Source organism: Rhinolophus sinicus, chromosome 4, assembly GCF_057876585.1.
Source record: "Rhinolophus sinicus isolate RSI-liver-muscle chromosome 4, RSI-T2T, whole genome shotgun sequence".
In the NCBI taxonomy this organism is placed as follows: Eukaryota; Metazoa; Chordata; class Mammalia; order Chiroptera; family Rhinolophidae; genus Rhinolophus; species Rhinolophus sinicus.
In genome coordinates, this window is record NC_142504.1 from 83,194,477 (window position 1) to 83,338,655 (window position 144,179).

Sequence of the window (144,179 nt, forward strand, 5' to 3'; positions counted from 1 at the left end):
CCCACTCAAAATACTCCCCCTGGCTTATCCCATTGTTCTTTCTACTTTCTGAAGCGGTTCTGGACATCTTCTTTCGTGGGTATCTTTAGTTGTGTTGGGTTTGATTGCCTCGATGTCCTGAACCACTTTGACTTTGGGGAAGAGCCAGAAGTCACACGGTCCCAGATCTGAGGAATAAGGTGGATGAGGGCACTCTGTAATGTTATTTGACAGAAAATGCCATATACCAGAAGCGATGTGTAACACGGAGCATTGTCATAATGGAGGATGATTTATGGCATACTTTGAAACACACCTTCTCTCAACTGTAGCTCACACCCAATTGACTGCACCAAACAAGTTGAAACTTGTCATACATTGTTATGAAGGTTCGACACTTCACTTACTGTATTGAAAACATCTGCCTTTCCATTGGATAGCACTCGGCAGCAGCAATCACCGTATTTGTTGATCACAACAGAAAGTCTCCATGTCACACATCACTTCTGGTATATGGCAATTTCTGTCAAATAAAACCTTATGATGTGCCCTCATCCACCTTATTCGCTGGATCTGGCACCTTGTGACTTCTGGCTCTTCCCCAAAGTCAAAATGACCATGAAAAGTAAATATTTTGAATTGATTCAGGACATTGAGGCAGCCACGGCAGTGCAACTAAAGACACTCATGAAAGAGGACGTCCAGAACTGCTTCAGAAAGTGGCAAGATGATGGGATAAGTGTGTTCAAAGCAAGGGGGAGTGTTTTTAGGGGGATTACTGTCAATGTGTCTTTTACAGTAATATTTTTTATTTATTTATACATTCGCTTATTGTTTGATCACTCACACTATATATACAGAGGGTGACAAAAAAATGTATACACATTTTAAGAAAGGCAAAACTATAAAATTGTAATTCTCTCTCTCTCTCTCTCTCTCTCTATATATATATATATATATATATATATATATATATATATATGTGTGTGTGTGTGTGTGTATATGTGTGTGCATATATATATATATATAACATTTGTCCACAGACAATCTTGAGCACAATTATATATAGCATAATAGCCAAGAACTAGAAACAACCTAAATGCTCATCAACTGATGAATGGATACATAAAATGCAATATACCAATACAACAGACTATTATTAAGCAATGAAAATAACAAAGTGGCTTCCAATGAAGATGGTGGAGTAGGTAAATGCTGTGCTCACCTCCTCCCATGCGCATTTCAAAATTACAACTAAATTACAGAACAACCATCAAGAATTGCCTGAAATCAAGCTGAACAGAAGTCTCAGAAGTAAGGATATACAGAAAAAGCCACATGGAGACTGATAGGAGGGGCAGAGAGACAACCGGGCTGGTCCCACACCCACATGTGGTCGTTCAAAATGGAGAGGGATAGCTTGGCAATGGAGGTCCATCCTGAGTAGTAAGGGTTATCTGCCTCACACGAAGCTCCCCACCCTGGGGTTCCAGTGCCGGGAAGAGAAGTCCCTACCAGTTTTGGTAGTGAAAATCAGCAGAGATTGTGGCTGAGTGAGACATGGAAGGTGGCTGGAGATCCAGGCACTCCTCTTAAAAGGCCCCCATACAAATTTACTTGCTGATGGACACAATTGCTCTGAGCTCCAGTGCTGGGGCATCAGCACAACCTGGTGAAGAAAATAGACATAGAAACCCAGAAAGCACAGACAGTACCAAACAAGAAGAACACAAAGACACATCATCATTAAAATTTCAAAGGTTAAAGACAAAGAGAGAATCTTAAAAGCAGCAAAAGAAAAGCAGTTAATTACCTATAAGGGAGTTCCAATAAGACTGCCAGTTGACTTCTCAACAGAAACTTTGCAGGCCAGAGGGATTAGCAGGAAATATTCAAAGTGATGACAAGTAAGAGCCTAAACCCAAGATTCCTCTACCCAGCAAGGCTGTCATTTAGAATCAAAAAAGAGATAAAGAGCTTCCCAGACAAGTCAAAGCTAAAGGAATTCATCACCACAAAACTAATATTACAAAAAATGTTAAAGGGACCTCTTTAAGAAGTGAATATATATATATATATATATATATATATATATATATATATATATATATATATAAAATAAAATGGCAATAACTACATATCTATCAACAATTACTTTCAATGTAAATGAATTAAATGCTGCAATCAATCAAAAGACATACAGTGGATGAATGGACAAGAAAACCACATATATATATATATATATATATATATATATATATATATATATACACACACACACATATCCTATAAGAGACTCACTTCAAATCAAAACACGCTCACAGACTGAAAGTAAAAGGGTGCAAAAGATAGTTCATGTAGAAAGAAAGAGAGAGAGAGAGAGAGAGAGAGAGAGAGAGAAAGAAAATCTGAGGTAGCGATACTTATACCAGACAAAATAAACTTTAAAATAAAGGCTGTAACAAGAGACAAAGAAGGACCCAGCTATCCCACTTCCAGGTATTTATCCAAAGAAACCCAAAATGGCACTTTGAAAGGACATGTGTACGCATATATTCATTACAGCATTTTTTTACAATAGCTAAGATATGGAGGTAACCTGGATGTCCATCAGTGAATGAATGAATAAAGAAAGAAGAGGCTATATATATATGATGGAATATATAAATGATGGACTATTATTTAGCCATAAAAAGGAATGAAGTCTTGCTATCTGCATGGATGGACCAAGAGATTACTGAGCTGAGTGAAGTAAGTCAGACAGAGAAAGACAAATCCCATATGATTTCATTTATATGTGGGATGTAAAGAACAAAATAAACAAAACAGAAACAAACTCATAGAAACAGAGAACATTTTGATGGTTGCTAAATGGGAGGGACGTTGGCAGGATGGGTGAAAAGGGTAAGGGATTAAGAAATACAAATTTGTAGTTACAAAATAGTCATGGGGATATAAAGTATAGTATAGGGAACATAGTCAATGATATTGTTATAACTATGTATGGTATCAGATGGGTACTAGATTTATGGATATTGTTATTTCATAAGATATAAATGTCTAATCACTGTGTTGTACAACTGCAACTAATATAATATGGTATGCCTACTGTAACTGAAAAATAAAAATATTACTTTCAACAAAAGTAATGAAGTGCTTATATTTGGATGAACCTTGAAATGATCAAGCAAAGTGAAAGAAGTCGATTGCAAATTAAATATTTCATAATTCTATTCATATGAAATGTCCAGAATAGGAAAATCTATGGAGACAGATTCATGATTTTCTAGGACCCAGTTGGAGAGTAGGGAAATTGGGAGGAAATGGAGAATGAAGGTGACTGCTAGGTTTTGTTTGTTTGTTTGTTTGTTTGTTTTATTTTATGAATTGTTGGAATTGGAATTATTCTAAAATTGATTGTAGTGATGGTTGTACACTGTGAATAATCTAAAATACCCATTGACTTGTACACTTTAAGTAGGTGAATTGTATAGTATAGGAATTATATCTCAATAAACCTGGCAAAAATTATGTAATAGTCTACATATTAATGTTTTTGGATACTAATTTTGAACATTCTAGATAATTCTCCATTTTTCTTTAGAAAGCATTACTTATGCTGAAGTATTCTTTGTACTGAAATGATCCTCATAAAATATTTTTCTCTGAAACCCATGGATATTGATGAGCTAAAAAACTGGAGGTTATGACTGAAAAATCCTAATTTTAAGAAGAAACAAAAGAAAACATATTTTCAATACCCAACCCTTTTCCCTAGATTTCTTGTGTTCAAAGATACAAAAATAACATTGCCTCTAAGAACAGAAACTGGCTCTGGAGCCCTTTCAAAGAGAAAAGTAAATATATTATGAAACATCTGACTAACAGAGAACAAAGGCAGGTGAAGTTTGCTTAGCTGGACCTCAGTGATAACAACAACAGTGATAATTAATTACCTGAGCAGTGTTCAGTGTTTTCCTTCCTGGCAAGACAGCAGCAATACCTTGCAGAGAGAAATGAAAGCCAAGTGTGGTCACCCTGGAACTATCTCTCTAATGTGTCATGCTTAACCTGTGCTCTCTGTAATGAGCACAACCAGAACAGGGCAGGCCTTCAGCAGGTACAAACATAGCACATAAACAAACTACAGAATACGTTCAAATGCATTTTCAAAAATATGCACAGTCTCACATTTCTGACAATTATCTCTCTTCTAGTGAGGCTGTGTTGTCTTATTTGGATGTGTACTTTCACCTTGAATTGTATGAGATTTTCTAAACTAGATATGGCACTGTTGTACGTTCCCAGGCCATTGAAAGATTTATTTGTTTAATCGATGAAATAAAAGTGAAATAATGTTATGCCTGGAATCAAATTCCTTTGATTAGTACCACTATGAATAGCAAAAATGATGATAATATTACTAAAACTATATAAAGAAATATAATTTGCAAATTGCAGCTTTAAAGATTCTAATAGTTGTTATTATTATTAGCAAAGGCTTTCTTCTTTCTGTTACTGACATAATGTAGTTCTGAATATTAGTGCAATAGATTAAAGGCAGTAATTTTTGTTTTGTATTCTTGTTCTGCTATTTGTTACCTTTTTAACCTAGCATATAGTATTTCTGAATTTCAATTGTTAACTTACATATCATGTAGTACCATGTAAAGGATAAAGAAGGATATTACTACTTTTAAATACTGTGATTGTCCATAAAATAGATGGTATTATTTTGATATGTGTGCATAAGCATGTTTGGGAGCAAAGTTGGGAACTGAGGTATTAATGACAAATTGGCTAAATTAAATATAAATGTTCTTTAAAAGATTATATTAATAAGAACATTACTGTTGCCCTGTTAGATGCTGATTATGACATCCACTCTGATATTTGGCAAGGGCCAGTGTGCTAATAAGCACATTTCAAGTTGTTTATTTTTGGCACCCTTACTTATTATTTTCTATTTCTGAGACTATGCAACTGAAGGAAATCATTCAAGGATGTCAGCTGTACTCTTACCGCTCACTTAAGCCAGATGTTATTCTGGTCCATCTGTTCACATGTTCTCTGCCACGATATGAAAAACAACTGGGGACTATGAGGTGACACAGTAATTAACCTTGTAAATGACATTAGTATTATAAATGAAACCAACACTTGGTTTCATGACTTTCATCAATTAGCAGCAATTAATCTTTGTTGCTTTGCATAATCTCTCTTTAATATTTTATAATTTGTTTAATGGTGGATGCTATAAAATCACTGTGCTTTGTCCCACTTTTCTTGATGTTTAGGTTTCTCTGTTACAGTGAATTTGCAAATATCACTCTTTAAGTTTGGAACACTTCTTTTTACTCCCTTATGAATTTTTCATTTGCTTAAAAAGCCATGATTGCTTAGTATCCATTGAATATTAATTATAAATACTTAACTTTTTTGCTAGCATTATATTAATTTGAGTCACTTACAAAAATCTAATGAAAAAAACTCTTTGGGAAGATATTGGAACAACATTTGAAGGAAAAGATTTTAAGTTATATAAATGAAACATTTTATAATTGAATGAAGACCCAAATTGATAGATTTAAGAGCAGCTTAAACAAAACAATTAATAAGAATTAGTAAATTTGAATATAAATTAGTGAAGATTTATACGTTTGAAAATTCATACAATAAAAATCTAAATAAAAGATCAATAGAAGCATTTCAACTAAACTATAATAACAAGAAGAACAAAGAATAATGGAAAAATAAAGACATTAAAAAAAGATACTGGGGAACTTTTGACCAGCACATTCATATTAAGAGAAATGTTAAAAAGTGTACTGAATGAGATATATCTCAGGTATAAAAAGGGAAGATTTTTTTTTTTAATTTAAGGAAATAAATGTAAAAACTGGAAATTTTAGTGAAAACTGTTTACTTATAGATACAAAGTCAAGCAGCTTAAATTCAAAGAACATGACAATATGGCAGAGTCAAAATGTTTAAAATATAGAGAGAAAAATCTTAAAAAGAATAAGAGAAAAAATATTGCATACATTGAAACACATCTATGAATGACAGCTAGCATTTCACTAGAAATGAGGACAAAATACAACAGAATGTCAATTTTAAGAGCTAAAAGAAAAATTGAAAAAAATACAATACATTTAATATTGGCACTAACATTTATATTAAATATAGAGAATGAAAACATGTGATGATATTTATTATTTTTTCTTTTTTTAAATTATTTTGTTTCCATTATAGATGACATTCAATTTCTTTTAGATTAGTTTCAAGTGTATGGCATAGTGGTTAGACATTTATATAATTGATTAGTCTAGTACCCACCTAGTACTGCACATAGTTGCTGCAACATTATTGACTATATTCTCTATGCTGTACTTTACATCCCCATGACTATTTTGTAACTGCCAATTTGTATTGCTTAATCTCTTCACCTTTTTCACCCAGCTCCCTACCACCGCTCCCTTCTGGCAACCATCAATTTGTTTTCTATGAGTCTGTTCTTGTTTTGTTTGTTCTTTTATTTCGTTCTTTAGATTCCACATATAATTGAGATCATATGGTATTTGTCTTTCTCAGTCTGACTTATTTCACTTAGCATAATACCCTCTGGGTCCATCCATGTGTCGCAAATGGTAAGATTTCATTATTTTTTCTGGCCAAATAATATTCCGTTGAATATATGTACCGATCGTCTTTAACCACTCGTCTATTGAAGGGCACTTGAGGGTTTCCATATCTTGGCTATTGTAAATAGTGATTCAATGAACATAGGGGTGCTATATCTTTTCAAACTAGTGTTTTGATTTCTTGAGATAAATACCTAGAAGTGGAATTGCTGGGTCATAAGATAGTTCTATATTCAATTTTTTGAGGAATCTCCAAACATTTTCCACAGTGGCTGCACCAATTTTCAATCCCACCAACAGTGCACAAGGGTTCCCTTTTCTCCACATCCTCACCAACGCTTCTTGTCTGTTGATTTATTGATGATAGCCATTCTGATAGGTATGAGGTGATATTGCATTGTTGTTTAATTTGCATTTTTCCAATGATTAGTGATGTTGAGCAAGTTTGCAGATCTATTGTGCATGTGGATGTTCTCTTTGGAGAAATATATATTCATGTCCTCTGCACATTTTTCAATTGGATTGTTTTTCTTTTCTTTTTTTGGTGTTGAGATGTATAATTTTTAAATAAATATTGGATATTAACCCCTTATCAAATGTATTATTAGCAAATGTCTTCTCTTTTTCAGTAGGTGTCTTTCATTTTCTTGGTGGTTTCCTTTGCTATGAAAAACTTTTTAGTTTGATGTAGTGCCATTTGTTTATTTATTTTTTTCTTTTGTTTTCTTTCCCCAAGAGGATAAGTTAGAAAAAAATATTACTAAGAGCAGTCAGCGAGTTTACTGCCTATGTTTTCCCCAAAGAGTTTTATGGTTTTGGGTCTTATATTTAAGTGTTTGATTTATTTTGAGTTTATTCTTATATATGGTGTAAGAAGGTGGTCCAGTTTCCTTTCCTTCCTTTTCTTTCTTTCTTTCGTTCGTTCGTTCGTTCGTTCGTTCTTTCTTTCTTTCTTTTTCTTTTTTCTTCTTTCTGTCCAGTTTTCCCAACACCATTTATTGAATAGATTGCCTTTATCCCAGTGTATATTCTTGACTCCTTTGTCATTGATTAAATGACAATATAGACATGGGTTTATTTCTGGTCTCTCTATTCTATTCTCTATTTAAAGATCTATGTATCTGTTTTTATGCCAGTACCATGTTTTTTTATTACTATAAGCCTTGTAGTATAATTTGATATCAGACAGCATAATACCTCCAATTTTGTTCTTCTTTCTCAAGATTGCTATAGGTATTTGGGGTCTTTTGTGGCTCCATATAAATTTTAAGGTTATTTGTTCTAGTTCTGTGAAAAACACCATTGGTATTTTACTAAGGATTGCATCAAATTTATAGATTGCTTTGGGTACTGTGAACATTTTAACAATATTAATTCTTATACATGAGCGCATTATATGCTTTCATTTATTTGTATCTTCTTCAATTCCTTTCTTCAGTGTCTTATAGTTTGCCAAGTACCAATCTTTTCTTCCTTGGTTAAATTTATTCCTAGGTTATTTTTTTTTTTTATTCAATTGCAAATAGGATTATTTTCTTAATTTCTCTTTATGTACGGTTCATTATTGGTATATAAAAATGCAACCAAGTTGTGAACATTAATTTTGCATCCTGCTACTTTACTGAATTCATTTGTTAGTTCTAATAGTTTTCTCATGGAATCTTTAGGGTTCTTTCTCTATATAGTATCATGTCATCTACAGATGACAATTTTACTTCTTCCTTTACAATTTGGATGCCTTTTATTTCTTTTTCTTGTCTGATTACTATGGTTAAGACTTCCAATACTATGTTGAATAAAAGTGGGGAAAGTGGGCACGCTGTCTTTTTCTTGATCTTTACGAGAACACTTTCACCTTTCCCCCATAGAATATGATGTTACCTGTGGGTTTGTCATATGTGGCCTTTATTATGTTGAGATATGTTCCATCCTGTTCCTACTTTGCTGTGAGCTTTTATCATAAATGGAGCTGGATTTTGTGAAACACTTTTTCTGCATCTATTGATATCATTTGGTTTTTATCTTTCATTTTGTTTATGTTGTGTATCACTTAATTGATGTGCAGATACTGAACCAATCTTGCATCCCAGGAATGATTCCCACTTGATCATGGTATATAATCATTTTAATTTATTGGTGAATTCAGTTTGCCAATATTTTGTTGAGGATTTTTGCATCTATGTTCACCAGGGTTATTGACCTATAAATTAATTTTTTACAATGTATTTTTCTTGTTTTTGAATCAGGGTAATGAGTACCTCATAGAATGAGCTTGGGAGCTTTCCCTCCTCTTCAATTTTTTGGAGTAATTTGAGTAGGATTGATGTTAATTCTCTGAATATTTGGTAAAATGCACCTTTGAAGTCATGTGGTCCAGGGTTTTTGTTTGTTGGGCTTTTGTTGATTATTGATTCAATTTCATCAGTAGTAATTAATCAGTTCAGATTTTCTGTTGCTTTTTGATTCAGTCTTGAAAGATTGTATATTTTTAAGAATGTATCCATTTCTTCCAGATTGTCCAGTTTGTAGGCTGATAATTGTTCATAATATTTTCTCATAATCTTTTGTATTCTGCAGTGTCAGATGTCACTCCTTCTCTTTCATTTCTTATTTTTATTTATTTGGGTGTTTTCTCTCACTTTTTTTTTTCTTTTCCCTGAATCTGGTTAAAGGTTTATCAATATTGTTTCTCTTTTAAAGTACCAGCTTTTGGTTTCATTGATCTTTGCTTTTATTTTGTTTGTTTTTGTTTTGTTTTGTTTTGCTTTGTTTTGTTTTTAGCTTCTATTTAATTTATTTCCACTCTGATCTTTATTATTTCCTTCCTTCTACTAACTTTGGGCTTTGTTTGCTATTGCTTTTCTAGTTCCTTTAAGTGTAAGGTTAGAATGTTTATTTGATTTTTTTTCTGCTTGTTTCTTGAGATAGGCCTGTATGACTACGAATTTCCCTCCTTAAGACTGCTTTCACTGTGTCCCATTAATTTCAGATCACTGCATTTTCATTTTCATGGTCTCTTTTGATTTCTTCCTTGATCTCTTTGTTAATTCATTCATTGCTTAGTAGCATGTTATTTAGCCTCCATGTGTTTGTATGTTTTTCAGTTTCTTTTCTTATAATTGATTTCTAGATTCATATCATTGTGGTCAGAGAAGAAGAGTGATTTAATTATAATCATCTTAAATTTATTGAGACTTTTTTGTTGTCAACATGTAGTCTATCTTTGAAAATGTCCCATGTGTATTTGGAAAAAAAAAATGTATATTCTATGGATTTGAGTTGAAATGCTCTAAAAATATCAAGTAAGTCCTCCTGGTCTAGTGTGTCATTTAAGGCTGTTGTTCCTTGTTGACTTTCTGTATGGATGATTTGTCAATGGGTGTCAATGTGGTGTTAAATCCCTCTACTGTGATTATATTACAGTTGATCTCTCCCTTTATGTTGGGTAATATTGACTTCATACTCATATATTTGGGTGCCTCTATGTCGGTGCATAAATGTTTACAAGGATTACATCCTCTTGTTAGATTGAAACCTTTATCATTATGTAATGTCCTTCTTTGTCTCTTATTATAGCCTTTGTTTTAAAGTCAGTTTTCTCTTATGTAAGTACTGCTACCCCAGCTCTTTTTCATTTCTATTTGCATGAAATATATTTTTCCATCTCTTTAATTCCAGTCTGAGTGTGTCTTTTGATCTAAAGCGAGTCTCTTGTAGGCAGCATATATACAGTTCTTGTGTCTTGTCCATTCAGCCACTCTATCATTTGATTGGAGCAGTTATTCCATTTATATTTAAATCAATTGTTGATCAGTATGTAGTATTGCCATTTTATTATTCATATTTTTCATCTTTTGTTTTCCCTTCCTTTTCTTCTTAAAGAAGTTCCTGTAAGATTCTTTGTCATACTGGTCAGTGGTGATAAAGTCCTTTACCTTTTTCTTGTCTGGGAAGCTCTTTCTCTCTCCTTTAATTATAAATGATAGTCTTGCTGGGTGGTTTTGGTCATCAGAACTTGCTCTCCATTACCTTGAATATTTCTTGCCACTCTCTTTTGGCCTGCAAAGTTTCTGTTGAGACATCAGGTGATAGTCTTATGAGAGCTCACTTGTAAGTAACTAGTTGTGTTTCTCTTGCTGCTTTTAGGATTTTCTCTTTCTTTAACATTTGCCATTTTAATTATAATGTGTCTTGCTGTGGGCCTGTTTAGAATCACCTTGTTGGGGACTCGCTACACTTCTTGGACTTGTATGTCTATTTCCTTCACCAGCTTAGGAAGGTTTTTATTCATTATTTCTTCAAATGTGTTCTCAATCCCTTGCTTTCTCTCTTCTCCTTCTGGTAACACTATGATGCAAATGTTGTTACGCTTGACCTTGTCCCAGAAGTCTCTTAAACTATCCTCTTATTACGAGTGTTATATTTGTTTATTATTTATTTATTTATTTATTTTTGCTGTTCCGATTACATGTTTTCTGCTACCTCATCTTCCAAATCGCTGATTGAATCCTCTGCTTCATGTAGTCTGCTGGCAATTTCTTCTAGTGCATTCTTCATTTCAGTTATTGTATTCTTCACTTCTGACTTGTTCTTTTTTATGGTATGTGTCCTTTTTTATGCTTACTACTGTGTTTCCCCCAAAATAAGACCTAGAGGACAATCAGCTCTAAAGCATCTTTTGGAGCAAAAAATAACATAAGACCTGATCTTATTTTAGTATAAGACCCAGTCTTATATTGTATTACGTAATACACTATATTACATACATAATGCACTATAATACACACATAATAATGTAATACAATATAAGACCGGGTCTTACATTAATTTTTGCTCCAAAAGATGCATTAAAGCTGATTGTCCAGCTAGGTCTTTTTTTCAGGGAAGCAGGGTATCTCTTTGTTGAAGGTCTCACTGAATTCCTCTACTCTTCCCCTAAACTCATTGAGCATCCTTATAACCACTGTTTTGAACTCTGTGTGTGTCGGGTAGGTTGCTTGCCTCTATTTGTTTAGTTCTTTTTCTGAAGTTTTCTCCTACTCTTTTATTTGAGACGTATTTCTTTCTTTCCTCATTTTGGCTGCCTCTCTGTGCTTGTTTCTATGTTTTAGGTAGTGCTGCTATGTTTCCCAGTCTTTGCCACGTGGCCTTACGTAGTAGGTGCCCTGTGGGGCTCAGTGGCATAGTCTCCTTTGTTACCTATGCCTTGAGAGGGTTGTGTGTTCCCTCCTGTTATAGCTGATCTTTCATTGCTATTGGCATTTCACTGGGTGGGACTGACCATTAGACTGACTTGCTTGACCACGTCTACAGCTTACGTGCTGCTCAGCAAGGAGCTTACCTCACAGACCAGGATTCACCTTTGATGCCTGCTGACACTTCCCTTTGGGTGTGCACCTGTGGGGTTAATTGGTTGGTGTCTGCTGTGGTTTGTACCCAACCTCTAGGTATGTTGATTCTGGAGCCTCTTGGGAGGGCCTCCAGTGAAGGCCCAGAATATCCATTGTGTGTGACCAGCTGGAAACTACGTAGTAGGCACTCTAAAGTGTAGGCAGTTGGTCGACCCCTGGGCTGACCTGGAGGCATGTAGGAGAGACCATACTGCAAAACAATGATGGCTACCACAAGTACAGAGTCTGGAGTATCTCTGCAAATACAAGGTCTGACAATTGTATTTGCAAACTCATCCTAGAAAAAGTGCTACATACCTTATTGCTAAATATCATTATGGTTACTTTGAAGTACTCCCCTTGGGAAGCTATGCATTGATGTCAGCACCTAGTTCACCCTTCAAAGCAATTCTGGAACTCTCTTTCTGGAATGGCCATCAGAGCTTCCACTGTATTACCCTTGATGTCCTGAATGTCATCAAAATGTCTTCCTTTCAATATTTCTTTTATTGTTGGGCAAAGAAAGAATTAATTGGGGGCCAGGTCAGATGAGTAGGGAGGGTGTTCCAATACAGTTATTTGTTTACTGGCTAAAAACTCCCTCACAGACAGTGCCGTGTGAGCTGGTGCATTGTTGTGATGCAAGAGCCATGAATTGTTGGCGAAAAGTTCAGGTTATTTTCATCTAATTTTTTCATGCAGCCTTTTTAGCATTTCCAAATAGTAAATTTGGTTAACTGTTTGTCCAGTTGATACAGATTCATAATGAATAATCCCTATGATATCAAAAATGGTTAGCAATATTGTCTTGACTCTTAATTTGGACTGATGGAAATTTTCTGATCATGGAGAATTGGCTGACTTCCATTGTGCACTTTGACACTTTATTTCAGGGTTGTATTGGTACACCCATGTTTCGTCACCAGTGATAACATGGTTCAAAACATTGTCTTGCCTCTTCAGAAGGGGCCTCAGGATGTCACTAATGTGGGATGAGTGGTATTCCCCAGGTTAATATAGACTCTAGTTTAGTGCCAGTGCTAAGCTTGGACATACTCATCAAAAGTGTCAGAGCACACTGAGTCCAGCCACTACCTGCCTGGCGCCTATGAATCCCAAGAATTTTTCAAGATAGTGTGCAATGAGGGAGGGGCTGGCTGCTGGCCAAGAATGAGCCTCCTGTATTGTGTGAGTTGGGTTGGGCAGAGTCCCAGGGAGTCATCAGAGTGTAGCAAGCAGAGCCTTTCAGTCCAATCCATTTTCAGCTTTTCATGTGAGGTCGGGGATGATGGGGCCCCAACACTTGAATGATGGGACCTCCCTGCCACCTCCATGGGAGGAGGATTCTGCACAGGGAAAATGGTGACTGTCTCTGAAGCCACACAACTCGTCTCTCACTGTATGTCTCTGAAACCTCCCAAGTCACAGTCCCTCCACTGGAGCTCAGGATGAGTGCGTGTGATCAAGTGAATCTGTACAGGGGCCATTTAAGAGATTGTCTGGGTTTCCCACAGCCTTCAGTCCCACCTGGATGGTTGGAATCCCACTGTTTTTCACAGCCAGATGTTGGGAGAAGCTCTTCTTCCTGACTCAAGTACTCCAAGTTGGGGAGTCCGGTGTGGGACTGGGTTCCCTAGCACCTATGGGGGGAGAGGAGACCTCTAGGGCCTGCATATCCCTTGAGATTCTCACCTGCTACAGCAGATGTGGGGTCCGCCCATTGTGCATCTCTGCCCTTCCTATCAGTCTCCTGTTACCCTCTTCTTTATATTCTTAGTTATAGGACTTCTACTAATATAAATTTCAGATGATTCTCCAGGTTGATTGTTTCATAATTTAGTTGCAATTTTAGCATGGTCACAGGAGCAGGCAAGCACAGTGTTTGTCTACTCCAGCATCCTGGATCCTCTCCCCCTATGATGATATTTATTAAGTAAAGTATTTTTCAAACATCAAATCAAAATAAAGGCATTCACAGCAAAATGGTGAGAAAATTCATTCCTAGCAGACCTGCACTCCAATAATTACTAAAGGAAATTACTGATGTTGAAAAGAATTTCTTTAAAAGGATATTCATGGTTTCAAACAAAAAGTTTAGCAAAATTATAGGGCATTATAGTGTTTATAAAATAAACATAGGACAATATGGATGATTTTGAAGAATAAAAACATTAATTGTTGAAAGTAAAAATAAATGTAACATAATAGGGGTTTATAATACACAGAAAAGTAAAATGTAAAATAAAGGAAAAGATCAAATATATGGTGATGGAAGGAGAACTGACTCTGGGTGGTGAACACACAATGGGATTTATAGATGATGTAATACAGAATTGTACACCTGAAATCTATGTAATTTTACTAACAATTGTCACCCCAATAAATTTAAAAAATAAATCAGAAAAAAAAAAAAAGATAAGGGAAAAGGATATGAAAGGTGAAAATGTAATAGCCTATTGTGAGATACTTATACTCTTCATGACAGTATATTAATTGAAGGCAGACTGAGATAATCTAAAGCTGAACATATTCAAATCTTAGAGCAACCACTAAAAACCACATACACACACAAAACGATAGATTTTAAAAAATGCCAGAGATAAAATGAATTACTAACACTATCAAATTCACACAAAATGAAACTAAGAAAAGAGGTACAGAGGAACAACATAGTTAATACCAAATGTCGGCTTAAACCCAAACATTTCAATAAATATAATACAAATAATTTGAAAGAAAACTCCATTTAAATGCTAGATTATCACAGTTACATAGAAAAGTAAGTCCATTTATCGATGTTTATAAGAAACAAACTTTATATAACTTAGTGTGAAAATAAATTTGTAGCAAAGGATATAACTTTACACATTGAACATAAAATATCCAGAGTGGCTACATTAATATCAGAAAAAAAGTAGATTTGAACAGTTTTGAAAAGATAAAGGGAAACATTTTATAACTGTAAATATTTTAAAAACATAACAATACTACATGTAAACAGCATTTAAATATATGAAGAAAAAATTGACTGAACTAAAAGGAAGAATAAGCAAACTCACAATAAAAATAAGAGATTTTAATATTTTTCTTTCAGCAATTGAGCAAATAAATAAAAGTGTCAGTAAAAATGTTCAGTTTTTTACCATAATTATCAAACTTTCTATTGACAATCGGAATTTTTAGAATATTTTATCTAATAATTATAGACACCAATTATTTTCAAGTGCATATGGAACTTTTCCCAAGATAGATCAGTTACTGGACCACAAAATGAGTAGCAGAAACATCAAATTATTAAATTCTTACAAAGCCCATGCTCTGAACACAATAGTATTAAATTTAAAAAAATTAAAAAAATAGCAGTGAGAATCAAGAAAACGATAGTTTAAAATTAAACGACAAAAATTTAAATAAACCACAGCTGAAATAAGGCATTTTAATGGGAATTATAAATTATTATAGGTTGAATGATAATTTTTAAAAAGTACTAAAATGTGTGATGCAGCCAAAGTTGTCCCTAGATGGAAATTTATAGTTTTATAACTGCATACTGAAAAAGAAGAACGATTTGAAATAATATGTGCTGAAATCAATAATATATGCTTAGGAATCTAAAAAATAAGAAGCAAACTAAGCCCAAGTAAGTAGAAGGAAGGATATAAAAATGATTAGAAAATCTTCAGCAGGAACTATTAACTTTTCTTTAAAAAACATTTTTTGTATAGTGAAAGACTCTCTCTCTCTCTCTCTCTCTATATATATATATATATAGATATAGATATAGATATAGATATATAGATATAGATATATATCAATATATATCTATATATCTATATATCTATATATATCTATATATATCTATATATATCTATATCTATATCTATATCTATATCTATATCTATATCTATATCTATATCTATATATATATATATATATATATATATCAATGAATTAGAAAACATAAAAAAAACAATAAATAAAATCAAGTAAGCCAAAGGTTGATTCTTTGAAAAAGTCAATAAAATTTATAATCATTTGTCTAGATCAACTTCGAAAAAAAAAAAAATAAAGAAAAAAAGAAAAGAAAAGCCAAATCAACAACTGTAGAACCAATCAATGTACAAAAACATGGGTAATACTAACAAAAATGTTCATCGAAAGAAATCAGACACATAATAATATATATTATTGTCCCAACTACACATTTGTAAAAAATGAAACAATTATTTCAAGGACACATGTTAATGGGACACAATTATAAAGAAATACAAGTAAGTATAGTGATTATCTTTGTTGGGAGGAATAAGTAGTGATTAAGAGGGGAAATGAGGGTGGCATCTGGGGAGTCAATATGTTCTGGTATTGTTTCAGATTTTGGTCATATGGATAGTCACTTTGTAATAAATCATTGAGTTATATATTGTTTTACATTTTTATGTATATATATTGTCTTTCACTATACAAAAAAGTTTTTTAAAGAAAAGTTAATAGTTCCTGCTGAACAAATACAAGTGGTTTTTAAAGTAAATATAATAGTTCTAAATAGACTCTACCGTTGGAAAACCAGTAACAACTGTGTAAACATGGGTTCCAATAATCTCATTGTACATAGGCACATTTAAAGTGAAACCTTCAGTTCTAATGGTAACAAACATAAGGCATTTGGTCAAAGTTAAAAGAAGTGTGTGTATCCATGTATTGAGAACACGTTCTTAGTTCAATGTTCATTTCTAAATTAATGGCTAAGTAATGACAATAATCATTTGACCATTTGCAGAACATTTTCATGAGTGGATTTGAACCAATAAATGTAATAATGTATAAGTATTAAATGTAGAGAGGGCTTTGTGTGTGTATGAATATATTATCTGTCAAAACACAACAAATTCAAGAGAGCCAAAAGCTGCTTCTTACTAAAAGTTCAGGAGGATAATTTAAAACAAATGAATCAAAAAGTAATAGTTTACATTAAGAATAAATATGATCAATATATAAATTGATATGATCATATAAATATGACCGATAATGTCTGAACATTAGCTGAGTGCATAGATTTCAGATATTTATAGAAAGCAAACCAGACTGAATAAACAAACCTAGTGAATCCTATACATCATAATGTCTAACAGCTTTCATAAATTGAGTGTCAAATACTATTCTTGATGTTTTATATTCACTATTTCCCAGACTTAATATTTTTCATGAAAGAATTTGTAGTCTTCCTTTAGATCTATGGCAATAAAGATTCATATGGGAAAATCACCAAATCTGGGATTCTCACACACAAAGTGGCAGGACTGTAATTTGAATCTAAGTCTACTTCCATAGGCTTTCTCTGTTTATCTCATCTTTATTATCACTTTCCATAGTAATTCTTTTCATCTATCTATCTATCTGTCTATCTGTCTATCTGTCTATCTATCTATCTATCTATCTATCTATCTATCTATCTATCTATCTATCTATCTATCTATCTCAGGAACTTTCACCCTTTTAATTGATGAATAATTTGCAATATAAAATAGAAATTCACAACAATTTCAAAGGTCCAAAGTGTAAGCTAAAATTCTTCTCCTTCTACAAATATCTAGAATAAGGAAGAATTTAATTTTGTTTCCCCTCTTGATATCCAAGAGAGCATTTATACGTATAACAGATACATGAGAACAGTCCTTTTTTCTTTCTTTTCCTAGTGGTGACTTGATAATACTTCACTTGTATACTCAAAACCAACAGAGATTTGTGAGGCTCGATATCCATTCTAACACCTTCTACTTTAATGATTGAATTTCCACTTGGGTAAATCACTTTTAGTCCTCAACAAGACAAAAGAAACAAGTATTTGTTCAAAAAGCTCACAGCCTCCCTTGTGATTCAGAAAGATGTTCTGCAGAATTTAATACCAATAAAGGAGAAAAATGCAATTTAATTTACAATGAGTCTCTTCCTTATGAAAGAAGAACATCAACAGGAATTACCTGTTTGTTTTCTTCTTTTTTAACCCTTTTTGATGAAACCTAGGAAATACACATACAGTTAGACAGCATGTAGTTTACCACAAGTCATATGTTCCAGCCATCTGAAAAATCCAATGACTATGATGATAGAAAATTCTCTAATTCTTTTACTCAGTTCTTTACTTCAGTAAAAACTCAGTCTTTCTCCGGAGTGTTGCAAGGGTAGTTTACGTATTTAAGCTGAGTTATACTTTTACAGGTCATTTTTAAGAATGGAATGAAACTTCACTCGTCAATTATAGTAGGGATAGTTTTATGCTCTTTTTTTTTTTCCCTTTTTTTTTTGCTGCCTAACCACCTTTCTCTCCTAAAGGTAGCTCTTAACTATCTTTCATAGCTGGTGGCTGAGAGGCAGACCTGGGAAGGTTTTATACATTGTTCCCTGATGTGGTTATGGTATTTTTGCATCAAAAGAAAGGAAATTTGACCTATCCAGATACTCCATTTAGCAGTCAACGAAGAGGGTTATGTGAGAGCTTTGACTCACAATTTTGATTCCTTATCTTGGTGAGTCTAAAAAAGAGATAAACCACATGCCATCAGGAAGAGAAACAGAAAAACCCTCAAAAATAAGTCAAATTGGAATTCGCAGTTGAACCACATTAATGATCAAACAGTACAGCTAAAAGTAAGAGATAAAAAACACCCCTGAAGATTCTTCTACTACTATGGAATTTTGGTTAAATCATCAATTACTATTAGGAAACCAGAGAATTTGGCATGTCCAAATAATTTACTAGACTTCAAGTCTCTTCCCATAAACAAATATAATAGCAAGTTCAATGAGATGAAGGAAATGGCAAGGGTAAAGTGATGGAGAGTTAACAATCAGAGTTGGGGATTGGATTACATTTGATGTGATGGCCAGGAAAGCCTCTAAGAACAAGTGATACTTGAGATTGGATGGATGGATGAGAAGCACTGAAATATACGATGGGAGGTACAAGTATAAAAGCCTTTGGATTGGAAAGGGCTTGGGATCCACGAGGAACAATAAAAAAGAGTGACATTTTTGAAGAGAGGTGACCAAAGGGCAGACTAGTATCAAACAATTTTTAAGAGGTAGCAGAAGTTAGGTAACACTGAACCCAGCAGGTCATGCTAATGGGTTTTCATTTTATTTTAAGAACAGTGGGAAGCCACGGAATAATTTGAAGGAGGAGAATGTAGTAAAAACATGTCTATCTGCTATTTATATGCTTTAAGAATGTTCCATGTTTATATAGCTACATTTCTATACCTAAAATGATATTTATAAATAACGCATGTGTAAAATAACAGTGTGGCTCTGGAATTATTCTCTAATTTATTAAAATATTAATAAAAATCTTAGTTATAAAAGGCTAAGATAATATCTCTGTTATGGTTCTGGGAAGGCTCTCCACTGTACTCCAAATACTTCTTAACTTCCATTAATCTATGCCGAACCATAATATTGCACTGGTCATTTTCTTTCTAGGATTCTACTTGCGACAAATTCTTAATATGTGTGTACATTCAGCTTCTAGTTTTCAAGTTTTATTCATTTTATTTTCAATGCTCTAAGTCTTTATACTTCCATTTACCTTCTTGTAAAAAGGTGAAATCATGAAAATCTGAACATGCAATTAGGTCTAAATCAAATATTTTTGCTACTATCCTCTGGAAAATTTTAATGTTAGAAGTTTTACAAATAAAATAAGTTCAGAAATATACAATGGACTCCAATCAAAACCTCAAGAGATTTTTGTAATGATATAGAAAAAGCATTTTTAAAGATTTACTAGATGAACAAGTAAGGAAACCTTACCAAATTAAGCAAGAAGGAGATGATATTACCATAATGGTAATATATGCCTACAAAAATAAAAAATATAGTTGAATATTTGTTAGATTCATAGATGGAGAGAAATATACTTTTGACACATAAAGCAAAATAAGTGAGAGAATACAAGGGCTGAAACAAAAAAGAAATCAAAATCACCTGACAAATATTTATTGTTCAACAATTATGTGTTACTGTGAATGACTGGGATACATCAGCGAATAAACTAGACAAAGATCATTGCCCTTAAGGAACTTGCATTTTGGTACAAACGGACAATCAATAACAAATTATTTATGTATTGATTGATTGATTGATTGATATACAAAATATGATTACTTATATGTGATATTAATAAAAATCTTATATATGTATGTTAGAAGAGTCTTAGAAATCTATATACATAATTTACATAATTGTACGAGGTCTGACAATTAAGTTCGTGAACTCATCCTAGAAAAAGTGCTACATACCTCATTGCTGAATATCACTACAGTCATCTTTGAAGTAGTCTCCTTGGGAAGCTATGCACTGATGACGGCACCTAGTCCACCTTTCAAAGCAATTTTAGAACTCTTTTCTCGAAGGACCATCAGAGCTGTCACTGTATTACCCTTAATGTCCTGAATGTCATCAGTATGTCTTCCTTTCAATATTTCCTTTATCTTCGGGTAAAGAAAGAAGTCACTGGGGTCCAGATCAGGTGAGTAGGGAGGGTATTCCAAAACAGCTATTTGTTTACTGGCTCAAAACTCCCTCACAGACAGTGCCTTGTGAGCTGGTGCATTGTCGTGATGCAAGAGCCATGAATGGTTGGTGAAAAGTTCAGGTCGTCTAACTTTTTCACACAGTCTTTTCAGCACTCCCAAATAGTAAACTTAGTTAACTGTTTGTTCAGTTGATACAAATTCATAATGAATAATTCCTCTATATCAAAAAAAGGTTAGCAACAGCATTGCAACAAGTTCGCGAACTTAATTGTCAGTGTTCGTACAGTATTTTAGATGATGATAAGTACCATAGAGGAAAAAGAAGAAAGTGGCAAGAGGGTCAGATGTATCACAATACAAAGCAGTAAAGGCAGAGACTTCATCGAAAAAATAAGATTTGAGTTAGGAATTGACAAAATATATATTAAAGATAATACACATAAAATCAAGACATATGAGCCTCTAGAAAAAACAGTCACAAATAAAACAGATATTTGGTTAACATCATAAAATTATATAATTTAAGTATATGAGAGCTCTCAATAATATTTTTATAAATGTATATTAAAATAAGGACTCTTAACCTATACACTTGAAAATTTTTTAAAGATTGATGAAATAGACATTAACTATTGTGATGTATTTTCTTACTCAGTTGAAGGAAATGCACACTACACACCTTGTCTAAAAAATAAGTAGCCTATGCCACCATTTATTTAAAATATCAGTATTATTTTACCAGTAATTTCACTTACAGGAGTTTATCCTAAGAAAGTAATCAGAGAGGTTGTGAAAGATTTACATATATAGAGAGTTCCTGTAGTGTTAAGGTAAGGATAGGGCGAATGTGAGAAAAATTCCAAATACCTAAAAGTAAAGAAATAATAAAATACTTTTTGGTATATTCTTTTATTTTAATCCTCTCTGTAATTAATCACTACTATAGGAATTCACTACCCCCTATTTTTCATTGCCATCATTTGAGGATAAGCCATAATCTCCTAGATTTTCTCTTTGTATGTATTGTGTGACAAACTCTCTGGTCAGTGCACTGTCAACAAGGAATCAGAGAGATTTTTAAAAAATTAAATCCAACATACTCGCATATTTGCCTAAAATATTGTAAGGGCTTTCTGTTGCTACTAGAATGAAGAACAAATATTAATATATCCTATACCATCCTTAACTTATCCTACAATTCCCTGGAGGGTGGGGTCCTAACTTACCATTCAACCTTCATTCACACCAGGTTACCTCCTCCTGTTCTGAGTTCTGTTAATTTATGCCTTATTTCACTTTCATTAATATACTGTGCATAACCTTGTAACGTGGCCTTTGCATATGCTGCTCACTCTGACATACAGCAGGCACTCGAATACTTTGTGGCTGAAGAACGCACAAACTAATGAAGGAGTGATTAAAAGAATGAATGGAAAATTTAATGCCTGATTAGAGTGGAATAAAATAGAGAATATAATCACATATTTAAACTACAGTGTCTGAGATAATATGAATTGCTTGAAAGAGCATTTTAGGGAATCAAACTAAATATTGTGTGAAGTTATAGACATGTTAACATTGGTGATACAATATGATATTCAATAGGCACCATTTATCATGTCATTGGAAAAACATAATGATCGTTCAGGTATGAGACCAGGGCTTCATATGTAGACGTTGAAGTTCTCTGCTCCAATGAAATTATTTAAGCTGTCTGCTGTTTAGCTCAAGAAGTATTTTTGATGTACTGATTATGCTGAAAACATTTTATTTGGTGATTGGGAAATAAAGCTGAAGAAGGCAATTTCCTAATATATTTTAGTCTAATGAGGAGGTTGTACCATAAAAACAGAATATTAAAATAAAGAAACGAATGCAGTATATGAATATAGAAATGAGGTTTCTGAAAATAGAAATTGTTATAAAAACAGGACCAGAAATATATATTTGCTTTCCTGATTTAGATACACTCAATTTACAGAAATCACGCTGAATATGCGTAATTTCTACCACATTTTAAAAATAAAATATAAGGGCTGTGAATAAATACCTAGTTGAAAAGTCAAAATAAAGTGATATGAATTGATCATAGAATTTTATTTTTCTTCATGTTATTGGAGGATTTTATTAAGTGTAGATGACAAGGGCAAAATGAAAGCTGAGAAGTATCAAAGAAATTCTCTGTGGTTGATGTCAGAAAACTTACTGATACTCTCCCACAAATGAATTTGTTGCCACATTTCAGCTAAAGTGCTATAAGTCCAGGACTATAAATGAGGAAGAATGTGAAAGTACCTTTAAGGCAAGATCAATCTATCACTTAGTTGACACCATTTTGTATCTACGTGTCATTATCTGAAGCAATGATCTTATGAAAAATACATGGATCACTAACCTAGACAGTGAATATGGACAGATTTGCAGAGACTGAGTAATCTTGCACAAACCACTTAGCCTCTCTGTGCCTCAGTTAGCCATACGTGACAAGATATTGCTATAAATGATTCTGCAATTCATTCCAGCTCTACAAAGCAATCTGGAATAGCACATTGTACAAACACGTGAAAAATAAAATATGCAACATATAAAATGAAAGTATTATCCTAAACATTGAGAAAAACAAGTAGATATTCTGCATAAGAAAATAGTTCCTCAAACAGTTAAGAGAAGGGTAAGAATTACCATGTTAAGATAATAAAGAAAACTGAATAAATGTAAATTCACTCACAAATAAAACCTATAATTGTTCCTATTTAATGCCATTTGTAAATCACCATTGGAAAAAAGAAATAAAACTGGTGAAAAGAATGAGGACCTTAATGAACAGTTTCTTTAGAGAAAATCATTGTAATTATTTTTATTTATATTTAGATTTAAAAAGCTATTTCTTTACAATTTATAAAATATGTTCACTTATATTGCTACTCCTCCACATATCTCAGTTTTACAGAAGAAGAAACTGAGACTCAAAAAAGTAAAATGACTGGTCTACTATCATTAGCTAATAATTGGAACAAAATAGAAATTAAGTTCATATTTTTAAACTACGAATCTAAGTTTTCTCTTGATAAATGACTTGCAAGGCTGACATTTGTATTCCACAGAGGAAGCAGGGAAGTTTTGTATGTCATCAATATTGCTAAGGATGTCTGTTTCAAAACAAATACATCTTAGCTGATGTGGGTAAGTAAAATAAAGAACCATTAGCAACAGCGGAAAGCTGTCACAGATTAATCTTAGTGCCCATGATGCAGGACTCTTAAGTACAGGCACTGACCTCAGCATTGCTTTACCACACATGGTCAGACTAGTGTCCTGTGCACCTTTGCTTTGTATCCCTCAAAGGAGAACCAGGACGACTACATGATATTTGACCAGATTATAACATAATGCAATGTGAAACACTGTGCAATTTTACTAGCTTTATCTGGAAGTAAGATTCAATGGGCATGGCAGTTAGGCTTACATCGGTGAACAAAGAGTGACACATCATGAGCAATGCTGTGTGGCTTTCACAAATATCAGCAGCCCAGCCTCATCTTGACAAAGTCATAAAAATGGCTGCCTAGACCCAAAACACAAGTGAAATATTTGTCCCTGTATTTCAATCTAGTGAACATAAGAAAACACAAAATGTCTTTAAGAAGGGATTCAAATACTTGCATTTGTCACTGGTCTCTGAATGGGATATACAGTTTTGAGAACAGTAACAATTAGTAAACCTGGTTATTAGTTAAATATATCAAGGGGTACTGTGCTAATACCTTGCTGAACAATCATATGCAGTCACTACACTCTGCACTTTATGTTCTTGCTCATACTGTGTGATCAAATGGGGACATGGTAGCTGAGCAGACCTATCAAATATGACACGTTCTTAGGACAAAACTGTAATATGCTAAATACAAGATCCTCTTGAAAATTATTACTATGTATACATTAACATGAATTACTATTATTTCTTCCTCCTCAGAACACTAAAAGCACTATTATGAATGCAAATGATACAGCCACACTGGAAAACAGATGGGCAATTTCCTACAAAACTAAACCTACTCGTACCACACGATCCAGCAATCATGATTCTTGGTATATATCCAAAGAAGTTGAAAAATTATGTCCACTCCAAAATCTTCACGTGGATATTTATAGCAGCTTTATTCATAATTACTAAAACTTGGAAGCAATCCAGAAGCTCTTGAGTAGGTGAATAGATAAATAAACTGTGATTGATCTAGACAGTGGAATATTATTCAGCACCAAATAGAAATGAGCTACCAAACCATGAAAAGACATGGAGAAAACTTAGATACATATTGCTAAGTGAAAGAAGTCAATCAGAAAAGGATACATATTGTATGATTCCAAATATATGACATTTTGGAAAAGGCAAAACTGTGGAAACAACAAAATTGCCAGTGGTTGCTGGAGTAAGGGATAGGGGTGGGGGAGGGACAGGCAGAGCACAGAAGACTTTTAGGGCAATGAAAATACCCTGTATGATACTGTAATTATAAAAATATGTCATTATATATTTGTCTAAACCCATGGAGTGCAAAACTTTAACCCTAATGTAAACCATAGACTTTGGTTAATTATGGTGTGTCAATTTAAATTCACTCTACGTTAAAAAAAAGAAAAGATATATATATATATGATGTATTATAGAATTATACACTTGAAATCTATGTAATTTTACTAGCCATTTCACCCCAATAAATTTAATTAAGGAAAAAGCATCATTTTGATGAGTGATATTGATAATAAGCGAGGTTAGGCATGTGTAGGGCAGAAGGTATGTGGGACATTACTATACTTTCCCCTTTGTTTTGTTGGAAACCTAAAATTGCTCTAAAAAATAAAGTCATCAAGAAAACACATTATATAAATGACAACACTGTATGCAAATTGGGCACATTATAAAAGTTCAAGTGTCTTTTAAATGGTAGTAGGTGCACAAACAATTCCAAGCGCTATAAGGCACTGAAGTTAATATTAATAATCACTATATTAAGGACTTAATTACATGGGAGTATTTGTGATAAACACGTTACATCTGTTATTTCACTTGATCCTCCTGGTGATTCTATGAAGAAGGCGCTACTCTTACCTGAGTTCCTTAAGGGAGACAACTGGATCTTAGAAAGAGTAAGCAACTTGCTCAGTCACAGAGTTAGAAAGCGCTCAAGTGCTCTAGTGAGGATTCAGTGTGCCTGATTTCATATGCTCAACAACCAATAATAATAATTTTTACAGGTGTTAACAATATTATTTCTGAAAAAAAATATTATCAATGTCAACAGTGTAATTAGGAAAACATTCTCTTCCGTTCTGTTTATTTGCCAGTCACTGCTGTTGAAGGTTGCTTTCTGCAAAGTGGGCAGTTTCCTGTTGTTTGATACACATGTCGGCAGGAGACAGAGGTTAAGAATCTAAGAGATACAGATTTCTGCTGATGTAAATGTCAAAAGTCATTTTCATGTCCTGGTCATTCTTTTCTTGATTTAACCTTAAATTTTTTCCTCTCTTCTTTTTTTCCAAATATACCACTTGCTATTTAGAAATAAGATTTTTCTCCTCTCCTAATTCACTGCAGAATAGCCGTAAACACAGATTTTTCAATGTGACAAGTTTCCTCTAAGACTTTTGGAAATTTTCTTTGGGCTTAATAACAATCAGGAAAAAGTGAAACGTGTTTTAAAGGTAAAAAAATTCTCCCACAGGAGATTATCAATAATGTCTGCTTCTGGAACTTATTGGCATGTAAATGGAGTAAAGCTACTCCTCTCCACGTGCTCATGTTTAATTTTGAGTGTTTCTCAAGTGTATGAATTCCAAAATATCAACAATTTAGAACTTTAATACCTGAGTGAAATAAACTATAAAATATCCTTCAATGAGAAATGTTGGTCTGATATATAAGAAAACATTAGTTCACAAGAATCTTTGTACTGCTCACTCTCTGAACTCTTACGAACTGGGTATTATCTCAAGATTCCTTTAACAGTTGTAAATGTAAAGGATTCCTCAAATATGATGGAAGTGTCCTCACATACTGCTTTAATACATTTATTACTATTCTTCGACTTAGATATAATTTGGAAGGGGTCTTCCCATTTTTATGATAGGAAAATAAGTATTTTTTTCGCTGTAGAGATTGTTAAGAGTGTTCTTAAGCATGTAGGAACTTCTAATAATTTTCCACATTTTCTAGAAAAACAATACATATTTAGACTTAAACCACATATTTATTTATCTTGTGACCTTAAATTAAGTGAGGTTCATAATTGAAAAATTTAGTAACATTTCTTATTCCCCAAGCTATTCAAATTTTCAGTACTTGAATAATTAAACATAAACTAATATTTATTGACTTCTTTAATCTAGAAAATATATAGTTATCAATGAGGTTAAAATAATCTGATATTAGATATTTCTATTTGTTTATGCATCAGGAATATTACAGGACTACAGCTTCCAAATAACAAAGATTATATCCACCTTCCTCTCACTACTGCTGGCTCCTAACAAATTTATCTCCAGTTTCTAACTTCATATCACTTCTCAAAATCTTAACAACACCCATAATTTCTATGTGTATTCTTTTCTATTACTTCAACCAGATCCTTATTCTGTTCCCAAATATTTATAGGTAGAGAATGAATTTGTTAGCAATCTTCCTAGGACGCTTTTTATTTAATTTACCCAGAAATTATCTTCTTCAAATATGCTATTTGTCTTTAACACCTATAAAAACTTTAAAAAGTACTTAAAAATTAGGTACTTCTCAAAGTAAATTAAAACACCTGACCATAAAAGCATTTAAAGGTAATCCATCCACTTTCTCAAGTCTCATCCTTCTTCTCTTACTTAAGTGTTATTTTTGCTTATATATATGCGTAAGCTATCTATTGTGTCAACTGAAAACAAATGTAATTTTAATTGCATATACAAAATAGAAATTCAAAAGATTAGGAAATAACTAAATTCCAGTTGTGGCCTATCATATAGCTATTTATGAAAAATAATGAAAACTATATTTCTTCTTTGTAAAACAGTAGCAATTCAATCTTCTCTGCCTACATTATAACACTCATTATTAGGTCTAAATAAAATAATGCATACAATCACCCTTTATGAATATAGGGAATTACAATTATTGACAGTCCCAATTTTGAAATTAATTTCTAATAAATTTACCCACAATTGATAATTTTTTTCACATCTTTCAAGTGAATTTGATTATCTTCTGCTTTAGAATCAGATTAACCTCTGTAAAGACATTATAATAAATCCAGTAACTCATAAAGTCAGTAATCAATAATAATACGTATACCCCCTCTTCCATGAGATGCATATAAAAATAATATTTATGAGGAGGGATAATGGCAGCTCTCTCTCTCTTTTTCTCTCTCTCTCCCTTTCCCTGAAGCCACACAACTCAGTCTTTCCCTGTATGTCTCTGGTGCCTCTCTAGGAACCGCCCCTTCACCGGAGCCCCGGGTTACAGAACAACTGATCATAAGCACGGAACAACTGATCACAAGCCCAGAACAACTGACTACAGACATGGAAAAACTAGCCACAAGTGTAGAACCAACCACAATCAGGAACGACTGACCACAAGCACAAAACAACCATCCCCTAGCAAAGAGTAACCTACACAAGCATTCAAGAAAGGAAGGACAGGGTGACCCTCTGTCAGTACAAGTGCAGAGAGGAAGGCAGTCAAACACGCTGAGATGGCCGTGCAAGCATGTGCAGCCTGAAGATCCTCTAAGGCATGTATAATCTGTTCGAGAAAGTGCAAGAGAGAAACAAGACCGACAGTGTTTGTCTGTTACTAGCAGATGATAAGAACAGTGAATCCTTTGGTTATACTGTTTATTTCCTTATGTAGATGCAAATTTCTGAGCTGTATCATTTCCTTCTGCCAGAAGGCCTTCAGACTGCTGGCGAAGAATTCTCAGTTTTTGTCTGTCTGAGAACATCTCTATTTTTCCTTCACTTTTAAAGTATAATTTTGCTGGATACAAAATTCCAGGATAATGGCCTTGTTCTTTCAATGCTTTAAATATTTCACTCCAATCACTTCTTGCTCGCAAGATTTGTGCAGAGAAGTTCAATGTAATTCTGATTCTTGTTTCTCTATAGGTATGGTTGCTCCCCTTCTCCACTCATCTAATTCAAAATTTTCTTTGTCACTTATTTTCTGCAGTTAATTATGATATGCCCAGGTGCAGACATTTTGGTATTTATCCTGCTTTAATGCTGTTTGAACTTTCTGTGCCTGTGGTTAGGTATCTGTCATAAATTTTGGAAAATTCTCTGTAAATATGACTTGTCACATTTTTTTCCCCTATTTTATTTTCTCCTTCTGTTATTCTAGTTATGTGTCTTACACCTTTTGAAACTGTCCCTTAGTTGTTGGGTATTCTGGGCTTTCACCCCCCCCCCCTTTTTTTTTTTCATCTTATTGCATTTCAGTTTGGAGAGTTTTCATGGGCATACTTTCAAGCTCACTGATTCTTTTCTCAGCTGTGTCCTTTCTGATGAGCCTATCAAAGGTATCCATTATTTTTGTTACAGTTTTTTTTTTTTCCAGTATTTCCTCTCGATTTTTTTCTTAGCGTTTCGATCTCTCTGTTTATATTACCCATCTGTTCTTACATGTTGTCTGATTTTCTTCATTAAAGTCTTCAACCTTCAGAAATATTTCTCCTGTGGTATAGTTCCCCGCCCCCTCTTCTGCCTCTTTCTTCCCTAACTGTATCATTCCCAACATATGTCCTTGAATTCCTGACCCTTTTCATTACATTTTTTCTCCCTAGACATAAAAACTGGATGGGCATGGAGTAAAGGGGAATTACCTTTCACTAAATGGAATAGGACTCTGTCAAAATTATTTTACGGAATGTTGGCCTCTGTTATGTGAGTACCCGGTGGAGTGCCTAGAGGTAAATCTCATGAAAGTTATGGGGTTTCCTTAAAACTGTACCCCCAGGATGTTTACACTTTCATGCTAGTCCACAGTCAGCATCCACCAATATGTCAAATTCCAATTAAGTATTCTTACCAGCTTATGTCTCTAGCAGCTTTTGCTCCATGTAAGCACATCTTACTTTTATCTCTCTAAATGCCCGTCTCTTCCAATTTTGTGTGATGGTTTTCCATGTGTCTTTAATTCCCTGATAGGTCTAAAAAAAATTGTAGATTATTCAGTTTGTCAAGCGTTCTTTATTAGAAAGGATATGGGTGACCACTACATATCTGTTTATCAGTTGGGGCTAGAACAAGAAGTCCTTGCTAATATTTTTAGTGACTTTTACCTCTGTAAAATATGCACATTTAATTCCTTCTTGCTAATAAATAACCTCCTATAGCACCATAGTCCTGTAATAGGCAACACGTTTTCCCTGGGTAATTCATGTCATAAATGATTGCCTCATGGGTGAGACTCAATCTCATGTCTGTTATTCCTGGTAATATCTAAAGTACTGGTCCAGCACTTTTGTCATTTTGCAAATATATCAACACTTTTGATATAAGCATGCATACATACATACATACATACATACATACATACATATATGTGTGTGTATATACACACACATGTATATATGGTATTTATGTATTTATATAATAGATATACACACAATATACTACAGAATACATGTTTATTCTTTTTCTTGTGTAGTAATGCAAGATCTTGAGGTGTATTCACTTGTGATCTGCCTCCTGAACTTTTGGAACACTTTTTTGCAAAGCTTCATTGTTTGAACATTCACAAGTAGGACAATTAAGTTTGCGAACTCATCCTAGAAAAAGTGCTACATACCTCATTGCTGAATATCATTACAGTCACCTTCGAAGTACTTCCTTTGGGAAGCTATGTACTGATGCCTGTGTGTAGTCTACTCTTCAAAGCAATTTTGGAACTCTTTTCCTGGAATGGCCATCAGAGCTGTCGTCGTATTACCCTTGATGCCCTGAATGTCATCAGTATGTCTTCCTTTCAATATTTTCTTTATCTTCGGGTAAAGAAAGAAGTCATTGGGGTCCAGATCAGGTGAGTAGGGAGGGTGTTCCAATACAGTTATTTGTTTACTGGCTAAAAACTCCCTCACAGACAGTGCCTTGTGAGCTGGTGCACTGTCGTGATGCAAGAGCCATGAATTGTTAGTGAAAAGTTCAAGTCGTCTAACTTTTTCAATCAGCCTTTTCAGCACTTCCAAATAGTAAATCTGTCCAGTCAGCACAAATTCATAATGAATAACCCCTCTGATATAAAAATGTTTAGCAACATCGTTGCAAAAAGTTCACGAAATTAATTGTCCAAACTTGTATGTTGAGGTCCTCTTTAATTCAGTTATCTTGTCTTCAAACCCTATAGGGAATAACTCAAGCTATATTTTTTCTACAAAGGGGTATGAATTTTTCCCGTCTCACTTTTCATGAAGCAACTAGTTGACTATAATCACTGTCCATTTAGTCTACTCTCCAGCATAAAAACATGAGATACTGTGACCTTACAAATGTCATCCGAGTAGTGGAAATTAACCCCTCAACTCATTAAATCCAGCTTGTCTCAATTTTCATTCTTTCACTTTCTTCTCATCTCTCTTGTTCAGAGAGTTGCTTCTTTTCATTATTTCCAAATTCAGTTATCTGGTTCTCATATGCCTCTGTCTCCCAGTATTTCCTTATAGAATGATGTCATCAAACTTACATTTTTCATTAATATTCTATAATAACAGCGAATATAGAAAAGAAGGGAGGCATTATGGAATGATATGGTGATTACAAATAGAAAAGTTGGTAAAGACAACATTATAACTTGTACAAAAACCTAACATGTAAATGATATTTTATTTAATTTTCTGAAGTATTAATAATATGTACACAAATATACATATGCAACTATTGTTAAATGCTATATTTTCTCATGCTTTACTCTTTGGTCTTATCTTCTTCTCACTTAGTACTTTCTCCTGATGTACTGTTATCATTACTCACAAGTTTAAATGCCATTTAGGAGTCATTATCCCAAGATTATAAACTAAAAACATATGTAGTTCATGATAATAATCTGAGTACCAGATAATTCTAACTAGCTGCCTATTTGACATATTTATGTGGATACTTCATACTCATTTTTAACTCAAAAATGTTAAAACCTAAATTCATTACCATTCCCTAACCAAGGAAAACATGTATAAAACCAAGTAAAAACAATACCAAAAAAGCAAACAAAAATTCTAATTTTCTGTGTCTCAATGGATTATGACATCAATCACCCAACTACACAAGGCTCAAATCTGTTTTTCTTGAGTCCTCTCTCCCAAATCTCTGTATCTGACCATCCACAGTTTTATAGACTTGACTTCTTAAATAAATCTTGACTTCATTCCATCTCCACTTTATCTGTCCTGCACCAATATTCCATCATATCTTGTCTAAAGAATCTTCAATATTGTTCACTATTCATCTAAATCCAAACCTCATAACTTAAAGAGACTGCAGGATGTAGATACTGTCAACTTTATGACATTCATGTATCATTTTCTCCTTTACGTTCTTCTTTCTGATCAATTTACCCTTGTTCCTTTAATGACTATGCTACTTTTTGTTCCGAATCCTTCCTAGAAGCCAATCCCTCTTTTGAAATATTCTTCCTCTTTTATAGTTAACTCAGCTTGAAATAGTCAAAATTTACCTAAAATAACTTTCTTAAAAAGACTTTTCACTGACATTTCTGTCTTGATGTCAGCATAGCATTCTATTAGTCTTCAGCACAATTATGGTTCTAAATATTTAATTGTGTATATAGTTATTTAATATCTTCATTCCCTATTAAAACTCTTTCCCAAGAAAGCAGGAAATATATTTCTCTTTTTCATTGGCTTAATAATAGTCTTGTAATAGTAGATACTCTATAGTATTTGTTATAAAAAAGACAATTATTTAAAAAAAACAGATATTTTATAATTTATTTTTTTCATTTCTCACACACACTGAAATGTCATATGTGCTAGCCAGGATACTAGTAATTAGATACAAGAAATGAAACTTGAGGCAATTCAGGATGGTTATGTACAGTTTGCAATATACTTGTGATAATAAAATAAGCTGTATTTACATACCAATGTAATTTTAACCAACATTAAAAGGTATATATTAAGATTTACTTATGTTATACAGGATAACTCATGCTAAGGAAAACAATCTTATTATAAATATACAATATTGTCATACAGTGCATCATATTTATATAATATTCATATGTCCACAAAATATAAAAACATGAATATATATGTCATATTAATATTATATAATTGATATAATTTTATATCAATTATATTACAAAATGTTATATTTTAATAGTTACTACTAATATACTTTATAATATATAGTATGTATGTGATATGTATAATTTTGTTATATAAAATAATATATATAGTCACATAGAACATATATGGTGTATTCATTATATTATACACATTTAAAATATTTTCCCATTTGTATTAGATATGATTTATTCTCATTTCTTTGGAAATTGCCTTGGGATTCCTAACAAGTTAATATTTTTCTCTAGTTAGTTTTCTTATTTCCATTTTGAAGTTTAAAAAAAAAAAGACTTGATTTTTTTAAAGATAATTATTTATAGTCATTTTATGACATCTTATACTAAATTGCAATTTGATAAGAAAGAGCAAACTTATTTAAACCACTAAACATCCTTAAATCTAATGTTTTCCAACTGTATTTGTCCATTTAATTCTGTTTCTGTTAAAGTAACAAATCTACACATAAGACATACCTGATTTTCAGCTGACTCCACTTTCAGAAATATTGCTTCAAAGCTTTTAAACCTACAAGAATAAAAGTAACTTTCTGAAGAGTTACCACTAGAGAATGTCGAGAATTTTTATCTTTTGAGTTTTTGAATTAAGCTCTCATTGAATTTTCATAAATGCTTGATTTCAGGCCTTGTTTTCTGAACTCATTTTTTTCCTGTATAATGAAATGCCATTCGAATAAAAATCAGATCTTTTATCTCCTTCTTCCTGAAAGCAGAAGAGGTTATGTAATATCACATTTCCTCATATTTTCCTTTGGATATCATTTATTCGACTTCTGTCATCTCCGAGACCTTAAATTATTGTTGCTTTTATCTAGTTCACTTACTTTGAATACATATTCTAAATAAATAACTTGATTTTTTAAAGATTTTTCTTGCGATCTTGTTCTAAATTTCAATAAAATGAGAAAGAACAGACCTACATGAACAAAATGTGATATTCACTGACTTTAAATAATTGAGGAAAATCTAATCTCAATTAGTTACACACAAGCCTATATCATGGCTTTTCTTTTAAACTATGTAGTTTCATTTGCATTAACTGCAATTAATAACAAATGATTTCTTAACAAATTGACAAATAAAGATAGCATTTAGCTCACTTTAATAAATGGGTAATTTAAAAAAATATTAACCTTAATGCAAATAAATTAAGACTGAAAAAGACTTTTAAAATTATTTGAAATTAGTTTTTCTTGGGCAGCCTAATCACTCTTCACACAACTATATACATTTTTAAATAAACATAGTAGATCAAAGATGCTATAAATTCTTTGCTTATCTTTCAATTGAGGGATTCTCAATGGAATGCTTGCTCTTCAGGAAGTAAGCCTACATGTGAGATATCCACCTATATTGAAATGATAAGGTCACCGCTGTAATAAGTACCTAAAAATATAGAAGTAGCTTTGGAATGGGGTAGTGGACATAGGCTGCGAGAATTTGGAGAAGCATAAAAGTACAAGCCTAGATTGCCCTGAACCGACTGTAGAGGAAACGTACGTGCTAAAGTGTTTCTAGTGAAGGCTCTGAAGGAAGTGAGAGAAATGCTACTGGAAATGCGTTTCTTGTTATATAGTTTTTTAACCACACAGAGAATTTCATTTCTTCACGGAGAACGTCATTTCTTTAGCGTACACTTTGTTTTAATCTCAGCTCGCTTTGTTTAGCCTGATAGAACTATGCCTCACTTGCACTCTTTTCCCCAGGCCCTCCTACCTGTACGTATATTGTATTGTTCACTCTTTTTAATCGTTAAGCCCTTAAGACATTAGGTTGTGGTGAGCATCAATCTCACTTAAGAACAAAGCTTCAGGTCGACCAACCATGGCCAAGATACAATAACCAAAACTCAAACAAGAATATGGTTTTAGTCAAACAAAGATAACACCTTGGCCTCAGTGATGTTTCAGCTCATGAGAGCGGACCCGTCCCACGCACACATTTCCTGGAAACCAGACCGAACAAGGCCGTGACTACACCAGAACCTGAAGCCATGATCAGCTGCTCCCTGCCTTAGCCCCGGCCAATCAGCAGAGCCACGGCCCCAACTCCCATAGTAACCATGATTAATGATTTTTCCCTGCTATAACCAAGCCACTAGAAGCCAACACGGAGTCAGGGTTTGGAGATCTGGATCACCTGTGTCTCCGTGTTTGGCAACCATTCCTTAAATAAACTACCTTTACTTTCTTTGCTGCAATCTCCTCTGTTTGTCTTTTTTTGGCTTGGATGCAACACAGGCAAGCAGACCTTTGGAGTTTGCTGTAACAATTTCAGAATGCTTAGCAACACTGTGTCCCGGAGTTATATGGAAAGTAGAACTTATAAGCAATGCATATGTATATTTAACTCAGAAGATTTTCAAAATGTTGAAGAGGCTGCTTATTAGTAAAATGGGAGATGGGGAAATAAATTAACTGAATAAACTGTTAACCACAAATGAACCAGAACTTAATGATTTGGGAAATCCTCAACTTCGCCAGATGACAAAAGACACTAAAATTGAGATTGCTTCAGAAACTGTGACATAGAGAAAAAGCTGACGATGTGGCTGTACAATGTTTTGTTAACACATCAGATCAATAGATCGGAATACTCAGTCACACAAAAGGCTCTTTGAAGACATTAAAGGTATGAATCACACATCCCCTCTATTTAATCAGAGGTTCTTTAGGTATTTTAAGAATATTACCCTCACCATTTCAGCAGAAGTCAAAAGTAGAGAAGGGGTTATTTCAGAAATATTTTTGGAGGAGACTTTTTCTCATGGAGTGGTACCCCTGTTAAATCCATGCAAACCCACAAGTTTCTTGAGAAGTTTATATTAGCAGAAACTCTGACAGCTTACACTGACAGGAATGGGACAAGAAGAATATGAGAAGAAAGAAGGCTGCTCCCTGACCCCCCACAACCTTCTCCTGACAGAAAGCAGTGTGATAAAACTGTCTTGCTCGAAACATAAGCCAACTTGCACGAAGAGGAAAACATGCCTAAGAGGTTGAAACCAAGAGCCCAGAAGGTTGATTTTAAAAGCAAGAGGATGGCATGAGAGACATAGGAGGGGTTTTTGCAGATCTGGAAACTTAATGGAGTTTGCCTGAATTTTAAAGTGGCTTTGGACTGGTGACTCCTTTTTCCTAGCATTTCTCCCATTTTGAACTGGAACGTCTCTAATTCTTATCTCAGGCTTGTCTCACCACTGGATATTAGGAGTATTGTGACCTGGGAACTTGTTTCATTAGCTCTGGAGGCCTACAGGTGGTGAGGAAATGTGACAGGGTACCTTACCTGTACCTGATTTATATTACCTAGACAATAAGCTTTGGGGTTTGTGAGCTGATGAGATTTCAATGATACTTGGGAGTTCTGAATAGACTGGTTTAGGATGAAATTTTGGACTTTGAATGAATGGTATAATGTGACTTTTTGCTTCCTTGGGAAGGAATGAATGTATTTTGCATTTCTGAGAGAGATATGGATGGTGGGGCCCTAGGGGACAGAGTGTGGTAGGTAGAATTTTGCTCTATTACCTTCAACTTCATGTTACTACGTGACAAAAGGGACTTTGTAGATGTGATAAGATTGCTGTATTCATTTCCTAGGGCTGCTGTACCAAATTATAATAAACTTGGTGACTTAAAACAATAAAAATGCATTCCCTCACAGTTCTGGAGGCTGTAAGTTTGAAGTTAGGGTTTTGGCATGAGCATGCTTCCTCTGAAAGCTCTAGGGAAGAATCTGTTTTCGCCTTTTCCTAGGTTCTGGTATTTGTGCAGGGGAACCTGCTCGCTGCGCCATTTGTTGTGCGGGGCGGCCTGCAGTCTCTGGTCCCGCTCCCCACATAAGAACACAGAATATAGTGAGGCCAAAAAGGAACACCCACGGAGCCATAGGTAGGGGAGTCATACCACTATAGTCTCACTGGAGGCTGGATTCACATGATATGCGACCTGCTGTCTGCTTTTCTGCCAACCAACCAACCCCTCGCTAACTGCACTCTGCCATGCTAACTGCAATCTGCGCTTGCCAGCCACCATCTTCTTGCTAGCCCCCATTTTTCTGCTAGCGTAGCCACAGCAGTTATATTAGTGGCCAATGGCTCACTGGTTACAGCTGATGGCCAACTAGCCACAGCTGATGGCCATCCAATCACAGTTGATGGCCATTTTCTACCTGAGTGAGCACCTTTCCACATGAGGCTGAGAGCCTGGAAACTGCACTCCTGCTCCTGTCCCCACATGGTAGTTGCTAGAAATCCATGGTTCTACTGCCATGGTTGTCACATAGCTTTCTTCTTTCTGTTGCCTGCATTTATATGGCCTCTACTCCTCTTATAAGGACAACAGTCATACTGGAATGAGAGCCCACCTTAATTCAGTATGACCTTATCTTAGCTTTTTTATGTCTGTAAAAGCCCTGTTTCCAAATAAAGTCACTTTCTGAAGTTCTGGCTGGACATTAATTTTGAAGGGATACCACTCGACCCACTACAGTTACTAATCAGTGGTCCTTAAGTCAGGGATATTATCCTGGACTATCTGGGTGGGCTCGATTAGGGATGCATGGAAGGTCTGAGAAGGAAATGTATTCTTCCAAAAAGTTGAATAAGCTTGAAAATAGATTCCCCCCTTGGAGCCTCCAGATAAGAGCCCAGACCAATTGATATCATGATTTTAGCCTCATAAGATCCCAAGCATACATAGTACTCATCAAGCCTGCATAGAAGTTTGACTTACAAAAGTGTGAGATAACAAATGCATATGTTTTACACTGCAAAATTGTGATAATTTGTTATGGTAGCAACATAAAACGAATACATTCTACTTTACAGAATTATTACTATTATTATTTTAATTAAAAATTCTGTAGATTAAAGATGGCCACACATCTGTGCTGTTCTGTCCATTGAGAAATTCTCAATGGAATGCTCATTCTGAGGGAAATCCTCCATCTTAGAAGTCCACAATGAGATAACCACACTGTAAAATATTAAAACCACTTGGATAGACCTTGGAGAGTGAGACAGCACGTGAAAAAACAGAGGCCAAGGAGACTTGAGGAGTCAAAGCTGTGAAAGAAGGAGCCATCTTGGAAGTGGAGACTCGACCCTTAGTTACTCCAGCTGACACCAGCTAGATCTGTTCCTGAATTCCTAACTTGGAAAATCCCAGGAAAAATGATAGGTTCTTTAAGCCACCAAGCTTTGGGCTAATTTGTCATACAGTAATAGATAACAGGGAAAAACAAAACAAACAAACAAAAAAACCTTTATTTTCTCAGGCAACTACAGTTATCTGAGGCTATGCTCATGGTCTGTACTACACTTTTATAAAACATAATCCACCCATGCCTGCCTATTACACTTTCTGAGAAGCCTACATTATTTGAGGTTCATAAAGTTTGCTTTCCCTTATATAATTACTGTTATCTAATACCTGTTAAGAGATAATTCTGTATAATTCTGGCATTTCTGAGCAAAGGCTACTAAAAAACATGATTGCCTAACAGGCAGCTTTAGAAATTGGAAAGAGTATCTTCCTACAGATAGAGACATCTGGGAATATTTTGAGCCATAATTACCTTATTCTTCTCTCGCTTGGAACATTTGCTTATATTTCAGGGTAATAAGTGTAGAGACACCTTCCTCTTTCCCTGGAGGAGATTTGCTTAACATGTAATTTCTGGGGAAATGGAAGAGGATGGGCAGAAGTGCTAGCTGCCCTATATAAACTCTGAGTCTCCTAAGTTCTGGGTTCCTCTCCTGTGGTGCAACCTAGCACACCTGCAGGGTAGTATCTGGCTGTCATCATGTTGTCCCATGGGGCTTGGAACTTGGGGAGTTGACACAAAGGCATTACTCTGTCTACTATATTTTGCCATAAGTGTAAACCACCTGTCTGTCTGATCCAGGAAGCCTCATGTCTTCTGTCAGAAAATATATATGAAACTGTGCAAGCTAACTTGTTAGATTGCAAGAAGAGTAACGTCTTTTAACTTTCCCAGTTTTTGACTTAATGGCAACATAATTCAGACTACTGTCATTGACCAAGTCAATATATTTCTAACTGAACTAACCTGATACATTTTGACCCCCATTAAATCTATTTTTTTCATAACAGATAGAATAAACTTCTACAAAAGAAAGAAATAGACTAAAATTTTTAATATTCTGCTCAGAATTTTTCACTAATGAAAACCGCAATGCTAACGTATATCTTGCTGTCCCTACCTCTCTCTGCCTGATGAAGATCACAGTATAATTCTCCTGTCCTTCATGTGGATCATCACATGGAAATTTTTAGGGACTCCTACCTCTTACCCAAGAACTAAGTCCTTTCATAAGCTGATGCAACCTTGAAATACTCCCTCCTCCCATTGCTTCTTAACTTATTTAAATTTGTTCATCAAAGTTTTCTTACACTCTTCCCACCATTATGGACTCCTTCATAACTTCTTCAGAGAAGTATTCCTGATTCTGAAGAAGTGTACAGATTAGATTCTCATTATTATTTGCTCTCGCCACATATATTCTTTCCAGAAATTACCATGGCTGTCATTTTATATTTAATTTTGTGATTTGGTCTCTGTGACTCTGCAGTAGGCCATATTAGAGCCAGAGCACTGTCTCTTATTTCCACCACAAACTTGACACATATTTGTTGCTCTATATAAGTCTGTTAGGTGAAAGACTGAATAAATTACTGAGTGACAACTCTCCATTAATAATATCGATTGGGACCACTATTTATGTTTGTAACCAAGTAGGTGAAAAGAACAACAACAACAATAACAAAAAGACAGTTGCAACTTATTAATATAAAGGAAAGGTATGACAAAGTATTTACCATATTACCCTACTCTTTAATGTATTAGGTAAAGTGATCAGAAAACAGCAAACACAAATATCAATGAAATATCCCTTAATATCCCACACTTCCACTCTATTAGGACTTCCAGAATAGGCCTCCTCTACCAGTCAATTCCAATACACAAACAACAACAAAACATAACATAAAGATTATGGGGCAAGGTATCAGAAGACCTTTTTCAAATTATTTCCTACTAGTTGTGTGACCTTTAAGCCTCTTCCTCCTAATGCCTCTGTTTTCTTATTTATAAAGTAATAGTCCCTTTACAAAAAAGGATCAAGTTATATAGGCCATACTAATGTTGCAAATACAGTGTCTCATGTACTCTAGTTACTCAATAAAAGTTCAAATATGTAAAGTGGGAGTTATATCATGTACAGAGCAATTAGTTCTACTAGAGTCAGGTAAAGAAGTTCTCTCCTAATAGCAGTTGGTAGGATTGATAAAGGACATAAACATTTCCCTCTATTACACAGGCCATCTCTCCCGAGTACTGAAAGCCAGGGTTCTATTTCTCTAACCAATATGTTACCTGCCCTGATTTCTTGATCTCTAAGGTGGACATCAATAACTGACACTAATACATTCTTTCAAGTTCAACTCTATGGAGTTTAACTTGAATATCTCTTCTAGCTCATGAAAAATTCACTCTGCAACAGAGACATGGTATATGGTATTACTTTTTAAAAGATAACATTTAAATAAATAGTACATGATACTTTCAAGGTATTATTATATTCTTGTAAAAGACTCAGGCATTGTGGCTACCTTTCTGAAACTCTCCAACTTTTAGATTAAACTTGGGCTTTTGAGCTGTTTAGAACTGTGCACAATCAGAGTTGACAGAATATCAGATAGATTAAATGAAGACACATTCTAATCCGTAGTTTCTTATGATTCAAATCTATAAAATATATGTAACATTTGCCTGAATGAAGGAGCTCACTATAATATTTTTGTTCGTTCGTTTACTTCCTTCATTTTCTGCTATTACTGTATGTCTTGCCAATGTGCAATTATTATCTCTGAAGACATTTTAGAAAAATGCATGTGCATGATACCCCTCCCCCCCACACACACAACTTAGAAACAAAATATGAACTTAATTTTAAAAAAGAGAAAAGGGAGGGTGGTAGAAGAGGGTAAAGGTGCCAAATATATGGTGATGGAAGAACTGACTCTGACTGGTGAACACACAATGGAAATATAGATGATGTATTACAGAAGTATATACTTGAAACTGATATAATTTTACTAACAAATGTCACCCCAGTAAATTTAATAAAATTTTTTTAAAAAGAGGTGTGTAAACCCTGAAAACCTTTTCTAAAGGTAGTAAGAAATATCAGTAGAAAACGAATTTACATCATATTTTTTATGGATAATAAAAATTTCCAATATTATTTGATATCATATAAGTATTAATAACCTTCATAGCCTAAGTCATTGAATCTAGATTTTTCAAAGTGCTAAATAATAGACAAAGAAAAATCTTCAACTAGTTGCAGCGTGTAGCCTTCTCAATTTATGCTTTCTATTTAATTCTATAATTAGAGGTCTGTTAATAGAAAATGACTTAACATACTCTTAGATAATAATTTGAATATCTTTGCATAGTTTTAAAGTAAAAAGTTTCATACCTCCCTTCTTCATATTTATATTCATAGTCTGAAGTCTTCTAAAGGAAATAGTTTTCAAAACCAATATAATAAAAAATTGAAACCTCAGGACAGAATGAAAAGATTTAGAGTACTTAATTAGCTAGCAACAATATTCACACTCCCTTTTACAATCCACCTACACCCCTTTTTTGCGTGGCAATACATGAAAAAATAAAAAATAGCTATGACATGTGTGGGTATTGTAATGGATGCCAATTTGACATTAAGATTGAGAAAATAAGTATGACTAAAGAAAATAATTCTGGTTCATATTTTTAGAAACCAATATCCTAGCGTTCTACTTCTGTCCATTCCTCTTTGTGTACCCCTGAAATAGTGGGTGCCCGTAGAATTTTGACCCTCGTATTTATCTATTTAAGCTTTCACCATTCTGTTGGTGGTCACATGCATTCAGTGACCGCCCCACATGTTGCTGATGTGTAAATCTTCCTTTCCTAATCAGTCATCCACTCAGCTAGAGCAGTTTCTTTCTAAAAGTCTATTGGAATTCAGTCTAGAAAATATCTCATAGATACCTTAGTATCAACATACCAAACAGTGTTCTCATTAGCTCTCTCCCTCCTCAGTAGTTACCTATCTTTTTATGTGCCCTCTTTTTTATTGATAGCATCAATAAAACACATTTTTATTTTATTGATAGCATCAATAAAAAATCATTCAACCATTCAATTGATCTAAAAAGCATACTCTTATTGCATTGTTATTATTAATATTATGATCATTACCTCCACTTTATTATCTCCATAACCAATTCCTCTTTAATGTTTGCCAAAGTATCAATTATGTATTTATTATTCAATTCATTAATTCATTTAATAAGTATGTACCAATCACATACTAAGTTAAAGGCACTGTTCTAGCTTGTAGAGTTATGGTATCAGGAGCTTAATTTTTAGTGGGGACAGAACTACAATAAGCCAACAAATAATCCATATAATTAAAATATATAATATTTTAGAAGATTCTTTTTCATAGTACATTTTTAAGTGCTTTGTAAAGTCCAGCTTAAAGAGTTCAACTCTATATTTTTGCAAAGGACATGGTGCTGTGAGAGCAAATAACAGGGAGATTGATATATTTTTGAGGGGATGAGGAAATCAGAAGGATGCAGGGTATTTAAAGAGATTTTAGATAAGTATAAGTTAAATTGTTTAAAGTGGAGGAATAAACAAGTTACACATTTATTACTCAATTTCCTTATCTTTAAAATGGGCATATAACAATAATGGTAGAGTTATGAGGATGAAACAAATCAATGCATATTAGGTATGTGACAAATTTATGATATGTGTAAGCATTAGCTACTATTAATTTATTATCAATATTATTATTAAACATATAGTATGTAAAAGCCACTATGCAGGGTATCAAGAAAAATAACGTGTGTGTGTGCGTGCATGTGTGCACATGCACACATATGTGTGTGTAATTTTAGTACTTGTTCTCCAAAGTCAATAGATTTACACATTTTTTAATGCTTCTTTTAGTCAACCAAAAAGGAGTTTTAATTGGGCAACTGGAAAACCCTAGTCTTCATAGTTAGAACTACGGTAGCCTAAAAAGTATGGCTAGAGCAGACACTTTTGGAGAAATGAATATTTTAAAATTCTGAACTGGTATTTCTAAGGTTTAAATTAAATTTTTTTTTTCTCTCTCTCTCTCTGTGTCTCTCTGTGTCTCTCTCTGTCTCTCTCTCTCTCACACACACACACACGCTCACACACAGACATGTTTCATCTGGTATTACCTACAATTCCACTATTGAAATAAGAATTTGGCCTAAGGCTTTCTTTTTAAGTAATAGTTACATATTTTTCCTGTCCATCCATTGGTCTGTCTATTGTGTAAAAGGCCTGGATGAATTTATTTATAGCCATAATCTTTTCTTTGGATAATAGCTAAAGCTAATGGTTTATCATCTGTACAACCCCGACAGTCTATCTTTCCTGATTCCTTAGGGTAGCTATCCCCTGCACCTCATCACTCTGTTGGATCTCTGAACAGACATCATCCTTAAAATCCCATTTGTACCATTTGGATCAGGTCAGGAAGAGTAATAGCTCTAATCTTCTTGGAGTGATATTATTAATCTTGAACAGGTGAGCTCCAAGGTACTTTCTCTAACCTACACATTTAGAAAGCAGGAGCTTTAGGGCCGTAATGAATAAAGCTAAAATGGAAGCCTGCAGCATAAGGGGAAATGATTGTAAGATTAAGCTGTCCATTAGGTTTGTACTTAAACCTTGTTTACTCTCTTAAATCAAGAGCAAAAACTAAAGGGAAGAATGAAATGGCTCCCCATGTGAAGTTAGTCAGAATATTTTTTATTATTAATGTTAATCTTTTTTTAAATGGAGACTATACAATAATCATAGCTAAATAAATATAAGTAGTTTAATATTCTAAGATAATTGCAATGACTTTCTAAAGCGTTTGCTTTTCTTCATAAACTTGTTTTTTATAACTGACCAATAAACAAACATATTTACAAGCCAACAAAAAATAAAAGTGAATTTGTTTACTTCCTCTCTCCTCTATGTCATTCAAAAACCTCATGCTTGCTGATCTAAATCAATTTATCCTACATACAACAGAAAGGGGTGTGTCAATATATATATTTGACTCTCACATAGGAATCAATTTTCACTTGTTAATACCTCAGATACTCTCCTTTTTGTCTTGTGCAGATTGTGTATATTAAATAATTTTTTTTAATTTTCAAATTACATTTTCTATTTTTCAAATCTTATATCCACTCCCCACTAAGAAATCTTTATTTTCAGTCACCTTTCCGCAAGTCATCAGAGGATACAGTCCTGGAACAGATCCAGGTAAGTAGGGTGTTGTTAAAATGTTTAAAAGTTTCAAGGTACTTCTTCTGAGTAGATTTGGAAATGTTTAAAAGTAATTGAAAGTGAATTGTTTCACCTTCCTGATATTTTTTCTATTTATTGAAAAGGCGCAAAACTATTTTGCACACTGACAAAATATATATATATGTATAGTGTTCCCATGGTTCGTTAATCCTGCTACTAGGTTTTCATATTTTATTGGCCATGAATGGTTGCCTGTATTTTGTAAACTGTAAATGAGATGTATACAATTTAGGCTCCTCCCTTTGTAAGGCATGAGTATATGTGGGTTGTCTTAGGGTATAATAGAAGAAGAAAAAACATTCCACATAATAGTTGTAATGACTATGAGCATTTTATTTAGTCTTTGTGTACCTTCATTTTTTCATCTGTAAAATGGAGATGTTAACATATATCTTTTAAAAAACAGTGTAACACGTGATATTGCAAGCATTATTCTTAGTGTTTATGTTACTCCTCCTATCAACTCATCTTTATCAGGACCATTTTACATATGAGGAAACTAAGACATAGTTAAGTAATTTCCCAAAGTTATACAGATATTAAGTTGTAGAGCCAATATTCAAACCCAGAAAGTCTGGGTCAAGTCTCAAGTGCTTATGTATGACATTATTCTGTTTTGCTCTAACACATAAGGATTTACAGAGACAAAATAAATTAATTCACAAAACAGTGCTTCAAACATTGAAAGGGTCTTAATTGTATGAGCTACTACAATATTGGAAATAATTATCATGATATTATTATTTAACCAGTAGTTCTCCCATATCAGCTCTGTGGCAGGCATTTTGGTAGTCTTTTTTTACTAATATTATTGTTAGTATTAGTATTACTAGCTCCATTTTGATGAGAAGAATATGAAGGTTCTAACAATTTAAATTGATTGCTCGAATACAAAGAGCAGGCAGCAGATCTAGAAAATAAATGTTTATTAAAAGAATGCAGGTTTAATGATCAACACTGAATGTATCTAATAATTTTATCAATGACCTTGAAATGAAGCAAGCTAGTTTTAATTATTTCAGAGCACTTGAATATAATTTCTAAATCTCCAAAGCAGAAACGTTAGACTAAAGCAAAGGAACTCCAGGAAGATGAGAAGAACAACAACAATATTGTTTTCCACTAATATTGAAACATAGATTATAAAAACAACTTGTCAAAATTACCATCAAAAACATTTAAAAAAGTACAATTCATGCAAATGCTAAATGTGCTATGGCAAAGAAAACCAAAAATAATCCAAAGGAAGGAGGAAACATGTAGGATAAAATAAGCCAATCATTTTCACCTCAAACTATGAATATGATGAATAACATAAATGGATTCTAATATTAATTTGCCTTCTTGGGATAACCGAAATTGTTCATGATGTTCCAATTTTGTTTTATAAGTTACAAAATTAATTAATTTCAAAACATATGCAGCAGAACTAAAGACCAAGAACAGTCAAGGTAACAAAGGGATAATAACAATATGGAAAGATTTTCTCCAATAAAAATAAAGTTATTACAATTCTCTATTAATCAAGACAGTATAATTTTGCATAGAAATACTAAATCAACCAATGAACTGGAGAATAGAAAAAGAGGCATGTTTATGGACAAAAATGACATCTGAATTCTGTTAGAAAAGCATGGCTTGTTTAATTAATATTACTTGGAAAGTGTTTATATGGGAAATGAAGTTTAATTTTACACTCCAAAATAAATGTCTAACAGAGCATAGAAAAGAGAAAAACAGATTTTTTTTAAATTTAGAAAAGATTAAATAAGAATGCTGTTTTAGAGTAGATAAAAGTTTCTTTAACTAAACACATTATGAAAACAAATTTTAAAACATGTTGATAAATTGAATTAGATTTAAAATAAGACAAATGACACTTATCAAAAAATACCATAGGAGTTAAAAACATGTCACAGATAAAGAAAAGATTTTTGCAGAAGCATTTGTTGTATTTCCTAAGCTGACTATTTGGTACATGGATATTTGCTTTTTTCTTCTTACATATTCTATAACACAATCAAAATAGGAGGTCTGACAATTACATTCACAAACTCATCCTAGAAAAAGTGCTGCATACCTCATTGCTGAATATAACTATGGTCACCTTCAAAGTACTTCCCTTGGGAAGTTATGCATCAATGCCAGCCCCTAGTCCACCCTTCAAAGTAATTTTGGAACTCTTTTTCTGGAATGGCCATTAGAGCTGTTGTCGTATTAAACTTGATGTCCTGAATATTATCAAAATGTCTTCCTTTCAATAAAAATATCTTCCTTTCAATATTTCCTTTATCTTTGGGTAAAGAAAGAAGTCATTGGGGGCCAGATCAGATGAGCAGGGAGGGTGCTCCAATACAGCTATTTGTTTGCTGGCTAAAAACTCCCTCACAGACAGTGTCGTGTGAGTTGGTGTGTTGTCGCGACGCAAGAGCCAGGAATTGTTGGTGAAAAATCCAGGCGGTCTAACTTTTTCACATGGCCTTTCAGCACTTCCAAATAGTAAACCTGGTTAACTGTTTTCCAGTGGGCACAAATTTATAATGAATAATCCCTCTGATAGCAAAAACGGTTGGCAACATCGTTTTTACTCTTGATTTGGCGGAATTTTGTGGTCGAGGAGTATTGGCTGACTTGCATTGTGCACTCTGATGCTTTGTTTCAGGGTCATGTTGGTACATCCATGTTTCATCACCAATGATAGCATGGCCCAACACATCATCTTGCCTCTCCAAAAGGTCTTGGCAAACTTCAACTGTACTTTGCTTTAGTTTACTGGTGAGTTCCTTCAGGACCATTTTTGCACACACCTTTCTCATGCCAAGATTTTCAGTTAAGGTTTTCCTAACTGTTTCTCTATTGATGTTCACTTGGTTTTCTCTGCTTCTCAAAAATTTCATGATTTTGATGCACAATTAGATGAATTTTTGCAATATTTTCATTAATTTTGCTCGTTACTGACTGCCCTGGCCTCACTTCATCAGTGAAGCATTGTCTCCCCTCAGAAAAACATTTAAACAATTTGTACGCTGCCATTTTGTTCATGGCATTATCCCCATAAACTTGGACTAACATGTCCCTGATGTCACTCACTCTTGCCAAGTTTAACAAGAAATTTAATGTTTGTTCATTGCTCTAATTCAAGCTCAGACATTCTCGCGACAGCACACAAAAACACAACAATAATGAATGCTACTCAGCAAGACACACATCGCCACACATCGACACAAACACAGCTGTGAAACACTGTTATACCAAGGTTATTAAACCGTACGGAGCTGTTTGTACAGTGCTGCCAATGTAAGTGCAGTGGCAAGTAAGTTCACGAACTTAATTGTCAGACCTCGTATTTAAGACATGCCAAAATTGTTTTATTTTCATATTTTAGACATCTCTGATGTTAACTAACATGATTCATTAACATAAATATCATTATCTTTCTATTTTTTCAGTGAGATATATTTTTATCTTTCCATTCTGAGTAGTTTCCCAAAACATCAAAGATTCTTACTAATCTCTATGAAAATGAATGCTCTTCTGTTTTGACTAGTTAGCAATGATCACATGTATTTTTTTTTTCAAATATGTTTTCTTATTTTTAATTTTTTCTTCAACATAGATAGATAGACACAGATACATAGCCTTAAAAAGATGGACACATGTATTTTTTTAATAAATAATAATCTTAAAAGAACATGACTTTAAAGAACATGACTTTAACCCCAATTATAAATTATATTTAGGATATTTAGCTCAAAATCTATTTTTCATCCATTCCTTCCTGGACCATATATATATATATATATATATATATATATATATATATATATATGATAAATATGTCAAGAAATATATATATATATGATAACTATGTCAACAAAGACAATTTTCATATGTTATCTAAATGTAAGAAATGTATTCTTTCTTCATGTGAATTTTCATTATCTATTGCTTTTTAATTTTTTCAATAGTATAAAATTTCTTCTAGCCTTTATATGTTTCTTCATATTAATCTGAAGCATTTTTGTCTTTTGCATTTTAAGACTAAATCAGGTCAGGCCATGTCTGTTACCACATATTATTATGTCAGTGCATAGAAATTTTTATTAGTAAGAAATACATGTTTCGAAATTATTCTTTGTTAAAATAAAACTTATTTTAGAAAAATTGGTTCTAGATCTAGAGTCAAATATTTTCTCTCTCACTTATTTTTTGTGTTATAAGACGTCTTTTATCTTTAAAGTTCTCATGTGTTAAATGGGATTATATATCTCCCCTACTGAATTCTTCAAAAGAATCTAGTGAAGTACACCATGGAAAAGTACAAACTGATCATCAGTGTATAAACCATTTCAAGAGGCAATAATATGGACAAATGTCTTTCTTCTTCTTATGAATTAAATTTGCATGTGGTAGCAAATTTCTTATGCTTAAATCACAGTTCATTCTTTTATTTAAACAAATGTTTTAAAGGAAGATGGCATAACTAGTTAGAAAATTTTAGTGACAAGTGTTTGTCAAAGAAACAGACTTTTTTGGATTTCCTGGGCATAGCAAGCTCAGAATACTACTGCACTCAAATTTGCTAAACCTTTGATGGTGGGAGATACTGATATTATTGCATAGATACTTTTTTGAGTGTAGACATAAAGTATGCAATTCTATTTTCTTAAGTAGAGTCCTTACATCTTTTGAGCATGTGTATTTGGCCAGAACTACAGCTAAGTGAATCAGCAAAGAAGCCATCCCAAGACTGCCTGCAGAATGTCATCCATTTAGTGATTGTTCTTCATCATAAATATTGTTTGGTGGGAATATCAAGGCTATGCACTTAGAGCCACCAGATATACCATCAAGATATTCAAACTGTTCTCAATAGTGGAATCATTAGATTTATAAAAGGAAATGACATAAAAGAGAACATGGAGGTAATAACTCATTTCAGATGCTTTGTCACAAGGCAATACATCAAGATGAGGAGTGGCATCTACCAGCATAAGAGAATATGTATCTTAAAAGATGTACTTTCCATGTTTAGATAACTTTTATTCATCCATTATTGAGAAAATATTTGTATGCCATTTATGGGACAAACAAAATAAGTCATTAATAAAAGGGACATAAATGTAGACTTAAGGATACTTTTTTAAGGCAGTTTCATCATATTGATTCTAATGTGCTTACAAAGTATTATAAAACAACAATATATAATACTGGTGAGTGTTATGAAATGAGTATTTTCATTCACTTCTGACAGAAATGTGAAAGTGTGTGTAAAACTTTAGAAGTATTCATTATCTAAATTGTACCTATTTCAAATTAATTTGAAATCCAAAAATACAATTAACTCCCAAAGATAGTGACATAATATTAATAAAGAAAAAATTGAAAATAACCTAAATATCTACATGTCAGGAAAAGGTTATACAATTTTTTTGCATATATGTTGGAATATTACGTGTCAATCAAAGTGTCTTCATACTATATAGGAAAAAGATAGGAGCAATATTGAGCTTACTGTATAGTCTTACCGTATAATACATTCATAAAATATCTGGAAATAAAAACAGTAAAAATAAAGCTGCCGCTATACATAGAACATGAGCAATATTCAATTTCTTCTTACACTTATTTATGTTCTAAGCTTACTACAATGAAGAGTTTTATAATCAGAAAAAAAAATTTAACACAACAAAAATAATTTTTGAAACTATACATGAGTTTTACTTATATTAAACTATAGAGCTCAGGCCCCAAGCCAGGAATCATTCTTTATTCTTCTCTCTCTTTGAAACCCCAAACCTAACACAATAATAAATTCTACAGTCTCCATCTTAAAACTGTACCTCTATCAAGACTACTCTCTTCACCTACATTACCATTTTTTTAGGGCAATCCAACTTTCTCTTAAAGCAGAATCCTTCCTGGCCTCCCTGTTTTGAGTTTATTTACATTCTAATCTTCTCCCTACACTGAAGCCAGAACTATCCAATAATGTTGATAGCATAATGATAGTCTCTTGATTAAAACTCTACAATCACTTCTTTAAAAATCAAAACTTTGTATCATGGTCTGGAAGATCCTGTAGGACCTGAATCCAGCCTACCTTTACGACCTCATCATATCATATTAAAATTTTCCATTTGCTCATTACTATTTGGTCCTGTCGGCTTTCTTCTTTCTTAATATGCCATCCCTTTTTCCACTTCAATGCCATGTACTGTCTCTATCCAGAACATTCTATCTCCTTGATAGCTTATTGGGGCAGGCATGAAAATTGACCTCTCAGATGTGTATATGACCACAGGAAATGTAACTGATACAGGTTTCAGCCACTCTTCTCTGAAATTCATCTCTGGGTTTGCAGCAAGGCCCATGCTTCCCACAGGCTGCTCCAGCCAAGGGATAGACATGGCAAGAATACTACAGCTGGCTGCTCCCTAGGGGGCACAGTAGTCCTCTAATGGCTGCCTTTGGTTCCAGGACACCGCGTGGCCTTTGCAAACATTCCTTAGGGTACAAGGAGATCAGAACCTTAAATCTTCCCTTCCTCTCTCCTTGATTTAGTATCATACTTGTAAGTCAGGCTAATGGCTCTTCCAGACTGGCTTGGACTCATCCCAATTTCTCCCAGAGGTATTTTTCTCTAAGAAAATCTTGAAAATTTAATACCTTGGTGGCATTTGCTGTCTGAGAATCTGGACACATTCATTCTCTCCTTCATGTCTTAACTTCTCCTCAGACAAAAGGTAATTACCATGTAATTTCACTGATTATTCTACTCCAGCACTTTTTTTTTTAATAACACTTTACAAAATACAAAATTGTCTGGTTTACATATTTATGTATTCCAAAATATATATTAATTTTATCAAAATGAGACACAGAATTATAAGCAAAACATAAATAGAAAGGTAAGTATGTTAGATACAGAAGTAGTTTTATTTCCGTTTCATAATCTTTTTTATTCCTTATTCAAAATCTTATGGGAGCTAAAAAACATAACCCTTCCCTTACAAGACAAAACATTTTTGTTTTATGCAAATAGAGTAGATCGTTAAAATTATCTTTTATTTATTTTTATTCATTTTTCATTGAAATTATTATGGTGATGTTGATTAGTAAAATTATATAGATTTCAAGTGTACATTTCTATAATACATCATCTATAAATTGCATTCTGTGTTCACCATCCAGAGTCAATTTTCCTTCCATCACCATGTATCTGAACTCCTTTCCTCTTCTACTGTCCCCGTTCCCCCTTACCCTCTGGTAAAACATAAAATTGTTGTCTGTGAGTTTTGGTTTCTTTGTCTTTTTCATTTGTTGCTTTCAGTTTTATATCCCACATGAGTGAAGTCATACAGTTCTTCTGACTTATGTCTGACTTATGTCACTTAGCTTGATAATCTCCTGATCCATCCATGTTGTCACAAATGGCAGTATTTCATCTTTTCTTATGGCAGAATAGTATTACATTGTGTATATATACCACAACTTCTTTATACATTCATCTATCGAAGGACATTTTCGTTGTTTCCATGTCTTGGCCACAATGAATAATGCTGCAATGAACATAGGGATACATATATCTGTACAGATAAGTGTTTTCAGATTTTTGAGGGGTAGATACCCAGAAAACGAACTGCTGGGTCGTATGGTAATTCTGTTCTAAATTTTTTGAGGAAACTCCATACTGCTTTCCATAGCATCTGCACCAATCTGCATTCCCACCAGTAGTATATGAGGGTTCCTTTCTCTCCACAGCCTCTCCAACATTTTTATTTTTACTTGTCTTGTTGATGACAGTCATTCTAACGGGTGTAAGGTGATATCTCATTGTGGTTTTGATTTTCATTTCCCTGATAGCTAGTAAAGTTGAGCAGTTTTTTATACATCTGTTGGCTCTTTTTCTTCTTGGGAGAAGTGTCTCTTCAGGTCTTTACCCATTTTTTAATTGGGTTATTTGTTGTTGTTGTTGTTGTTGTTGAGTTGTACAAGTTTAGTTTTGTATTAATTTTTCCAGTACTACTACAACTTCATCTTGAGAGCAAGAATCTTTTTGTCTCATTTAACAACATATCCTTTTAAATATCTGAGACATAGTAGGCACTCAATAAGTGTTTGTTAAACAAATTTACATCTAGCCTGTATCTTATCTGTGTCTAAGTCTATAAAATGGACTAAATGTAGTTAAAGATTATGTAGAAGTTGACTAGATCAACAAAATATCCCTATGAATTCTGGGTGCTGTATTCTCAACTTGCTTATATAAACACAGACTTGATCTCATGACACTGATCTATAGGAATATATGGGAATGCTTTCACTGTTTCTAAGTAACTTTTACAAACTAGAGTTTCAGCTTTTAAACTAAAGGGAAAATTGAAAAGAGGATTCTCTGTCTTTAATTGTCTGACTTACCTGGAACATTTTATCCTCATCACCACCACCATTTTCTTCTTTAGAAAAATAGCTCTCTTGTCCTTGTTGACTTCTAACTTTGTGCATTCGGTACGATAAACCTACACCATTGTTGGCTCTATTTCATCTTCCTAATTAGTACATGTGGCACACTCACACTTGGATTTAGGTATTACCTCCCTCTCAGTTAACTCCTCCATTCTTACAGCTTCAGCCATCATACATACACAGATGACTCCTAATTTTAAATTTTACTCCCTGAGAGTATATATCTCACATAAATTATATTTAAATATTTAAGTAATGTAATTTTCATATTTTAATTTGAATAATATTTAATGTAATATTTAAACATTTTAAATATATAAATCATTCATCTTTAAGCCATAGAAAGAGCCTAGGCTTCATAGTTATAAAGATCTCAGTAACAATTATGTCTACCACTCAGAAGTTATATGAATTTGTAAAATTTATTTAAAGTCTCCTGAAGTCCAACATTTTTTTTTTTAATTAAAAATACTGAGGTAATGAGATCTACCTCACTGTAATTTCATTCGCTGGCATGTACAATAAGCTTAATAGAATGTTGTTTTTAATGCTGTATAAGAAAACAGATTCTGGGATGCAAGCCAGTCATTTTACCAATATTTGCTTAATTGTGTAAATTTGAAATGCTAGATTTTTACTTTTAAATGCCAAATACATAATTGAAATAAATCATAATTAGTACATAAAAGGTCAAATATGTGAGTGGATTAATTTGTTAACAAATTAACTATTTTTCTCATAACACGAAAAATATTACCAAAAAGAAACAGTAAATTGACTTACTAATCATAATCAAAATCCCTAGCAGGCTTGTTGGCACTTATAGTGGAGTGATAGTACCTCATATTTTCCACAAATGGTTTAATCGGCGGAGGAAAGGTGATGAAGTGGTACTACAACAAATTTTCATAAAAAAAAGAACCTAGACTCTTCTAGAGGGCTGAATGTTTTTCCTTTTCCTGTTTCTTTACTATCCTCTCCTAAAACTTCTAAATGCACATACACCACACATTATACTCAGAAAGATTATGGTGTAGAGTTACCATCTAACTCTGTTGTTACCCATTATTGAAATTTACTAAATCCGCCGCTTTATCTACTCTTTCCTCTCTCCCTTTGGTCATCCAGTAATGCCAGTATAAAAGCACTGACCTCATAAAATACCCAGAATACATAAGAGAAAGATGAACATTATTTATTTCAAGAAACATATTTAAAAAAAAATACAGAAGCTTTGCTAATTTAATAAGATATTAAAATGAATACAAATAAATGTCTTTTATCATTTGATATGTGGACAAAAATTGGACAAAAATAGAGGTTCTATGGAAAGTGACCTGAGATGGTGATTTGATCATAAATTCCTAACAGGGCAGGTCATAGTGGGTAATTATGCCCAGGCATATAACTTTTTATTGAAAGGTTTACCTTTGCCTTAAGCAAGTTCTGTCCCTTTCTAAGCATCTAGGTTAACACAACATTGAAACAAACAATAATCATCCTCAAGAAAACTCATTATCTCATTAACTATCCTGTAACCTAATCTCCAGCTTGCTTTCTCCCACCTCCATGTAATCTTCCTTACTTTCCTACCTTAATTTCAAATGCAAAAAGAAACTGCAAAGCTGCCATTCTCTAGATCATTTGAGATCTTGCTCCCTGGCATATGTCATGGGAGCCTGGCATATGTCGTCAGTTTGGCTCAAATAAACTCATAAAAATTCTCTACAGGTTTGGATGTCTCATAGGATGACAGAAGATAAACCAGGGCTTGAGAAAATAGTTGATTATTGATGTTTCAGGAAAGAACAATTTCATTGTGGCCTCTAGTTATCATCATTGCCTATGGTGTGCAGCTCTGTATGTAGAATGTCCGGAGATCAGAAAAGATGCAATAGGGAAAAATAAAATAATAAAGATAAAATATTACATTATTAGCTGAAGTCAGAATTGAAATGAGACAGAAATGAAGAAACTGATGACTCTTCAGACTGATGCCCAAATTATATTTAAATATCCAGTAATACGAATGTTCCCTTGGGAAGGAAACAAAATAGAGAGAAAAAATCTTTAATTTAATTAGTATTTTTCCCAAAAAACAAGACTGAGAAAAAGGTCTGGGATGACTAAATCAACCACTAATTGGCAAGATTTAGTTTAAAACCATCAGTGGAAATGTGGGTTTAAGAGTTTAGTGAAATTATTGGGAAATATTTATTGAGTTATTGAGTTATATTTATAGATAATGAGAAATCAAGTTTTCTTTTTATACTCTTGAGTTTATGCCCGCAAAATTACTTTTCGACCCCATCCCCAGCCCAAATTGCACATTGGTTTCACTTAAAGACAGGTTTCGCTTTTGTATTTTTAAATTATCAAGGCTTATTATCCTCTTTATGCAATGTGTGGTTTATATTGTCATCTGAGCTTCATGGATGGGTAAGGAAAAAAGAGAGCCTGCTGAGAGAACTGGGAGTAACACAGAGTACAGACAAATACACTTTACAAAGGAATACAATAAACTGAATTATCTGTTTGCACATTTACTATAACGCACAGACTTTTTAGGGGGAGAAAAGTATGAGGAGGTTACGAAATATCTGAGGCAAGTTTTCTCTGCCTTGCTCTCATCATTGTATCCATTATCCCACATTTTGGAGGAAGTGACAGTTTTCAATATCCACTGCCCCATGTGAGGTTAAAAGCTGATAACATTTGAAATTAAGAGTCAGATTTATGTTAAGTTTTTTAAGTAAACATAATCTTGAATTTTTAAAAGCTATATAAAACTGCATGTCTTTGCTTTCTTCTCTCTCTCTCTCTCTCTCTCTCTCTCTCTCTCTCTGTCTGTCTCTCTCTCTCCTTTCCTTTCCTCTTTCTTTCTCTCTCTAGTGATTAACTTTGAATATTAAGGGCAAAGGAACTTGTATTATACCATAAATCATGGAGTGGGAAAATGTGTTCTGACACTTATTAAAAAAGAAGGTGGAAGAAGAAAAACAAAGGATTATGATTAGTAGGTAATTGAGAAATACCTCTTGCTTCAGTCTATGTACTAGGCAATATGAACCCCAGGCAGAGTGACCTAGATTTGAGAAAATTCTTTGCTTCCTTTTCTTGAAGCCAGAGAATGCATCTGATGAACTTTTGCAGAGAGGAACTATTTACTGTTAATAACACTAAAAGTAAAGAATAGCAATAACTCTAAGGAGGTATTCTGCCAATTCATATTTAGAAAGAGTTATCACATCATCCCTCTTTTGAATTTTCCATTGCACAAAAGTCTCCCACGCCTCCCAAGAAGAGTAAGAAGAAAGAATTGATCTGTGGATGTGATGAGGCCTCTAGGTCAGATCAAGAGTTAGATTTATGTCTCCTTGGAGATCATGACCAAGAACACAAGGATTGAAGCATCTGCAACAAGAATGAAGTTGGGAAAAAGACCAAGGAACCAAGAACAGACCAGATGAATCACTAAATAACATCAGTAGCAACCTCAAGCATAGGAACAATAACATCTGAGGAGCAACAGAACTTTTCCTTACGTATACCAGGCGTGTCAGATTTGGGTACTCAGGGAAACACACACTGAGATATAGTAAGGAATGCAAATATTTATTTGGGGAAAAACACTTTTGAAAGAAAAAGAGAAGAAGCAAGATTGAGCAGGAGAAGCCTTCAGATAGTGAAGCTGATTTAACAAAGTCTCCACCAGTCCAAAAGGGAGCTCTGGAGCAAATGTAAACAATTAATTCAATGTTGGGTAGAAACAACTAGGCCCTCATAAAACCACCTTGCTCAGTTATTGGCTGGTGGGCATCCAGAAAAGAGCACATCCTTGGAGCATACCACTGCTTTGCTTAGCAGGGTCCATCCTAAAAAGTGTGACCTTGGCTCAAAAGATGAGCTGAAGAGGGAGGCTCTCATCTAACCACCCTCTTTGCATCTAGGCAGGAAGTCCTTTCCTGAAGACAGATCTGACCATTACATTTCTATGTCTTTCATAACAGCATTGCCCTTTTCAAGTCCTTCCTCATTTCCAAATAGTCCCATCATTTACTCAAGCATAAGTCTTCCTTAGAAAAAAAAAAAGAAGACTCATGATGACAATTATCTTGAACTTCTTATGCCAAGAAAGGGAAAATTGGAACTTACTGATTTCATTTTGAACTGGCAAAACTTGGTTTTCCTCTTTAATAAAAGTGTTGAGTGAAATAAGTCAGACAGAAAAAGTCGAGAACCATATGATTTCACTGATGTGTGGGGTATAAAACTGAAAACAACAAAGGAACAAGACAAACAAATGGAGAAACAAAAACTCATAGACACAGACGACAATAGTGTAGTGGTTACCAGAGGGTAAGTGGGGAGGGGGGTGGTAGATGAGGGCTAAGGGGATCAAATATATGGTGATGGAAGGAGAACTGACTCTGGGTGGTGAACACACAGTGTGATATATAGATTATGTATTACAGAATTGTACACCTGAAATCTATGTAATTTTACTAACAATTGTCACCCCAATAAACTTTATTTATAGAAAAAGAAAAAAGGAAATGAGACTCAAGACCTAAGTAGCAGTTAGTTATAGAAAAATAGTTTAATTTTTGTACACTGATATTTTCCTACTACAGTGATCCTCACTGCACACATTTTAAACATACAGAAATAACAAATTACATTACAAAGAATATTCTATACTAGGTGTTTTAGTTCTAGTTTCTAGATGCATTTAAGTATAGAATTAGATTACTAGCTTCCAATGATGCATGAGACAACTACTTACACAAATCTGGCATTTCTTCAGAAGAGTATAGAGCTATATTCTAGAATAAATTAATATAAATAGTAGTGAATTATACTCTGAGCGCATCCTACAAAGTGAGCTGAAAGAATTAGTAGTAACTTCTAAATGTGATTATATCCACTTCTAAGTCCCTGGTGAAACTAAATAGCAATATCATGAAGAACTATAAAATGCAATTAATTAAGTCCTTATAGGAAAACATTCCAGATAAAAATACAGGCAATTCATTCAAGAGGATAAATATTTAGTAAAAACAAACAAACAAACAAAAAAGGAAATAAATGTAACAGAATTGCACTGTCGTTCATTTTCTCAAAGTTTCTCCAGGGACCTGAAATCTAAGATAAGTACAGTAGATGTGAAGTACCCCAATATTGTAAGTAAGGTGTTAGGCTACCTGTGACGGCATTCTAAGATACCATCAAAAATGTTCTGCAACATAAGTGATGTCTTACCTCCAGGTTTTAAAGAATAAAGAAGATCAAGATAGAAGATTCCTTTGCAGGGATATGTCAGTTTGTTATACATTCTACCCTTATCTCTGTGGAGAAGAAGAGAGTGTTTCTCTTAAGCATAGCACAGGCAAAGGGCCTTCAGGGGGCCAATTACTCAGAGGTTTTTAGTTTGGGGAGCATAAAGATTGTCATGAGAGGCTGTAGCTAGATTGGACTGAGATGCAAAGAAGAAAGTAAAGGGAGGTATTGCATTGGGAACAAGCTGTATCTCCACTTAGGGATAAAGGTGCCTGATTAAAGGGATCCCATGAGAAACGTGGGTGGCAAACAGGCCTGGAGCCATCTTGAGAGGGAAGAGCTCTAAGAGTATCATCTGAGGGTAAAGAAACACAACTGGAAAAATCACTGATTCCCAGGGAATAATGCAGATGCTTGGGGAATAAAGGAACCATCTGGAGAAGGCACATTTGGTTCTGAGTAACTGTAGTTGGAAGACACTGACAAGAATATTTCAAGGAAAAACAATTGTCCATAAAAAATAAGAGAGAGTTAGCGGTAAGTGTTGACACGAGATCACAAATATCATTCAACACACACACACACACACACACACACACACACACACACACTGTTCTATTTATTTTCTTTAATGTTACTTCCCTATGAGCATGACACTGAAGAGGTCAGAAGCAGGAGTTAGGTAATGGACAAGCAGATGAGTAAGGGAAACTGACGAAGTCACTGTCCTTCATTGCAATGTCCAAGACTTGAAGATAGCCAATGGCAGGATAGGGCAATCTTTTAGTACGTGATGTCTGGAGTTCTGATTATTACACTGGACACAAATTTAAGGAAAACAATAAAAGGGAATATTTGTTAAATGTATAAGAATTATATGCAAAGCTGTGGATTCTGCTCCAGCTTTTGACAAAGAAAGGCAAACAAGTAGCTCAAAACATAGACTAGAAGTTATTTGGGGAAAAGAACTATGCCGAATTATGGTTTTGAGCTGCTGAGTTCAAATTATATAATCAGCTAGATAAAAAAATGTTTAAATCAATGAAGAAGCGAAAGCAGTTTAAACAAGTACTAATCACTGTTGCAGTGGGACTACTTCTATGATACGCAGTTGGTTGCAATAAAAATGGAGACAAATTTCATGGAAAGCAATTTTGCAAAGCCTTTCAAGAACTACATAAAGACAGAAGAGTTTCATTTTTAGCAATAACCTGAGGAATAATCTGAAGAAATTTTAAAAAGTGTCAAATGATCATCATGACATTATCCTTGAGAAGAAAAGGACGGAGCCGTTGGCTTATAATCTATTTCCCAGCAGGTTATTCCCAGGAAAGAAAAAAGGCAGGCGACCCAGGTATAATCTCTTGGCATTATCTACACATGAAGTAATCATAAATTTATGAAGTAAATTCTAAAATCTCACCAAGATTTGACTCAGTAGAAAAATGCACATTGTACTTGGATAGGAAAACGAACCAATATAAAGATACATATTGATTTTTCCTAGGGCAATCTATAAATTTGATATACTCCTTATTTAAATTTCTTGGTATTTTTTTTGACATAGATCTTTAATACTTTCTTTGTAATTTTCACATGTTCCATTATCACTTCATTTAACATTTTAAATAGTTTTTCAATAGTGTAATGTCCATTTAAGTAGTCTCCTTTTAAATTCTTTACGTAGTTCTAGGAATGTTGTTTCTAAATTTTAAATATTGGCATATTGATCTCTGTATAAAATCCTTTAGTGACTCTCCAAATTCTCATAAGCAAGTTTCCCACTCCTGGCAAGGAAATTCAGTTTCTCCAGAATCTGCTGCCTGACTGTACTTTCTGTTTTGTATTGCCTTAACTTCTCCAATGCATTTGCTTCATGCACTATGATGTCTAATGCCTATCAACCAAATTCATTCTGGTGCCTTTGCCAATAATGAAACTCTTTACCCCATTATCTGCTCAGACAGCCTCTCCTGCTCTTTTAACAATCAGCTCAGCGTTTACTTCTGCTATGAAACATTGCCAGATTCCCCATCTACCTCATCTCCTAGTAGAACACTCATGCCTTTTCCTCCCCTGAACTCGATACACACTTCTATTATAGCATCTGTGAGGCTTTGTTACCTCTGCACTTAAGCATGCCAGTCTTTCTTTACTAGACTGAGTGGTCCTGCTTTACTGACATTACATACTCATTCAGGTGGTTGACATATATCAGATTTGTGAAAATCACTGAGTGAATGAATGTATTGTCAAAGTTTCGACCACACGGTTACATTGACTCTGCAAATATCAAATATATCTGAAACTCCATTCTCAGATTATTTATTGCTATAATGAATTACTTTTCATAATCATTGCTTTGAAAGTATCACATATGGAGTTCTGTAGCAGATACTATGATATGCTGTCCAGATCCCCTTTCAGAACCCAGCTGCTGGCAAATAACCTTAGGCTGTGAGACTTCTTTAGGAATTGCCACTGCTGAAGAGAATCCTCTCACCCAAGGTCACACAATCTTCCTGGGGCAGCTCAAGAAGACACAAGTCCTTTGCCCTAACTCAGGACAACCCTGAAAGGCAAAACATGTTTCAGAGCCACTTTGGGGTCAGCAGAAGCCTTGGATGAGACAATACTCTCCCTCTGACCAATCCTCATTCTTTCTCTTTCCTGCCACAAGTATTCATCTTAAGGAAAGAATGCTTATGTTTCTCTCATGCTCATTTCCCTGTCAGAATCTTTCTGAAAAACTCTACCTGAAATAGATGGGAAGGTCTTTGAGTAGTAGAAAAAATATTTTAGTATGGGTATTTAAATTTGTTTGGGGTCCAAAATATTAAAGGATATTACACTTCACTAATAACTAATATACAGATTGACACTGGTGCTCACACTCATACGTGTGTTCACTCATCACGCAATATGAGAAATGCCCTAAGAGAAGAGTGAAGGTTCCAAACACAGACGGGTTTTCACTGCGGCCCTCACTCACTGGTATACTGTCAGCATAAGGCGACCCATTTCCACCTACATTCACTCTGTTCAGTGGATTTTTGGATTACATTACCTAATTTTAGCCAAACTAACACTTGTGGAACAGAAAGATGGCTGACAAATATACTTGTAAAAAAAAACACATTCAAAATCATTCTAATGATGCAAGTATAAGTGAGTAACATTGAAATTACAGAGATGCATGTCTCTTAACCCATGCAAAAGCATTTCTTTGATACTAACCTAGTTAAAACAATGTCAACCTAAATAAATGTGTCAAGAAGTTAGGCAAATAATACACTGCTAAATAATCAACAGGTCAATGAAGAAATCACCCCTAACTGATGTCCAAAATCACCAATAATTTTAATGTGCTTTTGGAATACAACTCAATTCCAGAAGTTTTAGTCTATTTTACTAACAGAAGTTCTTAAGTCATTATTCCTATGTTAGAGAGACATAGTGAGGGTGTGGCATATTCATTCTAGCTAGAGAGAAAAAAACCTTTCTTATGTGACCTGTTTCTGCTCATTTCTAACATATCATGCCACCTTTAACAAAGCCTTATGGAAGCCTGTGTAGTTTAATGTAATTATTTGCAGACTGCCTCTGAATCGCCATGAAATTTCCAATCGTATAACTTCTGTCATGAATTTGTGTGACGTTACAATCATTGCTCCCAAAAGCACCATTTTCATCATATCACTCAGAACTTTTAAGTCAATGTCCATATCACCTAATGTAAAATCTAAAATTCCCAGGACACTCCACAAAGCTTCTATGCTTTAATCACTTCCTATAAAATCTAAACAGACACATTTCTTTCAACTAAGGGAAGTATTTGCTCTTTGCTTTATCTGAGTTGAAGACACCTAATGTTTGTTTGCTGTTTTCACTAGTATATCAGGTGTGTTTCTTTTTATGTTACATTCATGGTTTCCTATGCTTTCGATCTGAATGTGCAGGTATGTCTTTTTTTCCAAATAAAAACATCATTTCAGAAAATCCATTCCTAAAGTGTTGAAAAACATAAGGCCTTAAATTGTTTTCTGATAATAAAATGTGACCTACTTTGGCCATCATTATAATTATGTCAAATTCTTAAAGACATTATTCTAGTCAAAAAGTAAAAGAAATGCAGTCTGTTCAGCTATGAGATTAGGGAGAAACTTCATAACCATTTATTAGGTTCATATATTGTTTCAGAAATACAGTTACTTGGAATACTGAAGGTGAGGAGTTCTATACTTAATACCAATGTGATATTTGATAAATAGTATTACATTCAATTAAGTCATTAATATTAATTGCACTTGATATAAAAATTAAGTAACATAACCTAGATATATATTAAAAAGTATTTTTCATTAAAACAAAAAAAAATGACCCCATATATATCATAAAATAAATACATCTAAAACTTAAGAAATAAAAGTATGCATCTCTAGATTTTCTCATTTGGAAGAAAGTTAATTTTGGTATATATATTTCTTTCTTTTTTAAACACTCACTTTTATAAATAAGGGCTGTATCCCATTTGCTTATGTAAGACATTATATTTTTATGTAGTCTAATATAAACTAAAACATAATTGAAAAAAAAAGAGGCCTCTGAATGTAGAGAGTAAACATTAAAGGGAAGCCTTCTAAGTGATGGTGTACCTATATAGCCTTTAAGACAGCAAAAGAAAGTACATTTTGATATATATCTTTAATATTCTTTTTATTGAAGTGAGAGACAGTGTAAGAAAGTAACTTATTGTTTCTTGGGACAATGTATTCCCAGATTATTCTCTGTGTAGACATCCTTGTTACTTTTAACATTCCCTTTACAACAATAACCCTTTACTTGGAACCATAAAACAAATATTCAAAATCACAAGCAAGAGAAAATCCTTAAGTGTCATGTTTTAATTTAATATTTCTATCACTTTCACAAGTAGATATTTTTAGAAGTATTGTGGTTACTGTGTATTTATTCCTGAAAATAGGAGTTACATGAACTAGTAATTCTGTAGAAAAAGATGTGGAATACATTTTTTTTATATATAAACTATAATAAAATCTACATAAAATGAGATTGATGGCTAAAATACTACATTTTTTTCTAGTATATTGTGATAATTGAGGGCATTTTATTACATGCAAATTGTCAAATTGAATTTAATTTAAAAGTCTCTCCCAGGACATACAACTAGCAATTAAAACAAAAAAAAATATTGTTATTGGCCAATATTTCTTCTAAAGTTTCATCTGTATAATTTGTATTCTCACTATTTCATTTTCTTTCTATTCATTTTCTGATTTTCTCGTTTTTTTAAGACTTTATGTCTCTGAGAACATGATTAAAACTGGGTTTCATTGTATATAAGAAAATATATTTTAATGTTAGCAAATATAGGCTGAAGTTTTGACAAGCAATAATTTATAAAAATGCTACCGCTTTTGTTAATGCCACTAAGGATTTTACTCTAATGCATGTTTATAGTTTGTTTAACAATATGAGTATCATCATCATCTTCCAAATGTTTTCAAAATCATTTAGTAATATTTTTCCAGATGGTATTATAGAGCTGTTGCAGCAGTTTCATGTTAATATTAAAATTCCTATAAAATAATACACTAATTATAGTGTTTCAGTGGTTTTGATATGTTCAGGGAAAGCCTTTTACTTAACTCTTTGCTAAGTAAACTAAAAAGAGGCCAATCCCCAAGACTTGTTACTTTCAATATCTCATTCAAACAGGTTTCAGGACCTCTTCTGGTATCTGTGTTAGAGATCTGTAAATATTTCATTATTATAGAGTTAGAGACACAACCTGGAAAAATTGTATAGAAGCATTTCACAAATTGATTCCATCTTTATTTTTTTAACATAATTACAGCATTAAATACAAGAATATAATACGCTTATCCTTCTCAATGTCAAATTCAGCAGATGGATCTTCAATTGTTTCTTTCCCTATATAAGTAAGAACTGATTATTCAAATATATATTTGAATGTTTATGTGTGTGTCTGTGTGTGTGTGTGTGTGCATGTGTGTGTAACATTGGTTGTAGTCTGCCAGTCAGAATATAAAAAGTCAAATCTTTATAGTTAATTAATTTGATGTTAACCTAAGTAAAATGAACTCAGATGTACAAATCTCTAATCAGAGAATTTGGATGACATCAAAATTCTGGTAACTAAGTTTGCAAACTCATCCTAGAAAAAGTGCTATATACCTCATTGCTGAATATCACTAAGGTCACCTTTGAAGTCCTACCCTTGGGAAGCTATGCACCAATGCCAGCACCTAATCCACCCTTCAAAGCAATTTTGGAACTATTTATCTGGAATGGCCATCAGAACTATCATTGTATTACCCTTGATGTCCTGAATGTCATCAAAATGTCTTCCTTTCAATATTTCCTTTATATTTGGGTAAAGAAAGAAGTCATTGGGAGCCAGATCAGGTGAGTAGGAGGGTGTTCCAAAACAGTTATTTGTTTACTGGCTGAAAACTCTCTCACAGACAGTGCCGTGTGAGCTGGTGTACTGTCATGATGCAAGAGTCATGAATTGTTGGCGAAAAGTTCAGGTCTTCTAAGTTTTTCACGCAGCATTCTCAGCACTTGCAAATAGTAAATTTGGTTAACTGTTTGTCCAGTTGGTACAAATTCAGAATGAATAATCCCTCTTATATCAAAGAAGGTTATTAGCAATATCATTGCAACAAGTTCGAGAACTTAATTGTCAAACTGTGTGTGTGTGTGTGTGTGTGTGTGTGTGTGTGTGTGTGTGTGTGTATTTGACTATACTCTGGAGCACCTATAACATTTTCTTCTTAGACTCAGTTTTAGAGAAAATACAATTTAATTCAGAGCACTTTCAAATCGTTAAAATGGAATGTTTTCATGTAAAATTAGCATTTGGTAAACTGAATGATTTATTAATATTCTGTAATATTCATTCTGTTCCTTTTGATTGGAATTTAGAAGCTATTGTCCTATCTGAATGCAGGTATAATATTACATACCCATATACACTTCACATATTTTCTGTTGCATTCTTACTCCTATTATAATACCAGCATCACAGAAAGACAATGAAAAAGTTGTGGCTGAACTACTTTCAGTTAGACTTAGGGGCGCTGTCTAGTACTACTCAGGCAATGAGGAGAACCGAGTTCGTTTTGACTCAATCATTGATGAGTTCTGGAAATTTGGAGAACTCAAAAGTTAGGAGCTTCCAAGTCCAGATGTAGAAAATAGTTGTCCTGGAGAAAGATGATCTCTGAGACTTTCCTAAGCACACCAGTCAACGTTTATGAGTTTGGGAACATATAAATTTGCAAACAGAAAATGCCCAGGAGCAAAATAAATAGTTAAGCCTTTAATGCAAGTATTTCAACAGTAATCTAGCTTAGGCTTTTAATATCAACCATTTGAAGTTTCCACCAAAAGTAAAGAAATGATATATTCTACCTTTTTTTATTTCCAAAAATGCCACAATGTCAAAAACATAAGTATATCTGTTTCTCTTAATTTTAGATTCTGCCCTCTTTGAATTCTTAGGGAAAAACAAAATATTATAACCTGTGAAAATCTTTCTTTTCTTACATATTAATATGTATGTCGATTCTTAACTTTTGCACTTATATTTTAAGTAGTTTTGCTTTTTTTTTAATTAAAGTTTATCGGGGTGACGATGGTTAGTAAAGTTACATAGGTTTCAGGTGTACAATTCTATAACATGTCATCTCTATATCACATTGTGTGTTCACCACCCAGAGTCAGTTCTCTTTCTATCACCATATATTGGATCCCCCTTTACCCTCATCTACAATCCCCCACCCCTTTTCCCTCTGGTAACCACTAAACTATTGTCTGTATCTATGAGTTTGTGTTTCTTTATTTGTTTGTCACTATACCAACTAGCAAGAGGATCCAAGATATATTATTGTGAGGCAGGCTTAACAAAAATGGTGATACCATTCCTGGTTTAAAAATGAAATTGACCTTAAGTAATCATTTTTTAAACCAGGAATGGGAGTATCTATTACCATTTTCTTCAAACCTGCCTCACAGTAATATATTTTGGGTCCTCTTGCTAATCAATACACTGGATACTTACTTGAAATTTACAGACTTACTGATGTTCTAAGAAAAAATGGGTTTGTATTGTCATGAATTGAAAGGGTTTACATATTCATAAACTAAAAATGCTTCTTAAAACAATCAATGTATTTTATTTAAAAAATTGACTTAATTCTTTCTCTGCCTTTGCCTTTGAGGAGTGACTATCCACTCATATTTAATAACTAAGCAGATGCCATATTGTCTTATGTATTAAAAAATCACAAAGGAATAATTTTTCTATTAATTATTCAGTTTAATGCAGCATTACATAGTGATAATTTAAATGCATTTAGTAAAAGTATTGTATCTACAATTCCTACACTGATATTTTTAAAGTGAAGATTTTGAAATAGGAGATACAGTATAATGAATACATAATCAAAATATTCAAGGAACTGGCTCTCATGTATAAGAGCACCATGGACGAGAATGTTCTCTAAATGTTTCAAACTTACTTTCATAGTCCATTTGTGAGGGAAACTGATATACCTTCATTTTGAATTATATTCAATTTTACAAGTTAATATTTCGATGAGTGATTATTGTTGGACAAAATAAAGATTACATTTTAATGACATGTTTCCCTGAACCCTGCCTCCCTTGTAGGCCTGCTGTGAAGAAGAGGAACAGATAGGAGTATTTTTTTTTTTTTTTCCCTCTCTCTCTTGTACATGTCTAGGGTCCGCAGTAATCCAGGTAAAGGTTCATTGGCCAAGTTTTTCTGAACCTTCTCGCTATGAGATAAATTTTCTCTGTTTAAAACATGGGAAATTGTTTAATGTCACTCATCTTCTCTTACTTTGGTATTCTGCAAACTTCAGTTTGGCCTCGTAATAATTGCCTGGTATAGTAACTGATGTGTGTGTGTGTGTGTGTGTGTGTGTGTGTGTGTGTGTGTGTATATATACATATATATATATATATATATATGTATATATATATATATATATATATATATATATATATATATATATAATTCATATATAAAATCTCAAAACTTCCTTTTCAATTACAAGTATTTATATATTTGGTAGAGTTAAGTGGAACAGCAAATGTACTTTTACTCTGATATCTTTAACCATAATTCTCATCATTATTCTTAATTTCAAATAACTGACAAATCGTAATTTAAGCCAGAAATAAGACAAAGAGGTTTGTAGGTCCTTCACTAATTCACCCAATCATTTATGTAACAAAAATTGTGTGGAATGTAGTTTCCTTATTCTACAATATTGATTTGGAATTTCCAGAACTAAGATAACAAGACAGGTAATTCATATTTTAAGTTGAATTTTGAAAATTAGTTTCCAAAATATCATTTGTAGATGATTTAGTCATCTACCTACACAACTCAAGAGAATTAATAAAACACTACTTTAAATATTTAAAAAGTTTTAAAAGGCAATACAAATGAGTTATATAATATTACAACTTTGTAAAGTTACATCGTATTTCTGTTTTGTTTTTCTTTCTATATATTTTTAAATATTTTATATAATAGAGAATTTCAAACATAGAAAAGTAGTCAGACTATGATGAACCCCTATCTGCATCAAATGAAAGCCTATCCTGTCCAATCCATAGCTCTACCCATCCTCCCTCCAGATTACTCTGAGACAGTTTACCCTTTCATCCATCAAATTTCAGTATTTCTAAAGAAGTATTTCCTTCAGTTAGCTTAATGCAAATATCATTACCACATCCTCAACAGACCAAATATTTAGTTAGTTAGTCAAATGCCCATTCTCATAAATATTCAAAACTAGAAAACATTGCAAAGTTCTACTCTCCATAATGAACATGATTTTTATATTTAATATTCACCTTCATCTTTTTCTTTACATTCTGCTATAAGTCTACTTGTTATTCAGATATTTTCACCCAGTTTTGAAATTGTAACTGAAGTAGTTATTCAATATACAGAAAGTAACTGAGTACAATAGTATATGCAAAAATTGGGGTAGATACTTTGTGGTGAAAAGATAATCAACTCACAGATTTTAGCCTCTAGAAAATAAAAACATATTTTATAAATTTATTTTTATCAAATTTGTTTTATAAATTTATTTATATGCATATATCTCCAAAAGTAATTTACACAAAATAAATTTTATGTTTGTGATTGGCCTTCCACCTGATTTTAAGAGTATACTGTTCTAATTCACAATTCCTTTGGCGTCCATATAATTCCCCTATAACATCTTCCAGAGGTTTTGTTGCACCTAATTCTAAAGTAATATACACAAAAATTTGTTTTTCTTGGAGCTAGAAATGTATTTCTGTAATAACATGATATTGCTAACAGTGGCATTCAGCGTAAGAAGATATTGATGCAACTAGAAGTGTACATCTTGTGCTGAGCATTGGTGATTTTGGATTCGAAAATATTCATTTTTATAGTGACCAATGATGTTAGATTTCAGGTGCATACAATTGTGATATAAAATAAGTCTCAACTTGGGACTTAGTGCAAAAGAAGCAGTTTGAAAAGCACTTATATGTGACGGAGATTCACTTGCTGTCTTTAAAGCATCTGCCAGAGGGGCAGAGTCATGTTGGAAGGCTCTCCATGCACAGTAGGCACTGGTGGACACCTATTATGCATTATCCCTCTACCTTGTTATTGCTGGTGCCTGCGGGTGCCATTTTTGCACTTTCCCTGTAACCTGCTAGTGCTAATGAGCACACCACACCCCTCATACTGTAAATATTTATACACTGCAAATAGGAGCACCTAAATATATAAAGCACATTTTGACAAACATAAAGGGGGAAATTGATAGCATAACAATAGTGGGGGACTTGAATGCCCCACTTATATCAATTAATAGATTATCCAGACAGAAAATCAATAAGGAAATATTAGCCATAAACTATACATTAAAGCATATTAACATAGTAGATATTTATAGAACATTGGATTCAAAAACAGCAGAATACACATTCTTCTCAAGTACACACGGAATATTCTATAGGATAGATCGCAGTTATGCCACAAAACAGGTTTCAAAATTTTAAGAGGATTGCAATCATGTCAATCATCTTTTCTGACCAAAATGGTATGAAACTAGTAATCAATTACAAGGAAACAGGAACAGAATCACAAAAAAATGGAGATCAAATAATATGCTATAAACAATTAGTGAGTCAACAAAATTAAAGAAGAAATCCAGAAAGATATTGGACAAATGAAAGTGGAAATACAGCATACCAAAATCTATGCAAAGAAGCAGTTTGACAAATGAAAGTGGAAATACAGCATACCAAAATCTATGGGATGTAGCAAAAGCAGTTCAAGAGGAAAGTTTATAGTGCTACAAGCCTACACAAGAAAAAAAAACAAAACAAAAATCTAAAGTAAACAATGTAACTTTATACCTAAAAGAACCAAAAAAAGAACAAACAAACACTGAAGTTAGTATCCCAATACAAAAAAAAGAAAAGAAAAAAAGAAAATTTAGGATACTAATACTACTATGAATAATTATACACCAAGAAACTGGGCAGCCTGGAAAAAAATGGAGAAATCCCTAGAAAACATACAATCTTCCAAGAATGGATCATGAAGAAATATAAAATCTGAATAGAATGAGTAATAGTAAGGAGATTGAATCTATAATCAAAAACTCCCCACACACAAAAATACAGGACCAGATAGCCTCAAGGGTGAATTTAACCAGACATTCAAAAATGAGTTAATATTTATCATTCTCAAATTCTTCCAAAAAGCTGAAGGGGTAGCCTACTTCCAAACTCATTTTAGGAGGCCAGCATTAACTTGATATCAAAACCAGACAAAGACAACACACACAAAAAAAATTACAGGCCAATATTCTCAATAAACAAAAAAGAAAATTACAGGCTAATATTCCTGATGAAAATTATTAACAAATATTAGCAAATCAAATCCAACAATATATCAAAAGGATCACAGACCATGATCAAGTGGAATTTATTCTAGGGATTCAAGGATGGTTCAATATTTGCAAATATTTTGTTAATGGGGCATATCAATGTGTTATACCCCATTCACCAAATGAAGGACAAAAAACATATAATCATTTCAATAGATGAAGAAAAGGCATTTGACAAAATTCAACATCAATTTATGAAAAAAATTCTCAACAAAGTAGGTATAGACATAATGTACCTAAATATAATAAAAGACATATATCACAAGCCCATAGCTAATATCATACTCAACAGTAAAAAACTGATAGCTTGCTGTTTAAGATCAGTAAAAAGACAAAGATGCCCACTCTTTCAACTTTTATTCAATATAGCATTTAAAGTCCCAGCCAGAACAATTCGATTAGGAAAAAAAAACAACAACAAAAAAAAAACAAAAACAAAAAACATCGGAAATAAAAGGCATCCAAATTGGAAAACAAGTAAAACTGTCATATGGACACCATGGCTTTTATATACAGAAAACCCTAAAGACCACCAAAAAATTCAGAGCGAATAAATTAATTCAGTAAAGTTTCAGGGTACAAAATCAATATACAAACTTTGTTGCATTTTTTATACACAAATAACAAGCAAGCAGAAAGAGAAATTAACAATCCCATTTACAATTGCATTAAAAAGAGAAAAGAAATACCTCGGAATAAGATTGACCAAGGAGGCAAAAGAACTGTACACTACAAACTATAAAACATCAATGAAAGAAATTGAAGAAGACAAAATAAATAGAAAAATATTCCATGCTCATGGCCTGGGAGGATTAATGTGATTAAAATGTCCATATTACCCAAAGCATTCTACAGATTCAATGAAATCCCTACCAAAATTCCAATGACATTTTTCACAGAAATACAACAAACAACTAATTTACAACAAAGAAAGCAAGAATGCACAATGGGGAAAGGACGGCTTCTACAATAAATGGTGTTGGAAAAATTGGACAGCCACATACAAAAGAATGAAACTGGACCACTATCTTACACCACATACACAAATTAACTCAAAATAAATTAAAGACTTGAATGTCAAACCGGAAACCACAAAATTTCTAGAAGAAAACATAGGAAGTAAGCCCAATGACATCCATCTTGGCAATGATATTTTGGACCTGACTCCAAAGGCAAGGGAAGCAAAAGCAAAAATAAACAAACGGGATTATATCAAACTAAAAAGCATCTGTACAGTGAAGAGAACCATCAACAAAGTGTAAAATCAACCTAAAAGTAAGTACTAATTTAAAAAGATATGCACTCCTATGTTCACTGTAGCATTATTTACTAAAGCTACGATATAGAATCAACCTGAGTGTCCACTGATGGATGAAAGGATAAAGCTGTAGTATAAATACAACGGAATATTAATCAGCAAAAAGATTTTTAAAAGAATGAAGTCTTGACATTTAAAACAACATGGATGGAGCTTGAGGGTATCATGCTAAATGAAGTAAGTCAAAGAGAATGACAAATACCATATGATATCACTTTTATGTGGAAATCTAAAACAACAACCAGTTCATAGATACAGCGAGCAGATTAGCGGATACCAGAGAGGAGAGGCTTTTGGGGGAGTGGGTGAGATGAATGGGGAGATCAACAAATATGAACATCTAGTTTTAAGATATATAGGTCATAGGGATGTAATGCACTACTTGGGGACTATAACCATTAATAATATATTAATTCTGTATGGTGATAGATGGTAACTAGACATTTTGCAATGTATACAAATGGCAAGTCAATATGCTGTACACCTAAAACTAACCTAACATTGTATTCCAATCAAAATAAAAGAAATATCTATAGATACGTCTCAAGAAAGACAAAATTTAGAAAACAGTTATAGTTTAAATAATATTACAAAAATAATGTAAATTTTAAAACTTCTATTAGCTCTAGTTCAATTACTAAGTATTTTCCTTAAAATATCCAAGCTATAGAAAAAGTTATATTCATAAAAATGTATATCTCATCCTTATTTAAAATAGCAAATCTTTGAAAGTATCCTAAATTTATAGTATAGAGAAATCATATTAAAATATCCTACACCACTGAAGAGGAATAGAGCTGGGGATGGGCAGAGAGGTATTTATTGGGCAGACAAGATCTTCCTGGAAAGAGCTGATTTGATGGTGCCCTCCTGGGTAGGGCTGATGCTCAAAACATAATTCTCTCATGGAGCACCTCTGGGAGTGATTTGGAGACACAACCTCTAATTGTTACAAATCTACAGTTCTTTGGTATGCACAATGAAAAGTTTAACAAATGACTCTCTGAAGATAAAATTCTGATTTCCAGGATATATAGGAGTATATCCCCATCATAGTCAATTTTAAGTTATCAACTTGACATCACTAAATATGAAGTAGCACAAAATTTTATAGTATTTCCCTCATAAATACAAGAGCATAGGTAATAGCAAAAATCTAAAAAAAAAGAAGTAATGAGTTTTGAATATGTATTATCTTTGTATTTAATAAAATGTATTTAATTTAAACAAAAAAGAGTACATATTATCAATATGACTTACTACTGTTGATGTTAACCTTGATCAATTAGCGAAAGCAGTGTTTGTCAAATTTTTCCACTGTAAACTCACCTTTTTTTCCTTCCTTCCATACTTACTATTGGAAGGAAATTAATAAGTACAGCCAGCATTAAAGAGGGTGGGCTTATGTTTCACCTCCTTAAGGGCAGAGTACCTACATAAATTATTTGGAATGCTTTTCCATGGCAAATTTGTATATTCTATTTATTTATTTATCTATTTATCTATCTTTAATAATTTATAACAGTATGAATTTAGAAATATTTCTTTTATAATTTGGGTAATAATCTGACATAATAAAGGGTATTTTCCCTGTTTTATTGAGGTATTGACTGACAAATAAAATTATAAGATATTTAAAGTGTACATGCGATGATTTCATATATGCATACACTGTGAAAAGATTACTTGAAGTTGACATATTTATTACCTCACATATGTTCCCTTTTTGTGTGTGTGTGTGAGAACATTTAAGTTCTATTCTCTTAGAAAATTTAAATTAAACAATAGGGTGTTATCAACTATAGTTATGTTATACATTAGATCTTCATACGTTCATTTTTATAACTAAAATTTGCATAAAGGGTAAATTTGATACGCTATTTTTTGTTACACAATACAGTAGAAGCCTAATCTTAGTATAAGATGAAACTATACTGTATTTTCAACTAATCATGTTGGAAATCACATTTTAAGATGCTCTGGTTAGCCAATTTCTTTTACAGAAATATAGTGGTTTAAATATGTTGGTTTATAAGGAGACTATTATAGTTCAATATAACCCCTTTCATTTTATTTATGTAAAGGTGAAAAAATATTTACAAGTTTATTGTTTTAAAAAGTAGTACTTTTGCAAATGAAGAGTTAAAGAAATTATATTTTATTTATATAAAAAAGAGCTGTGATATGTAAACAAATTAGAGCCCCAAAATATACATATATATTTGAAGTGATTGCCAAACTACCGTACGCATAATAATTTACTGAGTTTGGTGATAAATGCCCATTCCTGGTTCCCATTCTTAAATATTATGTTCTAGAAAAACAGAGCTGGAGCTCAGGGACATACAATTTATCAAGCATTCAGTGGAAATCTGATGGCAATTTTCAGTATGTAATATTTGAGAAACAACCTTATGAAAAAAAAAAAAAAAAAAAACAACCTACTGAATTACCTGTGTCTAATCCTCCATTTTTCTAATGATAGAATATCGTCTATCATCCACATTCATATTTTCAGGAGGTTGGATGACTAGTCAGTCAGTTGCATGTGGTCACATGACTAAGTTCTCTCCACTGAAAGTAGAAATGAAGTATGCAAATGTTTGTCACTTTTTAAAAAGATAAGTACTTTTTAATCCCATTTCGCAGTCTGGAACATGATCTTGCTGCTGGAGAGCCATATTTAACCAAGCAGACCAAAGAAAACTAAGCGATGTTGAGCAGAAGAGTAGGCCACTTTGCATATCCTGAACCACTTGCATTCCTCTGTGCTGTTATGTAAGAGTATTTCTTTTTTGCCAGCTTTATTATAACAGCTTAGCTTATATTTTGATAAAAACGATTTTGAGAAATTGGACCAACTTCTACTGCTAGGCAAATCATGCATATTTGTTAATTTTATTTCAGTTTTAGACACTGTCCCAGTCTGACCAGAACTCTCTATTTTATACCTGTATTTCACCTAAATGTTGTTAGTGCCTTCTTTCACACTCAAAGTGGCCTTGTTTAAAAGATACATTATATAGCCACTTTAGTTTTAAGGGACTTGGCTTTGACTAGTGATAGCAGAATTCTAAAAAGTTTCTCCTGAAAATTCAATTCTGATTCAAGAATAGTTCAAAACCACAGTGACTTTATAAGCTTTAAGCACAAGGAAAGAACACTACAGTAATGTTATTGTGCTATTATATACATGTAATAATATAATCCATGTTTGCTTAGAGGGTAAAACGATACATAGGCAAACCTAGTCTAGAATGATTCATTTATTTTATTTTATTTAAATCATTTCACAGCCTCTCCAATCTCCTCTGGCATCTAAAAATCAATGAGCCAGGAATTCTACAGCCCATTGGCAAGTGCCTATCAGTGTTCAGAACTTCTGAATAAGCGGAATTATTAATTCATTTAAATTTATTACCCAGGAAATATCAGAGGTGGCAGATGCTCTTCTCAATAGTGATTTGCAGTGAGAAGAAAATGAAAATTCTGGCTATTTTAATTAACTGAATGCACCACTAAATCCAAGACCCTTTCCCTTGCAATTTCTCAAGAAGAAGAAGTGCTCTTTGTCCGACGTTTTGTTTCTGCTCAGTGGCATATATTTTTGCCATTTCTTTCCCTTGCCTTAATTGGGTAGATGTCCCTAAAGATTGCTGCCTTGGAAACTGATTGATCTCTAGTCATTAAAGCTCTCTACTGACATTGCAGAAAAGCTATGGGGATCTCTTCATTAGTCTTGAGATGGGAAGCTGTGAATAAGCACAACTAAACTTCAACTCTAACACCATCCTCAGGGTATATTAACAAGGCAAGGTTTGACCGCATCTCAGGATTAATATTTTCTTCATTCAGATATATTTTCAACACAGAAATTTTTGCAGAACTACATATAATCAAAACTGCTAATATAAATCTTGGGAATATTATGCAATTGGAACTTGTTATCAGTAACTTCTTCCTATCATTTTTTCAGTGATTGAAAGTGATGTGGCTTTCAGAGATGTACCAACTTGACTCATTCTTCTTTTTCTGTAAATTACACTAAATTCACCCAAAAGTGTGTCTGTCACTTAAGAATTCTCTTTCACATTAATACATTTCAGCCTTTGTTTTTAGGGTTTGTTGTTGTTGTTGTTGTTTTGTTTTGTTTTTGTTTTAATTTCCTTAGGATTTTTCATTTTTTCTGAAAACTTGTTAGTTAGCAATAGCTTACACCAGTATCGATGGTCTCACATAACTGCATATATCTTGCACGAGGCTAAATTTGAGACATTGAAACATTATTATGGTGCTCTATAATTACAATGCTTAAAATTCCATTTAAATATAAGCATAAAACACTGCACCCTATCAAATTCGATATTTTCCCCAAATTAAATAAAATTAGATGTATAAAAAGGAACTAATACTCTCAAATTTTCATTGGTTCATTCCATATTACTATGTACTGATATCCATCTTTCCTTTTCCTCTTTTCCTAATTGGAGAAATGACAATAGCTTGTATCCAGTTATTACTGTTTTTTTCAAATGTGGAATTCAATCATAACAAGGAGAAAGAGAAAGGACTGACATAATTCAAATTTTTTCCTATTCATTCTTAAGTCTCATTAGGTTTCCAGTCCTGATTCATTTTAGATCAAAATAAGGTGTGTCAGAAGTTATTTCAGTGACTCTTTGCATTTAAACTCATTTTCTTTTATGAATTTCTATTTCTCAATGCAATTCTATGGTACAGTAAATACTACAAAAAAAAAACAAACAAAAAAAAACACTAAAAGGATCATTAGAAGACATAAATAATAAAACACACATATCACTTGCTTTTCCAAATAACTGAACATCTATTTATCGAACACTTTTTATTGAAAGGCACTATCTGTAGTAAAATACCTATATGATATAATTCATTACAAGAAAGACTATGGCTAGTCTCTCATAAACACATAAATGCAATTCCATGAAAATGCAGAGAAAGGGGAGAGTTAAATCATATTGGGGTCTGTGAGACTGTTTTTGGAACACATTCTAGAACTTTCCTTCTTTGGAAATATAAAGTGTCAGGCACAGGTGTGGAAATTGGTTGAGCAAGACTATCAGATACAGTGGGATGTCTTTAGAGAATGATAAATAGCAAGCAGGGCTAGACCTGTGCTGTGAATTGATAGGTAATATCAGATAGACAAGTTGGAACTGGATTATGGTGACCATGCTTTATCCATAATACAGTGCTTGAACATTATTTGAGTATTCCAATGCTTTCTGAACAAAGTATAGATATCATCATAGATGTAATATATATTTGAAGATGTAAGAAATCTGGAATTTACCTTATCCAAACTATCACACTCCAGAAAAAGATAATGTAGATGAATTGATGAATCCAACATTCACAGCTAATGACAAATTTCTATTTTACCTAAAACATCTAATACGGCAAATATACTATACATATCCAGTCAACATATTTATTTAAATGAATTTTTCCCCAAACCTATTTTTTATGACTTTCTTTCTAATTTCATATCTTTTGGATGATGCAATTTTATTATGGTAAAATATACATAGCATGAAACTTACCACTTTAATCATTTTTAAGTGTACATTTCAGTGGCATTAAGTACATTTGCATTGTTGTGCAACCATTACCACTACCCATTTGCAGAATTTTTCATCTCTCCAAACTGAAACTCCATATCCATTAAATAATAACTCTCCATTTGTCCCTCTTCCCAGCCCCTGGCAACCACTATTCTACTTTTTGTCTCAATGAATTTGACTATTCTCGGTACATCATATAAGTGGAATCAGAGTCTATATTTCCTTTTGTGCTAGCTTATTTCATTTAGTATAATGTCTTCAAGGTTCATCTATGTTGTAGCATGTGTCATAATTCCCTTCCTTTTTAAGGCTGAATAACATTGCATTGTATGAATGTACCACATTTTATTTATCCATTCATCCATCTATGGTTCCTTGGGTTCCGTCCATCTTTTAAGTATTGTGAATAATACCATGGCTAATAATACTCAAGGCTAATAGTTCTATGAATATAGGTGGACACAATAAACTTTCTGCTTTCAATTCATCCCATCTCATTTTGTTCATTATAATCTTTCATGATTTTGGTTCATATTTCTCATTACCCCTCTGGTCTCCAGGCAGAGAGCTTCACAATAGCTCTCAGCTTCATCATAACTACCAGCCCCGTGAAGACTATTTAACTACCACAGCAGAATCTTAGACTAACACAAAACTCATACAGTGATTGAGACCCATATTATTAACCAGAACCCATTACATCAACCTCTTTAGCAAAAGCTCCATGGATATTAGATGGACAGATATGTGCCAACATATAGCTCTACTGTCAATGGACACTAAATTTTACTTGGATATCACATTGAATAATTACTCCAGTCACACATTAATTAACCTGTGATTTGGCATATTTATGTCTCACAGATTGAGATTTTTACCAATGGAAGATAGAGACGGGAAGGATCCAGCAGATAAACTGGTCATCCTTCCTCTTCCTAATCAAATGTTCTTTCATAGTTATTCCATCGAGTCTCTCCAAACATGTTTCAAGTGTCTAATCAACCAGTGGTGACTCCTTGAGAAGCTGTAGGCATCTCTAATATGATCTACCTTGCGTTTTGTTTTCCTCATCAGATTCACTTCTCTTTTTCCATCAGTCTCACTAGTAAAGACACTTTTATTGCTTTCAAACCAGGCAGTTAATAAACTCCAAAATCTTAATCAGAATATCTACTTCGAGTCTACTCTGAGTACTGAATGTCATAGCCTAAAATCCCTGAAAAACAACCATATGTAAATTTTTAGCTAAGATTTCTATTATATATTTTATGTTACTTGTTATCTAATTTTTTATGACATTGATTTTAACATACTTTTCCCCAGGTGTCTCTTTTGGTTACTATTCCTTTGTGATTAAAAGTCTATATACTCACTACAGAGGATAGTCTGTGTTCTTTCCATTTTCTTTGAAGATTCAAAAACTTGGGAATGGCTTACAGTTTTTACTCAACAAAGACACTGAGTCGGTTTCTGGACTGAATCACCTAATTTTCCACTTAGCAACTCTCAAAATTTTCACACAGCTATGTTAGGTCCTCTTCCAAAAGGCACACTTGCAGCATGTAATACTTGTGTATGTAGCAGTTCTTGCAGAATGTTTAGGATGATATAATCAATTTTACATTGCTACCTTTTTTGGTACCATCGGTTCCTTTAAATAATCTCCTGATTTTTCAAGTCTTTACCTCTCTAGGTTTTATCAGAAACACACATTTTCTGGTACTGTTTTGCAGAGAGGTTTAGCTCTCCAAACTTTCCTGGGTTCTAGCCCATCTTCAGAAACTATGCCTTCCAGATATGCTCTGCTAACCAATACATCACCTATATGTCTGCACCAAAGTGGCAGAGATTTAACAATTTATCTTTCTTCCTTTCAAATTACAATATTTCAGCAAATTTAAATTAGTAGAACAGTAGTTTATTTCCACACTGATTTTAAATATGTTTCCTTTGTTATAAAGCAGAATTGAACACAGTTCTGGTTAATATAATATTTTTTTCTCCCCTGCACACATGTGCATGCGTGCACGCACACACACATATCTATACCTATATCTATAGATATACCTATATTTATCATCTATGTATCTATATATCTATCTATTTATCTATCTATGTGTCTAATTATAGCTGGTGTGGTCATTGTGAAGTATGTCTCAATTTGGTTTGTTCTCAGTTAGTTTTCCTTTCTACACATCTTTTCCACGATTATGGCTGCAGGACAGAAAAGGGATAGCAGCTTGTACATTTCTCACAAAGGATTAGGATATAACTCGGAATATTCAGACAAGAAAAGCAAGGTAAAATCTCAGGCAGACATATAGTCAGGAAATGAGACCCCTGGGAATGGGTTTAGCTCACTAAGGATTCCCGAGGCAGAGGCGTATCTCTTTTCCATTACCCATTTCTCCTGCAATGCCAAAAGTTCATGCAAAACTCTTACCTCCAGACCCAGAAGCCATTCAGAGAATAGAGGACAATAATCTGGGGGGAAAAAATTGTAATTTAGGATGTTAGACCAATATTGATTTGATAAAATTGTATTTTGTTTTATTTTACTTATCACCCCAAATTTCACAGGGGGAAGGAAGAAATAACATAAGTTTAGAGAAATAAAACAATGTTATCTTCTGCACATACATCAGTGGTTGCAGTGTGAATTACACTGTAACTCAGCTACCTGTGAGTTACGAGTATAACAAAGCTAGTTACATATGTACACTTACACTATAACTCAGCTACATATATATTTGGGAACTGTGAGAAATAAGCAGTAAATTCCAGTGTTGATAACACCTAATACATCCTACAGTTCCAACCTAATACTAATTAAAAAGCTCTATAACTATACCACAGCATTTACAAATAAGACATATCACCACTAAAACATTTTAAACACCTGCTCACTCATTCAAACCATTTATAATTAATTTACCATGTAATGAAATTCTGTTCTTCAATGTAGGAATACAAAACATTATAAAGCACAACAACAAAAAATAGAAAGTTAAAATTCAGATTTAGGGAGTCAGCGCTACTCTGTTCTTTTTGTTTATCTCCACAGTCATAAATACCATTTATGTAACTCCTGTAATAAATAAAGCAATTAAATATTGTTTATGGATCTCTTCTCAGGAAACTTCTTTTGGAGACTCTATCATACCAAATACCTCTGAATTAACCTTATAATTTTTAAAGAGAAAATATCAATGGTTAAGCCTAATATCCAATAATAAGAAGAAATAAAGTCTTAGGATAATGAAAGGCACTATTCATTGGGAGAAGGCATTAGGGGTATGTAAACAATGGTTTATTACAGAAAGAAAACACATTTAAAATTGTAAACATTAAAAACAAAAACTTTGTTCCTTAACTTGGACAATCTAATAACGTTAAGTGAACAAACCACTTAATATTGTTAATAATTTAATTTCCATTGATTCCTTCTCTAACAAAGCATTGCTAAATACCAAACATGGGTTATTCTGTGACCACAAACTACTAAATACATAAATACCAGAGTTTTATTTTTCAGTTTTTTGTTTCTTTAGCTAGATCATAAATAATTTTCTATGTGATAAACTGCCCAAACCTGTGGTTCAACATTTTAAGTTAATCTTTTGTCTGAGGAAAATTAGATATTTTTAATATCTAACCAAATCAATTGATGTCTTCATTAAGCCATATAAACAGAAAATGAGCAGTGGTTAGTTTATTATTACTCTGATTCTGCCTTGTGCTAATATTTTCTAATAAACAAAATATTCTTTCTATAACTATTTATTGAAGCTACTAATATGCTCTAGGCATATCAAACATATCATAGTAGATCCTTATAATCAATCCTTACATTGAGTACCATTATCACTATTGAGAAAAATTGAGTTTCATAGATGTGAAGATTTAGGCCACAGGATCATGATACTGAGATGGGTGTCCATTATACACCATGAACTATCTACATATGAAATTGTGCTTTACAGTATATGTAGTCTTTATAAGCAATCAGACAAGCAAAAGAAATAAAAGGTATCCAAATTGTTAAGGAAGAAGTAAAACTGTCATTATTTGCAGATGGCACAATACTGCATATAGAGAACCCGAAAGATTCCACTAAAATACTATTAGAACTGATAAATGAATTTAGTAAAGCAGCAGGATACAAAATCAATATTCAGAAATTGGTTGCATTTTTATACACCACTAATGGAGTATCAGAGAGAAATTAAGAAAATGATCCCATTTACAATTGCATCAAAAAAAAAAAAAAAAAAAAAACTAGGAAAAATTTAACCAAAGAAGTAAAAGGCCTGTACTCAAAAAATTATAAGACATTGAAGAGAGAAATTAAAGAAGATACAAATACATGGAAAAACACCATGCTCATAGAGAGGAAGAATTAATATAGTTAAAATGTCCGTACTACCCAAAGCAATCTGTAGATTCAATGTAATCCCTATCAAAATACCAATTGCACTTTTTTCAAGGAACTAGAACAGATAATCCTACAATGATTATGAAACCAAAAAAGACCCCAAATAGCCCCAGCAGTCCTGAGAAAGAGGAACAAAGCTGGAAGTATCACACTACCTAATGTCAAACTATACTATGAGGCCATAGTAATCAAAACAGCATGGTATTGGCATAAAAAGAGACATGCACTACTGAGTTTTACTTACTTGTAAGTAATTTTACATATTTATATTAGTTAAATTTTACAAACAAAACCTGATAGTATTAAAACAGAGACATTAGTCTATTTCCAATCTATCTATCTATCTATCTATCTATCTATCTATCTATCTATCTATCTATCTATCCATCCATCCATCCATCTGTCCTACTTATAAATACAAGTGTAAACACTTACTGCTATTAACAAAACATAATATAGCCAATAAAGTTATCAAATAAAATCCAGTAGTATACCAAAAGTATAAAACATTATAACATGCAAGTTTTATTTGGGAAATACATGGGAGTATATATAATAGACAAGTAAATTCAAGTAACATAAAAGTACACAAAAACATATTGAAATTCAGTTGCAGAATGTTAATACAGGGTGAGACTTGGAATGGGTCATGAAAGTTAATTTCAGAGAAATAAGATAAATAGAAGGGCCAATCAAAAAAATAATGGGGGCAAAAAAAATTCCATTAAACATAAAGGAATCCATACTTATATGCTAACAAAACATTGTACATATTTACAAAGCAATATGTATGAGTATATACATAATGGACTTAAATAATTAAATAAAATAATTGCATAAAATAAAATCTGTAAGATTTATAGACACCAGTTCTGTATTAAACATACAATTAATTCCGAGAGTTTATACTGGATTTCTTGACCCAGAAATTCCCATCAAGTTTAATTTCTCTCTGATAATTAAAACTACTCAAATTGTAGTCAGATTACCTATTGAAAAAGCAAAGTCAATTACAATTTATATATGAAATATAGGGCTTTTAATCCATATTCTAATTATCTACATATATTAAACTATTTGATATCCACAAAAAACAAATAAATACTAAATATGATATGATATTCATTGACAGAAAGTTTATTATACTTAAGACACAAACTAGAAGACCAAAATCTTTCTCTGTCACATAAAATCTTTGTCACATAAAACATTTCTTAGCCTTTCAGAATCTTAGTTTATTTCCTTCATGTAAGAAAGAGGGATATTTGTAAAGTCACATGTTTCTAGTGAGAACAAAACAAGATAATAAATACTGATGAGAATATGTGATATATAGTATAAAAAAATACTTGAAATCAGCAACTGCCATTTTATTTTAAAATATTCTAAAATATTGAAATAGAAGGCTTCCGAGCAAACTCTTATCATTGTCAAGTTCAGACTGAATTGCAAGGACAAATTTTGCCTACATATATAAAATTAGGAAGGATGTGAAACAAGACAAAGTCTCCAGAAAGACATACTCTATAATATATTCAAGACCACATATTATGGATATAATATATGTGCATATAATATATTTGTATTATATATTATATAATATATATATACATATTGTGTGTGTGTATATATATATATATATATATATATATATATATATATATATATGATCAATCTATAAGAGGACAACTTTCCATTTTGTTCACTGCAAAATATATTGTGCCAATAGCACAGCGATTTTATAAGACCACTGAAATCAGGGAGAAAAAGGGAAATCAGAAGCAAGTGCACATGGAATGCATAAGATATTAGAATAGACAGTCAATGTATCTCTGGAGCTGTCATACTGCAATGTGCTCTCTTCCATCCATCAGCAACTGCTACTCCTTTTATTCAGTAATGTCCCCAAATATCCCCAAATATAGTTAACTTTCACCAATAACCTTCTGAATGGTAACTTTTTATTAACTCTACCACCATATATATCCACCAGAATGCCTTTATGCCTACTAAAAGTTAGTTTATTTATATAATAGAGAAAATAATGACAATATCCCCTGTAAATATTAAAGGAAATAACATTGTAAATAGCAAATAGCCCAGCACTACCCTGCAAATGGTAGTAATATGTTCCTTCCATACATCTCTGATTTTATTTTTGTTAGTGACTAGGTGGATTTTACTGGCACAAGTATATATTCCAAGATGCATGACAATTGTATATATTATTGAAAATTGATAAATTAATCTAATGTTTTGATTAGTATTAGTCAAATTCATCAGTGCCTGATTACAATAAGGAAAATAAGTATAATTATTTGTGGGGCCTGCCTAGCAGAATAGCAATTTTCATATTAAGTATGATCATTGCCAAATGCAAGTCTCTTGACATTTTAGGCAAGGGTCATGCTCACTTAGTTATATTGTTCTCCTGTTGATATCTATTTAACTTCGTACATAGAAAGATTATTTTAATCACACTGATATAAAAAAATAAACATGATGATAGTTTCCCATATTTCAAGACATGCATTACTTTATACACACGGCAACGTATCCCCTACTTTTAGCAAACTTTAGCATGTGGTATATTAAAAGATTTTCCTTTATACACGTTCCACAAAGAAGAAAACTAGAGAACTAACATCTAATGTCAGAGTCATTTAGGACTATTCTGTCTCATTCTTATTCAATAATCATCCTCCAGATGTATGGCAGTAATGTAGGTTAGGATGAAAAATAAGACACGTGTTAGCATTTCTCATGAGGCTCACATTGGACTCTGATTATTAAAAGGAATTCTGCAGACTAGGCTAGACATACAAACTCATTTCACATGGGCCACAAACAGTCATTGGGGTTAATGACTTTTGGTTGATACTAAACTGACTCCAATCTGAACTGGTAACCTAGAAGTCAACGACTGCATATGCCATTATAAATTCTCCAATAGGTGTCTTTCATTTATATTTTAAGTATTTTACTTACAATAAATTACAATATCAAACTCTTGAAATTTTGTATGCCCCCATTTTAAACACTTTTAATTGCTATGTTTATATATATTGATAATATGTATATATTATCAATACCTATTACTTCCCAGAATTAAAAAAACAAAAAATGTTTCCATGAATTTTTCCAGAAGGTATTTGGAAGATTGTCTACTTTGGCAGATTCTCTAACTTTGCATATTCACTACGTTTTTTTTAAATGGTACTATAGAATTATAGTCACTACTTTCTAGGATATACAGATAAATCCTCCACTATCTTAAATAATATACAGAATGCTGATTTTATGTAGTTGACTTTTCCACTAGTGGTTAGGTCTTTATTGCATTTTTAACTGCTGTGTGAAACCACACCCTTCGTTGGGTAAATATTACAGATGTAAATTGTATTAGCTCCAACCAATATTGTTGGTGATTAAATACAGGTAAGCTTCACCCTGAGTATTTCTCTGAAGTTAAACAACATAATTTCTAAATGTTGATATCTTCTAAAGGTAATAGAGAAGGCTGTTTAAAACTGAGATTTAATTTGTTCATGAAAACACTGCTCCTCTTCCTCCACTTCCTTTTCCTTCTTTCCTTCGTCCTGTGCACAATAGTGAGTGAACTGCAAACATTCTCATGTTGAACATTTTGGAATCAACAACTCAGGAGAGAACAGGCCCATTGTATCACTAACTATTGTGTCTAACAATTTCTGGGATTAAGGCATTTGCACAGTGGTGTGTGTGTGTATGTGTGTGTGTGTGTGTATGTGTGTGCACATAAATGTGTGTTCCACACAGAACAGAGACTGTTAAGAGTGCACTTTTCTAGCACCATCAATAAAAGCACATAATAGAAAATTGTAAAAAAGAATATTCTTTCCATCCACAGACAAACTTCTCTAAAGTAAATATGTGATGTATTACTAAATTTAATACGTTTCAAGTTTCCTTCAAGACCATCAAGCTCCGGGGGCCTCTTATAAAGCAATTACAGACATCTACAGTATGAGCCACTCTCCACAAAAGATATTTTTTTCTTCTACTTGAACAATTTAGAACTTTTAAATGTGTATGACAATACGGACTCAGAAATAGGAAGGTTTAAAAGAGAAATTGTATCTTTGAGGTATAATTCCAAGTATATATTTAACTCTTAGGAAGATTGTTAGAGTTACCTATGGGGGAAAAAAAAACAGCCATATTTTTTAATAAAAATCAATAGCTACTTCCTAACTTGACTCAATTATCTCATGTAGGATAGAAACAAATGAACAATCCAAGAAAACCACAGTCACAGCAACAACAAAAAAAGTACATACAAATATACCTGCACATGTACTCTTATATCTATATGCTAATATACAGTGAAACATAAAATTGTGAATTAGTGGCTCTGTATATCTAATCTTTTGGTAACAGTTTACATTTATATCCTTACACGAACTTAAAAATTATATATCTGAAAGTTAACACAGATGCTCCTTATTGAAATTTCAGTTAGCCCACTTATGTGTATGTATTCTGTTCTATTTAAACACCAACAATTCTGTTTTATGTATATTATGTTATTAATATAATGTATATACTCTGTGACATAAAGTGTTGGAAGTCCTTTAAAGATTCTTGATATTTGGAATGAACTTTTCCTTCATAGAAAAACAATAACAAAGATATTCTGTCTCATGTATGTGGAGGACATATTGGATGTGCTCAGAGAAAAATTACAGCATTATTATACTTAGGCACCTCAGGGCTAATGTTGACTGAAACAGAAAAGAATATTGCTTGTCTAATGAAAATAATACATCTTAAATTAGGTTGAAGGGGAACAGTAGCAATCAACATAGCAGACTGACAGTTGGGATTCTGTCAGAAGATTGTCAAGTAGTCTATTACTCGAGAGTGACATGGAATCAGGAACTGAACAACAGCAGTTGGCAGAAACATAATTTCACAAAAAAATGTATCATTGACTCTAATTAAGCATAATGACAAGGATAACTTGCTGAGAAGCAGGATGTGTTCTCATTCCAACTTTATCTTGTTTTTGGAATACTTAAGTAAATTAGTAGTACTCTTTGAAATACATTAGATGTTTGTATTTTGCTAAAGCCTTAAGTTGACAGAATTCTCAGCTAAAACTCTGCCAATAATCAATTATTTTAAAATTAAATTGTGTAGCATAATTGTTAAATGTATGAAATATTTAAACTACAAAAAAGAAAGAAATATGCACTGGAATGAAGCACATTATATTGTAAAAATCTTAGACTGTGTCTAGGTCACTGTATGTGATATAAAAATGTTTGCTGCTATGAATGCTACTACTACTATTACTTTAGAATAATTCTATCCTCATCACAATAAGTTGAGGCTAGCATCAACCTCACTTTATAAAAATGGATTAAAAGTTAGTGACAAGGAACTCATATGATTGCTGCATTCAGTCATTTAGTAGTTATATACCTGTTGTGCTTGAAACTTACCTTCAAAAGTGATAGTTTTACCTGTTAAATAAGATCAGCACTATTGGCTTTCGAGAGGCTATTTAGAAAGTTTCTCTTTTAGGCCTGTAATCAGAAGATTTGTAAAGGTCAATATGCATATTTTTGGTGTTATTCTTAATAATGTTTCAGTGTTTAAGGCTATGAGCTTCTCTCGAATACAATGAATTAATCTGCATTATCAATTCAGATAAAAAAACAAAAACAAGAATAATAATAGAAAGAAATAATAATGAGCAACACAAAAATGAATCAGCTTTTAAATTCACCTAAGAACTGATTTTTTAGGGGGGAAGCAATAAAATGTTTATGAAAATGAGAGAAAATACAAGCACATAAAATTAGAAATACCAAAGGTGAAACAAACAAAAGCAAGATAAATTTTGTAAAAATTCAGAATACTCTTCCGAATTATATAAAATTACATCTGACTACTTGAAAATGTGAATAACTTAATAAGGAATCATTCCCTACAATTTGTCAAAAGAGATAGATGCCTAAAATGGAATACAAAAATATACACAATTAATCCTAAATAAGGCAGGAGAAGAGGAAAAGTGGCACAAAACAACAACAAAAATGGGTCGGTTAGAAAAAAATAGCAAGATAATTATTTAACCACAATTTTTCACTAGTCATATTAATGTAAATGTTCTAAGCTCCCAAGTAAAAGACCAAAATTATAAGACAGAATAAGAGAAGTATATCCAGTTATACAATTATAGCTGCCAAAAAGAAACATATTTCAAATATAAGGACACAGGTTAGAAGTATACAAATTTAAAAGTTTATAAATATGTGTGTGTGTGTGTCTGTGTGTGTGTGTGTATTTATATATATATATGAATGTTTATATGTGTATATACCTAGAAATGAGTCTTATGACTAAAAAAGTCAGTAGTTTACTAGTTGCCTTTCTGGGAGAAAAATATAAAGAATAACCCCCATAAATGTAGACACTATAATTCTTAACAAAATAATAGCAATTTAAATTGAACAATACATAATAATGTTAACACATCATAACCAAGCATACTTATCAAAATCACACAAGGTTGGTTTAACATTCAAACATCAATCGATGTAATATATACTATCTATTCAAAATAAAGAAAATGTGTATAATGATCTAAATAGAAGAAAAAGCATTTGAAGAAATTCATCTCCCATTCATGATTTTAAAAAATAACACACAACAAAACTCCCAGTAAACTAAAAATAGAAGAGAACTTCCTTGACCTGATAGAGTATTTATGAAAAATTGATAGCTTTCATTATATGTAATGATGAAAATCTGAATATATTATCCCTAATAGCAACAACAAGGCTAGAATGTCTGCTTTCACAACTTTCCTTCCTTATTATACTGGAGGCCATAGCCAGAGAAATAAAGTAAGACAATCATTAAGGACTAATTTTTGAAAGGAGAAAATAAAACTTTCATTATTCACAGATGACAAACAATAGCCACAGAAATCCTAAGATACTAAAACTTGTAAATAAATCAATCAACTTTATATTATACGAGGCCAATATACAAAAAATCAGTTACATTTTTCTAAACTAGCAACAAATAATTGAAAATAAAATTTTAAATTATCATATACAATATTTTGACAAACACGGAATACTTAACGTCAATATAACAAAATGTGTTCAAGACTACTTCACTGACAATTACAAAATGTCATTCAGAACTACTTATGAAGAAATAATATATGGGCAAATATGTCAATTTAATAGAATGGAAAATTCTTTATTATTAAGATGTTAATTCTGCCAAAATTTATCTATGATTTTAATAATATTTATTCAAATCATCAGTAGGTAGTTTTGTTGAAATAAATATAGTGACACATGCAAAGCACATCAATTCCCCAAATCAATTTTTGAAATAAGAACTAATGTTCAAAGATCCCTACTACCTGATTTAAAAGACATACTGTAAAGCTACATTAATCAAGTGAATGTGGTAACTGTGTTAGGTGAGACATATAGATCAGTGAAAAAGAGTAAACAGAACAAAAATAAAGTTAGGCAAATATTTTTAATCAATTTTGAAAAAAGTTACCATGGTCACTCAATAGGGAATAATAGTTTTTCAACAAATAATGCTGGATGAACTGAATATTATTTAAAAATAAACTTTAATATTTATCTCTCATCACACACAAAAGTAAACTCTAACTGAATAATAGACCTCAACATAAACCATAAACACTAAAGCCATAATCATTTTGGAGGGAAACTTTAGAGGAAAAAAAAATAATCTTTGCAAATTTAAGGTAGGTGAAAATTTCATAGAAGGACAAAACACACATGACATGTAAAAGAAAAAAAAAACAGATAAACTGGATTTTATTAAAATTAAAAATGTTTGTTCTTCAAAACATGCATTTTAGAAAAAGAAAAGGTGGACAAGACATTGGAAGAAAATACACAAAAAGAGGCCTTGTATTTTTTATATAAAGAACTCTTGTAACTCAACAAAAAGACAACAAACAATCCTTAAAAATGGGCAAAATATTTGAACAGAAACTTTAAGAAAATAGACATGTTTTTGACCAATAAGCACATAAGAAGATTCTCAATAATAAGTCACTAGGGAATGAAAATTGAAACCACCATGAGATAACACTACACATCAATTAGATTGGCTAAATTTTTTAAAAGCCGGACAATAAAAATTTTAATGTGGCATTAAAGCAAATGGAATCTTTTCACATTGTTGATAGGAATGTAAAATGTTAAACCCACCATGGAATGCAGTTTGGTGATTTCTTATAAAATCACAAATACACTTATTATATGATTCTAAATGTCCTCTTCTTGGTATCTATCTAAGAAACTAAAACATATAACCACAGGGATATGTGTACAAAAATGCCCATAGAAACTTTATTCACAGTAACTAAGAACTGAAAATAACCCAAGTGATTGTCAACATAGAATGGGTAAAGAAATTGTGGAATATTCATTCAATGCAATTCATTCCATCACTAAAATAACATAAACTATTGATACACATAACACCATGAAAATGAAAAACATACTGAATAAAATGAAGCTATGCATGAAACACTGCATATCTTATGCTTCTACTCTTTGGAAATTCAAGATTAAGCAAAACTAATCCACAGGACAGAAAGCGAATCATTGAGGGCCTAGGGCCAGAATTGGGGTTGGGGGGTTGGGGGACTTACTATACAAAAGTATCAGGAAGCTTTTTGGGATGATAGAAGTATTCTGTTTCTTCATGCGGTGATAGTTACAAAGCATGTACCTTTGTCAAAATTCATCAAGCTGTACAAATAAAATATGTGCATTCTACTACACACAATTGTAACTCAAAAGGTTGTTTGAAAATTGATGATGTGGGAGCAATAGGAAATTGTGGGAGTGATATCTTGGGTAAGTGAAAGGCATTGGGATCCAACTGGTGAATTGGCTATAGAAAGAAGCAAATTTTTCCATTATGAGCACCAAGAAGTCACAGTAAGTAGGTCTGAGTTAAAAGAAAACTATTATAGGATTTTAAAAATGTATTTTATCAATGACGTAAAATGAGATTGACTTTGGTGAAATGGTATAGAAAGATTGTGAAAAGAGGATAGAGGGCAGTAGAAACATCACTTAACAAGAGAAGTGTAGAATAGCTAACTAGAACCAATGGTCCACTCTGACTTTACAGGTCATGGACTTGACATGATATTTGTCAGTTGGTTGCATGTCTTTGCTATAGCCACATTGAGTTTTAGGTAGTTTTGGAATAAGGAGACATTGAAAAGTAACCTGCATTTAGTGTGTAGTTTAGTTACTGTTTGTTTGCTATCAGACGAGTAAACAGAGGAGAGAGAAAATCAGCTTTAGAAAGAAGCACAATTTATCCATTATAAGAAAAATCGAGGACATAAGCATGGGAATGATTATAATCATAAACTATGAACTATCCAATCTAAGCTCGCTGAGAAAGGACATAGCATAAATGAGGCGATTGGACAGTAGAAGTTTGTGAGAGGCAAACGGTGTGCCTTATTCCAGTCCAGTTGGAAAATTAGTAAAAGTAGTTTTAAAATATAGGAGATTGAGTAGACTATTTGAATTTGAAAGGGATGGAATGACAAGGTTAATTACAACTTGATCCATGATAAGTGCAAGGTAGTGACTCCAACACTAACAGATTGGATGAACAAGTAGTCCATACCCTCTGTCCTTCAGTTTCTTCATCTTCCCATCTTTCTCACATCTGCCTCTGTCCCCCAGTGTCTTCATATCACCAGCATAATAATTAGCCTAAACCTTAGCTCTGTTGTGATGACTAAATGGATTGAGGAATGTAAGGCATTTTGCACATTGTCAGGTACCTTGTCAATCTTCTTAAATGTTAACTATGTTTTTCCTTTTTCTCCTCTGTCTCCTCCTCGACCTTGTCCTCCTCCTTCTTCTTAGTACCAGTGCCAGTATTCATAGATATCACTATGGCCACTGTTACTACTATTTATCATATTTATGCTGCTTTCCTATATTGCTTACAATTTGGCAGAACTTCTACTGAATTTAAATTATATGCCAATATCATTATACAGAACACATGTTTGGGAGCAAATAAATGTATTCCTATTGGTTTAGTATACTGCAATTGCTCATTTATTAGCAACACCATATGTGCACTACATTTATATAACTAGGGGAAAAACAAGTAATGATTAAGAATGACAAATGATATGGACTTGACTATATTTTATATTAATGATCTATAACTCTTATTAATATAATTTACCAAATTATAACAATATTAAAGAAATACTTGAAATACATTGCGAATATTTGGAGTACCGTGTGGTTTTTCCAATGCCAATTCTTTCAATCCAAGGCTATAGTGTAACTGATGTCTTTTGGGGTGACTTCTATTCATGAACTAGACGCTCATTGAGAAATGTTGGCAGAGCCAATATATTAGTCGAGATATTAGCATAAAACAATGCATACACAAAATAATTTGACGTAGCAGATTTAATCAGCAAAGACAATTTAATATAGCATATATTTACATAGCTGTGGTCAGGAAAAAGTAAGCTAATAAGGGGCAGTGAGATGCAATAGCAGTGTTCCTTTAGTACGCACAGAGTTCTTTTAGACCTGAAGTAGCAAAGGAAAGATAACAGATATAAGAACCCAGTTTAAGACAATGCCACTAAAAATTCTTCCAATGGAAGCTGTAACTCTAGAGAAAGGCAGCAATAACAAGAATTGTGTTGAGTTAGGTAAAGGAAGGAAATTATAAAATCCCTGAGATCTTTTCACTGCCCTCTGATTTCCTACCGATGTTTTCCATTGGCCAAATCAAATAAGAAGCCAAAGTGTTAGATAACCCATGAGGTGAAGCTGTAGCTGTCACCTCTAGCATAATAGAATAAGGTAGAGAAAGGCAGAGATGTTACTGGGGGAGGTTATCAAAATAGACCTATTAAGACAATAGTAACCATTCGTCAAACAAAAGTGGCATCACATAATTTGCCAATGCAGGCCCATATTGTTATCATCTTTTACTTATGTTATCCTGGGAAGCCTGCTATTTTTGTTTTCCTAAATGTAAACAATGCTATATATTGATTATCTCTCAATAAAACTGGGAAAAAAATGAACATATCAAACTGATTTATAAATGTTTCTGCATTATAATCTTAACCTAGGAAGAGTAGCTACGATAAGTGATATCCAGTACACAGTAAATCTAATTGTTGCTTGTTTGTCAGTGGGTAGTGGGCTGGGTAGATGCAAAGGAGAAAACAATTGAGATTGTGGATATATCAGGAAAGGCTAATATTGCACATTTTAACATAGATCCAACACATGGAAATATCCCAACCTGTATACATGCTCATCAGAAGTTCCATACTGAAAAGGTGTTCTGTATAATCAGTTAGGCAGGATGACAGCTCTGTTGATGTCAGTTGTCCACCTTGTCTGTACAACACAGCATGACGGTGTTTTGTTTACTATAGTTATATATAACGCAGGCTGGTCAAAGCCTGGTGGCCATGCATAGTCTGGGCAGCCCAGACATCTCCTAAACAAGACCTCTGTTTTGAGCATTCAATTTCCTTTACGCAACCAAGCCCATTCATGGCTATGGCACCATACAGAAAGAAAACCTTCTATTTGGGAACAAATTATTGACATTATATCATGCTTTGGCCAGCAATTCATTCTTACAGAATAATTAATACATGTTTTGAATTTTGTTTCTCTGACCTTGATGATTTTTCCAGAATCACCATCTGACTACTTTATATATTATCAATGCATTTCACTCTATAATAATTCCAGCCAAAGAAGTCATTTATCAACCAAAGAAAGGAATTAATATCTATGGGATTCACTGGTTCAGTCTCAATACAGCTCCACTAATAGACTGATTGAATGAGTTATTGATAATTTTTATATGGTGGTAGTAGAGAGAATACATTAAAAGATTGAGTTATTTTAAAAATGAGATATATGTTACAACTGAAACTAATACAAAAAAATTTTTTTTAAAAATGAGATACATGTTTCTAGCTGGGTACCAACATACAATAGAGCTGCCTCTTCCGTGACCCACATAAGTGTTGAGGAATCAAAGAGCAAAGAGAGTGCCTCTTTCATTCTGGGCTCTTTGGGTCTGGACATTTTAGCGACTAAAAAGGAACTGCCTATGCTTACTCCTAGTTATCGATTAATTGTTTCATGTGAGGAAATCAGACTCTATATCTGAAACACAGATTCTCCAGCCAGGAATGTGGAATTTGGATTAAAAACAAAACAAAAACAAAAGAAAACAGAGACTTGGAGTTGCAAAAGTTGATTTAGGTCTACGGCTGTGCTCAAAGGAAAAGATACATCAACTACTGCTGATGTCGGCATTATGATATAGCTCATAATCTCTCCTCTACAAAATTACCTTTTCCTTTTGTTCCCTCACCTTCCCAAAGCTAATACTGTCATGTACTTAATGAAAAACCTAATGATCTTTTAATAAATACATATTTTTTTGCCTAAGAAAATCTGTGTCTTTTACCTCCATCTAAAAGAATCTTAACTGACAAATAATTAGAATATATTATTTCCATTTAACCAGTTCTAACTATTCTATCAAAAGAGAAAATACGTGTAAAGTTGCAAGTAATTTGCAAAGTATAAAGGTCAAATAAAATGATTTTCAAAATGTGTTATATCATTACATTTGACAAAAGAATGTGATATTAAAAAAGACATAATTATATAAAAACGGCGATGTTTGATAATCAAAACAAACCATATTGTCATTTCATATTATAACAAGGGATAATTTGTTAAAAAATAATGTGGAAATCTTATGTAATCATATTCTAACAACAGTAATTAAGTGGAAACGATAGCACACCTGATGTTTTGGAGAAAATAATTTTATGTGTCAGGTTTAAATGATATCAGGGTAAAATTAAATTAGTTGAGTTGTATGTTAAATGCAATTGCAGTATCTTTTGATCAAATGATAGGTATAAACAACAACAGATGTTACTTAAAACTATCTGTTATAAGAAAATCATTTGAAGATAATATTCAGTAATTATTCTTTTTAGATTTATTTGTCAAATTAGCAAAATGTCAAATAAAACTAAGAGCTATTGGGTGAGACATACACTATTAATTACATAATATTTAAAAATTATGCAGTATCTTTGTAGATAAGAAATGAAAATATTAGGCTGATTTACTTTAATTATTTTTCCATCAATTGGACAATAAATCTCCTATTTTATACTTATCTTTCTCTTCCTTACTCTAATTCCAATATATCCATTAATCATACTTATATTAGCAATGTAGTTCATTTAACAAATAGTTAAGAATGTGATATTATAAACTAATACCTGACATAAGGTATATATATATATATATATATATATATATATATATATATATATATATATTTATAAATGTGTCATTTTTGTTTGCTAGTGAGACACAAGTTAACAGCATAATAAACAAGCTTAATAAACAGCTTAATAAAGAAGCAACTCCTATAAGCAATGGAGAGTAATGGAAGGATTTTAAGTAAAGAAGTTTAAGAAACAATTGGCATTTTCTAAATATCTCCCTGCCAGTAGTGTGAACTGTAGATAAGAGGGCTACAACAATGGAGGTGATAAAGTGTGCAGTCTTTAGGATATTACCCTATCACAAGACAAAATGAGCTACCGTATATAGTTCATTACTGTCTCATAGATCATAGCAGAAGACATGATAGACTTGAATCAGAGGCAAAGAAACTTACTACTCAAGGCAAAATCAATATGCAGAAGATCAAGTTCATTTGCATTGGTTTCCTACATCCCCTGTTCCTCCCCCCCCCCCCCCGCCCCATGTCCCAAAGTCACTAGGCAAAGGGCCTACTAGCGATGCCTGCACACACTGAGTTTCATTACACCTGAAAAATACTGAGCTGGCGAAATTCACCATGTTTACAGTAAATGGAAGCAAAATACCTCAACTCTCAAACACAATCCTTAGAAATAGCCTGGATGAAGAGTGGCAGAGCCTTGTATTCTTGGTATAACCAGCAAAACATGAAGGGAACCTCAGGGTCCATGGTAGATTGTTTTCTCCAACAGAGCAGGAAGGCAGTTAAGATTTAGTTCTTTGTTCCTGAACTGGGACAGCAATGGTGAGGGTGAGAATAACAGAATAATTCTGATAAGAAAAATGCTAAGGCTATGGGGAAAATAAACATATATATATATATATATATATATATATATACATATATACATATATACATACACATATACTATATGTGTGCTCATATGTGTAAAATTGCATTAGTCTTCAAATAAATCTACAAAGGATATATTATCCACATCTCACAGACAAAGAAATGCCATTAGAATTCAGACTTATTTAACTCTGAAACTTACTCTCTTTAACTACAAATGGAAGATTTTTTTTTGCAGAAAATACCAAAAATATGTAACAGAATAGCAAATATTAACAGACATTAATGGTAAATTTAATATAAATAGTAATAACAAAAAAGCAAAATGAGGAATACACTGCCATTAATTAATGTTGATAAGAATCAACTAAGAGGTGTTTGTTTAGACATAGTTGATAAGGACTTGAGTATGACTGCTAATCTCAGCTTTTATTAGAAAATTTGATAATCTTGAAATCTTATCCTTTTCTTCCATTCACATAACAAAATCTGACTTCAGAAATCTTTTTTCCCTCCGTTACGTTACCCAATTAGCTATTTTTTTCTTTAAAAAAATCAATCAACATTATACATTTGTGATACTAAAATTATCTCCACCTTCAGCTGATTACCTCAGGGTCACTTATCCTTTTGATTATATAGAGTCCTCCTTCGGTATTCAGGGGTGATTGTTCCAGGATATGCCCTCCTGCTTTCTCGATATTGCTTTCTAATTCACTTCCATGGCACCACCCATTCTTGAATTCTCACCTATATTTCCAATGGTTTTTGCTCTGTCTCCTTCCTGATCCCATCCTCTCTGAAAAGTGCTGGTCCCCTTCTCAATCTGCACACTCTCTATGAGCAACTGCAACCACCACCATGGTTTTAGCTACTTTTCATATATAAAGAAGTGCCAAATATATATTTCAAGTCTAGAGCTTTTTCTGAGTTCCAACCACTGAAAGTTCATTGGCTATCTCCACTTGGATGCTCTATGAGAACCCCAAACTCAGAAGACTTGAAGATGTCTTATCTTCCTTTCATATGTCCTCCTCCTTTGCAAAACCTTATAAAAACCTCATTTTATTTTTTGGCATCATCATTCAATGAGTAGAGGAAGATAGAAACTTTGGAGTTACCCCTTTCTCTCTTATTTCTTCACCCTTCATCTCCTCTCTTCTGATAAGTTTATATCCCTTCCACTGCCCTAGCTGAGGCACTCATCATTTCTTACTTTAAATCATGGGACTGCTTCTCACTTAGTTTTCTATATCTGATCCTGTTCTCCTCACATTCATCATCTGTATACTAACTAAAATACTACTTTGATCACTTTGCTTCTCTTCTAGGAATTTTTCAATGATTCCCACCAGGAACAGAATAAAATTCAGACTCTAACATGTCTCAGTGAATAGGTAGCCTTCTGATCGTGCTTCTGTGAAAAATAATAGAGCCACTTCAAAATGGAGCTGGAGCCACTATCCCAGAGGAACTGCTTTGCACATCTTATGCCTCAAACTTTGGAATGTTTAATTGGGTAAAATAAGCCTTTGGACTGGGCTAAGGCAGCATTGTATTCCAAACAACTGTTTGTAAAGCTAACAGGAAAGCAGACATGACTAGGGACTGAAAATTAAAGACATTCTTTAGAATTAGCATCAGTATGTTAGCTTATTTGCCGCCATAGAAATTCCTTCCTTCTATTCATGTAATTATTCCCCTTCCCTTTATAATATAATAGGAGGTGAACCCCTTGCCTTCACCTCCTAATCAGAACACTATTTGGGTTTCTGCCTGAATCAATACTTCCCACAATTACAATTCTTTTTATCTCAAACACTTGTTGCCTCTTAGTTTGCCTATTTATTTTTAGGTTAACACTTCCCTCCATTGCTTTAATTCTTGCCATTTTGGACACTCATGTCATGATTCATAAAACTGAAATATATATATATATATATATATATAATCACTTCCCTGTTTGTCGCATGTCTGTTTGTCCTGGAGTGTCTACCCCCGTTTTCATCCATTAGGACCAAGCTCCCCTGTCACCACCTGTGGAAACATTCTCCAAACTTTCTATTTTGGTCAAAAGTCCTTTTCTAGTTGTTTGCAAATACCCTGAATTTTGCTAACACTCGTAAAAAGCACTTTAAGTTTCCTACAACATTATTCTAATTATATTCTCATGTGATTTTACATCAGATCAGTCATCTTCAATATGTGGCACACATTCCCTAAGGAGCACAAAAATAATAGGTGAAAAATATATAGAAATCTTCATTTTTGCTTTTCACTTTAGTTTCTCAATTTCTATTTGTTTCAGTAAACTGTGTGTGTGTGTGTGTGTGTGTGTGTGTGTGTGTGTGTGTATACACACACACATATATAATAAGTAAATTAATATATGAGTATTAGGGACACGAGCTCAAAATTTTCATATGTGGGACAATATCAATACATTTGGAGCCCTCTGCCTTCCTCAACCACATTTTCCATGGGGCAGGGACTGTGGTATTTTAACTTGGTGTTCTAACTCTAGCTGAGGCATTGCTTTCACTTAAGCCAATGTTTCTTGAACTGTTATCTGACTTAGGCCGTTTGGCAATGGTTTCCCTGATATCCTGGTTAAAAACGCAACTTTGGGGACCTCCTGAATCAAAAGCTATGATTATGTAGCTTAAAATTCCTTTTTAACCAGCAGGCTAAAATGATATTAATAGATACTCAAGTTTTAATCAATCACAAGTGGTAAGCATTCAACACACCCTTATATGGAATTGAAAGTTTGAATATGCAGGGGAGTTGATTTAGCGTAACACAGAGCTACTGCTCGCCCACATCTATGAGCTAGGACAGGAAATGTGATGGGAGTTAAGGGAGAAAACAAAGTAATGGTGGCCTGTAAAACAAGGGTGAATGGGGATTTGGAATGCTTTCAAGGATGAAAATAATGAGAAGACTAGGACAAATTAATACTGTGCTAAAGTTTCCAAGTGAAACTCTGATTAATTTTCTCTGTAGGTGTCTGTGCCTTTGCAAATCTGTATTCCAGATGCTCATATAACATGGAAAACACATTAAAAACAAAAAAATACTCATGTAATATGTATTATAATCAACCAGCACTATTGACTCTAAAACTCCTCCACTCCCCCCCAAAAAATAATAATGAAAACTCATGTTGCACAGCGCATTTGCTCGTGGAGAGATGCATAGGAAGTTGTCCTTTCAAATCTTTGCAATTCCAAGTGCCTTCACAGATGAAGTCTTGGATCAATAACACTTGGCGCTACCAACTAATCCCAACTTGATTAAAATTTAATATATGGGATAAACACAATTCTAGTGTGACATTAAAATCAATGTCTTCATTGATGTAAAAACAAGGAAAGTGAAGTTGGCATTATTTGTTCCTCTTTGGGCTTTCTAAAGCATGATGAAAGGTTCTCTATGAGTACATTATCTTCTCTGATATTCACATATGTCTCAAATATGTTCTCCTTGGGGTAATGGGTGTATCACTGTCTAGCACACAGTTTATAGTTTGAATTAGAAAAAGGAAGTCTGAGATAAAGAGTTCAGAAAGTATTCCATATTTGGGGTGCTTTTATTACATGGCGTGCTGGATCAGTCAGGATGCAAACAGGAAAACAGAAAGCATCTCAAGCATTTAAAACAGAGAAAATAAAGACTTTAAATTGTTAGCACAATTTGGCATTTATTTTCTTCTTCCTCTCATATGTAATCCCAGTTTACTATATTCATGTGTATGCCTTCATGAAAATAATCTTAGTCACCCCTCAAAAAAGTGGATATACAAAATCCCATTCATATCTATATTCATTCATCTCAGATCCCAGATTCCCTGAGAATTAAAAATCCTGGCTATCAGGTTTTAATGTATCTCCTTGAGATTTGGTCATGGTTCTTTAGATGTAGGAAACCCCAACACTTTATGCTTAAGGTGTTTGATCCTTTTGTTTTTCTGTCATTATTGGGTTCCTATAGACTCCTATTATCCTTTATTATTGAACTCTGAAGTATAAAGGACAGAAATAAGTTTAGATAGTGTTTCCCTGCCGCTTCCCTCCTATTGTACAGCAGCAACCTAATTCCACCTGAGGAAATTATGGGAATACATTTCCTCAACCAAAAGAGTAACTTTTTTTGTTTTTTCTCTCTCTCTACCTATTGGTTCAGGGGCATATGGAGCCCAATATAGCTGGGTGGTCATTCGTTTTCCAATTTTATGAGGTCATTTTTTTAAATCCTCTGGTGGAAGTATTTTGCCCTTGGTAACCAAGAAATTTAGACCAGCAAAGCTTAGTTTCATGAATCAGAAATAAAAATGAGAGAGGGTTCATTCCACTTTGATTCATTGGTAATTGGAGAAACAACACCTCTGCTTCAAATAATAGGCTCTTTTTGTTTGTTTCTATTCCTAGTTGAACCCTGGGTAAAACACTGAGTATGACCATTTCAACTATGGATTGAGGAAGTGGAGAAATATCCACTAGATGGGACAGTGTACAAATTGTGTAAAGACAGATTCACACCAAAAGTCCATTTATCAACTGATCTAAAGCAGTCTTCAGTATGATCAGTGGAACATAATGATTTTTCTTTTTGTTTGCTCAAGGATTAGCATCAATTCAGGGCCAGTGTTCCCTAATCTCTGTAAAGGCTGGATATTGTTATGGCCCTAATAATACCGACCAGGCTAGAGGTAGTTACAAGTCCCATGGGAAAGATTTAAAATTTTTATATATACTAAAGGACTTGTTCAGAGGATTTTCCTCAAAGAAGGAAGGATGTTTCCTCTTCCTCAGCCTCCCCTTCAATTACGGGGCTTTCAGTGGAGGGGCTAGTTTATGATTAGGAACAATTTATATCTAAGAATTATTGTAAAAACTCAAGTCAATTTTCTGGTCACCAGACCTAGAGAGTCCCAGTTACATAAATCATGTTTCACTTTAGTAGGCTACACATCTGTTTCTTTGCTAGAGAGTCCATTATCAACTAGGGACTTCCATAAATCCTTGATGTGCATGTTGTAATTGTAACTTCTTTATCTCTAAATGTTAAATGCTATAACTGACTTTCATTGTTTCAGGATTCCATATATATATTTTTTTAATCAGGGATCCCATTTTAATAGCTACATTTCCTATATCAACCCCATCCTTCAAAGAACAGTTAGTTATATAACTACTAATGCATGCAAGCTCTAGCACTAATCTTTTTACTAGCATGCATTCACGAGTGTATGTATTTCTCAATGCTTTAGTGAGGAGAGTGTCCAATAGAAATACATTACCTCTCACTGGATTTCTTCCTCAGTATTATGTAGGGGGAACAATTAAACATCTCAACCTGATTGAAAATAGGTCATTACTGAAATAAATTTTCAGAAAACAAACAACAGAAAATAAGCTGTTGAAACCACTTCCAGCTGTGTGAGCTAGAATATTAAATCTGGATACTTGGGGAGTACACTCACACATATATTTAGCTCAATCCAATGCTATATTTGTTCTTCATCTACAGCCCTTAGCATACAGCCCCATGCATCTTTCCCTGATTCCTGATTAGCCAAATTATAGTCAGGGGATATAGAGTACAGCATAGGGAATAGAGTCAATGGAATTTTAATAGATATATATATGATATCAGAGGGGCAATAGATTGGGGGAGGGCGTTACCATTTTGTGAGGGGTGAAATGTCTAACTTTTACATTGCTTTGTACACCTGAAACTAATAATAATAATAATAATAATAATAATAATAATGACAATATCCTTAAAAAAAATTTTTGGAATGTATGCTCTCTCCTCTTGGAGAAAACCTAACAGATCTTGCCCTAGGACATGCTGGAAGCCAACTTGAGTTATAGTCCTGGATTCAATGAGGAATAGTTGGGGAATCTGCAAAAGAACAGGCATTCTTTTGCAAGACAATAGTCGTAAAATGAAGTTATTACTGAGTAGTTAAAGAGGTGAACATTTGTTTGCAGACAGTGGAGAGGAACCTACTTCCATTAGGGAGGATCTGGAATATCAGGGTGTTTAATACTTCTGTCTGAGTCAGTTCAGGCTGCTATAAGAGAATACCACAGACTGGGTGGCTTACAAAAACAAAGATTTACTTCTCACAATTAGAGAGGCTAGAAGTTCAAGGTCAGGGTGTCAGCACAGTTGGGATCTTGGTGAAGGCTCTTTTCCTGATTTACATACCTTCTGCTTGTATCTGCACAAGGCAGACAAATTAAAAAAAAAAAAAAAAAGGAGTAAAACAGCTTGCTTTTTTTTCTCTCTTCATAAGAACACTAATCTCAGCATGGGGGCTCCTCCCTCATGACCTAATTACCTTTGGGAAAGGTACTACTTCCAAATACCATTACATTAGGGCTTCAATATATAAAGTTTGGAGGGACACACATGTTCAGTCCATAGAAGTTTTTCTCCAGTCTATTCACATAATCTCATCTGAAATCTCAAGTTCCAATTAATTCCCAAGGTTAACATAAAATACATGTTGAGGTTCCGAATTCAGTTTCTTTTATAATTCTGCACCTACACAATTAGATTCTTTGCCACGTTGCTCTATGATGCTAGAGCTAACCAATTTTTTTTTAAATGGTTTCCAGGAAGTTCTCTTGATCTCTATCCATTCCTTGAGTCAATATTTCAAAATATTGAGGTTATATTTTTTTGTATGTGGATTTCTAGCTCATTCAGAAGCAGACAACCATTTCATAGTGTTTGTATCATCATTACAAGACCATGTGATCGTTACATTCTCTACTTGATATAACAAAACTTTACTTTCATCTAAAGCAATCTCAGTTAATAATTTAAATAATCTTATTTTATATTGGGTTCCCTGGGAAAAGAGCATGATCAGAATTAAGTGTTCAGTGTATTCATTAAAGAGTGACTTTAAGATATGTGCCTGTGGAAAGGGAGGAGGAGAAAAACAGATTTTGAACTGTGAAAGAAGTCTAATGCAGCCTCAATCAACTATATGAAGGAATATGTAACTAAAATAATCTTTCAGAGTTGTCCCAAAGTGGGACAAAATAGGCAGACATTTACATATCCTTTCTAATTGGTCACTGGATGCTAGCTGCCCATGGAAATGGTGTAACTATTTGCACAATAACTCCACAGCCAAAGCAATCCATGAGAGACTGAGAACTAAAAGGTATTTTCAAATAGCATTCCTAGCAGCTGGGCATGCCCTTCATTGAAGGGACTCTGGGATGCACACCAAAATGTTCATCATATTAAATTTGCTACCTGAAAGTATATCACTGTTGTCATGTGAAAAACAAGTGAGAAACCAAACTTCAGCGTCTCATTTTGAAGGTCTGTATCCAGGACCACTTCAGGTACCGACAACTATACCAGTTAGGGCCTAACAGGAAAATACCAATCATTCTATGATTTGAAAACACTGGCCATGTTAATGATTGAAAAGCTGTGAAGCGAAACACAGGACTAGGAGACAATCAAGCATATGACAACAAAAAAATCACTGATGCTTCTAGTCTGGAGAAAAAGGGGAGGAGAGTTAGCAGAGCCTGGAGACCAGAGGCATTCACTGGAAAACTGAACCACAGCAAGCCTGTTCGCTGTGAGATAGGGGCACAGAGGAGACTGGCTTTCTGTTGTTGGTGCTTCCAGAGGTAAAAACGGAAAAAAAAACGCCCCAACTTGTACTATCCTGCTCTTCAACCTTTCCCACTGCGTCTCATTCACTGATTTCCTCTAGGAGCTATGTACCAGTGAAACACACATCAAAGGCCCCAGCCTGCTTCTCCGGCATACACAGAGAGCACGGGATGGATCTGAGGGCAAATAGCCCAAGTATTAGCACAAAGTGCCTTAAAGGTATCTACATTTTAACATGAAAAATCAACCACAAAGATATGGTTAAGTGATTTAGATGTTTACAATTCTGTAATATTTTATTTACATATAGAACTGTCATTTATATATACATATATAACTGTCTATATATATATATCTGTCATTTTGAAACATAGCCAACATTAAATAGAACATTATTGGAGTTCTATGTGCCACTTGGAATATAAATGAAGAACTTGGATAGAGTTCAGAAAAGAGATGTACACAATAACTGAAGTTAATGTAATCTCTAAAAGGTAAGTTAAGGTTACTGGATTTATATATAATGTGGGTATTAATAACTATGGGGATATCAAATGAGATTTAGTAATACAGCTCCTGTAACGTCATAGAGAATTAGAAGATAAAGAATAGTCTTATTTTTAAAAACATATAGACTGGCCATGGAATATGCTCTCATGGCATTTAAGTGGTGCATTTATTCAAGTAAGGAAATATTCCCAATGAACAATGAGAACAGTGATACTCAAGAAACGAAATGATTCTCATTTAGTGCCTTATAACTAGGAAGTAAAAAAGGAGAAGAGTACACTTCTGTTTCCTAAAGAACTGCTCTTAATTTTATTTTCTCTCCTCTCCCATTAAAAATATATGACTTGTTATAATTGTAATTTTCTCCATGCTGAAAAATACCTATATATGAAAAAAAAATACAGATTGCAGAGCAATGTTTAAAAATAAATTAAAATCATCTGCCCAGCAATAAACACGGAACTATGTTAGTAAAATTTCTTTCAATTAATTTAACTATACATACTTAATGTGTTTTGGGTCATGGTACATGGATGGTTTCATAGCAGCTTTTATTGTTAAACACCATATCACCATACCTGACTCAAGTAATTTAATAATATTCTAAACATCATTTTAATGGGTGTATGTATTAGGTATAATAATTAACGTTAGCTGCTGCAAGTGACAAACGCTTGAGTTTCTGTGACTTATCACAATAAAGATTTACCTATTTGTCAGTTAGGTACTGTCTTATGGTGTTCCAGTAAGCCACCTGTTTCGTGGCTGCACCATATGAAACACCTGGCCTCGGAAGTTATCACAGTGGGGATGAACGCAATCGAGGGTCATACTGTCTCTTATCGGCTTCAAATTTAAAAAATGCCACACTTCACTTATGCTCAGAGGAATTTGGCCAGAACAACTAAAATTGCCTCAACATCATTATAGGAGAAGCTGGTAAATGTAAAAGAGCATATTAAATATTTGATAAATGCTAACAGTTTCTGCTAGTTTACAACATTCCATTTGGGGCAATACCAATCCTGTTCTTGATATATATATATATATATATATATATATATATATATATATATATATATATATATATATATATATATATATATATATATATATATATATATTTATAGCCAGAAAAGTGTATGCACATTTTAAGAAAGAAAAAAGCATATTAAAATTGTAATATTCAATATATACTGATAACAAAAGATGACTACAAGTCATGTTTGACTTCTGCAATTACAAGAGGTGCTCAAAGTGGTTTCCATCAGCATAATTTTAATACAGTTCTTTCCTTTCTTAAAATGTGTATACATTTTTTGGGCACCCTCTGTATGTATTTATGTATACACACACACATACATATATATAAGATATACATATATAAGCATCTTACGTTATCATGGTACATTTATCAAACCTGAAAATCATCAATGGGACAAAACTACTATTTAAGCTGCAGACTTTATATTAGATTTTGCATGGATGTTATTTTTCTCTTCCAGGATCCAATCTAGGATCTTACATCATTTAGTCATCATTTCTCATATACATATTAAAATATATATATATGTATATAAATAAAACATAATATAAATATATATATATATATATATATAATATAAAATATATATAATATATATATAATACACACACACATTGAAATTTTAGGTTCTTTGCTGTCTTTTTCTTTAAGTTGTCTTCTTCGTCTCTTGTTCTCCTTAATTCCACCCTTCACAAACAGCCAAAGTACACATTTAAAAGTTATCAATCAGATTCTGTCAATTCCTGTTTAAAACTATCTGAAGACTTGCCATAGCACTTTAAAAACTCAATCCTCTTTTTTTTTAAGGGTCAACAACCATGACTGGTGCCTCTGTACTAGGTGACTCTATCGCACATTCTTTTAAATTGTCTCCCATACTGTAGTCATGTTGACCTTTATTCTCTTCTCACAAATACCCTGCTAGCTAAGCCTTAAGGATTCATACCAGTTTTGTTCTCCGTTTGACATGTTAATCAATAGATTATTACATGGTTTGCTGTTTTCTGACACATCACACAAAGAATATATTTTTCTGCCAAGACTCTCTGTAATCAAACAAGAACATTCTCTATAGGCAAACAATTATTTGTTACCACATTATCTCATTTGAATTATCTGTGTACATTCCCTGCTTATTTTTAGATTCAAGATGCCAGTTTTCTAAATTTTTCTTTTGCAGTGATTATTTGTAAAAAAAACATGCTCTTTTTCTGGTTTTTCAAGATGATTCTCCTGTTTTCAAATTTGATAGTATTAGATTTAATGCACCAAATTTCCCTTGAAAATGTAAAGATTAAAAAAAAAAAGTAAACTTTACAGATGTTAGAACTAAGTAGTCCAATTTCAGTAGTGAAGTACTTGAGGAAACCTAATCCAGACCATTACTTAAAACATTTTTAAACAGGATAATTTAAGATTTACGTAAGAGTTACAGAAATGGTTGAGAGAGTTTTTGTATATGGCTTCACCTGTTTTCCAAAATATTAACATCTTGCATTATCATAGTTCATTTATCAAAACTAAAACTCATCAGTGGAACAAAACTACTAATTAAGTTACAGACTTTATATGGATTAGACCCGATTTTGCACAATGTCATTTTTCTCTCCCAAGATCCAATCTGGACCTCACATCATTTGGTCCTCATTTGTCCTTAATGTTCTCAGGTCTGTGACAGTTTCTCACTCTTTCCTTGTTTTTTGTCACCTTTGAGGAAAACTAGTGAGATACTTTACAAAATGTCCCTCAATTTTGGTTTGCCTGATGTTTTCTCTTGACTAAAGTGCGGTTCTGAATTCTGAAGAAGAATACCACAGAAATGAGGTGTCCTTCTCATTAAATCATTGGCATAAAAGTTGGTGTAGGACTTTTCAAATGTATCTAGAATCACATCTTTCCATCTCATCTGTGTTACTATCAGGATTTTTATGTGGGCTACTTCTTTCTACCGAATCATTATACTGTAATATTCTCCAAATGGTCTCCCTGCTTCCTCCTTTTCCCACTTACAATGTATCAACAAAATAGCAACCAAGAATCTCCATGTTGGTCAAGTCATGTCGCCCTCCAACACTCTTGGAATTCGCCATCTGATTCATCATAATGTGTGTAGATGTTACCATAGTCAAAATGTGTTCCAGTTCTCAGTTCGTCAAACCTACACGTCTCTGCACGTATGTTTTCATCCCTCTTTTTCCCTCACTTTAGTCTGAACACACTGGGTTCCTTGGTTTTACACGCATTAAGTAAGTTCCCACTTTAGAACTTTGCATTTGCTCTTTTCTTGAGTGCAAATGCTCCTCTTTCAGAAATGCCTGCGTCTGTACTTTTCTCTGTGACACAGAACATTTGACTATGCTCAGTGTCACTTTCTCAGTTACATCTTCCATGACCACTCTATTTAAAATAGGATCTCTCTCCTTACACTCACTCCCTACATTTTTCTATGTTATTATTGTATCATACACATACATCTTTCTGTGTTTACTTTTTAATGTTTTATTTTGTATGTTTCTCTATTTAAATTTAAGCTTCATAGAAGTATGATGTTTTCTTTTCTTTTCTTTCTTTTTTTTTTTTTTTTTTTTTTGTGTGTGTGTGTGTGTGTGTGTGTGTGTGTGTGGTATCTACAGTGCCTGATACATAAAAAGAGCTCAGCAAATATTTGTTACATGAATGTGTGGCCTGGAAGAGGAGATATTGAGTTTTGCATTTTGTGTTTCTTTGTTGTTTGATCTTGTTCTCTGTTCACATAATTTTCCCTCATCTCTAAATCTATATATTGTTCCAAGTATAATTCTCATTATCTCCTTAATGCGGCACTGCTGTAATGAACTAAAATAGTACCTTAGCCCCCCGCCCTGTCCCGCAAACATTCCATGACTGGAATGTATGTAAAATTAAAAGCTCAATGACATAGTGCTCTTTTTATTTTCCTTCTGCTTCTCCAATACACTTAAACCATCCACACAACACTTCATTAAAGAAGTTTACATATCACAGAATGAGGTGTGATATCTGCCATTCTCTCTTCTTTTTTCACTATTGTTTCCTTAGAGTTATAGTCTATAAAAATTAAAAAAAAAAAAAAAACTGGAGAAGATGGAAATTAGTACTAGATCTGCCTTAAAAGCACAACACCAACACTGCTCCACAATTATTTTCACACTTTAGTGTACATGAGGCAGCTGGGGTCTCTATGAAAGATGGGTATCTCTAAGCCACATAATAATAAGATTCAGGAGGTCTTGATGATATTCATGAATTAGAATTTTAACAATTACTCCCAGTAATTCTGATGTTAAGGGATTTACTGGATGTAACTATAATAGGAAAGTTGACAGCAAGTTCCAAATGTACAAGGAACAATTTTTCTACTTTAGAAATGCATTATTGGTCACTTTCTTTTATACTTTTGGGTTTATAGTTGATATGATTCCTCCCAAATCCAAATAATAATTTCCTTCAGGCTTAGCCTCTGGTCGTGGTACTGCTGTGAACATTTATTTTAATATGTGTGTGCTTGTTTGTCTGTGAGAGCATGAACATGTGTGAATATGATTGTGTCCATGTGTTCCTGTGTGCATGCATGTACATGTGTATATGTCTTTGCACACCTGCCTGCGTGTGCATGTCTGCTTTATATTTACAGGCATTTTCATAAACATTTTGGAAGGAATATTAAGGATGCTGTTTTAAATTGAATGCCCAAATATGTTTAATGAAAATGATATGGGGAATTTAGAAATAATTCTAATGTAGACAAGAATGTAATATGGCTTTAAATCAAGCTGTGTAGACTATGATATAATTTTTATGAGGTTTTTTAAATGACATAAAAAATATACCTCATTCCTAGAGGCACCATTACAAAATGAAGCCCAAAATATGCTATTTTGAAGATTGTTTTTAAACAACAAAATCCCCCTATTGTAATCATGTTAGGTTTAATGACATTGTATTGGAAAATACAATAAACAGTGGAGTTCTTTATTAGGTAGGTTGACTTGGCTGTTCAAATGATATTACAAATTAAAGCTAATGGACACTCAGAAAATGATACTGCGTAATCATTAAACACAGTCATAATTTGATTGGCATTTGATATCAGAATAGTGGGTAATCTGTGGAAACCTGATAAAATAATTTTAAAATGGCAGCTGAAATACAGTGTAAAAAAAATGCAAAATAATAAGGACACAGTTGACTAGCTTGGATTGCTACTTAAAATCCTCATCCTCCCTTCTCTTCTTTCCACACATGCAGTAAAAGCTGGCTGCCAAAGTGTAACGCAGAGTCATTTTCATCTGCTCATCTTATTTCTATTGCCAATTACCCTTAATTATTGAAAACTTTTTTTCCCACTGTGTAATGGATGCTGAAATGTTAGTATGCTTATTAAACTGAAACTCTAGATAGAGCAACAGATTCCGTTAAGCACTAATTTGTGGTAGATCTGAAATTTCAAAGATTCCTTACTCTACTAACTTCAAATTCATACTCTACAAAGTATTTACTCAGAATTAATAACTAGAATTTTTTAAAGCCAGAAAACCTTCACAAAAGACTCAAATGGTAAAAAAAAAAAAAAAAAAAAAAAAAAAAAAAAAAAAAAAAAGTAATAATTTAAATTTGCTTCTGTGAATGCCAATCAGACCAAATTTGCTCTCATGTGAAAGAAGCAGACATTTAGAATGGAGCAAAAGCCTTCACATGTTGCTGCTAAAACCTTGGTTAGTAATCTCTTAGTAAAGAAAAACATCCTGTCCATATTCCAGTAAACTGGCATTAGCTGATAAATGCTATAACAAGTGATAACTCTATACACAGAGCATCCTAAAGGTTAAGTTAAAGACTGGATTGTAGATGTAACTATACATGTTTGCCTCCACTTCTGTTCAAAATCCAACTAAATATTTTAAAATATTTTCCAGAACTTCCTTTTCTGCATGGCTTCAGGTTGTTAGCATGAACCACAAGACACAGTCTGCATTAGGGTCTGATGGCCAAGTGCATATCTACCTCTATGGTGATGGGCAACACTTTCTTCTGCCAGCCACCTACAATACCAAGGTAGGAGGCTGACGGAAGACAATTCCAGTATGACCTTGCATGTTCCAGTTTGAATCTTTGCTCTTCTGTACATTCAGCTTTCCTTCCCAACTGCTACTCCAGCTGATTATAGTGAGTTCAGGCTAACTACTAGATGCAGAAACACTGGCTTATAGGTATTCCACCATTTTCTACAATTGTGGAAGGTCTGAGCCCTATCAGTAATCTTTATATTCAAAACTAATATTAGTTGGGCTTTTCTAAATAAAATTTGGCTGATTCACCTGCCATTTTCCCTTTCTCTGGAAGCTACTAGAAGACATACCCTCCTAGAATGAAAGAGAAAATGTGAAGGAAATGGAATCCCTAAAACAAGGATCCAGTGATAAGTTCATAAGGAGGATAAGGAGAAATCCCAGAATAATAACTCTCCAGAAAACCCAGATAGCAAAGAGCTCAGATTGGACTATAAGAGCAAAAGACTATAATAGAAGTATCTCCAGCATAAAGGAATGAGACATAATATGTCGTTGAAGACATATAAGGGGGCAATTTTATACATTGGCAGAAAGATTTAGGATCAATTAGTAATAAAAACGTACAGAAAATTAAACAAAATAAAGTGAAAGCAAATGGGCAATAATTAATTCATATACTTGCCACATGCAAACTACATTTCATTCTAATATCCCCAGTCATAACCCATTTCCAGCATCAACTAAGTTCAGAATCTTATCTGAGTATAATTAACTCAAAAGCAAAACATCACAAATCTCATATAATAAATCATATAAATCAGACATGGGTGAGACTCTAGGTATGCTTAATCCTGAGGTAGTATTTCTCTACTTCAGTGTACCTGAGAAGCTTAGAAAACAAGTTATCTGCTTCCAGGATACAATAATAGAACAAACACAGGATAGACATTCCTAATCCAAGGGGTACAAAATGGAAAAAAAGAAAGTCTGCAACCCAGTAGGCAAAATTCCATGAGATTTCCAGACCTGAGAATAATACTCCGCAGATTGATGTTCTGTCGTCCCAGCCTGCTGGGGTGGCAGCTTTGCCCTCTTGGCCAACCAGGCAGCGCCCCAGGCCTTTACATTCACCACTCTTACTTTGAGAGTGAGTCTCCTTTGTTTTACCTATTGCATTCTCTTTTAATCCAGGCTGGCTTCTGCAGGTATAAAATTCTCAAGAACTTTGTCAGTCTCCCCTGCAATCCATGGGGGTCCAAGACAGCACACAGAAAAGCCCTCCACAGATCTTTCCTAAATCACTATCTCTGGCTTCTGCTGAGAAGCTTGACTGGATCCATGAGTCATGCACCTAATCTGGTTAGCAGAAGTTTGTCAGCTACAGGCTTGGCCCCATTTCCAGAGTATACTACCATGTTTCCCTGAAAATAAGACCTAGCCAGATCATCAGCTCCAATGCATCTTTTGGAGCAAAACCTAATATTTAAGACCCAGTCTTATTTTACTATAAGACCCGGTCTTATATAATAATACAATATAATATTATATATATATATATATATATATATATATATATATATGATACAATATATATGATATAATATATATAATAATATAATATGATATATATTATTATATTATATTATAATATATAAGACCGGGTCTTATATTAAGTTTTGCTTCAAAAGACACATTAAGGCTGATGGTCCAGCTAGGTATTATTTTTGGGGAAACACGGTATCTAGATAGGCTGAGGAGTTTCCAAATCATCACATGTTGTTTACTTTTGCTCAACAATCCCTTCCTTAATTTATCTTTTTCCTCTCACATTTTACTATGAGCAATAAGGAGAAATAAGGCTGCACCTTCCACACTTGGCTTGGAAATCTCCTCAGCTAAATATATGATTGCTTCCAAGTGCTATCTTTCAACTAACAGCAGAAGCCAATTCAGCCAGCTTTAAAACAAGGATCACCTTTCCTCCAGTGTCCAACAACAGATTCCTCCATTCCTTCTGAGACTTTATTAGCGGTATCTTTAACGTTTATATTTATAGCAACATTCTGTTTATGACAATATGTGTAGGATAACAGAAGCTTTCTGTCCTACTCCCCTCTGCTCTCTTGGAGTCCTGATCAGAATGCCTATGATATCCACACTTCTAGCTACAGTTTCTTCAAGGCAATCTAGACTTTTTATATTAAGTGCCCCAAAGTTCTTCCAGACACTACCATTACCCAAACTCAAGCCACTTCCATGTTTTTTAGGTATTTTGTAAATCAGCACCCCACTTTCTGGTACCAAATTTTGGATTATTACCATAACAAAAGATCACAAACTAGATGGCTTAAAAGAACAGAAATGTATTGTCTCATAGTCCAGGAAGCTAGAAGTCTGAAATCACTATGTCAGCAGGACCATGATCCCTCTGGAACCCATAGGAGAGCATCCTTCCTTGCTACTTCCTAGCTTCTGGTGGAAGCCATCAATAATTGACATTCCATGACATGTAGATACATCATCCCAGTGTCTGCCTGTTGTCAATGCCATCTCCCTGTGTGTTGCTGTGCTCAAAGTTCCTTCTTCTTAAAAGGAGAACAGTCATATTGGATTAAGGCCTACCATAATGAAATCATTTTAACTTGATTATACCTGGAAGACTCTTTTTCATAAAATAAAATAATTCACAGGCCCTGAGGTTTAGGACTTCAACATACAGTTTTTTGTTTTTATTTTCTGTAGGACAGAATTCAACCTATAACAGTGTTATAGTAAACAAATAAAACAAAACAAAAATTCCAACTTGAACTGAAATATGCGTAGTACCTTTCTGTTCTAATTTTTGTGCTTATCTTGGTTTAAATTCCATCCTGTGTGAAACACAGTGGTAGAGTAGGTACTCTCTAAAAACCCTCTGTTTTATCATTTTATAGATCTCTATGTCAAGAATGCTTTAAAATTAAAGGTCTTCATATACAAAGACAACATAGTAAAGATAGTAAAAAAAGTTAATTGTGATTCCAGGAATATGTCACATTTTGATCTAATCATGTGGTTTCCCGGCATGTATCATTTTTTTTCTTTTGCCTCTTTTCATACCCAAATGAAATCTTTACTAAATGAGATCTATACATATCTCTCCAATTTTAATAAGACACAGGTCTTTTTCTATTGGGAGGTGGTGGGCAATCTGCAAATCAACCTAAGACTAAAGGTGATGAGTCAGTCTAAAAATGCACTTTTAAATCATAAACATAGAATCAATTATTTTTGATACTCTGATTTCATAGAACCTTTAAAGTACTTAATGAATGTTACTAACAATTGCTATACTCATAGTTGTCTTATTCACAGAAGCTCTAATTCCCAAAAGAAGGTAAAATGTAGTTTTGTAAGTTGCAATTGGGAAGGTAGAAATCCATTTCTTTTTCTTCAACAATCAGACTTAAAATTTTTCAGAATTAAATTTAAAAATTCTCCCACAGGACATAAAGCTCACTTTCAGAGATAAACAAGTGTTATGTCTTCATTTTCACTCCCCACCTTTATCTTGTGCCTTCCATTCTTTCTACCCAATTTTCTTTAATCTCCTCCAAGTGTTTTCTGACACTTACTGCTCAGCCTGTATCCTGCTGAGCTAAAACGTTATCCCAAGTTTATCTCTGCCTGCATTCCAGACACTGAACAATATCAAATTTCACAGTATTTCATCTTCCAGACTTTTCATGATGGTGAAAATTTCCAGTTGATGCTTAATCCTCTCAAAAAAGGCCGATTTTTCAGTAACTTTCCTTTTTGTGTTCAAATGTTTTCTTTTCATTGTAAGAGAGCACAAAAAGCCTTGGTAAATTAAATCAGTCATTCAGTACACTTTGTTTTACTAACTACTATTTTCTAGGCACTGTCTTAAGAGATGGGGATGAAAATATTAAATTGGGGGCATGTGCCATAAATGCTAACAAATACATTCAAATGAATACCTCTTAATGTCCAGTACTTCATATTTTATTATTTTTTTCCTTGATTATTTTTTTGTAAATATTTCTTGCACTAGAAAGTAAGTCATGCCTCTTTCAAATGCTCTTTTGGTTCAGATTGGTATCTTACAACACTCTTTTTCCAGTAATTAGTCAAAGTTATTCTGATTTTAGATTTACAAATATGAGTATGACATGAGAAATTTTATTTGGGACATTTCATCAAAATATAAAACCAAATAAAGTCATTCTAGTGCTTTAGCAATTTTTACATGATTATCAAACTGGAAAATTTGGAATTCATTCTGCTCTTAAACAGCACACTGTCAATGGATGGGTTATTTAAGGAGGAAATATGCCAACACAGACTGTTCTTAGAGTAATTTTAGCCTCACTATGAAAAGAGCAAAAAAAAAGAAAAAAAACAGTTCTCCTCTTTTGGGATTTAATCATCAGGTTTTTTGTATTCAAAGGGTTCTGATAGTATGGAATAAAACATTTAGAATTTCTTCTTTTTAAGAAGTCTTCTATTAATCCTAGTGACTGGACTAGCAATAAAAATTCAACATTTTTCAACTTTAAAAACCCAAAGTGGTTTAAGTATTTTAATCTCCACATAAATTATTTTTTTACCTCAGGTCATTTGGGTATGACATAATGAGATTGTCACAAAGTTGTCCCTCTTAATCATGAGTAGATGAAAATATTAATAACTGAATGGCAAAAAAATAAAAACAAACCAAAAAAACTGAGTTTCTTATAAAATGGATAGGGGATGCTGATTACTTTTTTAGTAATTGCAGACTAAATCTTAAATTGTATTCAAAATTACATCTCTAATTTTTTCCATAATCGCTCAATGACTCAGAAAACTCCTTTAACTGTTTTTAGATATGCTATTTACTGACCATGTTTATATATTCTCTCCCAAAATAAAGCATAGCCCCTCTCCACATTTGGTTGTGTTGATGTTAGATAGATCCTATAGTTATACAGTAGTACTTCGGTTTTCGAACGTCTAAGTTGACGAACATTTTGGTTTATGAACACTGTAAACCCGGAAGTGCTTCAGTTTTTGAACACACCTCGGAAGTCGAACATGTTGTGCGGCTTCCTCTGAGTGCAGGATCCTGAGTCCTAGGTGTCGGCTGTTTTCCAACGTTTCAGAACTTGAATGGTCTTCTGGAACGGATTACGTTAGAAAACCGCGGTACCACTGTATTTCCACATGTATTGACACATACCTAAGATTATTATATAAATCAGATTCTTTCATTTTGAAAACTTGATTAATGTTTATTAAAATCCACCAAGTACTTTTTCTAAGATCTTCTATTTTATATTGTTTTGTAGCTAGTTCTATGAATGACTTCTATTTACATAATTTTCATTTTCAAACTGTCATATTTGGCCATGCACTCCTTGTTTTCACTCTTTTAATGTTAGTGTTTGATTTTAGTTCAAACTCATTGAGCATCTTGAACTTTTTAATTTGAACTCTTTGACCATTTTATTTATTTAAGAAAGTTTATTAAACACTCTGAAACCAGCAATTTGCTCATTTGTTGGAAAATGTAAAATATACGAAAAGATTACAATTGGCTGAAGTACTTATATCTTGCTTGTAAAGTCATTTTTCCTGAAATATGTCATCAGAAATAAACATAATTGAGTATATAATTATGTTAAACACGCAATTGGCATTTTGAAGATTTAAAAAAGTTTAGATTAATACAATTAGCAAGAAAAATGGCCCTTATAACTATTGATTCTTGAATTTTACAAAAAAAAAAAAAGGAAATAATACATTTTAAAATGGGAAGTGAAGGGAACAGTGGAAGATTAACAGACAACTTTTCTCTGTGGGGCATAACTTTAAAGAATAGTAGGATAAAAGGATAAGGATGAATCAACTGTAATCTAGTTATAGATACAGCCAAGTTATGAAGAACTTTGAAAAGTTAAATGAAACACTTGGAATTGGTCTACTTTTTGTAGGAATAACAATACCTCTGCCATCTATTCATTTTACTTTGTTCTTTATTTACAGGAAATATGTAAATGTTTAAAGTTTTTTTTGTTTGTTTGTTTTGTTCTTTTACCAAAATACAAGGATATGATGAATGGACTTGATAAAATCAATGAAAAATAGGATAAATATATGATTGATTGATGTTCAAAACTAAACAAAATAAAGACATATTTCATATATAGGCCAGGCAACAGCAAACTTTTTCCATAAAGGGTCAAGTAGTAATTTTTTCTTTTGCCTTTATGTGTTATTCTCTGTCTTTACTACTCAACTCTGTCACTGTAGCCCAAATGTAGCCATACACAAGATGTAAATGAATCAGTATTATCATATTCTAATAAAACTTGATTAAAAGGAAAAACAAAACAACAAAAACAGGTGGCAGGCAGGATATGGCTTGTGAACCATAGTTTGCAGAACCCTGTTTGTTGTAGGCAAAATAATTGTTTGTTTTTAGAACACTGGTGCTCATTAAGCACAGTAAGACCAAAAGTTTCTCTGAAAAAATTATTACTTTAGAAAGATTCAGTAGTTTTTACAGATCTCAGTGGCAACTTCTCAAATTCCAAACATTTAAATTAAATGTGACTGAAAATTTACCCATTAAACAATGATTAAATTAGAAGTATCAAAACCAGGTCTAAAATATGAGTTTACTTAGAAAAAGGTCTAGTCTTTCCATAGGTTGGATAAGATACTGGGGTGGGGGGCAGTATGCTATTTGCCATGCCAATGTCCTGAAATGAAATTCTAGTTAAATGGTCTGCATATTCTGTGAATTGAACACCTATCTGGTGATAAAACCACACATTCCTTAAGGTTAATGAATATTCTTTAGGTAGAAGAATGTGGAAAATACAAAATTGAAATTTTAAATTAGGGATAGCTCCATTCAGTAATATGTTTTAAACACAAGTTCATAACTAACCCCACCCTCCCCCAAAAAAGGAAGGGGATGTAAATCAATGATTTATTGCTATAATTAATAATTCTATTGTTAAATTATATATAGAAAAATCTATGATTCCCTTTCTGATGTGACAATAAGATTACAATTTCATTTTATTTTCTATTATTATCTTGGTCTAATGTTCATCATTGATGCTAAAGAAAGTCAAGTAAGATACTGGTGGTATGTTTGAACGCTGTTGGAAAATTCAACACACACAGTGTGCCATATGCATTCATATTTATATTTGATCTTCTATGCTAACAATTAGAACAATCTGGTTTTGTCTGTAAAGTTAGCACACATGATTAAAGTACCTGTAAGACATTTTATTGATGCTGCATGGGGTTTTAGCCTTGCATCTGTCATTAAAATCATTAGAAGCGGAATTGCTAAAGCTTTGCATTACTCTCTGACATTGTATTCCATATAAAGCACATAAAAGGAGCAACACACTGTTACTATTTTCTTTTGCAATTAAGTAGTTTGTACGTGGGTTAGATTTGAGTCTTGAAGATGACAGATCTTATTCTTACAGGTAACATTATTCCAATTTGACTCATTATGCATAAATATGCACATATACACTCTGCAAATTCAAAATTATATGCCTTCAAAAATAAATCCTCTTTTATGTAAATGTCCAATTTATAGATATTCATTCAAGAATTCGAAACAACTTCCAATGCTTCCACTAGAATGAGAAGCACTTAACATTTGAATTCAAATTATGCTCTTTGTACACTTTGTTTCAAAAATGTCGGTGTCCATCGAATTTTAAATGAGTAATAGAATATGTAACAATGAAACGGCTTTTTTCATTTTAATGTTAATAGTAATTGGGCATATTACATTCTTTTCAGAGTCTAAATTACATCCGGAGATGACATGAGTTATTTTGGTTTAGTAGGGTACCAGTTATTTCATTAGCCTCCTGTTTTATTAAATTATTTAGAATCTGACAGAGCTGCACTCCAGTCTCTACCTACATAACCTTCACCATTTGCAACTTCAGTTTGCTCATCAGTGAAATGGCACCTCATTGGTTGGTAGTGAGGATTAAAGGAAAGACTAGACAAGCACTTCACCTCACATCTGTCGAGTTAGTACTATCAGAGCTAGTACTCGATGCCTAGTGATAAATATTAATTTTGTGTTAATTATCATTTACTGTTATTGTATGTTAATCCTAAAATTCATATAACACCTGCTCCCCTGAAATGTGAAGGAACTCACTGAAATTGAGATGAAGAGGACAAAAGTTAGAGAGGTGTCTTCCTGGATTATAACACAATTTGTTCCATGTGACCTAAACCATACGAATACTTAAATAAATTTAGAGAATTTACAAAAACAGATGCTGTGTATCCAATATATTTTAGCAGAATTTAAATTGTGACGGTATTTTCTAAGTGGTTTAGATAATTTGTTCATACAAAGAACAGTAAGAAAATGGTTACACTTCAGAATAAACTGTGGCTAATCATAATGAGGCAAGAACAATTTAGAGACAGCAAGTAACCCATTACAGACACAATTCTTAGTAACCTCTAAGTGTCCGATTTAAAACCCCTTCTCAGTGCGCCCCTCCTATAATCTGCCTCTTAAATACTATTACAGCCAGATCTTTGGTTAAATCTCCATTCATTATGCAAAGAATTCAGTTGTTATTCTGCCTTTGTATATATTCACTTATCTTTCTAAAATGACCACTTTCTGCTTTTCTACTGAGCAAACATTAGGCCATTCTTAAAGTGTCAGCTCAAATCTCTTCTCTTTTTTAAGCTTTATTCTGACCAAAACCCAAGAAATAGTAATTGCTGTTACCTATGTGTCGCATTGTGCTCTGAATACAAGACCGCCAAAGCACCTGACAAGTTTTATCACACATATTCATTTATAAATCTGTCTCCATTTTGAATTCAGATTCTCTGATATAATGGTTTTTGTCATAATGTGTATGTTAACTTTCAAGGTGAAAAAAATGTTTCATTAATGAGTGGTTTCCCAATTAATGCCTCATTTCATGACTGGGGGCCAGTTCAGCTGAAAGTGTTATTAGTTGTAGTCCTAGAGGTATGAGCAGCACAGTCCAATTACTATAATCTGAACAGGTTGTTCATGTTGAGGTCATTCAATAAGCATACACAATGGCAACAAAAAAAAACAATGGATTGTAAGTTAATAGGCACTGTTTTGATTGTCATATCCCTATACCAGTGTTGTTCTAAGGTTTAGGGAAGAGGGGTAAATCATGTTTAATAATTATTGCTTTAATTGAATTAAACACTGGAACATTCATTTGTCTCAGTGAAATCAGGGAGGTTAAATTCCTAGACTGTTTTACAAGCACGCTGCTGGCACTTCGTTTATTTCAACTAGTATTTAGCATACACTCCACGAGAAACAACCTGTGCTCTCTGACCATGGGTTTTTCCTACCTAGAGTTCCCAACCCCCATGAGAATACACTATAGGGAGAAGGTAGTCATAGCAACCATCTATCTTTAACCTTTCTTTTTTCCTCTAAATTGGTTTTATTGATGTATTGACATACAATACATTCCTTATATTTACAGTGTATAATTTAGTAAGTTTTGACAATTGTATACACCCATTAAGCCAATACTATAATAAAATTAATGAACATTTCCATAATCTTTAAAAGTTTCAGTGTAGCTTATTGTAATCCTGTCCTCCTGACTCTCATTTCACCCGTTTTTCTCAGTGATTACTAGCTTTTTGTTACTACAGATTAGTTTGCATTTTCTAGAGTTTTATATGAATGTAATCATACCTAATGAAATCTTTTTGTCTGGCCTCTCCCAGCATAATTATTATGAGATCATTCACATTTTAATGTGATGCAACTCTTGTCATGCATTTTACTTATAAACACAGTATAAAACTTACAATGTATTCTTTTGTTTCAATAGTCAAATAAATTGATTTTAAAGAGATTTCAATAATAACAAAAACATTATATATTTATCAGCATAGTTACATTTCTGGGACTCTGCCTTTGATCCATATTTCTGTCATGCATCATTGTCATTCTACCTAAAGAAATTCCTTTAGTATTTCTTGTAATATTGGACTTCAGGTGAAGAAATCTTTCAAAGTTTGTGTATCTGGAAAAAAAAAAAAGGCTTTATTTTGTTCCTTTATTTAAAATGTATGTTGGCTGGGTATAGAATTTTAAAACTATATCTTCCTCTCTATCAGAACTTTAAAATTTTTGCCCCATTGTCTTCTTCATTGAATTATTTCTGACAAAAATACACTACTATCCATAATCCTTAATTTTTTCCTCTGAAGGTAACATGTATCTTTTCCCCCTTTTGCTGCTTTAAAGATTTTTTTTTTCTTTTCTTTATGATTCATTTGGACAATTGGATTGGGAGATGATGTGTTTTTCTGCATGTTTCTGGTAGGTGGAATTTGTTGAGCTTCTTGAATTAGTTTCTACCATATTGAAAATTTTTCAGACATTATTTCATAAAATATGTTGTTTGCTCTCTTCTTTTGGAGACTAATTACACATACATTAGGTTGTTTTATGGTGTCTCATTTATGCTCTTTTAATTATTGGTTAATTATCTTTGTATGTCTCATGATTATATTTAACTTAATCTTTTTTTCATAATGAAACTGCCAATTAGCTCATTAAGTATGTTTTTCATTTTAGACATTGTAATTCCCAACTCTACAAGTTTGCATGGGGTCATTTTTATAACCTCTATATCTCTGCTTAACTTACAGAACATCTGAGATACAGGTTGGATATCTATTTCATTGCTCTTATCTGCTAATTCTAGCATCTGAGTCATTTCTTGTTTGGCTTTAGTTGGTTGATTTTTCTCCTCTTATAAGTCATATCTTTTTCTGCTTCTCATGTCTACTAATCTTTGATTAGGTACTAGAGATTGCGAATATTTCATTGTTGGGTGACAGGTATTTTTTGTACTCAATAATATGCATTACCATTATTCTGGGATGTAACTAAATTACTCAGAAACAATCTGATCCTTTTGTGTTTCACTGTTAAGATTTGCTAGGTTAGAGTAGTCTCAGAACAGCACTTAGTACAGAGCTAATTGTTTGTTCCCCATTACTGAGGCAAGACCCCTCTGAGTGTTCCATCCAATAACCTATGAATTATCATGTTCTCCAGACTGAGGACAGGCTTGGAACAGGCACATCTACAATACTTATTTCCCAGGTTCAGGTAGTTTCCTCATGTACATGTTCTTATCCATACTCAGATGAATATTCAAGGGGAACTTTTTCAGATTTGGAGTTCTCTGTGCAGCTTATTCTTCTATAGTTTTCTATCCTGCAAACTCTGGCTTTGTTACCTCAGATTTTCAATTCTGTTTTATCAGTTCAGGAGTCTGGCTTTATATGAATTCCCTCTCACAACACCACAACTTGAAACACTCTCAAGGCAGTAAACTAGAGCAGTCAGAGGGTGCATCTTATTTCTTACTTCCTGATGACCAGTGTCTTAAAAACTATTGTTTCAACTATTGTGGTGGTAGTGGTGGTGGTGATGGTTGTGGTGCGTGTGTTTGAGTGTGTGTGTTGGTTGTTTAAGTGTGTGGGTGGATAAATCTAGTTCCTGTTATGCTATCTTTGCTGGGAGAGGAAGTCCAATCATAACCATTAAACCAGCTCATCACATGTGTATTCAAAATTTAGTAGGACCAGAAGCAGACATATCAGTTCCATTGTCAGTAATCAATCAAATATAATTGGCTTCACACAACACCTTGGCATTACTTCTCAATTCTTTCTTTAGTGCTTACTTTTACAATGATTCACTAATTTTCTTTTTACTGTCTTGACAATCTGGATACTCTCAAATATTGTTTAAAATAATCTCACCAGCTCTTTCTGCTCCTATCGACCTCTAATATTTTGCCCTATTGGAGTACCCAAAAGATGCTTTGCATATACAGCACACTTACCATCTTCCCTGATATCTCTCAAAAATCTTTGTAATCACATTTTACAGATAGACAGATAAATAGATAGATAGATGACAGATAGATAGATAGATAGATAGATAGATAGATAGATAGATAGATAGATAGATAGATAGATACAATAACAACCACTCAGAACCAATGACTGATTACATCTACCCTACAAAGAGTTTTGGTTTACAGGATAATTGTTTTTATTTGTCTTGTTGCTGTTTATAATTACATCATGTTAAGTTTCCATTTGATAAGATACAACTTAAAAACTTGATTCTCTTGTCTAATGCTAGGCCAAAAATATCCAAAGTTACAAAGAATTTGTCATGATGTATTAAATATATTAAGTAGGGAAAATCCAAAGACAGAGTCAATGCTCCTCTTCAGCCACTCATGTCTTATGTCTTTAATCATTCACAAAATAGAGTTTGAGATGGGAATAAGATGATATTATGCTAATTTTTGAGTCAGGATCTTGTAGCACCTAAATATTTTTAGGCTCTGAGTATTATTGTTGCTCTTTGGACAAAAATTATACCTATACCAAAATTTAACAGTGAAGGTATATTAGAGGAAATCAATTTTGTTATTTAAAATTTACTATAACCCTGGTATATTTCTACAGAGTTTGCATATATTTTTATTTCCACATGAATCCTGACAGACAGTTAGTACTTCTCACATTACACTGATGAGAAGGTTTAGAACCATTTTGTATTCAACGAATATTTATTGAATGCCTACCAAATGCAAGACACTGTGTTAAAGTTTGGAAGAAAATTCAAGAAACCTAATAGAATTCCATGGTACATAAGTAATTCCTGAATTTGAACCCTATCTACTTTTTTGTGTAAAGGGCCACATCATAAATGCCTTAGTCTTTGTGGGCAATGCAGTCTCTCACAACCACTTACACAACCTCTGAAATTATGACATGAAATCAGCCAGAGATATTATGCCAAAAAAATTAGTTTGACCATTTTCCAATAAAACTGTATTTAAACAAAACAAAAAACAGGCAGTGGGCTAAATTTATTCCATGAGCCATTGTTTGCTGAGCCCTGTACTTGTTGCCCAAAATGTAATATGACAATTTTTGAATGGCTATAAAGGGATGAGGTAACTCAAATAATTATTTGACACCATCAGCCTTAAGAACATTCTAAGCAATTAAATGTGTTTTTATTTCTTTTTTTTTTTTGCAGTTTATAAAGTAACAGCCCTTGATAGTGTCTTAAGTCAAAACTCTTTACTCATAAAAATATTTTATTTTCCTCTGAATTTTATTTAAAAAAATTATTTTGATATAGTTAGCATTTTAAATTGCCTAATAAAAACATGAGTAACCTAAATATATAGATATGGATGCAGACATAAATATAGACATAGATATTACATAGACAAATATAGGTGAATATACGAGACATAATAGATTATATGTTTCCTAGACAAGAACCCAGTTCAGAGATGATAGGAGAGAATTGTTATAACATTTAAAGGAAAACTTGAGAAACAGAGAAAAAGGAATATTACTATATATGAAAACTCTGTTTAAGATCTACTCGACTCATTACTACTCATAAAAAGTTTTCATTGCTTTATCATACTCCTAGTCTGACATTTTTCATTTCCATATGTATTTGAAAATTCCAAAAATGATTTGAGAAAATTGTTCAGCTTATGGATACTTCCGATTTCTTTAAATTATTTCTAAATGAAAGCCTATCCTCCACATCTTCTGCTATAGTTTTCTTCAACCACAGTACATTTGAAAGATTAAAGTTCTTTGTTTTTCTTTAATTAAAGTTTATTGGGGTGACAATGGTTGGTAAAGTTTCATAGGTTTCAAGTGCACAATTCTGTAATACATCATCTATATATCAGATTGTGTGTTCACCACTCAGAGTCAGTTCTCCTTCCATCACCACATATTTGATCCCATTTACCCTCATCTACCACCCTCCTCCTCATACCCTGAAGCGTTTTTAATATATTTTCTTTTAAAAATTATTTGAAGCTCAAGCTCTTGGTGAAAACTTTACTGAAATATCAAACTATGCATTCCTTTTCCTCAAGGTTTTGGAGCTGTTATTTGTTTCAACATTTTATCTAAGCCTTAATGAGTCATTAAACAGAATGCTAGGGCACTGACATAGTTCTACCAATTATCTAATTCTAATTAGCACATTTAAGTTTTTTTGGCAAAACAAATGTATATAAGAAAATAAATAAGTTGAAAATAAACCAAAATGTTTGAAAACCGTCTAGGAGTGTGTAAAATATTGCATGGCCATTAAAATTTAGAGATGACTATGTTAAAATAAGTCCTAAAAGTAGATCTATTAATAAGGATTTTTTTTTTTAAATTGGCAATTACAAAACAATGTGATCCATCATCATGAGAGAAAGAATCAAAGAAACCTGGTTTGGATAACAGAGATGTTGGGATTATTACATAAAGGTATTAATATATTTTATTAAATATTTTCTTTTGTTTTGAGGCTTATTGCTATTAAAGGGGTACATTGTAAATTTTAAAAATTACCAAAAAAATAAAATAATGAATTATTGTAAATTTAAGCTTAAAATCAAGGAGGGGACAAAGCTCTAAAGCTCTAGCAAGTGTTGAGATTACTCTCTATATCCTGAGATGCATAACTTGCCAGCTTGTATTTTCTACAAATATTTTATGCACATATAAATTATAATATCCTCTTGACCCTAGCGTATCTCCCAAGTCATGGCAGGGAATGTGATCAGCAGGGGCGGCAACATAGAATATTTCTCCCACCAACATCAGAGGTTGGAAAAAATAAGTCATTCCTATCTGCTCCTGTGTGAGCACACATCTTTGTTTTACTTTATTTTTTAAAAATGGACAAGGGTGGCGTTGGTTAATAAAATTATGCAGGTTTCAAGTGGACAGTTCTATAATACATCATCTGTATACTGCATTGTGTGTTCACCACCCGAAGTCAATGTCTTTTATCAGAAACCACCATGTACACTTTCCTGAAGTGGGAGCTGTTAGTTCCAGTGAGGCTGAGAAAGATTGTGTAAAGAAAGAGGAATAGTTTATCATTGGTAGTCTCTCTGTCTTCATCAAGGCTTACAGAGAGAATTCTATTGATTGTACATGCATCTCACACACTAGTAGAAAAGATCATGTCAAAAACTGAAAGTATTATAACAAACCATACAAAATACTAATTGCAATCCTGTTAAATTGCAACAGAAATTTTTCACGTGTAAACTGCATAACAAGTAGGAGTCCACAAATCTTGTCTTGGCTTATATTTTGCCATTAAAATAATGACACTTTATTTAAACTAAAAATCTAAAGATAACACAAAATCAGATGACATCAGCTGATAAACTTGGGCAACCCTATAACCCAATATTCCTCCTAAAAAGCCCTGTATTTATGTGCATAGAAATTAATTTATAATTAAATGAACCATAGTTTTTATATCTGAAATAATGAAAGCATCACCATGTATTATTTTCAATGAGACAACACACACTATTGTAAATTGTAAAACTCAAAATATGAGTATTACCTGTTAAAAGAGACAATCAAATGACACAATAAATGTAAGCAAATATACAGATTCCACTGAAGGACTATGAGGACCTAAATAGAAAGAGTAAGTCTTGATATTTGAAAAATATATACAGGACTTAGCTGATATCTTTGAAGTCCAGCATGTATGTAATGAAATTATATTTAAGACAAAGTGGTGGTGAGGTAATATAATAAGTGATAAACTACAATACTTTAGAGACTGTTATTTGGAAAATGTGTTAAACCACTTATGTTTTTAATAAGTTAATTAGAAAAGTTATATATATATATATATATATATATATATATATATATATATATACCAATAACATACCCTATATTTTTGAATAACAACAATTTATTTTTGAGAAAATTCTGTTTCCCCACCCCCCTCAAAGGAAACCCTGGAATTGGGAATTGACAAGTTCCCCTTACTCTACATAAGATCTCCAGGACACTAAAAATAGGGTGTGTAAACAGATCAGGAAAGGTCTCAATTGAACTGATACTACATAGCAGATTTATGTTAAATATCCACAGCTCAAAATGTCAGCAATGATAAAAGATTAATTAAGTATTAATTAATTAATTAATTAATTATTCATTCATTCATTCAGCTTTGAGCTTTTGTTTGTTTCAAATTCTCTGACACTTGTTTCCAGGCAACTGCCCTTTTAAGAATTCCAAAAATATAATATATTGATTTAATTGCTAGTTAGAACACAAAGACTCCTTGTTGGACAATGCACACTCAGAACATGAGGTGGTAGGAACTGTGGTTTGCTCAGATTAAATTAAGAGGTAAATAGAGTTAACCCAGTGAACACCAAACCATGACATGTGAGGAGATAAATATCAATTTTAAACTCATTATATTTAAGCTATGTATGTTTCTGGTAAGAGAGTTACATAAAATATATGCAATGAATGTACTGTCATATATAACATATTATATGATATATTATATTGACATAATTTAAACGATTAGAAATAAATCAGAGATACATCAAACTTTGACATTTGAGAAGAGAAATAAATAACATTAGTGAACTCATTCTAATTGAATTATGTATATCTCTGACAAGACAGGTACATGTAACATATATGTAATAATATAATATGTATATGTGTGTTATTTAACATATATGGCATACAGTATATAACCTATACATATTAAGCCATTATTTCATAGAATAGCAATATTATTCCATTTAAATATATCAAATTTTAATGACTAAAATATTATATCTTTTTAAAAAAATTATTTATTTATTTTTTTGAGCTAAACTGATGATATTACCAGGAAGCAAGATCTCAAATGCTCCCCTAGAATATTTATATCATTTTTGAGGTAAGTTTTTTTGCATAAGAAAAGTTTATAATGAAAAACTACCAGCAAGGCACACTGTGCTCATGGCACATGAGTGAGCATAAAATGGACATTTGAGTATCTGAGTAGTGAAACATTTGAGTACATAAAACCTCCATAAGATTGTTGGTTCATAAGCTTACAAAGCATGTCTATTTCCACAGCCATTTTTCAATTTTTGTTATTAACACAATAATGATTTTCTCATTTAAATATGTTGATCAACCTATCAAAATGAGTAAAGAATAACAAAATAATTTTCACTGTTAAAAAGATAGACTAATTAACTTTATAGTTTTCATATCTTTTTGGTTTAGTAGCTATTCTTAGCAGGTAAATATAATTATCACATAATTATAGGTAGTATAACTTCATATTTACACAGAATGATATGCATGATGGTTAAAAATAAAAAAAATATTACAAATAAAATTTCTTTTTGAAATGAATATAATATTTACACAGTCCCTGTGCACATAATATCTGTCAAATCAAAATCAAATTAAAACAATAATTTGAGCATTCCCTTTTCTAATCTTGGCAATTCTACTATAAGCTATATGACATTAAGTTATATAAATTTAGCGGAATTTCCCATAACGAAGAAACAGTCCAATTCAAATGCTTCAGAGCCAGAAATCTTTTTCTAGCACTTAAAAGATGCTTTATTCTCTCTAGATTTTATTCAACTGTATTTCAGAAACTTGAAAACAACACTTCACGCAGGGAATTATATATTGACATATAAATAAGCCACATACTATTAACACATGTAAAATCATTAGAATAGAAGTTTGGCAGATTCACAGATTCAGAGTTGACTGTAAAGTATATGCCTACTGACAACTTTGCTCATGAAAATGTGTAAAACTCAGGCCCCTTAGTTAATGGTTATGGGGAGAGGATATGGTGTGAACCCTGTGAAGGTAGTCTCAGATAAAGGGAGAAAAGTACCCATTAGGCTATTAGCTCCCCCAGCTTAACTGCTCTCCTAATTTTCATGAGGGGAGGGGTCCTGAGCTTAGCAAAGCAGCACATATTTTCTAATTACAGGAAGGAGTAGGTGTTGGAGGATTCTAGCAATTGAGGTTTCCCTTTGTCTTAGGGGAGGAATAAAGTTAGAAAATAGAAAAAAAGGCCAGATATACAACTGAAAGGTTTGCTGTGAATGCAAATTGGGAATGGGGCCATTGTAAATCATTTAGTAAAAGTAAATTCAGGGATGCCGATGGTCAGACTGTGGGTGGTCCAGTTGGATTACCCAGACCCAAGGCTGCTGGAGCCTGGTCATCCCCTCCACAGCCTCAGGAGGCCAGAGGGCAGGACTGTGAGGTCAGCTGGAGAGCGGCTTGTACAATTCTACTTTGAGTCTCCTTGTCACCTGGGTTTATATGCACCATGTGTTCGTAATAGAACTCTCAAAGGTGACGCAGGAGACAGTTGTATGAAAGCTGTGATCACTTTCTCCTCTGACTTTACACAATATTACAAATTTTATGAAGTTACTAGAGAATATGATCCACCAAAACAAGGGATACACCAAGAAAAACTGGAATACATGAGATTCAGGAAAGTGAGAATCCAATTCAGGAAACAGGCAAAGGAATTTAAGGCTGCCATCAAGAGGATGTTCCCAGATTAACACTGTTCATCAGACCAAGAGAGCAACTAACCTCAGATGCAGCTACCGAGGAGCACTGGCACCAAGCAAAACTTGAAACTGATGAATTAATTGAGGACATTGGCGATGTGGAAAATTGAGGGATTATTGAAAGTTTTAGCAAGAACTAGCATTTGATTCAGAGAAAACTAGGCTAATGAGAAAAGTATTGATTATCTTCAGGAAAACATGAAGAAGAAATTGGCGATGGCGTTCAATAAAATATTAGCTATAGACAACATTTGCATAGGCATATGGCTTAAATATTGTTATTAATTTAATATGATTACATTTAGAGAATGTAGGAAGGGAAGTAGAGACTGTGTGAGCATAACATAACTAAATCGTCATCATAACAGCAAGTAAAGAGATGATAATACCAACAATTGATACTAGAAAAGATACTAGTACATCATTTAGAAATATCTTAAAATTTACAGAAGAAACATCTAAAATAATTTGCTTCAGAAGACGAAGACTGAGAAAAGTGAAGAAGATTGGAGCTAGGAAATACTATGTTTCTTTAAATAAAAACTTCAGCATATTATTTAACTTTATAAATAATAAGCATCATTATGTTGATAGATTAATTTTAAATAAGTTATGCAATTACGTGTTACTCTGAAAATTCGGATAAGCTTAGGTAAAATTTTTGAAGTTGATAGGAGAGGAAATTAGCACAGATTGCCTTTTCTATAATTTTATAATTTTGAATTGAAATTTGTTTCATTAAGCTTTTTAAAATTATTAACCTCAAAATTTGATGTAAAGTATTGTGGGATCTCCTTATTTTGATTAATAAGCTAAATTCAAATACATATATACATACATATAGATAGATTCTATGTTATATATAAACTCAGTCTCAATTTTTCACCCAGTGCCATCTTAAATGTCAGCTAATTACATATGTCCTACAAAGTCAAGATCAGCATACCTGACATTAAACTCAGTTTCCCGACTTTCAGTTCAAATCCTATTTTTCTCACCATTATTATTTTGTTGTTAAAAATCATTCAATTTTATTTTGATATTTAATTTTTATTTAAATTAGATATTCCATATTTATCAATACGAACCTCTATAATCACCTCCAGAAATGCCAGTTGATGTTAATTCTGATTCTAATCTTTTTAACTTTCAATTTTATGAGTCCTTCAAACTTCCTAATTTTCCTTATGTTAGTCAATGATGGCTTCTTTTTTTTTCATTTAAAGAAGTTTTCATAATCCTGAAAGAGTTAATATTCTAAGATCCAGTTTGTTTATCCTAAAGATTTTCTCTAGATCTATTCTTGAGTAGTTAAATAAAAATTAAAATGTTTAGCATGCCATACCAGATGCTCAGGTTTTAACCTACCTCTTAGATTATGTCTCCTATTCAGTTCTTGTGATACTCTGGGATACTCCTAATTACCTGAAGGCACATGATTTACCAATACCGTGATGTCTTATTTGCTATGCTTTTCCATATATATGTATCTGTCCTACAATAGTGCATCCCTTAATTCAATTTTCAATTCTTATTTTGGACTCACAGTTACCTTCTCCACAATGTCTTTAAAAATAAAAGTGTAAGTATTTCCATTAATCCATACTGATTACTTGTGCCTGTAATATGCATTTTCTTATTCTGTTATTTATAATTATTTCTATTTGAATATTGTTTCATACAGAACAGGGATAATGCATATACCCTTTTTTATCCCCTACCATGGCTGCTGTACTGCCTTACACATAGTAGAGACTAAATGATTGGTTTCTTGAGTTGAACATTGACATTATATAACCATACTGATGTTAGTTTCTATTTCTTTTTTTCCTTTTTTGTGAAATATGCATTAACAATAATTACTATTATTATAAGTGGAAAAAACCCAAAATTGGTTGTAAAATTAAAGACTGTGCAGATAGTGACTATTTTCCTAGTTCTGCCAAGTCAAATTCTAAGCAAATTTTTGTGTTCTCAATAGCCCAGAAAATGTAATATAATAATAATAATAATAATAATAATAAATTTTAATAGTGATTCAGAAACATTAAAGTGTGGAAATAATGGTTTGGTTTCATATTCCGAAATTAAAGAGTGCTGTTGTATAATTAGTAACACAGGATAGAATTGATTTTTTTGTTTGCAAAATCAATCACAAACTGTTCAAATTATTGCTTTTAAACCTCACTGTATCAGATTTTGCTGAGGTGATTTTACATGTGTCTTTCATATGTGTATAAGGGTTTATTGGAAAGGAAATGGGTTTCCCAGTTATAAACACTATGGAGAATTTAAGAATGCTTCAAGAATGGATTATTACAGAAATTTCTCATTTGCAAAGAATTCTCATAAAACTTTTGATGTGGAAGCCCTGGTAGAGATCATCCAGCTCAACTTCCTTCACTTACCAACTAAGGAACTGAAGAGAAAGTTAGTGATGATTCTATTGTTCTCCTAAAGAGGAAGCTATCAGATTTATGTATTTATATTTCTCTTTAAGCTTTAGTTTATGGATATTCCTGATATCAGTTGTCTGGGTTGAGCCTACATACACATACACACACACACACACACACACACACACACACACACACACACACACACACGGGGTGTCAAAAAATATATACACATTTTAAGAAACGAAAAAAAAACACTGTATTAATTGTAATAATATATACCGATAACAAAAGATGACTACAAGTCAGTAGTTTCAACCAGCATTTTCAAAAGTGTAAATTCTTACGTATGTTTGAGAGAAGTGTCAGCTGAGAACAAGTGTAGGTTATACAGCAAAAGAATCTCCCCTTATGGTTGATTTGATTCAGCCTTCTGTGGTAGAGGAAATGAGGAGAGACATCATTGAAATAGTCCTCCAGCTTGCTGAAGGGCTGGGAGTAGACAGGATTTTTCATAAAGTGGACAAGATTTTTTCACAAAGTGAAAGAACTGTTAATGCTGAGTTTTCTTTTTCTTTTTTCTTTTTCTACCCTTTTTTGTAGGGTAGCTCACATTGACAAATGTTTTAATATTAAAGGAGAATAATGCCATTCCCTTTATTTGTCCAATAAAGCAAGATTTGTGTGTGTGTGTGTTTCTGTAATGGTCTTATTTCACTTAGCAAAACGTCCTCTGGGTTCACATAAAATTTTTGATATGCAAGATGAGTAAATTCTAGAGGTTTTCTATAAAACATAGTGCCTATAATTAACAATACTGTATTGTATACTAAAAATTTTGTTAAGAGAGTAATCTAAAGTTAAACATTCTTACCACAAAATAAAAGGGCAAGAGGAGACTTTCAGAGGTGATGGATATGTTTATTACCTTGATAGTGGTGATGGGTTCACAGCTGTATGCATATGTTCAAACACATCAAATTATATGCATTAAATATGTGCAGTTTTTGTATATCAATTACACTTCAGTAAGATATTAAACATAAAATAGAGCAATAATTAGTGCTAATCAGATAAAAAATAATAATGTCACTAAGAAGATGAATTTGAAAAGAAGATGTTTTGGGAAAAGAGATAAAAGTAATTAGAATTTAAAGAATATCTATATCCTTGAATTTCAGGCAGAGTTTAATTATACCCGTCACAGTCTCTCCTTAATATGACTCTGTTGGTCTGGATGCTACACTTTTCTAGACAGAATTTGATGTACTTTTTTTCTAAGTTTAAGAAAATAATATTTATTTATTTAATAGAAGGAAATTACATAATTTATTACTTTACAAACTTTGATACTTCAATAGTGAATTAAAAACACAAGTGAAGTGCTGTGACTTAGTGTCAGAGTAATAATGGTCTCAAAATTCTAGAAATCTCTCCTTTATAACTAGTTACAGAAAAGCAGCTCAACTTCTTATACAACATTAAGATATTATTTCTTTTGAGCAATACGTGAAACACTAATGGTTCCCATGAAAGCATCAAACCCAGAGTGTACTTGTATAAATAATATTAGGCACGGTACACAAAACTATTTAATTAGTATGACTGAAAGCCACAGAAATTTCTCCCATAAACAATATTCTGGTTTGCTAGTGAGAAAAGTCTGTTAATCACAACACACACCGGGTGTGAATAAAAGCTACAGAGTCAGTTTAAGGCAACAGAGGTACTTACAGAGGGGACCTAAGAAGATTGAGTTCTTAAATCTTCTGGGAAGTTAATCTAGTTCACAAAAGTAGTGCCTAAACTAATCTTTGACATTTCAAGATCCCACTTTCCAGAAGAAAGAATAAAATATTACTAATAATTTGGAACACAATTCTTAGTTTTCATTATAAGAGGCTTTTTTTTTTGTTTTTCTTTTTTCAATAATGCATGTCTATGGGAAGAGGTTGCCACCTTGGAAAGAGAAGCAAACCCCTCAATCAAATATTGCAACATTATATTTTCAAACATTATGGTTTTTTACTATTATTTTTATTTCTTCTGCTTGATAGCATTAATCATCAAATTTTGATGGAGTATTTCATATTAAATATATCACAATAGGTACAAATTATGGGAGTTTCCAATGCAATTACAGGACACAACAAAAAATATCGAATGGGAAATCAGAAAAAAGGTAGAAACAGAATATGAACAAGTAATCAAACAAAACAACATTTTATATTTTGAATTGGTTATTTTTTTCTTTACATTATTTAAAAGCTAAATATGACTTGGATTCATTGGAAGCCATGGATGTTGGGACCAATTTGTCTGGGATCTAATCCTAGTTCTCCCTCTTATCTATTAAATCTAGGATAGTTACTTTAGCTCTGAATACCTCTGAATTCACAACCCTAAAACAGATACTAATACAATCTGACTGAGAAAACTTTCATGTGAAGTAAACTTTTAAATCACTTCCTATTACTATTACCACAGATATTCATACGAAAATATGTGCAATTTTTGGCATTTTTAGAGATATTTGGGTTCCTCATGAAGGCGAGAAAAGGAGACGTGATTCTCTGTATATGAGATAACTTCTCTCTTGACCTTTACATTTTACAACTTAGATGATTATTTTTCTAGTGAAAATCTACAAAATAAGTCAAATATTAAATTATCCATAATTTAAACTTAAATTTTAGTATCTTCTACAAAACAGGACTATTTTTTTTAAAATATTTTATTGGGGAAGGGGAACAAGACTTTATTGGGGAACAGTGTGTACTTACAGGCCTTTTATTTGAAACAGGACTGTTTTTACAGTACACTGTTTCTTGAATAACATTTTACGACATAGTATTTTATTTTCTTCCCCCTTTGAGGTTCTTTGAAGCTTCTGAATACAAGGGATACATAGCCATTATTTGAACATTTCACTTCATTGTAGACCATCCTGAAAAATCCTATATAAAAAATATTTTGCTACAAGAGCATAGTAAAGTGTGAATCCTTTGACATCAATTTTTTACATATCCATTAATTCAATTAGATTTGACAATGATGATGTATGAAAAGAACAGTGAGTATGGAATGAGAATAAAATATGTTGTAAACTACACTATGTTATATGCAAGTTTTGCAGGCTTGAGAAAATTATTTAAGGTCAGTTCCCTTATATTTAAGATGTGACAAAATGTAATAGCTTTGATAATTGTTGAAACAATTAAATGAAATAGCTGTGAAATCCTTAAGCACAGTGATCGAGAGATAGTGAGTCTCAAATGAGTACTTTCTTGCATTGATTGTTTTGAAGTACTTATTTTTCCAAATTCCAATGTAGTTCCCTGGTGAGCTGTGCTAAAATTCATGGAGGACTCCTTGTATAGGATATAGCCTACACAACTTTCTTTTATTTTCTGGCCTTAGACATACAACAGAAATAGATAAAGGGGAACTAAAAGAAGAATTGCATCTCAACCACATTCTTTAAAATAGCTCCTCTTCACTATCTCTCAGAGAACATTTTGACATAACAGGTGTTAAGAAGACTCTGATGAGTAAATATGAAAGAAAAAGTAGTGGGGAATGCATAGCTGACTCAGTGTCCAATATTGAATTGTATAGAGATGGTAGACTAAGTTTCTTGTTTACGTATTCCTCCATCAACTGACAGCTGACTCCCTGACTTCACACCATCCTAAGTAGATAGAGATTATTGAATCTTCATAAATACCAAACTACCCACTTTTATAAATTAGACAATTTATCATTTATTTGGCCCTTGGAGTTATAATTTATTAATGTTCCAAAATCTGCATACTTTTCTGTAAAGAGAAATATAAGAAGATAAAAGAAAGAGATTATTACAGGTCTAAAATATGTCATTTTGTGCTAAAATTGAAAAATTGCCTAGAAAATCTGAAATGGAAAGTTCCTAGAAGGTAAAGGATGTGTAATTTATTTGTGTTTCCCTGAAATTCCTCAGAGTTCTACAATTAATATTGGTTGAATAAATGAAGCAACAGTGAAACACAATATTTTATTAATTTTATACTGTGAGCCAAATGGATTTGCCTGTTTAATTTTGGTCAGGAAAATAATTTTCATAAAACATGAATGCAATGTGAAATATGTCTACAAGCAAATATTCCAGTGGGATGGAAACTCAATAATACTCTAAGAACCAGAAATGCATTATAAATTATATTATATTTTAGCCATGTTTATTTTTTAATAACTGATTTTCATTTTTTAATCAGAGTTTGATTTTCTCACTGTGAGACATGCTTTAGACATACATGTATGTGTTTTGTCTTTGAAAATTTTTTCATTCAATAATTATTGAAGTCAAAAATTCAAAATTGCATTCATATTAAGACTGAGCTTAGTAACATATATCCCAGATTTATTTATTCACTTACTCATAATAAACAACAAACTCCTTACTTTCCAAAAAGGTAATTATATTAATACTTACAATCATTTTTATGAAATTAAAAGCAAACTCTTGTCATAGGAGAATAGATTACACATCATTACAGCCAGATTACAAGTCAGCATCAGTTGATAAAGTACGTTACACAAAATGTCCCTGGCTCTAGAATAATTGGGCAACAGTTAAGAGAATTGGTTGCCTTATGACCATTATTAACTTCCTAACATTTTACGATTTCCAAATTAAATTCCAAAATTATAATCTGGGATATGATTTATAAAATATCTGCTTTAACAAAGAAAAATTAGATTTTAACTTTAGTGTTATCATTAAAATCTCATATTATATACATGTTTTTGGCCATATGACTTTCAAACCTAAAAATAGAAAACTTATTTCCAAATACTGAGTACAATTTCATTGCTGTGATATTTTTCTAAATCTCATTTCTGAGTGCATTAATAGGTCAAATTAGCATTTTAATGTCTGTCATACCTATCTTACTAAATTGTTTCTACTCATATAAGGTGTTATATGAGATGATACTACTAGAATTGTAAATTGTTATAAAATGTTTACTTGCAGTGATATCATCAATAGTAATTATTATGTGTACTTATATTTTCAGTATACTGAATAAATATTTTACGTTTTCATTTTCAGTGACTGTCCTGTTACAAATCAACATAAATCTATGTCTATGATACAGTCATAATAGCTGGAGATTGAAGACACTTATACAGATATAACTCTTTTACCCTAATTTTAAATAACTCTTTTGATCCTCAGTTTTACGAATAATAAAATAGATATAACACCTATTGCATAGTAGTACTGCAGATACAAAAGAAAAAATAATATAAAATACTTGGCTCATGGGAAGAACTCAGACATCTTATTAAGGTATAGAAATTTGTGGCAGAGGTAATTTATAGAGGTTTGTAATATTGAAATTAACATAGTCATTTATTGTGAAATAAGCACTATTTTTTCCTAATTTCATGGAAGAATTGGCAGGAAAATAAAATTCAAGTGAAAATGTTCTTGAAATTAGTAAGTGTGATTTCAAAGCATGGTTTTTTCACTGTTATGCATTTTTTAGAATCTAAGAAAAGGTTTTATGAAAATGATTTATTACAATTTACTTTAGCAGTTGTGCCCCAAATCTCCTGTTATTGCTAATGTCTAGCGCTTCTTTTGAATTATAATCTAACTCTGCATAAAACAATTATTTGGCATAATTATATTTGCAAGTGTTATGAGTTATGAGTTAATATATCAACTTGAAAATGCAGAGGTTTAATGACCCACAGTTCATACAGACAATAATGTTTCCTGAGCAGGGTGGGAGTCCCATTACAATAAGAGCATGCTCCAAATTCAGGCCCTTTGCTAGTGTTCTCCCCTTTGCCTTGAACAGTCTTCCCTGAAATAGCCACTTGTTCACTCTCATTATAATGTCAATCTCTGCTCAAATGTGACCTCATCAGAGAAGTCTTCTCTGATTACACTATCTAAGAATAAGCCTATAGCTATCCCTAACTGCACCCATTTTTTTCTCCACAGAACTTACCTGATATGTATTACATTTTTTCATAGACTAGGTTTTAGAGTAGTTTTAAGTTCACAGCATGAATGAAAGGTACAGAGATTTCCCATATAACCCCTGCCCACACACATGTAGCTTTCCCCCATTATCAACATCCCTCCCCACAGCAGTATCTTTGCTACTATTGATGAACCTACAATGACACATCATAATCACCCAAAGTCCACAGTTTGCATTATAATTCATTATTGATGTTGTATATACTATGAGTCTTAACAAATATATAAAGACATGCATCCATCATTATAGCATCATCCAATGTAGTTTCACTACCCTAAAAATCCTGTCTTTTGCCGATTCATCCCTCGCTTCCCCCTAACCTGTGGTAATCAATGATCTTTTTACTGCCTCTACATTTTTGTGTTTTCAGAATGTCATCCAGTTGCAATCACACAGTATATTTGTCTATTTAGGCTGCTATGACAAATAACTACAGGCTGGGTATCTCTTTGAATCTTCTTTTATAAGGTACTAATACCATTCATGAGGGCACCACTCTTATGACTTAGCACCCCCTGTAGGCTCCGTCTCCTAATACCATTACCTTTGGGGGTAAAAATTTCAACATGAGTTTTGGGGGAGACAAAACCATACATAGCATACATTAATAGTATGTAGCAATTTCAGATTAGATTCTTTCACTTAGTAATATGTACGTAAATTTCTTCCATGTTATTTCATTGTATTACATTTTTATGGTTTAATATCCTACAACTAAAATATAAGATATATGAAGAGAGTCTTGTTTTTTCCACCATCATATCACTAAGCATCTTAAAATAAGATCTGATATGAAACATCTATCCAATAAATCATGCTTGAATAATTATATTAGATGAATAACTAAAAATTAAAGTATTTGTTAACACATGAGGTAGTCTGAAGTTCAGGAAAAGATTCTATAAAGATGTGACTTAGAGAAGATAAATGATTTTCCAAAGTTGTATAACTAACAGGTTGCAAAGCTAAGGATAGAAGACATATGTGTTGAGTTCATTAGACTTCACTGTTGTACGATCTTCCCTACAAAATCTAATTTCGCTAATTTTAACTTGCAACAGTTTGTGAAATTATTGTGCAGAGAGTTGTATAAATGAGATGCATTATTAATAAAACTTGTGGTTTGGAATTTTGACATAAAGAAACATCTCTAAGGCATATTAAAATAAAATTGCTTAAAAGGAGAAATGAATAGAAAATCTTGAACGTAGCTAGTGCACAATACAAATTATACAGAGTGCCACAAAAATAAGAATGAGAGTAGTGTGTTAGCCAAACATGCAAGCTAGAAGACAATGCAGTGAAATCTTTAAAGGACTGAAAGAACACTGCTGTCAACCTAGAATTCTATGCTTAAATAAATTGAGGTGTTTGTTACACAAACAAAAACTGATAGAGTTCATTACTAGTAGACATGCAACACAAGAAATGTTAAAGGAAATTTATTACAAAAAAAAATAAATAAGTTATAAAAGCTATATATTCGAATTTTTTAAATTTCTTTAAGAGACACTATGAACTTTGAGGAACTGAAGACACGCAACTGCCTAAATTCCACCATATCCTCTAAACACAAAATAAGAAAAAGGAAAAAGTAAAAGTACACAAATACCACACCCTTGGTAGAACTGAAAAGTGCCCAACACTAAATTAAATGAGTTAAAAAAAAAAAAAGTCCAGAACAATTTCTTGTGCTCGTGTCCAATCCACACTACACTAAAGGCAGGCAGAAGGGCAGCATTTGTAATTGATTTAACGTTAATTGAAAACACTGCCCAAATGTCTACCCTAATTTTGAAAATAGTGAAAAGGTGCACTGTTATCATATCAAGGGCTATGGGGAAGGACTCAAAACTACATGTATTTTAAAGGGGTAGATATCAAAAATAAATGCATTCTGGGGAAGAAAAAAGGCAAAAAGAAAGGGAGAAGTGCTTGTTGGCAACTGCAGAATGAAGATGAAAAGAGTGCAAGGGGAGCATTTGGGGTCCTTCAAAACAATGTTGACCAGCAGCAGAGATAGTGGGTATCATTGTCTTATTATTGGTCTTTATGAAAATGCCAGTAGGGTTTTCTCCATACTCTTTAGACCAAAATCTATTCTCCTTTCTCACTCCTACCCCACTTTTGGGAAAAAAAGAAGAGGAGAACTAGCAATGGTATTAAGTTTACTTTATGGCCACTTCAGAATACCAAAATCTACTCTAATTCTTAAAATACTAACCGGATACCCTGGTTGATCAAACCATGGGCTATACAGAAAGGGGAAAAAAAGTAAAGAGAAGGAAAGGGAAAGGAAGGGAAGGGAAAGAAGAAGAAAGGAAGGAAAGAAAGAGATGAAAGAAAGGCAAAGAAAGAAAGAGACAGAGACAAAGAGAGAGAGACAGAGACAGAGAGAGACAGAGAGAGAGATAGAAAGGAAGAAAAGAAGGAATAAAGGAAGGTAGGGAAAATGAGGGAGGAAGGGAGAAAAAAAGAAAATGGAAAAAAGGAAGAGGGAAAAGGAAAAAAGAAAAGAAAAAGAGAAATGAGCTGCAGACATTTTTTAATGAACTTAGATGCAAACTTTATTAATGAAATATTAGTAAGTATCTGGAAATATATGAGATTGATAATGCATTATTACCAAGTCTGGTTTATCTGAGAACTACAACATTGTTTCAACATGTGAAAATAAAGCAGTGCAATTCTCCATCTCAACAAACTAAATGAAAAATTCTCTCTCTCTCTCTCCCCCCCTGTCTCGCTCTGTCTCTCTGTGTTATCACTTAAAAAATCTCTTCAAGCTAGGAAATAAGAGAAAATCCCTTAGCCAGATAAAATGCTACTGTAAAAATCTGTAACTAACATTAATTTTAAGTTGAAAGTATTCATTTTAGGAACAAGGCAAAGATTCCATTCAACATTCACTGGAAGTCACAGCCAGTGCAATGAGATAAGATTATGAAATAAAATGCATACAAGCTTGTTGATTTCTGCATAAATGGCTACTGGTATTTACTTTGGAGTTCATTTAATCTATATACATGGTAATTCTCCATGTATTTATATGTCTTAATTTTTCTTTTATAAACAGTTTACATACAAAAGTACAATGGACCTAGAATAATTAAACTAATTTTGAAAAAAGTAATACAAATTTAGAAGATACACAGTATCTGGTTTCAAAATTTACTGTATATCAAAAGAATTTAAGACAATCTGATATCAACATAAGAATAGATAATTTAGATTATGAAACAGAATGCAGAGTCTACCCACATATTCAAATGATTTTCAAGAAAAGTTTCAAGGTAAAACAAAATAGCTTGACATGATTCATAATCCTAAAAGTAAAAGCCTAAACAATAAACTTTTGGAAATAAATATCAGAGAAAATATTTCTTCCTCTCAGTTTAGATAATGATTTCTTACATATAACATAAAGCACATAAAATATCAAAGAAACTGTGATAAGTGGGTCTTCATAAAAATTAAAAATCTTTACACTTTAAAAAACACTATTAAGAAGATAATTGAAAACAGTATTTGCAAAATACATATCTGATGATGACCTTATATCCAGAGTATATAAATCATGGTTAAAATTCAATAGTAAACAATTTCCTTTGTTTCTGTGTTTTAATGGGAAAAAAGTTTAAACAAATGTTAGGCATCTAAGCATAAGATGGTCAAAATCAATAGTTATCAGGGAAATGCAATGAGATAGCAGGGCACACCTTTTACCATGGATAATTTTAAAGGCATGGGGACTAACAATGGCAACACTAAGTTCTAGTGAAATACAGAGTAACTAGGAAACTCAGAAACAGAAAATACAAGTACTTTAGAAAAAATTTGGTAGTCTCTTAACAATATTACACTAAAAATTATAATATGACCCAGCAATCTCACTTGAAGGCATTTACTCAGGAGATGAAAACAAAGACACATACAAAAACATTTAGAGCAGTTTTATTCATGATTTCCCCAAACAGGAAAAAACCCAAATACCCATTAACTGACCCATGGTAAACAAACTCTGATAAAGACACACAATTGAATAATAGTCAATGATAACTTACTGAAGTACAATAAGTATCAAATTCAAAAATATAACGCTAAAGGAAAGAACTCTGAGAAAAAGAATAAATCTGTCTCTGTATCATACCATTTATATAGCATTCTAGAAGACAGAAATAATATCAGGGGATACCAGGGATTGGGGCAAGGAGAGGGAATTGACTGCAATATGGAAGGAGAGATGTTTAAGGAGTTATGAAAATACACTATGCTATGATTATGGTGGTGGCTGCATCGCCCCATACATTTGTCAAAACTCTGTACAATTAAAAAAGAACAAATTTAACTATATGTAAATTATTTCTCCATAAACTTGACTGATAGAAGGTAAAAATAATTCTTAAAAGACAACCCATAGAAACACTAATCAAAATAAACCTGGAGGCTTATATTAATATCAGATAATGTGGACTTCAAAAAAGGACTATAACCAGGAACAAAGAGGGTAATTGTGTAATGATAAAGCAGTCAATTCATCTAAAGGGCCAAGAAAGGAAACAAGAAAAGAAAATCTTAATTTGCTCATGATAACAGAGTTTGAAAAACACGAAGCAAAACACGAAGTTGACTGAAAAAGGGAACAACTTAATTATACCTAGGGATATCAAGGCTCTTGCTTAGTTGTTAGTAGATTACTGCCTATTGGTAGAACTAATTGACAGATAATCAGAAAGAATATGAAGAATTAAACAGCATTATCAATAAAATTGACCTAATTGACATTCTACCAAACAAGAAAAGAATACACATTTTTTTCAACAGTTCATGAACATTCATCAAGATAGAAGTTAATTTTTTTTTAGTTTTCTAATTATTTGGGGAAGTTTTTGCAGACATCTTTTTGTTAATGATTTGTAATATAATTAAATTTGTCATCATACTCTGTAAATTGAAATCTTTAGAAATACAGTGAGACTTATTGTTAATATATGGCTCAGCATTTGTTCTGCAATGGAGAATATTTTACGTTCTTAAACAGAATGTGTATTTTGCAGTTTGACATTTTATATTGTTGATCACATCCTCTACATCTTTCTTTTTCCTGTGGTTCTGTCTAATACTGAGTGGCATCTCAAAAATCTTCATCTATGTTTGTGGATTTGTCATTTAATCCATTAAATTTTCCAGTTTTCCATTCTTATTGAAGATATTTTTATTGGATATAGAAATCCATATTCAAAATGTCATTTCCCCCCCAGGACTTAAAGATAATGACCATCACCACTTGGTCTCCATTATTTTTGACTAGAAGTAAGTTTATATTTACATCAGTTTTCTTCTATATGCAAATTATGCTTTTTTCCTCTGTTTTCAAGATTTTCCTTTTTATATTTGTCTTTTAGCCACCTTTACGTGGCTTACTTTGTATTTTTACTATTTAGGATTCACCACATTTTGGAAATTTGCAGCATTATTTTGTCAAATGATGTTATACCTCACTTTTTCTTTCTATCTTCTCCTTCCATTATATGAAATAAAAGTTCACTAGACCTCTTTATTTTGTCCCATTGGCCTTTGAAACACTTCATTTTTTTAAAAAAAGATCTTTAATCTTTCTGTTTCTCCAATAGATAGTTTTATTATTTTGTTTTCAAGTACATTGACTTTTTCTTCTGCCATCTACAATCTGCTACTAAACTTGTTGGTATATTTTTTTTATTACATATAATGTATTTAATTTCATAGAATTATCATTTTGTCCTTGTTATTATAGTTGTCATTTTCATTCACAAATTATCCATCATTTTATTCATTGTTTCCATCATTTCCTGTAGATTTTGCATTGTAGATGGTGTAATTCCCTGTTTCTCTGAAAATAAGACCTAGCCAGACAATCAGCTCTAATGCATCTGTTGGAGCAAAAATTAATGTAAGACCCAGTCTTATTTTACTATAATATAAGACTAGCTGTTTAATATAACATAACATAACAACATAACATAACATAACATAACATAACATAAAACATATAACATAACACCAGATCTTATATTAATATTTGCTCCACAAGACACTTTAGAGCTGATTGTCTGGCTAGGACTTATTTTTGGGGAAACACAGCTGTAGAGAACTCAATTCTATTATCTTTCTTCCAATAGATTTGAGTTTTTGGTCTATAGGGCAGGAACACTATTTAATTCAAATCCCAAACTCTGACTCTCCGCTGGTGAGCCATAACTGAAATGTCTACTCTTCTCTTTTAGATTTCCAGATATTTCTTTCTTTCTGGAAAACTTGAAATTTCTCCCATTTAGGCACAGTTCAGTGATCAGACAAGGATTTATGCAGAGCATATATGCAGATTTTGGAACATGTTCTCTGTTCATCCTCATTACGCAATGAGTATTTCATTTTCCCTCAGGCAAAAAGAGTTATAACAGCAAGTCTCAGTAAAGTTTCATTTCTTCTAGCATCCACTTCCCTTCAATTTCTGACTTTCTGGGTCACTCTCTAAATAATTCTTTAAACTTCAAGCAGCTATTTTTACATAATTTTCTAGAGTTTATATTGGTTATCTGTGGGTGGGCCAATCAGACCAGTTATTATACCATTACTGAATTGGATTCATGCTATAGCAACTCTGAATAAACAACCCAAAATGTCCTAAATTTTTTAAACTGTTGGTTAAATGATGATGGGACAGCGTTTTCCCAATTGAATGTTCTATAAAGAAAGTATCCCATGGAGTATGCTGTTATTTGTCAGTAATTTTTTTTTAATAGACTTTTTATAGCATTTTGCCTTTCTAAATGTTACTAATATCCACTAAGCACACAGGCAGGTTTCAACATCTTTACTGCAGAAAATAATAATAATAAAGCGTATTTTATAGCAGAATGAAAGCCATAATTATTACAGTCTTCACAGTGGATGTCTGAACACATAATTGTAGCAGATTTCTATGATTTGTAATATGATGAGCCACTAAGTGGTATGTGCCGTTTCCCAAAAAATAAGACCTATGTGCCGTTTTCCAAAATATAAGACCTAGCCAGACCATCATCTCTAATGCGTCTTTCGAAGCAAAAATTAATATAAGACCCGGTATTTTATATTATATTACATTACATTACATTACATTACATTATTATATTATGTTAAGACCCGATCTTATTTTACTATAAGATAATTTTTACTATAATTTTTGCTCCATAAGATGCAGTAGAGCTGATGGTCTGGCTAGGTCTTATTTTCGGGGAAATAC